This window comes from Epinephelus fuscoguttatus, linkage group LG21 (genome assembly GCF_011397635.1).
Source record: "Epinephelus fuscoguttatus linkage group LG21, E.fuscoguttatus.final_Chr_v1".
NCBI lineage: Eukaryota > Metazoa > Chordata > Actinopteri > Perciformes > Serranidae > Epinephelus > Epinephelus fuscoguttatus.
The window spans coordinates 19,357,715-19,501,893 of record NC_064772.1 but is presented as its reverse complement, the minus strand read 5'-3'; the positions used below and the strand labels follow the sequence as shown (position 1 = coordinate 19,501,893).

Here is a 144,179-nt window from a genome sequence, read left to right as displayed (position 1 = left end):
CATGACGCAGCATGGCCCCTTGGTCTCAAAGCCTCTAACTGCAACACAAATATATGCACAGAAATGCACAACAAAGCCAATTGCTTTTAAGCCCGCAATTGAGTCTTCTAGTCCTAATACAGCTGCTGAAGAAGCCGTGCGCCATTCATGATGCTTTACTGCGGAAAAAGAAAAGTTGAGGACACATCCTTGACAAAATCCTCTTTTCAGACCTAATCCACCTAGCACCATTTTACTTGAGGACTGGAGTGTGTAACATCTGATCTTATCCCCCGAAAGCTATTCAGCACTATGTAGTATTGGCTTAATTATGTTCCTGGTACACACAGGACCCTTTCACTCCTTAGTGCCTTCCCATCACACCTGGGATAATAAAGAGGATTTAAACAGGTCTGAATAGGTTAACCAGGTGTTGAAACAAATAATGGTTTAAAATTGTAATTAACATGGCTTGAATAGAGCATTGCTCTTGGTAAAGGTCTCCTCTGCTGAATGACTTTGGTATGCAAGGGAACACAAGACTGAAAGGGCCCCGTCTTTGTCACTGGAGAGAATAAGGAACTAATGGGGAATTAAGATCTTTAGAGCCTGTGTGCCTCTGTTATATGGCTTTTCCCCTTTTCTTCGAGGATGTAATGCCACAGTTCATAGTCCTGCCCAGCGAATTAGTTGCACTTCCCCTAAATGTTTAACTGCTGCCAGTGTGCTATGGTAAAATGTAACCTAATTAAAAGAGCATGTGTGTGCTTAAGACCACAGTTAATCCAGAAAACCACAAAAGTCAAGAAAACAAAGCCTGGGCAATCCGTCCAACAGAAACACAAACTGCAATGTTATTTTTCTTGTTTTTTTTTTTATTAAAAGCAGTTTCTTATTTTTTGCATTAAAGATTGTGTCATTATCTCTAAATACAGGCACAGTATACAGTAGGAGATTTCCAACCCTTACCTAACACTTATACATGGAAAGCATTAGCATTTAAATGGCCTCCCATTCTTAATGTGGGCATTTCATTATAAGCCTCTGTGGTCAGAAACACATGCTGTCTCTGGAGCTGACGTAGATGAAGGTTTAGGGAGGGTTAGCACAAGAGGTCAGCATGAAGTTGTAATTTTGTGAATTTATTTTATCACAGCTGTGGGAAGAAGGTTTTTTTTTTTTTTTTTTTTTTTTTTTTTTTGAGGGTGTAAGGTACCTCCACATCACCAGAAAGTCAAGTAAGCAGCGAGCAGGCTAAAGCCAAAGGGTCACATCCTGGCAAAGTTTCCAAACATCAGCTGCAGAACTTCCACACGGTTCTTCATTTCCTCTGAGTGTTTTGAAGCCCCCCGCGGAGAAGGTCCTAATCTTGACGCATCAAGCAATGAACAGAGAAAAAAGGCTGATTGCGAGTGATTGACAGGCCATGCGGTTACCACAGTAACTCCTTTTTGGCTTTCTATGGAAGTCCAATTCATCATCAGATTTAGATGACTCTAAAAGGGGCCTATTATCATAAGGGTGCACATGTGAGTGGCGCAATCGACTACCTGTGAATCGATCGAACCGTCTGAGTCAAGCGCTCAATGTGTGTGTTAAGAATAAGGGCAAAGTGTGAGGAGAACATGCCAGATTTTCAGATATGGTATTGTATTTTACTTTGCTCTGGTTGCTTTGTGTCATATTGCTCTTTTGCAGAATGTGGTTTCTTACTTTTAGGTCAATTCTGTCATGTTATAGGATTATGGATTGCTTGCTTAGAATAGTTTTTCAACAGTAGTCCAGTGATAAATGGGCATTTTCTCATGCAGATGCAGATCGTGTCACTGAATCAGTGCAAGAATGGACAAAAAAAACACAATAAAGATAGAAGCAATAGAGGCGTACACGTAATTTTTTAATGTGCGATGGCACTTTTACAAGAAAATCTGGTTTAGTGGAAGTTTTGATGACATAACAGGAAAAAAAACCCAACCATTTCACCCCTGCGGAGGAATGAGTAATGAGCAAACACACCCAAGCTCCTTCTCTCTTCATCTCTCTCCCCCCCCCTCTCTCTCTCTCTCTCACACACACACACACACACACACAAACAAAAATACCAAATGGTGTTATTGGCACCGTGCAGATCCTCTGTATAAAAAGGTCATGTACGCCATGATGAAGGAATGCTGTCCTCATCTGTTTCAAGATGGGTCAAGTATGACTTTATTATCCAATGGTTGCTGCTTTCCGAGGGCTTAACCTTACATATACATTTACATACACATAAACACCCACTGAGCTGAGTGGTATCCTGTGATGTAGGTAAACAACATTTACTGGATTTGTTGATCTGCGAATAAACACACAAGTAGGAGATCTCTAAATGTTGTTTGAATACAGTTTCAGCATGTTTACGTGCCTGTTTGCATGGTCAGGAGGCGAGCCAAAGCAAGCGTCAGCATCGGCGTCAGTGCTGTGTAGTGTCACTGTGTCAGAGGCAGCGGGGGCCGTGGCACCCATGCAGGCTTCCCATCAGCGCCGGGATGGAACTGAGTCGGCCGGACAGCACCGCGGCACACTCCAAACTTACTTAGTGTAATTAAAGTTGAGAAAGGTTAAAGTTTGACACTGAGACGAGGCGAAGGGTTCTTTCTCCCAGGCAAGAGACAATATAGGGTACCTCGTCAAAGCGGCTAACCGGTGAAGCCCCTGACCCTCCTGGAAAGCAAGGGAGACACGGTGGAAATGCAGGCGCACATCCAGTATCATGATTAGGTGTTAGGCCTTGAGAGGAGGGGACAATTGTGTGTGCATGTAATTAAACTGGCCAACCTTTTGTGGCACTCCTCCTATTCAGGCAGATACAGGAACATCCATCCGGAAGAAGGAGTGCGTAATAGTCTGTGATCCATGTCTAGAAGGACTGTGTGGATATGCTGAGGATTTAATCCTCAGAACAAACACAACAAGATGTAATGTCAACTCTAGAGATACTGGGAGTTTAACGGTGTGAGAACGCCACAAATTGGCTTGTCAGCGATTCGCAAGGGTCGAGATTTGAGCTTAAAGATGAAATCGTGTGCCTTTTGTGTTCTGTTATACGTTAGCGAAGTGGCTTTTATTTGATTAAGTTACAGATAAAAAACAGATTATTATTTTATGCGGCAGCCACAGGAAGTTTCATGAAGAAGCGTTTATGGTTTTCAATGATAGTTTGCATCTATCCTTTTAAAACAATGACTCTCTGTAGAGATGTGTTTCAACACTTAGATTTGCACCACAAAGGAACAAGGAAATGACTGTGTGTATAGGCCACAGGGAAACAGAAGACAAAACAAGCTGAACATGTTGGTTTTCATTAAACACTTTTTGTATTCCACCAGAAAAAAAAACAGCTAAGGACAAGAAATGGACAGATAGAAATGTTTTGTATCACAAAAATCAGCTGTAATATGATTTATATTGCTGCAATTCACGTTTCCTTACATTCAATCTTTTAAAGCAGGCCTATATGGCTTGCGGTAGATGGATTGAATCCAAGCAACTTGAATTAAAGATAAGTGGACTATAGAAATAACTAGCAACTGTGCTTCATTTATGCATTTCTTCGAAGGACTTTTGCATTAAATTACAGAATTTGTGTTTTATGCAATTTGCAAGATTCAAAAGTTGTTCACAGAAAACAGTAAGTAACAATAACAGTGAGTTCACCTTTCTATTTTTGCATTTATTTTTTTTCACACTGCATCTCTTGGGTGCGTGCTGCTTATGGTCTGGTACCTGGTTCATTTTTTTTTTTTATCCTGACCTTAACCGGAGTGCCGGGAGGGTACATGTCAATCAACATCCTGAGCAAGAAATAAGCCATTACAGGCAGAGGACAGAGTCTCTGCAGAAAAATACACCGCGACACACTTTAAGTTGGTAGGGATGTGCCTGATTAGTCAACCAGTCAATTTAACATTAGTAGGCATCTGAAATACTAAGTGGTTAAACATATTACATGTATTATTATTTAATACAATTGTCGTCATCCATTGAAAAGCCACTGCAATAATTAGGCACATTAACTTTTATTCCTTGAGTTGTTGTCATGTTTTGTAGGATAATGCACAATGTTAACAATGTATGGAGCAAAGTGCCGCACATTTCAGCTGCATTTAAAATAGGATTTGGGTGTTGAAAATTGTGATAAATGATTTTAAATGGCTCATGTAATATACGCAGTATTTGTCTGAACAATGTTTAACTTCATAAATTCAATTCAGCTCAATTCTGACTGTTTTCTGAGTGTATTCTTACTTTTAGGCATGCCGACAACGCTAAGTTTAAATTTCTGTTTAAAAGTCAATAACATTCGTTAGGTACATTCCTCCTAGTGGGTCGTAAGTGATGACTGAGAGGGATTACGGCTGTATGAGGCTAGACATGTTTTTTAGGAAAATCCAGGAAAGTATACCAGTTTATTTAACCTTTTAGAAAATCAGCTGTTGTCCGGAAATTATAGTGTAAATCTTGAATTAAAAGCTGAGTTCCAATTAAACGGCCAGTCTCTCTAACTAGCCCAGTGTGGCTACGCATTTTGACAAATAAAAGCCTGTCTCAATTAGAGGCCTGGTCTGGTTGCCAAGCAGTTCATTTTTATAGAAGTATTTTGAATGTATAAAAGTTGATTGTTGACTACCCTCTTAAGCACAAATTAGTTATCGCACAAATACTAATGTGTAAACTTTTGTCAGTAAGGAAATGCTACGTATCTTTAGCTTGGTTCATTTCATTTTACTGAGACCAAGAGCACCAAAGACCATAATTCAGAAACAAATGTTGATTCCCTTCCTCTGAAGCTATCATAAAGTCAGAATATGTGTCCATTCCTTGATTACCCACTAAGTTCTTTATATTCCTTGAGTTCGTAAGGGTCGTCAGATCAAAAGAATCAAAGGGTTTTTCATAGAAATTAATCCAAGTTATGAAAATTGTTTTAGCAGGATAAAGTGGTCTGTCGATGCGCCGGGTGTCGTGAAACAAGTGTCATAACATAACACATAATTGACATGTTATTCAATGCCCAACATTTATACAGGTCATACTCATATTGGTTCAAATTAACAATCTGATCGTATTTCCCATCTTTGCTGAGCTACAGTTTTGTGTGAGAGGAATTAAAGGGCTGTCCAAAATACAAACCTGTTGACTTTAGTGATTTAAGCAAATAATAGCTTGGGCTTTTAATTGAAGTTTTGTGGTAGTTTTGCTTTTTTTTCAAAACATATAATTAAGTACAAACATGTTCTTATTTCTGACAATATATAGTTTCAACAAAAAAGAAATCCCTAATGTTGTAATTTTGTGTCTATTAAATGTATCTACCTGTAATTTTTGTATGTGTGAACCTGTAAACATGCAGAAACTCACACATTCTGATGCACATACTGTAGTATGTGTATAAACATGTATGAAGATACACACATGCTTACTCAGACACAGGAGTAAAAGTACGTGGACATCTTTAATGCACATGTACATGCATATTCAAACACACACATGGGCCATATTTGTATTCAGTCACACACACTCAGATGCAGACGTGGGAGAAACAATTGCCACTTTGCAGGCAGGGTCTCTGCTCTTTCAGCTTGAGGAGATGGAACACATGTCTCAGGCTTTGTGGATGTCAGGAGCCCATACAGGAAGCCCACCGTGTTTTGTTGATGTGTCACTTGCACCCTCTCCCCTCTTGGTTTGGTGAAACCCGCTTTCTGTAAATGATAGTCGCCTTTGTCTGCCATCAAAAGGACTCCTTTACTCTCCGCCTTTCTTCAATGGGTCTTGGCAGCTGTCATGCAAAACCAGTGAATATCATTAGAAATTAATTCATCCTGTCTATAAGTAATTACATTTTTTCCCCGCAAACTCCCTCTCCGCTGACCCCCTCCACCTCACACCACACCCCCATCATAATTATTGCTCCTAGCAACAACCTATGGCTCCCCGAAAAACAAATAAACAGCAGACACCTCAAGTCATTTGTAAAGTGAGCGGGGATGCTTAATAGAAACATCATTAAAATCATACATTTATTATGCAGACGCTGATGGAGTTAGTTATGTCTGTCCAAATGTCTGCATTACAAATGCCTCACTTGATTAACTGTCAAATTTGATTACAGATGGATTATATATTTAACAGCTGTAGGTAGACCACATCCCGGTGCTTTCCTTTTATGTTTCCTGGTCAGTCATTAGCATACAATTTGCAAGCGTACGTATGGGTCGTGTGTGTGTGTGTGTGAGTGCGTGTGTGTGAGTCATCTGTAGTTGCGCTGCATTACCATATGGACTGAAATAACTTTTTGTAAATTGATGATCGCGACAAAATATTTAAGATTAGTTATAAAATGTGAAAGATTAACAAAGCAAGAATGACATCAACCAAGAAAATAGCGACAAAACTTGTGGTTTTAAAGTTACAGCTTTCATTGACGTCCATTTTGGGATGAAAAAAAAAACTGCCCACTCCTGCACACACACACTCCGAGCTCCAGCATATTAACATGTAATGTGCTAGCTCACACCTTTTAAAACGAAGAGGTAATGGGCATTCCTTTTTGATGTCTTGTCCTTTAACTTTTCAGTCTGGCATGTTTAATCCAGTTCAGATTAAAACACTCCCCTGTTCAAATGCTCCAGCTCCAGCAATATAAAGCTCCTAATCTCTGGTTCCCAACCGCAGAAAATCCTATTAAGATCACCTTCAGTTTAACACACACATTGTTACGAAATGCAAAATATGCAGCTTCACCGGTACACTTTTAATTGAGGGTAAAGTGCCCCCGGTAGACAGATACTGCACTGTATGCAAAACCATTTGAGTAATTTTGAGAATGTCTGTCAAGAAGAACCTCCAAACCACAGATTCTCTCTTGGGGGCACCCTCAGGGCTGAGCCACGGGTGGGGGGCACAGGGGTTCAGTGGGGTATCATCGGGTGTCTCACAAGAGGTGTCAGCTTGGGAGGATTTGACTGATTAGGTAATATTCCTGCATGTTCTCGTGTAAGCAACATTCTGAGAACTCATTTCCACGCGCCTATCCCCCTGTAATTCTTGTCCTCGCCGTCACTCTTTCCCGGCAACTTTCATCTCTTAACATGGCGACTCAGTGCTTAAAGAGCCGCCTGTGACAACAACCTTGATGGCAGTGGCAGGCGTCAGCTTTCCATCGCAAAGCCACTTACCCAAGAGGGCGCTCCCCTGGTGGATATGGTGACGCTTAAATTGCCCTCACGTCCAGCATAGCAACCACACGGCGACGTGGGGAAAGAGTGTCTCGGCAGAGTTTTGCTACCATTCATCATCACAGCCTCCTGTCCCGCAGAAATGACCTCGTAAATGCATCCGGGCTCATCGACTAATGAGAGGTTGCTAACCTGTTGTTACTGACTGCAGTGTCAGATTCCAGGAGTTAAAGAGAACAAAGATAGTTTCCAAGGTGACCAACGGATGGTGAAGATGTCGAAAAATATAATAAAACTGAACAGAAAGCTAAGAAAATGCAACAAAACAACGCTCTCACCAGGCGCTGATGCTAATTGTTCCAGTTAAAATCACACCGACAGCAGTCACAAAAGCTAATATCATTTTTTAAAAACATAAATGACCACTTTATAGAACATAAAAGAGCATGTCAGCTCACTTGAAAGCCTCAGAGGAACATCTGACAGCCTTTTGATGTGCAGTAGCATCCGAGCAAAGCATTCTTGACTCCTTTGATAAATATGGATTGAAAGATTAAACATGGCCCCTCATTTGAAATCCTCACATTGCACTTTGCTTTGCTGCATTATTAAGATACAATTACATGCCACATCTTACATTCGCTGCTAAATAAAGCTCTTCACACCTTTCAGTACCTGCAACAGTGACTGCGGTTGCTTTCTGCGACTGCGTATATATATTTATATATTTATAATTCTGTCTGATACACACAGTAATTGAACAGTAATCATATTAGTAGATTATCTTTTGTAAGGAATGAAACTGTCTTAGAAATAGCCAGTGTAGCACTTGGCTGCAGACATGGATATTATGGGGGATGGGAGGTAGTTAAGCTTTCTTTTAACGGCTTTGGTGAGAATAGATGAGCCTTTTATTTCTATGATTTGTGATTCATGGATTTCAAGAGATGCTAAACCCAATTTCTGGACCCCTCTTTCAAATAAGCATGTGTTGATATAAACAGGACGGTGGTCAGCCATCTGTTTTAAAGATAAACGTGTGATCAAAGGGCATAACAAAACATGTAAGGGCCTTTTTTTTTCCTTCCCTCCTCCTCCTCCTTCTCCTCTTCTTCTTTTTTTTTTCTTGAACGAGAGTTTAAAGAATGTGGAGCGGTTTCCAGGGGATACGAATGAAAAGCTTTCGGAAATGTGGGGAGGAATTGAGCTGAAGGGGCAGCTTCTGAGAGAAATTCCCCCGTAGCCTTTGGAGCCATGTGAGGAATCACCAGGGTTCTTCTTATCACACAAAGGAAGGGAGAGATGTGGTAATATTCAGTTACGGTGCTCCCCAGTCCTCCTTTAATGAATGTTGTTTATTAATAAAAGAGACAGCAACACACTGGCGCCCGGAGTCAACCTTTAACCCCTACTGTGTCCCCTAAAATTGCTATTATTATTGCTAGTATTTGCCATTTCACTCTCTGAGGGCTTAACTTTTAACTCGTGTAGTCCGTGCTTAAAGAGCAAATAAACATTAGACATGAACAGAATATTGTTGGACTGTTATACACTGTATAAAACTCACTCTCTTAATAAATATATATATTTATGAACCTTGCTGAATTTTAGTTTATGTTTGGAATAGCGTCACAGTTAGACAATAATGAACTAGAGCTGCAGCAATTAGTTTATTTTTTGATTAGTTGATTGACACAGAAATTACAGGAACATGTTTATAATTCTGTTATTTTTCAAGCAAACAAAAAACAAACAAAAAACACAAATCTTTGATATCTCTGACATTTTCCAAATCAAGAAAATAAGCAGAGTAATATTCATACATTGTTTAAATAAATCTCCTGATAAAATGTTTCAACGTATCCTCATACAGTGGTTGGTATGATATTAGCACGAACCTATGAATTAGCACCCCATTAATGACATCACCCACTTAATATAAAGCTACGTGCTTAACATGGAGTTAAGTTGGTTAGATTTAGGAAAAGAAACATGATGACGACGTACTTTATATGACTCAAAGTGGATAGTGTTGTCGGGTTACGCATATAACGTATAGTTAAGGTTAGGTTAAGTTAGTAAAGTTATATAGGTTAGGCTTAGGAAAGGAAGCATGGTTGGGCATTGTCACCTTACACACTTCAAGTTATAGAGAAGGGGTTTAGGCAGGTAAAGTTACATTGGCAAGGTTTAGGAAGAAGAAACATGAGATGACGAACCTTGAACTGACTTAAAGTTTGCTAAAAGTTCATGTGGTTCTAAACTCCAGTCTCCAAGGGTTTCGTGATATATGATGAATTAGCACCTCATGAATGCCGTTACGTATATAACGTAAAGTTAAGGTTAGGTCAAGGCAATAAAAGTTATGTAGGTTAGGGTTTAGGAAGAAGAAGCACGTAATGACAAATGTTAAAATGACTCAAAGTTCACTCAGAATTCACATGGTTCCAAACTCTGGCCTCCTGGAGTCTCAGGATATCTAATCAGTTAGCACCTCATGAATGCCGTTGTAGGGTAACATGTATGACCTGAAGTTAAGGTTAGGTTAAGGCAAGTAAAGCTTCGTAGGTTAGGCATTTTCATGTTATGTACGTACAGTTATGTCGGTTAGGTTTACGCAAGTAAAGTTACATAAGTAATGTTTAGAAAAAGAAACATGGTGACGACGAACCTTATATTAACTAAAGGTTCACTTGGTTTCACATGGGACACAAACACCAGTCTCCTGGGGGAATGTCCTGTGTTCATGACCCATCCACCACCCCAACCTGTCTTCTGACATTGACTTTCTGCCTTTATGATACTTCCATCTTTACTCCCGTCAGTGTATCAGTCACATAATCGCAGCCTTCCCATAACCAGTATCGGAATCAGATTTAGAAATACTTTATTGATCCCGAGGGGAAATTGTCATTCGTTATAGTTGCTTCAATGTAAAGAATGGAGAATTACAAGAAATAAGATTAAGAGCATGAAATAGAAGTATGTAAATATAAAGAAATACGATAAAATATAAATGGAAGTGTGCATTACGCTACAGTGGTTAACACTAGTACTTAAGATATAAAAAAATCTTGAAAATAAATATATATTGTCACTGCTCTGAGGCTGTAAGTGTGAAAATTTAACTACAATACATACATCAATAGAATAAAACAAAAATTGAATAAGAGTAAACATAAGAAATATGTACAGTTATGTATGTTGTTTGTTGAATAAATATATACATTCAAGAGCTGGGATAATTTGGGTTATACATGAATTATTGGCTCATGATTCTGTGGGTTATTTAAGGATTGTGGTGCATTACTTTGCATACGTATATGTCCAAATAGTGCATGAGAACAGCCTGAATGTTTCATTGTAAAGTCAGCATAAATTTAAAGTTTTGCATACTTGTACATTAAACATTAATTAATGCATTAATAAAGTGCCTTTAAATAAAGGGGATTCTCATTTGTTTTGTCAACCTAACACTGACAGCTTCCTCTCTGATGCTGGAGCTCCAGCTGGAGGCTTTTCAAAGCCAAGTTCTGTGTTACAGACTTAAGGTGGAGAGTCAGTGCTTCACCCAGCCACTACAGTACTGCAGGAGTCTGCCTGCCTCTTGACCCTCTTACACACAAAGGATTAAAGAGGGGAGAGACATCTGACAGAACACACGCCAGCCACACTCAGCCTTGGCTTGCATTTCTTTACATATACACACACAGAGGTGCCTGCACACACACACACACACACACACACGCACACACAGAGAATAAACTTTGTATTAAGACTCCTGCAGATGTCCACAATATGGACAAAGCCTACATCTCATTTACAGCCACAGATTATAAATCAATTCAGACATTTGGCTCACATTTCACAAATCAATGCTACAGATGCTGGTTTTTTGCTCTCTGTCTTAAACATGTCTGCATGATTTGTGGAAAAGGTGAGACCACTGGAGTTTGTATTGGAGCTATGATTGCATAAGATGGCCACAGTGTTAGCAGTCACCTTAGCAACCAATCAAGCTGAAGGGAACATGCTGCACCGCTCTTTACAGCACACTCCGTAAACTTGTATTTTCTTACATTTCTGGCTACACCCCACCCTGGGTATATATTTAAAGCAGGAAGTCGTCGTCAGGCTGTGATGTTCTCATTATTGGTATGTTGATCATTCTTACCCGACTGCCCTCATTAAGTCTGACAAGTCACGCAGTGATTAAAAATTGGAATGCTGCAACAACAGTGTAAGCATTAGGATCAGTGACTGCCTTAACTCCCAGTGACAAGGAAAGCCTGGCCAACGACTCCTCTCCAGTCAGTGGGAAATCTTCAGCCTGGCTGCCTTCTGCCGATTCAAAGCGACAGCTCCTGAAAGTGTAAGCGAGCCCGCAAGTGCAGCAAGGGCTTCTGGGGTGGGGGTTGGTTTTTCCACTTCTTGCCTCTATTATTATCTGGGTTTAATCAGCTACAACACAAAGGTGAAAAGGCTTCGCACAAGCAAGCGCTGCAGCAAAGCCACTGCCACAAAGCAACGCTACCACCTTGAATGGAAAATACTGTATGAATGCCTACACCATATGCTGTTTTTGCAGACTGCGCCATAACAAATATTCAGGCCGACAGTTGCGAAGACACCAAGCCAGCTCTGGTGTATCGTTGCTTCCTCACTGCAAGCATAAGTGAGAAAACATGGCATTGAGAGAACGGAAAGATCTGTTTGCATGATCATCGTCCAAGTTCAAGGACTCTAATTAATCATTTCTGAGGGCGACTTCACAAGTCAGACAGCGTGCTGAAGTTTCAGCACAACACAAATACACAGTATAACTTCAGTGAAAGCCACAAAAGTCGCAAAGTTTTTCAAAATGAGCCACACAGATGTGAAACAAACAAGCATCATGTCTTAAGTATTCATATAGACCAGTGTGTGTTTCATACTGTAACAGGTCTATGCAACAGTGTCACTCAAACAAAACACTGATAGATGGATTAAGTTTCCAGTCCGGTGGTGGTCTCGCTCAGTTTGTGGGCAAAGGTGATAGATTGTTGGGAAAGAGCCAATGGATAACAATGTCTCCACCCATATGCTCGCGATGGCAGGAAGCGACTGGGTGAAAGCACAACACGTGCCAGCCAGGCTTTGGCCTGCCACCAGACCCTGTCATCACCCTCACCTGCTGGGAGCAGAAGGCTGCATGCAACTATTAAAATCCAGGAGCTGGAGTCTTGAACTAGAGAACAGATTTTGTTATTAAAAGAAAGAACATTTCTTTTCTTTAGATATTTTAAAAGAAGCAGGAAAATAAACCGCTTTAAGGATTTATGGCGAGGACGCTGGAGAAAATCTATGTGTGAGATCATTTAAGTTGCGTTAAGTTTTAGTACGTCAGTGATAACAGTCTGTGAAATGTGCTCCATAACTTATATTTATACTACTGGTGCAAGTTAGAGGGTCATGATCTGTTCTTAACCATATCAATGTGAGCTGGGTTTGTCATCTGGTCATAATAGAATATATAAGCTTTTTTCACGGCTAATTGCAAACATCACAGCTGTAAACAAAGTTTGAACAGCATCAACAACAGATTCTCACTTACAACTATTCATATGCTGACGATTGGTCAGTGGCCATACATGTCAAGTTATGACCTGTGAGGACCCTCTAAGTACCCTCAAGCGTCAGTTTTGGATGCTTAGGGACAGCGTGCCAATCTACGCTCATAACATTCATTGTGTTTTTTCAAATTAACTTCCATTTTCACAGGAAATGTATAGTTTCCACTTGTCAAACACATATAATCCCTTTTTAAAATAAACTTAAAACGTAGATAAAAAAAGCATCATAGTTTGGCTTAAAATACATACATGTGAGTGCCACAATATAATGTCATGTGACATACGTCAGTAGCGTAGTATGCTACACATGCCAGCAAACTATGTCGTTATTAAATTGACTCAACTTTTGGTTTCACACGTACAGTGGTCTCCCAGGTGAAAGTTCACAGTTTGTCTCACCCACACACCTCTACTCGTGGGTATCATATGCCAGCAAGGTTAAAGTACCAAATAATGTTTGTCTGGTGTTCTTATATTAAACCACATGATAATAGTGTTTGGTGGTGGGGACTTTTTTCCTTAAAGGTACCGTAATAAGTTTTTGACCACAAGTAGTGCTATGGAGCAATGTTTTTATAAGTGGGTCTCTGTTTTTGCTAATATCATTCATGTCCATAAACTGTAAAAAATAATAAACATAGCTATCATGACATAACTAGAGTTGTACTGATATCAATACCAGTATTGGAAATGCCTCCGATACTGCCTAAAATGCGGTATCGGGTATTGGCGAGTACAACCTATGACCAATCCGATACCATGTAATGACGTGAGGCATTACGTGGTATCAGATTGGTCATAGGCATTCGCATGCTACAGGCAAATGAAAAGGAAACCGAGCAGAGTTTAAAAAGCATTCTACTGTAGCCTTTAAAATGTCTTTTGTGTGGCTGCACTTTAATCTGTGTCTTGATCTGTGTCAACACTGGACAATAATAATAATAAAAAAAGTTTTATGGCATTCATTCTACTGTTATGTATTCATTTCTTAATATTTTACAGAGAGTTTTAGGAGTTGAGACATACAACAATTCATATCTCATCCATTTTTATTTTACGTGCTGGTATCAGATCAGTACTCGGTATTGGCAGATACCTAAGGTTCAGGGATCGGAATTGGTATCGGGAAGGAAAAAGTGGTATCAGTACATCTCTAGACATACCAGTGGGTTTGTCTAGACTTTTTTTTGGAGCCAAAAGTGACAATATTTTCCAAGAGGGTGTCGCCATGGAGAAACTATTGGCTATCCTAAATTATGCACATCTTTCAAATGAAAATGGGCATGTTATATAAAAATTTACCCCCGATACACTTATCATGAAGGGGAAAATTAGCAAGAAAGACCAAACCTTTTTTTCTATTTTGCTGTAAAGTTGGACATTCTAACATGGGTATCAGTGGGGGTTCACTGGCTTCTGGAGCCAGCCTCAAGTGGTCGTTCAAAGAACTGCAGTTTTTGGCACTACCATTTTGGCTTCATTTTTCAGCCCCATTGGATGTCACTTGGTTGTGTCACCTGCTTACTCGCACAAACTTGCAGTCAGTTTCACAATATTCTGCCCATCAACAGTTGTTGGTGTTAATGTGCAGAGTGTAACAACGTGCTAACAAATGTGAGGAAGAAGACTGTTGGCAAGTAAATAATGCAGAATTTGAAATGTGTATGTCATGCGGATGAAAATCATTCAGCAAATCTGTTTGACATTTTGGTATTCAGCACCTCTAAATTAAAAAAAAAAATAGTATCCTTAATGGACACACTGCAGAAACAAAAATTCATGCATATGGTTTTAAACATTGTTGTACATTGTGTTAAGGACTGACACTGTCGCTCTGACAGCAAAGGCCAGTGGATTGTGTGGTTCTGCACAAAAGACCAAATTAAAGGGGGCTATTAATAATAATTTTCTCATGTGAGTTTGAAAATCTAATGCAGTCTTGGACAGAAAACAGAAAGCAGCAGTTGATCGCACCACAGGACCAAATAAAAATGGGGTGCCATCCTGTATCTAACACTTCAGTCAGTTGCTGCCCTTCAAAATAAGGCCTTGTGGAGTTTATACAGTGACAGACTGCCAATTAATGATTAAATCACAGCACAGGGGTCGATTACCAACAACAGTTGACTCTGAAAACAGAGAGGAGGCGGGAGGGGGAAATAAAAGGCGTTTGTAGTGATGAGGACAGAACAGAAATAAAGACATCTCTAAACAGTTGCAAGACAGCAGTACATAATAGACAACCTCACACTGCACTTCCACCATTTATGTATTTAATGAATAGTACTTGCTAAGCATCGCGGCTTGAAGTTCACTGCAGAGTCCTGGGAGACATTTTTGCATTCTTATTTCTCTGTGTCAACGTTTTTAATTATATGTTGGCAGGGCTTAAGATCTCATTAAATTTGAGAGTATCATTTGGATGCTTGAAAGACAGCTTAGTGTCACTCAGTGCTATGGTGATGGATATAATAAATCCTGTGCTTTCTAATCCCATGATGTTAAATTCATTTTCCAAACCTGCAAATAAATCGCCAAAGACAACCTCTGAAATGCGTAATAGCAGATGTCACAGCACAGACAAGTTGGAATACCCTTATTTCACAAGTGTCAGATAAAGACAGAGAAGTCAAAAAAAGAGAGTAAGGAGGAAACAGATCGTTACCCTGCGCCCTCCAAAGTAAGATACACTCACTCGTACATCACCACTGCTGGCATGTTTTCACTGGCATTTGGTTTGCATGGTGATGTGTATCTATATAGATACTCTCTTTCCATCTATGGTCAGCTGACAGTGGTGTTCATCTAGTGTCATGTTGCTTGAGGCTAGCAGTTGTGTTGCATTGTGGGTAATGTAGGCACCAGGTCTTTAAAAGCAAGAAGTATTATAGGAATGAAAATGACAATATCTCTGCCTCTGCTGCATCAATTTTGATCCTCTTTTTATAAACTGTCTATCATGAGTCAGATAACGTTATGGTAGTATACCACTAAATCAGTTGAGTACTCTGTTAAAGGGGACACAGTCGTGCAAAGTGGTTTTGTTTTCCTTTGTTTCTTTTCCTTTTTTAAAAGATCCCCCTGCATGTGTTCTAAAATGCAAGAAATGACTTTGTTTGAAAAAATAAGATTGTGTTCAATTCGATTGTTCCAAAAAGAAGTTGCCAATTACCTTGTTAGAAAGCCTGAAAATTACATGCACTACTACTACTACATGCTTCTATGCACATGCCACTTGTGAAAACAGCCTTATGAGTGTCGAACTCTGCTCATACATAATTCTGCAAAGTGAAGGTCAAACATCCAAGAGAAGTTTTTTATTAGCGCTGCCACCTTCTGGTTGGTTGGTTGGTTGGTTGGTTGGTCGATATGCTCTTGTCTGACCAAATTCTCATTGGTCGGATAATCGCTGGTGTTTCTTTCATTAGGCCTTGTGTCCTCCAAAGTGTTTTTTCCAGCTGAAAGTAATATTCTGAAAATGCACTGCTGGGAGCGCTGGAGTGCTTGCTTTGGAGGTGCAGTGTTTTTCCAGCTGAGACATTTTGGTTGCATGTTGTTGCAAAACTACGAAATTTCCGCAGAAGTAAAAATGACAGCACAAGGCTGAAACACATAGGGATAGAGGACCGACCCACCAGTCTATTGGTGCGTACCATTTGTACTGGGAACTCATAATTTTCAAGTTCCTGGTCTGAAATTTCAACTTGAGTGCTCTCTGAAGTCGAATTGCTGGTTTGGAAAGTCGGAAGACCTCACCAAGTCTGGCCTCAAAATCCAAGATGGCTGCCCCGTGCATCGACAGTACTGAAAGCTGTAGAAATAAAACTGTTTATTAGCGACACAGTCTTATTTGTGTCTTAGGGTGCTTTCAGACCTAGAGTTTGCTTGCAATGATACAAATCAGGGACTAATTTGGTCACTCGTTTGCATAATTGCCTGGAGTTGGTTCATGTTCTCACGGCAGCATTTACAAGTGGACCAGATCAAATGCCTTGCTCGATAAAGCTGCCCTTGATTGGTCAGAATGTCCATGCAGGAAAAATCCAGGAAGTAAACAAAATGTTGAAGAAGAGTACACTTGCAAGATAAATGTGACACTTTCTAATGTCACAATGGAGGGACAACTACGCAGGCTGATTTTAGCGCTGCTCATCATGGACTATATTGCTGTCATTGTTCATTTTAGTCAAACCATACAGTTTGAAAACGAGGCACGGCTCCAACTAGAAAACAATGTTTTGATGCATTGGATGTGCTGAATGTGCATATTAAGGCAGTACAGGAGGAGGTGCACATTAATAATCCTCCAGGACTGTAACATGCTCATGTTTAACCCAAACAATGTGTCATGTGACTGCAGTTGGTTTGGATGGAGGTCGGAACACGTTCTCACCACAAATGAACCGCACCAGAGTTTGTTTGTTACCGGACTGAGACCACCTCATGAAGACGGTTCCCGTCCGGTTGTTTTGGTGCGCATCCGAGTGCGATTGCTGTGTTCACATCTGCCTGATCAAACCGCACTTAGGGGGCAAATGAACTTGAGTTCAACTGAACTGAATCAAACAGGGCACGTGTAAGAGCACCCTTAAATCTGTTGTAGCCACCTGTGGACATGTTGCTACCGTGTTTGTATGTACAAATTATAGTATAGTGCATTGTAATCAACTGGTATTGCTTACCATGGCTAAAGCTTGTATTTGCTACTGGTGTTGGTTTTCTGACTTGACCTCAGAAAAAAATGCTTTGGTGGACACACAAGGCTATCAGAAAGAGTGCACTGTGGTGAAATTGGTGAACTGTGACCAAGTTAGTCAATCTATAGAAGTGCAGATTTTTATATTTCCCCCTATTCACCAATGGATTATGAAAGAGAAGGTAAAATTTCAGTCGAACATGATTTTCTTTGGTTGACTGCAACCATAAGTAAAACAGATTTTTGATGGAGGGGGACTTCAAGATTTCTTTCCCTCTTTGGCCGTACCTGTGAATAATCTGAACAACTCCACTGATGTAAAAATAAAAACACTCAGACTGCTAAATAGCTTCAGATGCCTTTTTGTGCCTGATTGCTGCTTGGTCAACCTTACACCAATGCTCTTTAGTTGTTGCAATTTTTCTAAAACAATGAACTGCACCGCTCTCTGCCAGATTCCTAGAACAGACATTTCAGCATTATCTATTAGTTAAATTGAATGAAAGAAGCAGAGAGAGAAATGCGCCTGAAGAGTACAAAGCAATTAAAAGAATCAAACCTGATTCCCAACATCTGTCCAGTCACATTTGAACATTTCCGGGTTTCCTAATCAGCGAACAGAATGAGATTAAGGGATTGTACTCATTGAGCCAAGATCAGTGTTCACTTTGAAATGAATGAAGGCTCAACAGGTAATTACTCCACCTGGTATTGACACTGGACATTGACTTTTCCACTCAGCAGACTGGAGTAAGAGTTTTCTTGGAATCATGATTAATAACGTTGATCACCAGGAACAACATTTGGGTATACAAAACAAGGTACTCATCCTGAGGCTACTATCAATATCCAAAATGAATATATGTAAATACTCCTGAAACATTTTTCTCAAAATGTATGGATTTTATGTTTCTCCAGCAGGTCCAGAGGTAGCAAGAGGGGGTATAGTGATTATATAATGACAATGACATGCTAATTAAAATGTGGTGTAATTACTGAAGTTATATATTTACCCCTTGTGTATCCTCACACAGTGGCTTACATGATATCTAAAGAATTAGCCCCCCCCCCTCCAATGGTACTGTCATGTTACATACTTAAAGTTACGGAAGTTAGGTTTAGGAAAAGAAACATTACATCACATTATGTACACGTTATGTACTTATAGTTAAGTTATGTGTGTTAGGTTTAAAAAAGAAAAGAGTAAATTTGCAAAGCTTAGGTTTACAAAAAAACATGGTTGGGTACTACATACTAAATATAAAGTTAAGTGCTTAATGTTAAAGTTACGTAGGTGAGGTTTAGGACAGGAAACATAATGACAACATAGCTTAAAATAACTAAACATTCACTTGGTTTTACACAGGACACGGACACCGATCTTTTGAGGGAATGTGCTGTGTTGTTTGACCCATCTACCACTCCACCCACCTCCTTAGGTGGACTATTATACTACTTCCTTCTTTAATCTCATCTGCACATTGGTTACATACTTAACATGAAGTTATGTAGGTTTATTTGGTTTAGGAAAGTAGTGTTGTAGGTAAAATAAAGTTGCATAGGTTAGGTTTAGGGAAAAGAAATATGGTTGGGCATCGTTGTGTCACATACTTAATGTAAAGTTATATGGCTTAGGTTAAGAAAGTAAAGTTACATAAGTTAGGATTAGGAAAAGAAATATTTGTTTGGCATCGTCATGTTACGTACTTAATTTAAAGTTACGTACATATCTTATAGTTCCATATGTTAGGCTTACGAAAGTAAATTAACATAGATTAGTTTTAGAAAAAAAACATGGTTGAACATCATCACGTAGCATACTTAACATAACGTTATGTGTTAAACATAAAGTTTCATATGTAATGTTAAGTAACGTTTCGGAAAGAAAAGTTATGAAGATTACTACACAGGACACAGGCACCTGGGGGAAAGTCCTGTGTTGTTTGACCCATCCACCACCCCAACCTACCCTATGCTACGTCGTAGGGTACGTGGCTACACAGAAGGCTCGCCGTAGCCCTCAGCGTAGCCTGACGTGCACCTCCCCAAAAATGTAACTACACGTCGAGGCGACGCAGACCCAGCGCAGACCGAGAGGGCTGTGATTGGTTTGCTCGGTAGCAACGCATTTCCGGTTCCATATTTCCAGATTGCACCATCCCCGCCATCTTTAAACATCTTCTGTTGCGATGTAGATGTTGCAGTGTTAAGGCCCATTTATGCTCAACGTTCAATACGGATACGGATATGGACGGAGCCGTCTGTCCGTGCTCCGCGTTCATTTCTCTGTGACCGGAAAAGCCGGAAGCTAAACAAAGAATCAAATAGAGACGACGATAACCATTCTGGAAAGGAACGCAGCCTCCTACCTCTCTGGCGGTGAATTGCACCACGACGAAATGGAGTGACGGAGAAATTCAAAGGGTTCATGACGGCGTCACGGCAACGACGTAGGTACGCCGCAGGACCATAAATCAGGCTTTAGGCGGACTATCACTTGTACTTCCTTCTTTACTCTCATCGGAGCATTGGTCACGTGATTGGTCACAGCCTTTCCAGTTACGTTGGCTATATATAAATTACTGGCTCATGTTTACATAGGTTTTATATGTATCCTGATGCCTTACTTTTCATAGCTATATGTACGAACAGTGCATGAGAACATCCATTTTAATCACTTCATTTTATAGTAAGTTACATATGTTACCCCTGAAAAGCAGAGCAGAAGTTATGAAGTGGTGGGATAATATGGTTTTGTTAACTCCAAATATTTGTGTGTACAACTAAGCACCAAAAACCATAACATCTAATATTATTTTCCAGGAGAGTTTTCACTGACATCGACTGAATTTATGAGGACAAGTGGAGCAATTACTGATGACAGACAACATATTATCATTTGGTCAATAAAAGAATATAATACATAGATCACCGGAGTGAACACTGGTCCTGAATGGTTCCTTTGATGTGTTTTTTATTTTCGATTTTAGGTTTGCTTGAGCTTTGCTTTCCTTTATAATGATAAGAAACTACCACATTAAATTTAGACCCGTGTAGGCTAAGAAATTATGATCGCGACACCTTGTTATACCCAATTGATGCCCATGTGACACTAAATATACTAGAATTAGAATAGATAAACTGTTAGTTCAGGAACAATCGTAAACCACACCATCCCTCTTCTCAATGAGACTTTGGTGTAGTATCCATTTCAGAATAGATAACGATCCCCTGCTGTTTGTTTGTATTTTAGAGCAGTCCTATATACCTAAGAGAGTGTTTTCTCTCAAACTCCAAAATTAGATCAAAACAATATAAAACACACAATCCCAGAGCCAGTGGTCCAGAAATGCAATAACATGTTTTTTCTCATTCCAGCATTAATGAAGTTCATTCGTAACAGTTTAGTCTAATTCGTACAAATTGAAAGATGGGCTCTGCGTTAGCAGCAGTGAACAAGTACAATGACAACTTCATTACCATAAGTAGAACTGTGCATCATAAAAATCATATTAAAAATTGCCCCCCAAATTGCCATATTAGTTTCTTTATGGGGTAATTTCCATACTACATGCAGTAATAGAATATTTTCTTTACCCTCCAGTGCATATTAAACTCACTTATCTTCCCCTATAAACTCTAGGCGTTGTGAATTTAATGGTGAAATAGGGAAAGTTGCCTTTTTTCTTTCCAGGCAAATTTATTTACAATGCAAAATTGACACTGGCAAATGCTTTAGAGATGCAAATAGCCATTTGGGAGATTGTCACAACATAGAATTGTATTTCTTATTAGAAAGCAGTGCCTATGAAAACAGTTTTAACACAGGAGCGAGTGATAAAGGATGAAAAGGGTGCAGCGTGCAGCTCTGTGGCTTTAAAGGATGGGTCAGGGGTGGATGGATGAGGCAGGGAGTCAAAGAACGCCAATAAATGAGTGATAAATGATTCAGCTCTGATTAGAAATATTGCTATTTTTCAGTGTTGTCAGTGGAATAAAGGCATCAGCACAATGGACTAGTTACTGCCTTTTTCATAATTGAGACTAGACCTTCTAGCTGTGCCCCACAGCTTATCATTAATCAAGCTGAATGAAGCAGAGGCAGTGTGACAGCTCTGGACAGCGCTGGATGGGGAAGGCGCTTTATTCAGGTAGCCAGGCGAACCTGAGAGTCATTCATCCTCTACTCAAGCATATAACTGTTTTCTGCTGGTGCACTTTTGTATGTCCTAACTACACTTTCCATACTGTTAATTGATTGTACTGTATAGTTTCACTCCTGTTTCGATGATATGGAGAACAAATTTATGTCATCTTTAAATTAATAAAGGACAAATTTATTGCGTAATTTTGGGTCTATTGTTGGACTGGTTTATATTATTCGCTACCATCAGGGCCTCCTGACACATTTGCATGTCATCTCTTTGCATCTCTTAGGAGAAAATCCTTCCAATTTAATTAAAGATTGATTAAAAAATACCCAAATTATTAGTTTTAGTCTAACTTTTAAGTCATGAAACTCAGTAAATCTTCAGGTTGACAGTGACAGGCTATCCTAACTGGTTTGTCACTAGAAAATCAATATGCTGGCAGAGAGGCAGAGCCCATTATTGTAGAAAAAGATGTTCATTAATTATGTCATTTAATTGGATTTAGGCAGGTGCACAATGAACACCTCAGCCAGGGTGGTCAATGGTGGGAAAGGCCTGAGCGTCACTCCTCTCTTTTTCTATTAGGAACCAGCATGTCCCCTGTCTCCTGGAATTGCTGTGCTCTTTATTGATTAATGACCCTAATTTATTACAGAGAAGAAGGCTGTGAGTTGTGCTAAATGTACTATTAATCAACTTTCAGCATCAAGTTATGAGGATCTGCGTTGAAAATGCCACCAGGAACGCAGGAGACCAAGTGGCTGTTTTCCCTCGGCTCCTGTCGCAAGAAGTCCAAGGTGCTGATTTTAACAGGAGTTAAGAGTCTTTCATTGCTCTAATACCTCCTGTCCCGTATGACAAATGTCTTTGTGAGAAACTGAACATAATTCCTTTTGATGGAGTGACCGCCATGTTCTTGCCACAATTCACAGGCAAGCCAGCTAGAATAATGAAACACCCGTCCACACCCTCGCAGACCACCTATTCATTTCAGAATAGGAGTGGAAAAATGCCCGCAGCTCCAAATATATCACAGATAAATCAACAATATTATATTAAGCTGGAAATAGATGAGAGGTGAAAGAACTGGAGGCGAGGCTACAATGAATTTCATCTCTCGCAAGTTGGTACAAGGCTATTATTTCCCATTGAATGGAGACATTTATGACACTTTAAATCCAGCTTTGTAAAAACTACAATTGATCATAATTTCCAAATGCATTGCCTAACATCCTACAGCTAGTAGTTACTCCAAATGCATTTGAACCCTTCAAAAGTACTCCAGTCTTTTTTCTGTAGCTGTGTTGAGATGTATTATGTGAAGGATTTTACAATTAACCTCTTAAGCAGGCTGAAACTATCAGGAAGTACCACTTAAATTGTCCCTAATTCAACTGTAAAGGTTATAACTCTAGAACTCACCACAGTCCTTTATTTTTTAAGGACTTAATCCAGTATTTCCTTCTATGCGTTAACTTAGGAGTTAACTTTCAGACTTTTCTTTCAACTTCCATCCAACTTTTCATGTAAAACATCGATTATAATTAGCTGTATTTTTGCACTTCCTTTACTACATTTTATTTAAAATGCCAAACTTTTTACCTTTGTCCATTTAGACCCTGCGATCTCTCACTACCTGAACGTTACAGCTGCAGTCATTCTCAGGACGCAGACTGATTTTCCAGTGAAAAACCCATTTGGCTGTTGAAACTCAAAAGTCATGGGAGTGTGAAATCAGTTACCAGTCTTTACAAGTTTTACATCTATGGCTGCTTTGAGAGTTGCTCACTGGCATACATATTCATCGGACTGTCCCAGACTGTTAAAAGTAAAATACATGAATTCTTTATGAGTTATGAGTAACTATCTACGAGCCAAGAGGTTTATATACGTCATGTTAAAAATGCCGTATTGATGAAGTGTGTTGTAAACCCGTTGTGGAGAACTGCTGGGCTGATTTTTACACTGTGGAAAGAGAATTATTTTATGATTTCATGCTCAGTTGTGTTTGTTTGATTGGTGTTGCTATATGATTGTTTCTATAGTTATTTTGGGCCAGAGCAAAAACAAGATGCAATTTGCGAGAGATTGTTAACTGGCATCTATTTTTAAGCTCGACTTATGGTCCAGATCTTTTCCTATTTTTTGTCTTTTAAAGCAAAAACCAAAACTTTCACCATATTTCCATTGTAAATATTTGCTGCTTTTTATTTCATATGATTGTAAACTAAATATCTTTAGGTTTGGGGCTGCTGGTCGGACAAAGCTAGACGTTTGAGGCTGTCACCTTGGGGCTGGGGTAATTATGATAGGCATTTTTTCACAGTTTTTGGACATTTCATAGATTAAATTAATCAATCTATTGAAAAAAACAATTGGCGGACTAATTGATAAAGAGGGTAATTGGTAGTTGCAGGTCTAGTTGTCTTTAATCTTTAGAGAATATCACAATTCAAAGCCTGACAGACTGCAGCTTGCTACTGTAATCAATTATGTCTCCAGAGGCAAAAGCTTAAGGTTAAAGGTAATTGTAAACACGCTGCTATCTAGCTAAGATCGGGATGTATATTCCCTCAGGGCAAGCCCTGGTGTCACAGACTGAAGCAAGGTCAGAGGAAGCATGGTAGCAGTCTGAAATCACAGGGGAAATGTAAACTGCATCCCCCAAAATGGCTCCACAGTACAACATGACAGGAAACAAGCTGATGTATCCGTCAATGATGTGGAATTATTCAATTTTTTTCCTTTTTTTTTAAAAAAAAAACAAAAACACGGTAACCTTCAAGCTCATTTTTAATTTCCCATGCAGCGCTCACGTTCACAGCACTGGCAGGTGTGCCTGACTCCGTGGCTGCCTGCAGCATGCATGGCTGAGCTGCGAAAAAAGCAATGTCCCATGATGATCAGGGACAATCCACTGGTTTGTCAAAACCTGGCAGAATCTCTGGCTCCAGCAATAGCACCTTGTTAGATTGAGGTGCTCAATCAGGGGAGTGCTGGAGTGCCCGGCCAGGTTGAGAGTGGTGATTACCGGGGCACGGCTGTCCAAAGCCGCTGAAATGCTCCACCTCTCCACAGGAGGCCCTCTGACATTCAAGCCTGCATTTTCTGAATCAGTCTTGAGTGATTAGGGCAGCGACAGGCAAAAGGACAGATCAAACAATTATTCCTCTCTATCCTTTTGACATGTGGCAGAGCAGGAAGAGTGCAGCTCACCATTTCTACCTTTTTTAATCTGTCCTAATAGAAAAGAATATTGATGTGTCTGTTTTTTCAATATTGAAAATGTTTTTATTTGAAATAAGATTTTTAAATTATTTTTTTACACACCTTTTAAAGTGAAAGGTCAGCTTTTTTTTATTAAAACACAAAAACAAGTGAAAAAAAAAATCAATGTCTTGCCCCAAGCAGCACTGTGAGGTGTAAGTAGTGCTTTAAAAATGCTATGTAGGAGCAATATGCCACTAATCCCTTTGTATTAGGGCTAAGTAAGCTCATTCAGAGGCTGAGTATTAAAGCCAGGAATGCATGTCACTTATGCAGTGGTTATGCCTGTTTTTATAACCCGCAGAAAATGAACAGTGTGACTTTACAGATCAGGAAAAACAAAGCAGCACTGACATCCCTCGGCATTTTGAATGATATTTACATAATATGTAACTGCACTGTTGCCTCTTTTGTTGTTTGCTGCTGAGCCGTCTGAGCTGCAGGGACATACAGCAGTAAAAATTAGTCAGCGTGAACAGGAGAGAGGGAGTACAGTATGTGTCAGAGCACAAGAGGGCAGTGTAAAATCCCTCCGACAGTCATCCATCCGACTAACTCGCCTCCCACCTGAAACAACAGCCATAAAACCTGTTGTAGGCTGCCAATCTCCAGTGGCTGTTTTCCTCCATGAAACACAGGCCTGAGATCTGATTACAGAGGGAAAACTAGACCACAGTCTGCTTACGAGAGACGGGGTGACAGGCTTGTGTGACCGTTCAGCGGGGGACTCCACTTTGATCTCGGAGGAGAGGACTTTCCATCTGCGTGGACGTGTTTTCAGACATAATAACAAACAGTATTAGCAAATTAATAAAAAGAGAAGGAGATATCCTCACATCGCCTCTGCTGCGCTGACATCATTCTTTGAAAAGATTAGTAAAGACGGGGAAGATTATGGGTAATGAGTTGAAAAATGTGAAATTCGGGGAATGTTCACAGCGCAGCTTTGTGTGAATGAGTTTTTGGCTCTCTGTGGAGCACTCACCTGCGATGGGGGAGATGAAACGTGAATACAGAGCACCTTGATGCTGGTGAAAAAACCTTAAACATTGATAGTACAGTCATTCATTGCTTCGAGATGCTGCAGAAGCCAAATGAGTAACAGCAAAGCATTTGGGTGAACTAATCCTGGAAGGAAATTATATGCTGTATAGATTAAAACAACTATAATCCAGAGAGTTTTAGTGGCAAAAACAACCTAAATCATAGTTCTGCTAGCAAAACGCATAAAAATAAATGTGCATAAGTTATATTTTATGTTTGAAAGTAGCTCGTATTGTGTCCTGTATGCTTGTGTGTGTGTGATATTTTAGCTCCAGCCTTGAAAAGTGGCCCAGCGCTTCAAAGGCTGAGGGATTAGAGCCTTTTTTTTTTATCCCATAATTAATATGACCGAGAAGAGAGCGACAGCACCTGAAAACTGGACAGAGCTGCCAGTATCCTGCTGTGGCCAGAGAGCACCCCACTACCCACAATGCACCACAGGCCGACTCCATCAAAGACACAATACCATGTTAACCCCATGTCTTCATTGAATAGGCTTAAGGCTATCTTTCTTCTCCTCCTTTTTTTGGGGGGGGGGGCTTACAATGAATTCAAATGTTTTTTTTGAAGACCAAAACAAATAAATACAACACACATGTATTAGTTAATTTAGACTGGAGAGCTTTACTGTCATTTTGCTGCTTTAAATATATACTTGGGGAAATTCCTGACATGTTTTTTGGCCTTTAACCCTTCTGGGTCATTTTCATTTCCCACCAAGTGGCAGATGAGGCGCCTGATCAGCTGCATTTTTAAGTTCTCAAGATGAAATCTGCTTCCAAAGCCAACTTTATTACATTTTATTTATAATTTTGAGGCATGCAATGATTTATCTATGCATCAACAGTATTTAAAAATCTATTTTAACAATGTAAGGACATTTCTTTACGACAAAAAGCCCAATTCTCACGTCCTAAATCAACAGTTTTATGACATACGCTGTGCTGTATAATCCAAAGTTGACATTTTCTCCTCTAGTTATCTCATGCCAGAATACAGGTGAAAGGTTACATTGCTTTCAGAGGGAATGTTGATTTGAAATTGCCAGCAGTTGTTTTGGAGAATTCCCTGGTTGCTTTGAAGTCTGCACCCCACTGAGTGTCCTAACTTTGACACAGGGAGCCATGGCTGCAGCTATTTATACATCTTGTGGGAGAATAGGTTTCCCCCACGTAACAGTCTTTTTTTCCCCTTTCTTCCCGTCTGAGGCTATCCCTAAAATTCAGCCATGCCACAGAAATGGGTGTAGATTAGTTAAGTTACTGTTATAATCCAAAGACGTGCATCAGTGCAGGTTTTAGTGGATCATACATGCTGTTGTTTTATGTTATTTTCACTGTTGTTGAGGATTGTAGGTGCGTCCTATATAGCAAAGTACCAGGGTCACAGTCAGAGAGTCCAAACCAATGCATCTCTTACAATTCTCACAGTCTATTGATTCTCCCTCTGAAATTTATGTTGCTTTTCAGTGGGACCCCCTACTGTGGCCCTCACTGCCTCCCCCACAGGAGGGTCACGGTGACACAAGAGTGTTGGGCCAGATGCCGAGTGATCCCCTCCGATGCACCTCCACTTCCAAAAGCCACATCCATCGCCACTATAGGACAATCAGCCTAGACCCTCATTGAAATACCACACACCGAACCTGAATCACCAGCATCGCCCGCTCTCCTGCTTGCAGTTTTTTTTTTTTTTTTTTCTATCAACAACAGCAAGTGTAAATCTCCGGAGCAAATGCGCGGAGAAAAAAAAGATGGGAGAAGAACCGGGGACGATGAAGAGGGTGAAAACAGAAAGAAAGAAAGAAAAAACACACAAGTGGAGAACAAAACAGCCCAGCTGGTCCACCTTTGCCACTGGAAGCCAGTGAAGTCACCCTGTGTTTTTGTGAGGGTGCGTGTGAACAAAACGGTCTTTGAAGTTGGGTTACAGCACTGTACTGTGGCATCACTACGGCCACTACTAAGCCCCTGCAAAAATGTGCTGGGTGATTATAGAAAATGCTATAGAATCCAGTCATAAATCAACTAAATTTTCATGCAAATGGCCTCCTCCATGGGGCATTTATGTAGTGTGTGTATAGCAGCATCAATAGTGCATAAAAGGCGCATTTTGGCACTTAAAAGAGAAATCATTGAGACATCACAGCCCAAATGCACACAGAACCTTCAAGGTCAAACACTGCGCAATAATGAAACACTGACACACAGAGAGACACACACACAAACACACAATTGGGAGGTACAACAAGACTGGAGAGTCGTTAAGGCTTTTATCTTCTGCTTGAAGGAGAAAGATCCACCCGACATCCCAGAGGGTACTGATCAATCACGGCCTGACTGGTTCAAACTGTTTGTGCTGGATTCCACATCTATCACCATCCGATGGAGCTCTGTGTCCGACTACAGCACCCACCTCCACCACCCCCCCTAAAAAAGAGAGCACTTTCAATTAGGGCATGGCGAAATAGATTCACACCACTTGATTTATAGTGCACGACTAATTACACAAGCCTTTTTTTTTGCCTAATGCAGGCGGAGCTGAGTTTTAGCCTCATACTTGAGGAGGTTATTGTCTTATGTTAAATGGCTGCAAGTTTTCATGTCCTTTAGAAACGCTCTTGATAATGACATGAAGGATAACAACGGACTGAGCCGCTTTGAAGTTTCAAGAGAAAAAGAAGAGTAGAGAGTCGTTTTTTTTCCCTAATAATTTGTAGGAGAAGTCTTTTACCTCATGGAACACTTCAACATTTTAAGAGTTAAATTCTATTCCCTTGCCATTTTTCAAAAAGAGGAAGACATCTGATTTCATGCAAACATTACCAAACCAACCCAGAATACTCTCAGTTTCAGTGACGGTTTCTCCACACACACACATAAGTATAGATTATGTCATTTCCTTAAATGTTGCCACGAGCCTATACCTCAGGGAAAGATAGGAAGGCTTAACAATAGGTACAATACAGGCAGAGCACTGGGGCACGCTGCACCTCATGAATATCATTAGCTGTGAGCTGAATTTGTATTACTTTGGGATTACATCTAACCCTGTAATGCAACCTGATTGTGATTGCAAACTGAAAATATGTAATAACATAATCATATGTAAAGCAAATGTAGAAATACAAATCATGTTGTGGCATTAAAACCACCCCAGTTGGTTGGTTCCTGGAAAGAAGGCAGGGAGTCCGGATTTAGTTTTTTTTTCCCCCTCCTCAACGGGCCATTTATATAGTATAATTCAGCGCTGCTCTTAATGTAAACGCACATAATGAAACAAGGCTAAGTGCTAAATACACATGTGAGATGTCTTTATTGCCTCAGTACAAACAACCTGATGGCATTTCACTCCTTTTCAGGTAAATAGTAGAATAAAAAAGAAACCTCCGTGCTCCTTAATCTTACAATGAAATGTACCAGATGGCTTTTTACAACTTCATTTAAGCACACAATTACCCAGCCACAACATTTCCATACTTGTTTTCAACACTCTGTAATCAATGCTAGCACTGGATAGTTAATCATGAATTTTAGTCAAAGTATTTACCTTCAATGGAAACATCTCCTAATGAAGGCGTTCTTGTGTTTGTGCTCAAAAAGCTGAAAGGAAGTCGGTTCGTAACCTGTGACATCACCCAAAGACACTAGATCCCACAGTAGCAGAGGTGGCAGGAGCCGGGTGTCAAGTTGGGAATTTAGACACATTTTCCATCACCGAGCCTTCAAGAATTTCACAGCCCCACTTGAGACGGTCTACACCTCCCAGTAGGTGCTATATCTTAGACGACTAGCAAACAGGATTTCCTTAAGAGCGAGACTTGTTGCACCAGACTCTTAATAGTGATGAGGTCTTCAGGCACTAAAAAATGAGGTTATTAATAGTCAAACAATATATGCAAACTGTGTTATCTATGCTTCTAAATTAACAGACTTTCCCGTGATTCTTGAAACATGTAAGTTAAAATAATAATAATACACTTATATAGCACCTTTCATACAAGAAATGCAGCACAAAGTGATTTAGATGAAAGTAGACACAATGGACATAAAACAGACGAGGCAATTCAATACAAAAGGACATTTACAACAGTTTAAAACATGGATCAACTGATTCATAAAAAAACAGAGTTGTAAAACTATAAATCATAAAACCAAGTAAGATATTAAAAGAGTTGCAGCAGTGTGAAGCGTAAAAAGAAAGAGTTTCAGACCTGTATCAGGAAGTCAGAGCTAGTTAAAGGCTAAAGTGAACAGATACGTTTTTAGCTTTCTTTTAAAAATATATAGCGAGCTAGTGTCCCTGATACCTAAAGGTAGTGCATACATAGTTTTGGGGCGTAGCTGACAAAGGCTGCATCCTTGATCGTCTTCCGGCTGTTGCTGGGAACGTCCAATAAACCAGCAGCAGATGATCGCAGTGTTTTTGGAGGCAATTAGTTAACAAGGGAGATAGCAATGTAGCTCATGTTGGGCTTTGTAAGGAAGAGGACCTTAAAATCAATTCTAAATGTAACAGGAAGTCAGTGCAGAGCAGCTAAGACTGGCCTGATGTGCTCTCTCCTCTTGGTTCTGGTTAAAAGCTGAGCTGTTATGAACGAGCTGAAGTCTCTCAGTGGTGTTTTTTGGGAGGCCAGTAAAAAGTGCATTACAGTAGTCGAGGCAGCTTGAAATAAAGGCATGGATCAATTTGTCGGCATCTTTATCATTTAGAAATGGTCGTACCTTGGCTATGTTTCTGAGGTGGAAATGTGATGCTTTCGTCACCTTGTTAATGTGGGACTTTGAGCTTAGATCTGAATCAAAGATCACGCCAAGACTTGTAACCTCGGATTTAATCCAGGGAGTTAAATTCCCCAGATTATTAAGCAGCAGTTATCACTCACAGATCCCTGTAAGACATCTATCATAACAGTTGTGTGGTTTACTTTTCTGTCAAACCACTGAAAACCCCTTTTGGGAGAAATGCATCAAGCCAGAATTACTTTTATTCATGAACATTAAAAACCTTGAATAAACACAAGCTTTATCCACTTAATACAAAGCCATAATAATGTACTACATTAATGTGACTTTGCAATTAGAAACCCTCAAAAATACAGTTTCAATATCCAGAGTAATTTCTTTAGCTTTGATTCTTGCAATCACAACTCCAATTTGCAAGAACGTCACTGAGATGCAAAGTTGAAAAAGATTCGGATTAAATACTCCGACACTGACACGAGGTTCCACTCTGATTGAATTTGAGAGCTGCTGATCAACCACCCAGTTAAGGCCAACCGATCAGGACGCAGGGTGTCAGTTCAGAGCTTAGCTGGAGGCGTGAACGCCACACTCCTCCTTAAGCAAGATGAAAGAATGTTCCGCTTGATACGAACCCGCCTAAACACTTTGACGGATGTGATCGACCAACGTCCCTCCCCCCCATCCAAAAGACGTGGAGTGACAACAGATGATCTGCTCAGGTAAGCACCATCCTTCCTTTCAAAGTGCTTTACATTGCAACTCATCGTAAGAGGTTGATTTCAAAGTCACTGCTAGTCTGCAGCTCGACAGATTTCCTGCCCATGTGGATGTGTGGCGAAGTCACGGATGTCTTGGAGGCACAGGTGATAATAGGGCCTTAATCGCCCTGCTGGTTCTGCTTGTCCCTCTCAATGTCACATATCCGGATGAATGTGGTAAATATCAGCCCATAGTTGGAATAATGCCACTTTATCTGGTTTTGTCAGACCAAGGTCTTGGTCACATGAAGTGGGTGAAAGATGAAAGGTGTGTTTATAACATTTGCAGTTTTTAAAGCCAGTGTACTGTATAATCACCAGGTTAATACTATTTGGATGGTGCAAGTTTGAAACTCTTGGATTAAAAATAAAGCCGAAATGCATATTTTTGCATGCAAGATGTAAAGGCTTTCCAAACGCTTTGAGGCTAATTAGCATTTTCGACACAGACAGGTGATCAGAGCAGACAAGTGTAGAGATCCAGCCTTTGGTCAATGAGTTTTGTTCAACAGTGGTGAAGATAACAATACATTTCTCATACTTTGCATTTTTTTATTCCACATTTTCATGACATAAATCAGGAAAAAAAAAGCAATTCCCCCAAGATGATGGTTTGATGAGAAAGGATCTTGGCAGAAACACAACGCCCCCGTCCCTCCGCTTACCCTCGACCGGCTGTACCTCATCCAGCCAAGCCTTACCAGCATCCCCGCTGTTCAATACCATCTCATTTGTCATGTATCAAACGCACATTTCAACGTATTGCCCTCACATATGCCGTGGAAGAAGAAGTCTGATGCTCTGGCTGCGGTCCAATCCTCAGCTGAATAAACACAGGGGCCATTTGCAGGTTGGCAGACACTGAGATGTTTGTCTTTCAAGGCGATCCACCTCCCTCCCTTTACTCCAGCTGACCCTTTCCCTCTCAAACCCGAAGGGGAAGAGATGGTGAGAGCTTACAACTGTACAAGCCACTATGATCTGCAGCGCTCGTGTTCCGGGCAAAATTTTAAAGTTCTGAGAGCACCGATGTAGAAGAGGAGGAAACATGTCAAACTTGTAGAGGACATTATATCAAAGGGACCAGATCAAATAGGATGAAATAGATGGTTTTGAATGATTAATCTCTGTAATAACAAATCCGATGTGCAAACTGAGATGCAGATTAGAGTGAAAAGCAAATGTTGATACTCAGGTTAATTAAGCAATTACACATCTATAAAGAATCCTGATATTTGATTATAATCATTTAATCAAATGCTATAGTAGCCCCAACCCCGTCCTCTAGAAATTACATTTATGTTCGACTAATTTGTTTTGCCAGTTTGGTTTTGAGGGAAATGTAATTGCTGCCTGGACCGTGTTCGGTCGGAACATTTTTTCCAGGGAACGAAGTGCACTGAAGTTGGTGGTCAGGGTGGATGGGGGGTTAACAGAGTGCAGGACTATGAAACCATGAAACCACGGTTTTCCCCGTGTTGTGTTTCAACAACAGTTGGTTAAGTTTAAGGAAAGATTGTGGTTTTGGTTAACAAAGTAAACACAGTGTGTCTCTCGCGTCAATTAAATGTTTTAGCCATGCCAGTGGTATGGTTCTAGGGTCGGCAATATCAGTTTGCTGGTTCACCACACTGGTCTGGACTAAAATATCACAACAGTTACTTTAATGGATTGCAATGCAATTTTGTAAAGGTATTCATGTTCCCCAGAGGATGGATCTCTCCAATGAAAATCAAGTTTTTAACCTTGTTAACATGTGCATATGTTTTTTTGTAAATGCTACTAGACACATAATGAGCGAAATAAGCAGTCAATCCATTGGCTGAGAATACCTACCTTTAAACCGCAGTGTATCAATGACAGCGTCAAAACACAGATTCAGACAGCCAGGGTTTAATGCATCACATACCAAAGGAACCAATCCCATCAACTTGCAAAGCGAGGAATATCGGAGGAATATTTGCAAGCTAAGATTCACTTTAACTTCTGCTTGTCAGTTCTGGGAAATAGGAACAAGGTCTATCTAACATGGCCTCAGGAGACAGAGCGGGTCGTCCACTGATTGAAAAAATAGGCAGTTCGATCCCCGGCTCCTCCAGTCCGCATGTCGAAATGTCATTGAGCAAGATGACTGCGCCATCGGTGTCTGAGTATGTGAATGTTTAACTGTTGAGCAGGTGCAGGTGACACCTTGTATGATAGCCTCAGCCACCAGTGTATAATGTCCCAATGTTTATGTGTGAAAAGGTGACTGTTGCATGTAGTATAACAGCTCTTTGAGTGGTCGGGAGACTCAAAAGGTGCAATCCAACATTTACATTGTTCGCTGTTTGATAATGTAGTTAAGCCAAAGACTTAACTTATCATGTTACCTTTGTTTCTAACACTGTAGAGAGCGATGAGCAGAGTCAAAGATGAGTAGATTCACTTGAGCTGCAGGCTAAGGCCAAGGGGTGGGTAGAAATGGAGGAGTTTTCAGGCACTAAGACTTTTTTAAAGAGACAAAATTTAAATATGTAATTTTATTGAATAGAAATGGATTTGATTGGGTTAAATCTGTGGTTCCCAAATGGTGGATCGCAGTCCAAAAGTGGGTCACTGATCCATCCTGAATGAACCTCAAGTGACTTGCGAAAGTGTTAAATTTGTAAAAAACACACTGTATTTGAAGTACAGCGATTTTTTTTAGCACAGAGCTTTTATTTTGAAGTCCTGTTTGAATAGACAGCTACTTAACAGAGACAGCAAACTAGCTCTGCGACATGGCCAAACGCAAGTATGACGCTGAATATATTAAACTGTGTGGACCTTGAAGTAATGACTAAGGACAAATTTGGACCCCGTGGCTGCACCAGTTGGGAACTATAACGCCAGGAGAGGAACTTTAAAGACTTTGGTGATCCACTGATTTTTCCATTAGCTTCACCATGAGGTTGACATTTATGTCCCGACAACTATTGGATGGATAAAAACCTTCGTGGTTACCTTCAAGATGAAATGTGATAACTTTAATCCCTTTTCTTTTTCCCTAGCGCCATCATGATTTTAGAATTTTATTTTGTTTCTGAAGAAATACCTGCAAAATAACATTCTCATTAGCCACTGCTGTACTTTTCTGTTTAGTGCATAATTACAGATGTTAGCATGCTAATGTTGCAGTCAGAGAGGCAAGCAGACATTTGTTTCTGCACTTAAAAGGAATAAAATCACTGCAAGTGAACCCCAAAATAGAAAAATTAACCAGTGTTAGCACCTGCTGAACATCAGCATGTTAGCATTGCCATTGTGAGCATGTTAGCATGATGACATTAGCATTTAGCTCAAAGCACCACCGTGTCTAAATACGGCCTCACAGAGCCAGTATTAACATTTTGCTATTTGCACATTCATTAAAAACGTTTCATTATGTAAATAAATAAAGAAAAACACAATCTGGGCAGCATCGCGTTTCCTTCTAATTGTATCTGCTGTTGCAAATTAGTAGAAAACAAATGTAATGTCTTGGAGACAGGGTTGGGTAGCCTGTGCCACAAACAGCACACACATACATATACACACATTTGTGAGAGTAGTTTATAAACTCAATGTTTCAGTGATGTGTCCCTCTCTGTAAACTCCAGCACATCTCAAACAGCTCACAGGAAAACTCTGAAAAACATGAGCATGGTAAATGCAGCTCAGTCCAACCTCCCGGAAAAATGGTCACAAGAAACAACAAAAGCTAAAACAAATGCTACTCTCAAGACACTGTCCTATTGTGTATTCATGACCCAGCTCTTGTGTGGAGATGGTCTTTCACTGACACAAAAGCAAGCAGGGTCTGCTGTTTCTGTCAGTTTAAACAAATAACAATGATGCAACAGGAGTGCTTCCAGTGAATGTGAAATGCACTGTTGAATCACCAGTGGAGCCCCACAATGCTTTGCCACGCATCACAACAGCTAGGACAGGCTCAATATTAACATTTCCTTTTGACATGTGGCAAAAGGTTTTCTTTAACCCATGGTGGTTCAATGGGAATCAGCGGATAATAAGAAATTAAAAGGTAAAGAGGGCACAGGGGAAAGAGCGAGAGAGAAAGCCAAATCCTAGCCCCAGGGCTTAATGTTAGAACACAATGGCCGCCAAGGCAGTAAAGGAGTCGACATTTCTTATTCGCCCCCTCCCCTAGTGCCACCTGCATTACAATTAACCTCATGGCAACCTTGAGGTCTCTGATTAGTGATGGCCTATTGTCTCGTTCCCATTAATGCTTGGCCCCCACTCTGCCCTCAGCGCACTCACATCAACAAATCAAACCCAGTTTCCGGCAGGGTCTTTTACTGCAGGGAGCTGGCCTCTAATATGGGACGGCTACAGAGGGGGCTGCAGAGAGCTGCTCTAGGTACCTGCAAGGCTGGGTAACACTGAAACTTAATAGGAGTGTCCTAACATGTGAGTGCGAATACTCTTTGTATTACCAGATGGCAAATGCTGCCAAATTTGGTGTGAAAAAAAGTTGCAGGAAATTGACAAAACAAGCATGAAAACTGGGAGAATACAACAGGAAATGGGTGAATTCCTTCTCCTAATTGATAATGATGACTGTAAAAAAACAAATATGTAAAAATATGCAGTCTAAGCTTCGTATCAGTGATGCTCACAAGACGTTAAAGACATGGAAATGGGAGCGTCCCAAGTATTAAAAGCACGCCAGATGTTGGGAACCCCTCAAGGAATAAACCGACACATTAAACATAATATCACCTCATGCACTGGAGTGCAATCACTGGTTCCCTCTGGGGAGCTGTTACACTATGTGTTGCTGCCACAGTTTAAATCTCAAGAACTAGAAACTAATGCGCTGCAGACGGGGTTGGCCCACGCAAAGAGTACACTTGGGAGCTCCAACAGGCTCAGGAGCTCCACACGGAGAGCGAAAACCGTGTTGCTGTTTGTATCAAGTTCAAAAATCAACTCGGAGTCGTAATATCTGATATCATCGGGGAGATAAACATCAAATCTCTCGCAGCCATCAACACAGTAGTCAGTAAATCTGCCTTTAAGAGTCGTTCCTCACATTCCCCACTGCCTGTTCGTTCTTAAATCACACATCTCTGCTGTGACAAGGCTGTATTATTCACAAAGCATTAATAATAAGACACATGCATCATTTACGCACAAGGCAGGTGCCAAAATGTATTAAAGATGATAAAACGAATGATATTCCTGTTATTAAAAAAACAGATAATCATAATTAAAAGCTTCAAAACATCATAAATGACATGATCAAAACAAACAGTTGTGAGATGATGTAATGCATATTTATCACTTTAATAATGAGATCAAGTTAAAGCCAGCTTGGTAGTTGTCGCAACCGAACGTTACAAGTTTTCATTGACAGTGTTGGGTTTGTGTGATGAGGCTGTTAAGCTGAAAATGAGGAACAAATTGCAATAATGTCATCTTTATAATAGATTGTAATTACTGCAATTATTATACTGTGATTATTGTAAATACTGAATGTTTAGCATGCATGTGTGTGGAAGTACCATAATGAACTGTGTCCTGAAGTATTCAAATTTTGCATCTCTTGGATTGTACATTGATTTGAGTTTAGTGTTTTGACTGCTCTGCTAATGAATCACTGTTAATGCTAAATCTGCAGCGAATACACTATGGGTGTGTGAAGAGAACTGGATGCTGTGTTTCAAGATGGCATCAAGGTTGCTCACCAGGCTAATGCTGAAATGGTTCTTCAGGTTTCTCCGTTTTGTAACTTGTTGATACAGATATTTGAGATTTTTTTGTCGCAGTAGCCTAAAATAAGACAATACGAAGAGTGTATTATTAAAGTGGTTGTGATGCTAACCGACTGTTTTATAAATTTTTTGTTTGTTTGTTTTTCAGTGTCTATAACCTGCAATTCCAACTGTGGCCACTGGGCCAAAAATAACCTTACTAATCTGCACTATCCCAATAGGACCGTTTCAAACTTGGCAACATGAACTTCCTGAATGAATCCAAGTATATTTCCTGTTGGACTGTTTGTTAATGCAGTTGCTGACAGGAAGTAAACAAGACAAACAGGCAGCAGCTCCGAAGAGGAAACTACGCAGTCGGTGGCTGTGTAACAGCAGCAACAGAAAGTTTGCTGATCCAGTGGGGAGTCAGAGCAATCCTGTCCCCTGGTTCTGGGGTTGCACTGGGTGGGTTTCCAACTCCAGGTGGTGAGGTGGTCAGTGGTGATGGGAAGTGAGGCGAAGGACGCGCTATGATTCAAGGTGCTATGGTTAGCAGAAAGCTAAACTATTAGCAACATTTTTTCCATTTCATTTCCATTTCATAAACAACCAATATTGACATGTGTTTTGTTTCCAGACTCTTTTTAATCCATCTTCCTTTTGCTGGGGTTGTTTTGCCATGTAGGCAGTTGTTGCCAAAGCTGGAATAGCAACTTTTTCTGTATGATTTTGCCATTGAATCAGGCTTTCGATGACAGCTCGTGCATACACATCCACATTTGTAGAGCAGCCAATAGGAATGTTCTCTTTCTCTGAAATGATGTGTGATTGGCCAAAGTTTAACATCACAGGCTTGATTTTCTAGAGCCTGAAAACAGAGCAAACAGGAAGTGCTGAAATCTAGTGTTCTCCCAAGTCCCTTGAATTACAATATACTGAAAAGTTTTTGCCCAATGATGCCGAAATAAAACTGCCTACCTCAGCTTTTTAATCTCCATTACTTCAAAGGAAATAACTTAAAGACTCACCAAGCTGCAGCTGATCATAATTGGGGTAAATAGTAAGCAATGTACGACTTGCAAGCAACTGTTATTATCTATATTGTGTGCTTTCAGTTGTTAGCTGCCTCGTTAAAATTCATGTTAGCTTGAACACATCCAAGTGCTGCTTTCTGCCTTTATTAGTCGTCCTGCTCTTTACAGTAAATGCATGTAGAATGATGCCAAAGATGGTGAAAGGGCACAAGCAAGCACAACGTATTCATAGCAAATGAAAGGAAAGTCTGTGTGCAGCACCAGTTTATTAGTACAACATTATTATTATTACTGTAACAATGATGGACTGGCGTGTTAAAAATTTGGCCCCTGTGAATCAGTCCAACCTAAACAAAATCAAAGATATGCAGAGTGTAACACTGATAGTGATCTGATTAGTTACATTTGTGAATAAAATGTCGCGAAGCTTCTAAGGGGATCACAAACGAGGCTAGCAGAGGGAATATAACTACCTGGGGCTTTTTTTTTCTTGTAATTGCTTACTTTGAATTTTGTAGTTGGATATTTGCATCGGCTTTCTTGGATGTTCTGCTGGATTCATTTGTTTTATGATGGCACTAATGGCCATTCAAGCTCTGTTGCTAGACTCTGGGGGAGGAAAGGGGTCAATTTATTCCAACTTAAAAGAAAATAGTGGTGTTTCTGAGCTTTTTTTGCTCGTCTCTATCATAGTTAGCTCAAAGCCACTTCGACTGGTGTTCAGTCCGTGTGGTGTGTCATTAGATGAGCATCTTGGTTTGCCGACAAGTATTTGCAAGGATCAACAGACATCCTCAACAATATGATCAGAACATAATTTAAAATATAGTAACTTACTGTCAGGCTGATAACAACTTCACAGATGGAGGACTTTCCTTATGTTATTGCATCTTCATCAAGGTCCGAGTGAGGCTTGAAAATGTGGCGGAGATTCCAGAGGTTCAAAAGATGTTTTTTTTCCCTCCAGCACAAGACGACAGACCCATTAAACATTTAATTCAGCCTGGCCCAGGTGTTTCTCTCTGTCCAGCTAAGCAATACAACAGTTACACCATTTATGGACTGTCCAGTGTGCAGGTGGCAGAGAAACTTTTGGGGCACACCTGCCAGCTGATCCAACCATTAGACGACGCACCACACTGTCTATCGCCCCAGTCCCCGGAGGATGTCCCTCACCATGCAGGTGCAGAGATGGATTGCACCAGATTTAGCAATTGCTTCCTTGAAAAACCCTCTTTAATCGTCTGTGAATGAGACAACTGGATGCAGATTTTCCGTGCATTACTGGGAACACTTGTTTCCACACTACAATAAATGGTTCTACAAATGTTTTTAACCAGCAGCCATGCCTTGAAGTCAGACGAGGTGATGTTTTATACGCTGGCCTGAAACATTATTCCATAATTTTGAATTTTGACTGTAACATTGTAAAAATAGTTGGAAAGTGTAATAAGCTTTTCCTCCGCTCCAAAAAAATATGCAAAAAATTCAAAGTCCTAAATCCGCTGTGGGCTTTCTTCAAGCTCCAAAACATGTTTCAATCTTCCTACTGAAAACACTCAGAGGCCACGAAGCTGCCACATTGCTTACATGGCTTCACCCAGCAACCATTATACACCTAACCATACTCTGACCACTGTGTTTTAACATCCTGCCACGTCCGACCCAAAATAACACGGCCATGAGGATTCATAGAAACAGAATGTAACAGACTTCCTCCTCTCTGATCCATAAAACTCAATAAAATAACCGGTTTTAATTCAAAAATCTGATTTAAATAATCATTTCACTCCAAAGCTTTGTATAATCATTTGCCCGTATGGGATACAAACTGCAAGGTGGCCATTTTATACAGAAAAGTGTGATAAATTATGGTATTTTCTGCAGTGGATAAAAAATTAAATTAAAAAACGGAAGATAATCCTTTTTGCAATGTAACAATATTAATTTGTCACAGCTAAAATTAATACCATAAACTTCACATACAGCTGGAATTTATGAAGGAATATAAATAGAGGGTATTCTATTAATATTCTTAGAGGAATGCTTAGGCCTGGCGTTATCTTCCAAGATTCATCAATGCTCGTAGTTATTGTCCAGACCCCCCATGGTTGTAATTCGTTATCCTTGCCATCTCGGTAAACTGCATTATTTAGTTAAGAAGATGTAATTCTATTCCTCTCACACGTTCAGCAAGACTCCGGGCCCGACCCAAAGCAGCCGCACATAAGTGAGTTTGCACATGCGACGGCTTAGTGTGTTTAAGTTATAGATGTGAAAAAATCCAGATGAAAGGACTCCCCTGATCTTACAGCAGAAGTGATTAAAGTTTGGTTGCACCCAAGGGTCTGAGAGATATTACTATTACTACGTGTTAATTCCTCAGACGATTGGGTATTTATGTAAATCCTTTGTTTATCATGTATCCATATGGCGAGCTGCAAAGATAATACATGTGCATTGTTTCGATACCAAACCAGATGTTGACTTATCTGAACCGCACGACTGATTTTTCCTTTAAAAAGCAAACAAGCCAAAAACATAAATCGACACAAAAGAAAAAAGGGGTTTAAATACTAAACAAAACCATTTGCATTTGATTTAGTTCACATGTAAATGATTCATTTAGCATTTTGAGGAGCTATTACACATTGCTGTATTGTTTGGTGTTGTGCGGCTTGATTTCATGCTCATCATCTCAGCGATTCAGAGTGGTGTATTTATCCCAGCCCGTAAACAAAATAATCATTAACCAGCAATGCAAGGAAAGCGCTTTATCTTGGTAAAATATGATACCAGGTGAGGCTGCGTGTCTTGACAGGTCGCCATTTTCGAGCCACTAATTTGCTCTCTTTGTGGCTGTGGCAACTCCCAGCACAGCGGCAGGACAATTATATCCAGGTGCAAGGATTTGATTCAACAAATTCTAGGTGGATCATTCCAGCTTGCTCCGGGCCCCCCCCTCCCGCCCCACTCCCTCTTTGCCGCGTTGTCTCTCTTCTGGGCCAGCTTGGAACAGATGCCCTTGAAAAATCTACAGCCCTCACATGTGACTGAGGACCTTGACAAAAAGCTGAAGCACTTCCAGAAACTTGAAAGTCATGAACCATGTTGTATATTATAATAATTGGAATGGCAGCAACTGGAAACATTCCCCTGAATATTCCAGAAGATAATGGGACATGCTAATGAGCATGGAATCAAGCCAATCAAAAAATGAGAGGAGAGGAAGAGAGAGGGGTGGAGATGGGAAGGTGCCCAACGAAAAAAAAAAAAGAATCAAGGCGAGCATGTGGGGTGGGTGGGCCGCATGTATGTGTGATGTATGTGTGCTCTGTCTTCTTGGAACAGCAGCACTGTTGAGTGTAGAATAGCACTGTACAGTCCGCCTGTCAAAACTGTTGATGCACATTTGGGGGAAGTATGATTTGGGAGCTCGCACCTGGCAGACTGAGGGATTTCATGCTATGCTGCCATGCCAAAGCACTCAAGCTATGCCATGCTAAACTCAGAGCTTAATTCTCTGGTCGCCACACACAAAACATGACGGAGGGCCCATAAATATACACACTTTTGCTGGTGTGATTGGGGAAAAGAAACTGTGGGTGCAGACAACTTTGAGGAAATGCTGTAAATCTGAGGTCTAATTTACTGATTTATTTGAATGTATTTCAATAGTAATAGAATTCAAAATGGAAATTTCCAACCAGTTTTTTTTCTAGGGGAGCAAATTATGTAAAATTCAGCTAGTATGCAACTTATTTCTTTATGTACTTAAGTCTTAAAGCACCCCTTTAAAATGATCATACACCTCTTTAGGAGGAGCTTATATCGTAGCGTCTTATTAAAAATGCTGGACTGCATCCTCCCCGTTCAGTGAACTCTGTCATCAGTGACACACTACATCTCAATCCTGCGGACAGCTGATTGGATTTACTCAAAACTTGGGCTGGAGAAAGTCTCATGCTGGGAGTAAAATTGACTTAGGCCTGTATTCAGAGGGAAAGATGAAGGGCATCCAGTCTTATCACTCTCCATCCCGTGTCTCCCTGCAGCCCCAATACTTTCCATGTGTTACTCCGATGTGAATTTTCTACATGTGATGTCAACATCAAGCCAGGACCCAAAGTCAAGGGAGGTACAAGGGGTTGAATCAAGAAGTGCTGCCAAACGTTTTACGGCTTTGGAATCCACGTTCAGATTGTTCAGTGGATGTAAGATCGCTGTGACAGATAGATGCCAGGAAGCTGGGTGGAGATAGAGATGTCGCTCGTGTGACAAAGTTGGGTCAGATCGGCAAGATTTGGGACACTCAAATTCATGAAAAATTATTAAGCATAGCCAGAACCATTTTTTTGAAGAGCCCCAGTTTGCTTAATGTTTGTTTTATTACACTAATACCACCTTAATATTAAACTGCAATGATTCCCTAAATGCATTATGACTCAAATTCATAAAGCAACCTGGTTCAGACACTCACATCACAGAGCTTAACGTTTTATTGCATGTTACATTTGAATTTCATTTGATAACCCCTAACAACGTTTCTGTAACTGTAATGTATAAAAATGCAGACAGTGTAACCAGGGGGGCTGCGTATAATTTCATTCTCACTGCATCCTCACCGGGGTGCTGGTTCTCAGACTTCAGCCAGAACACAAGCCTTTATTTGATTTAGGGAACTCCCCCTCTCATGTGCCTCCTCTGCTCATGAAGTGTCCCAGTATGGAATGTCTGCATTATTACGCCGCTGACAGAGATTGATGTGTCTCCAAACCATCTGCACATGCAACAATCCTCAACTTGAATGAACTTAATTGCAGGAAAAAGAAGAAAGAAAAAAAAAAACACTTTTAAGTGTTCAGAGTTAGAAAATAGAAAGAATGATAGTTTTAACTTTGGATGTTTCATGTTGAAGCATATGTTTGGAAGACGGGAAAACAAGTTTTGTAATGGTTGTTTGATATTTTAGTCAAACACCATCAGCAAAAGTGTCAGGAATGAGTGATTTATTGGAACGCCGCACGTGGCCATGAGGTTGGGTTGTGGCAGAAGCAGCTGAAAGCCACCGAGTGATGTAACTTTGAAATTATTTATGAGTCAGTGACATATCATCAGTCAGACGCTCAAATCTAGGCCTCCCAAAATAGGCGTGCAAATAATCCTAAATGGTCCTCTGTAGCATTCATATATCTTGTTCTACAATACAGATGCCAAAACTACAAGAATTTTTTTCCAAGCTCTGAATTTAAAGTCAGAATTCACAGAATAAAGTCAGAATTTTAAAATTAAAACCCAGATTTCTGACTTAAACTCATAATTTTTGCACTAATCGTCTCCCATACAAAACATCAGACACAAGTCAAAGCTGCTTTTTAAAAAGATGGCTCAGTCAAAAACAGCATCCCCATACATTAAAATAACTCCTGTAATTCATACAAGCAGGTGTGCGATACGTTGTCCGCTCTTAAAGGCTCAGAGAACAAAGGCTGCGGTGCACTTGTGCAGAGAATCGACCTGTAGCTCAGTGGGATAAAGTGTTCAAACCTTACAGTACGTCACCATTTTGTTTAACATGGCTAAGGGATCACAACGCTAATCCCCCCCACACACTGCCTTTGGTTATAATTAACTCACAGTGCTTGATGCTAATACTATTTTAAAGGTACGTTTCTATGGACTCTAATCCTGATTCAATCTCTCTTCCTGTGTAAAGCACAGAGAGGAGAAAAGCAGAGGGTGGCTCCTTGTGTTCTCGTTACGTATTATATGTCCAGTAATATCACAGGGTTTTATGACTTTAATATATTCAGGGAGAGTGTGAGGTTTTCTATCTTCTCTGCTTTGGATTCCTTTCACGAAGCAGCAGAACAAATTATGATTGCGAAAACTTGGTGCAAGCTCCAAAAACATTTAAATCCAATATTTTAACTGATTTAACACCTCGGTCCATCATCTTCTTTTACATAAAAAAAAAGCACATAAATCAAAACATAAACAAAACCAGTGATGCAGTGACAGAGTTTCAACAGTGAAACTCAATTACAGACTGCGCTTTTAAAGCATAAACCAATTATTTCATGAAAAGAAAATACAAACAACTGGAGGATTTTTTTTTAAAGAAATATATTAAAAGCGATTTGCAGGCGTAGCTGCTTTCAAACAATTCCACTCGCCATTAGGTAGCAACATGCCGCCATTTATCTGCTCAGTGACAGGGGGATGCGGATTTCTGTGAAGCGGTGACAGATGGATACTTACGTCGCACAAGTTTGGAAACAACCTTTAGCGCAGAAGTTCAGCTGGATGCTTCTTTTTAAGGACTTATCAACACTTGTCCATTAGACACAAACTACTGCTGTGCATGGCTTTATACCAAATAGCGGAGTGTGGGTGCGGTGCAGGGGGCTGTCATATGTTTAGAAGAAAAAAACAAGTGGTGGCAGACACGTCATGTGACACTTAAACATTAGTCCTGCTATTTGCTATGAGTAAACAGTGAATTGAACCCACAGTTATATATTAATATGATATATATAATAGTAGCTTTAAGACACAGCTATCTTGCTGTAGATCTTGCAGTGCATGCAGAGCTTTAAAGTTGCAAAAGCTGCTGACAAGTTCCCAGTAAGCCATAAACCACCAGTGCAACACTACTTGTGCAACACTGATGTTCTGATGTGGGTTTGCGTTCTCTTGTAACGCCACTTTTCCTCTGTGCTCCAGGAACACTCTCATCTAGATTTCAGATTTCAGCATTTCGATGTTATTCGTGGGTTAGAGCGTTGCTGTTTTACAGAAGTTGATCTTCTGGAGAGACTTGACCTTTTGTGAGTGCTAACATTTTATTTGCCCTTTCAATGGAGTACAGTGGTTTTACGAGACCTCAGTAAAGCAGAGCTCTACATAGAGTTCAAGCACTACATGTTATATGAAAAAGAAAAGCATCTTATGAGTTGGATTAGCTCTGGCAACAGATATAGAGAGAAATCCACAGTGATTCATCATAAAAACACAATACTTTCTGAACTGTGACACATTTTGTCATAAAAAGTCTTTATTAATGCAACATTATTCAAACACAGTCCACTCTGACAGTGAAGTGTTTCCACATGCAGACATTAAATACCCCGTCACGTCCCTCGCAGTGACCTAACCTCAACCAGGACACAATCCCCCCCGACACGGCGAGGATTGAAATCAGCTCTGGTCATTTGTTGTCATTAATTTTCAAAATCCTCAAACACTGGCTGCGTTCACGCTGTGCGAGCAACAATGACACAACAAACACAGGCACTGTCTACACGCAGTCATGAAAATGCATTTTGGATATTTTCCTTCTTCATTAAGCAAACATTAAAAAAATCCTGGCGTTTTTACAATAAATATTTTGATATATTTTCCCACAAATAAGTGGCAGTGTGACGTTTTTGGCCACAGTTGTGGTGTAATTTCCATTGCAGGTGGAAACACCAATTAGTGATTAATTGAAGGGGGTGGAAAAATAATAAATGGCAAACACCTGGACCAAGCAAATTTGGGCCAATCATTATCCATCAAACCATGAGTGAGCAACGAGCAACTGGGATTAATGGGAAACATGCGCCTTGTAATGTTGGAAATGCGTGCCATTTTATTTAGGAATTATTATCAGCAAACAAATTGAATTATCACAGTTGAAACTGTCAAACGGTTGGTCAGATAAATTGATTTCCTGTCTGCCAGGATGTTTACACAAAGCGATATGCTGGAAAGTGTGACTGAGCTGTGGTTTCAAAATGGAAAATGCGCTTTTTTTCGCCTCCCCTTGCACCTTAAGTCATGAAAGTGTAAGCAAACATGGCATGAAGATGTAAAAAAAAATGCCTTTTTGCTTATTTTTTAATGTTGGACATTTTACAGAATAGCCCTTTACTCAGCCTCCTCCTCGCTTATTAGTTTGTTGGCAATATTGTGTGTTATTACCCTGCATGTTTACAAGAAACAGAGCAGTCACAGGCTGCGTTACCTCCCAGTGTCTCACCTCTCTGCACTTTCAACTCAGCGCTGTGGCCTGAAATAATATTAAAACCCCTGGTTTGTATTTAATGTTGCTCAAGAGGCGCTTTCACACACTTTCTTCATGTCCCTGTCAAAGGAGCACAGAGGTCGCTGCAGCTTCTGGAAGTGATGTGACCCTGTTATATCACATATTTTCATCTATTCTCACCTGAAGCGCACCGAGTCACTCAGTTAACAGCGATATGAAGGAGTCAGAGACATAAAATCAAACTGCGAGATACTTACAGGAGCAGCGGCTGCACGCAGGACGGACTGTGTGTTGTAAATCTTGGACAGTTGAGCAGGATTTGCTACATCTCTCGTATTTATCCAGTAAAACATGACATTTCATTTTGACAGTCTACTGCCCATATACAGATGCACCAAATGAAGTTTTCTCTGTAATGAGTCATATTCCTTCACACACACACGCTCACATCTGTCCTCTGGCAACATTAGGTAGCTAATATTCTTTGCCTGCTCGAGTTCAACAACTGAAGTGCACAGGCGTAAGTACGAACACACACACACACAGGACAGAAACAGCTTCCAGATCTTTCTTGGCTCCCATCACCAGTCAAGTTGCATTTCCACCTGTGTCCTGCTGATGCAGCTGCTGAAAAACACTCCACGCCAGGCGCACTGTTATGATGATACCTTACACGCCACGTTTTGTTTGCCAGATTTTACTTTTAATCACTCTCTTTCTGTGATGAAGATATAATTATAAATGAATGCACTGCAGAGAGGAGGGACGCATCGGGTATGATTGAGGCGTTGCATCAGTTGGTGCGTTTCAACAGGCTGATGTGCTTTAAATGTTAAATGCACTGATGTGAATACCGACTGTACGCTGGCTACAAGATGGCAGAACGGTTCGTAGGTGTTTGCTAAGGTCAGTGAAAATGTCAGTGAGAAGACATGTCTCCCTCCATCGACGTGCTCCCTGTGAGTCGTAACATTTTACAGCAGCATTTAAAGGTTTTGGCTTAATGACACCGTTTTTATTCCACTCTGAAAATAATAAGGAATGGAAAATATCTACGAATGCACACACTGGGATGACAAACAGCCACAGAGCACACTGGACTCTACTGATGGATGGACTAATGATGGATGTTCTTCCATTATCAGAGTCGAACTGAACAGTGAGCCAAAACAATTACAAAGCCCCAAATGTGTGCATAGAGAAAGAAAAAAAAAAGTGTGGATATGAACATGGCATTGAAAGTAGCTGCAATCCTGCGTGCACGAGCCAGCTAACCAGGGGGAATTATGAGTTTGTTTCATTGCACATGTGTTTTTTTTCTAAAGTGATTTACTCGTCAGGAAGGGAACAAAAATATGAAATAGATTTCTAGTTCAAATATCTGCACCCAGGCAGGCATAACGACCTGTATTTATTGCCTCTTGTCTCTGACAAATATTTGAAGGCTTTGGGCAGCGGCCCAACAGGAAAACAACAATGAATTTCAGGCAAAGCAAAGATAAAGCGGTCGTGCAGAGGCTAGTGAGTTTGTTTGCTGGCATGTTAACATGAACAAATACCGCTGGATGTTAAAATATTCAGACGCTGACCTGAGTTAAGAATTACATGTTTATGTTTTTGACTTGGGTTAGGGTTAGGGTTTGATCAAGGTTTTAAAGGGATGCACTGTAAACTGTCAACTCTAACCTAACAGGAAACCACCCTGAGCTCAGAGAGGTGCAGAAAAAAAAGTGATGCTCTGGGTTGATTTGGGGTTAGCATTTTAGAAACCCACACTAGTTTGTTTTACTAGGTTGTGAAATTCCTGCTTTGACAGAATGGGTGATGAAGGACGAAGGCCTCTAATACGTTCAAACTGCTAGCAGTGCGGAATACTTAGGGTCTGCTACCAATTTAAAACACCATATGCCTTATAAACAGAACAATAGTAAATGGGTTAATTGGGACTCATTGTTAAAGCCGAGGAAATACAAAGCATGCAACAGGATGAAATCCAAACATCAGTTCGCATCAGGCTTAATGTCACCATAAACAAGGAGTTCATATGGTTTCAGCCATGTTTCCCTCAGGGCCACCTCGTGATGCACAGTGACAAACACATCGCGATGATGGAATGGATCAGTAGAAATCTGTCAGTCATTATCTTTGTCTGGTCATCCTCATTGCAAAAGAAGAAGTCATTATCAGACTCATCAGAGAAGCAGATGTCGACAAGCTGCTCTGTAAGCGAGAAGACCTCTCCATTGAGCAGCGCATTAACGCACCATATGTATGGCTTTTTTTAACACATAAAAGAAAAATGCGGGCTGATATCATTCCGCCTGATGAATTTATTAAAAATATTCTGATTTATGCCCTCGGAGCAAAGTGGCTGCACTTGCATGGCCTGGACGTAAACAAAAGGCTGTGTGGCTCATTAGCAAAAATTAGAAACACAGGATTGGGAACTGTTGTCACTCATTTCATTGGTGGGTCTCGTAATACATCAACTAACAGCTATATTTTAGTTGTTAATTTTGACGCTGATTTTTTTTATTTTTGTAAACACAAGTAATGAAGAAAAACAGAAAATAACTCAGTTTGTTCAGTATGTGAATAAACATGCAGTTTGAATTAAAATAAAAATACGGACTGGCCCTTTAAGTGATTGAGAAGCTGGTTGCAAAAGGGTTAAATAATGGAGAGTTTGGCACCGGAAGCTCTTTGGTTACAGGTTCAATTTCTTGGATTTAAGGGTCACTCTAGGTGTAGATTTCCCCCTGTCACTATTGGGAAGGACTGACACCACTGGAATTAATACACTCCCCAGATTCTTATTTTTATTTAAGGCCCTACCTTTGTACATTAATCCCATTACATTTAGGTGTTACTTAAATTTGTGTGGGATGACAAAAAACCATTGAGGTTTGGCTCTATCTCATTTGGCAGCTCAAACACAAATATTACAAACATGGCTAATGGACGATACACAGGCGAAATGGAAGTCAACAGAGGCATGGAGACACTCCTGTCTTTCCTTGAGGACAAGTTGGAACCAAAAATAGAAAACAAATGGTTTCAAAATACTCTCAATGTCTGGAATAAACTCCTTAAGATTCATAATGAACCACTGGGATTGAGAGAAGTAAAAGCAGATCCCAACTTTACCCCAACAAAGAGTGAGGCATCTTTAAAGTCTGGGATCAGAAAGGGGTTGAGTATATTCGGACAGTTTATCCACCACAAGGGAATTGTGCAATTTGAATCATGACAGCGAGAATATGATTCTCATTTTTTTAAAGATATTTACAAGTCAGAAATTACATTGAGAACAGTGATATAAAGAAGAAAACCATTACAGATTTCAGGGTATGCAGGGTTAGATCATGTGAATGTGTCCCCTCAGTAAAAACATAAAGGTAGAAGAGGACTTTTATTTTGACAGGATTAAAGATTTACACTGTAAAGTCGTGCAAACACAACAAAATGATGCATAAAAAACTCTTCGGTTGCAGGTTCCTTTTGCTGGATTTAAGGGTTGGTCTAGGTGTAGATTTTGGGGGGACCAGGGGACACATCCCCCTCGATATTTAGAACATGCGCAACTGTTGTCCCCGGTAAAAACATGGATGTATAGACGACTTTATTCTGACAGAATTAAAGATTTTCACCATAGAGTAATGCAGACATAGGAAAATTATGCATAAAAAAACTCTTCGGTTGCAGGTACCATTTGCTGCATTTAAGGGTTGCTCTAGGTGTAGATTTTGGAGGGGGGGGCGGGGGGACACGGGACACATCCCCTTCAGTATTTAGATAATGTGCATTTGTTGTCTCCAATAAAAATGTGGAAGTAGAATAATTTTATTTGGACAGAATTAAAAAAGATTTACACCATGAAATCGTGCAGAAATGGCAAAAATGATGCATAAATAGCTCTTCGGTTGCAGGTTCCATTTGCTTGATTTAAGGGTTACTCTATGTGAATATTTTTTTTTTGGGGGGGGGGGGGGACAGGGGACATGTCCCCCTTAATATTTAGAACATGTGCATTTGTTGTCCCAAAAAAAAAAACATTTAAGTGGAAGAGGACTTTTATTTTGACAGAATTAAAGATTTACACTGTAAAGTCATGCAGAAATAGCAAAGTGATGCATGAAAAGTTCTTCGGTTGCAGGTCCTATTTGCTGGATTTAAGGGTTGCTCTAGGTGTAGATTTTGGGGGGGGGGACTGGGGTCACATCCCCCTCAATATTTACAACATGCGCATTTGTCGTCCCCATAAAAACACGGAAGTGGAGGAGGAATTTTATTTTGACAGAATTAAAGATTGATGCAGAAATAGCAATGTGATGAATAAAAATTCACTTGAAAGCAGGAAATTATGGGTTTGAGATTTAATTTTTTGGGTGGAGGACCCCCAACCCCCTTGCACGTGTCCCCCCAATATTAAAACGTAACCTACGCCCTTGCTCCCTTACCCACACCCGCCGACGTGCCATTGAGCAAAACGTTTCCAGCTCCACAACAACAGCGCAGAGGTGAACCACGACGTCGCTGCACGCTCCCTGGACTTCCCCCGGTATAAGCAGGGCTGAGACGGTGGCTGCTCTCCCCTCTGCAGAGGTGTTGCAGGCTGCAGCAGTCTCACCCTGTCGCGAAGAGCTAATTGGAGTGGCCTCATTTAGGGGCACGTCAAAGGGGACGCGACAACACCGTGTCAGCGCCTCCACAAATCTCCTGCACGGTCTAAACTTAATAGCATGTCAGAGACCACAACTGATGCAACGGGGGTCACCGTGAGCCTATGTTTCACTATAACGAGCCCTCTCCAAACCCGGCGCTGGGACTGCGGTGGCAAAGCGGAGATTAATGTCCCAATCAGTGATGTGGTTAAGTAAAAAGAGCTGTGAACTATACGAGCTGCAGTCCGGATTATCATAAGGAAATAAGACATGGGGAAAAATATAATTTGTGTTATGTCTTTGCACAACAGATTTGACATTTTATTTCTGAGGATGGATAAAGCCTTTTTCAGAGGGTGCAGGACTACACATGTAGAGCTGTGGTTTGAATAAAGATTTAAAGAGGGTTACATAATGGATCATAATTCAGGGTGAGGCTGAAATGTGAAGGTCAAATTTTTGGAATAGTTTGGTGTTGGATATTTCATTTAAATCGGGGAATATTACCACATAGCCTATTTAAATTAAATAATTACATGAATGTATATTTTCCTTCTACTGTTGCTCTTTTTAAGGCCAAAAAATAATACAAATAATTTTGAAAAATCATGTTTCCAAACTCCAAAAGAACAACCAGCCTCTTACTACAGATTATACATCATTATGTGCACAAATCAATATCTGGATTATCTTTGTATGCAAACTTCGACGTCCACTGCAGGATGGATTGCTCCATTACCCAGAGTCTGGCAATTAAATCCCTTTATGGCTGCAAATACGACAGGGTTTCTTGCAGGCGGTTTTCAAATGTCTGCATGCCAATAAAGTAAAGTGGCCTTGACTTGAATTTGACCTTTTTGTATTGGGACTCTTAAGCTCAGCAGATGGAGGCTGCAGGATGCCGAGGTTTTTGCAGGATATTCCATGACTTGCAACTTGGCGCGTTTTTAAACTTTGGAAGGTGTTAAAATTAGATATCACATGTCCCTGTCTGAAGAATGGGATCATTTTGCCGGGAACTTAATAGTTAAATGTTTAACTTATCGATGTAGTTCTCTCAGAGTGACGGCAGCTGGGCAGGCACATCAGAGTGCTGGCAGAGGCATGGGCACCTCATCCATCAAGAGTTACGGATTATAGCTTTCTTCTAATCTTGGATTTTACTGCATGTGTCAGTGGCTGCAGTCTGCATTTATTGTTTTAAAAACAGCCATATTCAATTTATGTGTGAGGAGAAAATGCCAAATTAGATTCAAAATGCATTAAAAAAGACGCATTACTAATTTAAAACTTTTGCTTTTAAAGGCTGAATGGATTTACTAAATGTTACTGCAGGAAAAAAGAAGCCAATTCTGATTTTTAAAGGTGTAAAAACAACATGAAGTAAAAGGCTGAACCATCATCCTGTGTGATATTTGATGCGCAGCTAAGCTGCACACTGTCTACCTTGGTAACACAAACGTCAGGCTCGGTTTACTGGCCACAAGTGCTGGTAATAAATATTCATGATGCTGGCGCCTGCGCTTTCCCGATATCTGAGTGTTTGTCATTTCCAGACTTGAGCGTAAATACATTTAAAGTGGATGTTTTTCCTGCGTTCCTATTTGATCTGGAGCCACCGTGCAGCTCTATAGGTAGCCTGGGAGAAGACGCGCCGCAGCCTGTCGTCGAGCATTTTATTTTTTGATAGCGTGTGTGTGGCTGCAGTGTAAAGCAACACGACAGAAGCATGAAGTGGAAATTAAACAGCACAGTCAAGGTTCATGCTTTGCATTCAGTCGCACTGGCACGTTAAAGCAGCAGCAGCAGCAGCAGCAGCAGCGGCTGTTTGGGGCTCAGAGAGGTTGTAGTTTCTCTCCAGTTAAAAACATGTGCAGGGAAATAAAACGGGGATAAACTATGAACTCAGGTCCATAATGAGCCAAATAACCAGCGATCCAAACACAACTCACATACATGGAAAGTATTTTCCATCATTATCAAGCTGGACTCTGAAACACTATTTTACATTTAAAGGCTTTTTCTCAAGTTCAAATGTTGAATAAACTAGTTTAAGGTGGATTCAGCCTCCATCTCTGCGTCTGTCAATCTGGCACCAGCTTTATATTTAAATATGGCGCATGTGTGGAATATCCCGCCAGCTTTGAAACCACATGACATAGCTTTAACACATCCACTCTAAACTATTTATATTTCCAGTTACATGTGAAAATTTTTCTATAAAGCTGCAAAGTGACTTTCTCAAACGAATTCACGAGTGCGTTTTTTTTTTTTTTATTTTATTTTATTCTTCCCTTCCTATAGCAGCAGTGCATCAGTGGAGCATCAGCACTGGAACCTAGATAGATAGATAGTGTTAAATAGAGTCGAAAAAGTCATTTTATTACCATCCTTCATTTATCTCCAAATTTAATAGTCCGTGAAAAGAAAATATGAATACATTTCAATACATTTCAGCAAATCATCTAAGATGGTGGATGTTTTTATTTTGGCTGGTGAGGACGCACGGGCACGCGCGCGCACACACACACCTCCTGTGCTGCTGCTGCTGTGTGTGTGTGTGTGTGTGTGTGTGTGTGGATTCTTTTTACGATTAAAATTGCATTTTCTTTTCGGGGTGTGTGCAGCTTTTCTTTTTTTTTTCTGACAAAGCTGCAGACTGACAGATCGTGGCTCCGCGCGCACTGGCAGTGTTAACCATGATCACTGGCGGCTGCTGATGTGATCTCTGCCTAATGGGGCGGTCAAGCAAGCTGCAGCCAGGAACAATGAGGGGGCCACATTGACTCCTCAGCTCGCCCTAAATCTATGAAATCCGACAAACTGCAGAAAAGGGGGAAAAATAAATTAGATTTGAAAATTAGATTCCCGAACAATTAAGTAAGCCAAACTATCCCCGGTTTTACACTGAGGAACAACCGCCGTGATTAATCGATTTAATTTGCACATTACTGGAGGGCAAAGTGTTGGATGTTAATTTTGGATAAACAGAAGATGCAGGGGAAAAAAGGGGGAGTGAATTTACTTATTATTGACTGTCAGGGAAGTTGTGACAGTGCGGTTAAACCTTTAGCTTTGAATGAAATGCTCACACACACACACACACACACACACACACACTCACACAACACACACTCTCTCTCACACACTCACACAACACACACACACTCTCTCTCTCTCTCACACACACACACACACACACACACACTAAAGAGTTAAATCATTTGTGCATCCACACATGCAGCTTCCTTAAACCCGTGCTAAATGCATTATTATGAGCAAAAAAAAAAGTCCACCTCAGTGTGCAGCTAATTATTAATATATATTTTAAAGCACCCATTTAGTGTCACACAGATCACCCTCAACACACCAATGAAACCAAAAACCTCCCAACGCATTGCATTATTGTATTTTTTAATCCTTTAATATAGTACGAAATGTATCCAAACATTTTTTTGTAAACTAAATTTTACATACGAGCGCATTTCTCCATAAATACCGATCAGCTTCTAACATGTTACCGGTCCTTTACATGCGGATAAATATGGAAAATTGAGCTACTTACATGTAATAATACTTCCTTTCAGACAAAGCAATTGACAGAGATTTTATATTTATCACGTACATAAACAGATTGACACGGAATTTCAGGCTTTCACTACACGATTTATCGACATGACATTAAATAACAACAATGATACTGGTGCTACTCAAACTGGACCTTGGACGAAAATGTTGCACTGAATAGGCTACAAAAGCACATTAATACTAAGAGTCGGTTAGGTCGACGTGTAGACTGTAGTAATACTGAATAATTCACATTTGGTTCACAACTATAACATTCTTTTCAATGAAGTCTATTCATCGCAATATTCTTAAAACCATCTCATTTTTCCATATATCTAGGGACCACATTTGTCACAAATTTTTCCCTTAAACTGTGATAGAACTATTTACAAAATAAAATATTACATTTTTTTATTCCCAACTTGGTGAAATCCTTATGTACAAAAATTCAGGCCTCTACCCGGAGATAGCATGCTTTTTGAGATCTCTTCTGAGCAGTCTCTCAGTAGAAATAAAGACTCAAAGAAATATTGAGGAAAAAGGAAAAAGAAGTTTTAACTCGGTGGCTGTCCTCGCCTCCTTTAAGTCCATGCATTCTCTCTCATCGACATTAAGACAGCCTTTAACTGTGTGGGGCCTCCCGTGTTTTCTCAGTCCATGTCTCACTGGCTGACTTTATAAAGTCTTTGATTCCAAGCAGTTTTTCTTTTTTAATTCTGCAGTCTCTTTTTTTCTCTCGCTCTCGCTTTTTTCTTTTTGTTCAAAAATATTTACACGTACCATTCATTGAAATTTGACGACAGCGTGCTGTGGCTGGTTGTGTGGTGTACTGCTGAGGCTGCTGGTGATATGGAGCTGCTGCTCTGGTTCTCTGTGGACGGGGATACTATGGTGGGAGGTGTGGAGGACTCGTACCCTGAACTGGCCGCTGGAGATGGCTGCGGTCCCGGATTGGTGGATTCGTGGACCTTCAATAAACGAGAGAAATGTTATGGAAAAAAAAGCATGCTGCATATGGCTGGTTTGTCCCCGGGTTTGTTTTGTGCAAATAAAAAAAAGGATTCAAAAGAAATTCGACTGGTCTGAACATCTGCAAAAAAATACACACCCAAAACATTATTATTCTCATTAAGATCTTAATCTGATTTGTCGGTCGAAAGAAAAGAAAGAAAGAAAGTGTCAAAGCAAATTAACTTCTCTATTTCCTAATACTGCAAAAATATTTTTCTCCACTCAAGCTGCAAAAACATCACTAAGCAGCTACAACATTTGATGATTTAATAAAATAAATCAAAGCCTTTTTTTACCTTCATGTGTTTTCGGAGGGAGCTGGGGTGTGTGTATGACTTGTCGCACATTTTGCAGAGATAGGGCTTGTCCGACGTGTGGACGTGCATGTGTTTCTTGCGGTCACTGCTGTTTGCAAACCGCCTGTCGCAGCCATCAAACTCACACTTAAAAGGCTTCTCACCTAAATACAGACAAAAAATAAATGCAAATATTCAACACTGGATTTCATACTACACATTTGATATTTTAATATGTCCAACGTGTGGGAACAGAGGAGGTTAATTATAGTGAGTAATAAAAAGGCAGCCTTTTTAATTTTAAAAATTAATAATAGACAATTCAGCTTAATAAAAGGCTGCAAATTAATTTAACTTGAGCCATTTAGGTTATTTAATTATTTCATTTAGTTAAATTTAAATAGACTTTAAGATAAAACATATGAGATATTTTCTGTTGACAACTGCAGTGAATCACATGCCAGTGAAGAGACTTCAGCTGCCCAATAAATAATAACCCGGATCGCATGCATATTTTGGATGCACATTGTCAACATGGATTTTAAAAAAGCGGGGAGTCTTACCGGTGTGCGTCCTTTTGTGAATTTTTAGATTTTCCGATCGAGCAAATACTTTGCCACAGCCGGGGAACGGACACGGAAAGGGCTTTTCTCCGGTGTGTACTCTGATATGATTTACAAGTTTGTATTTGGCTTTGAATGGCTTTCCTTCTCTGGCGCAGTCCTCCCAGAAGCAGATGTGGTTGGTCTGCTCTGGTCCCCCCACATGCTCCACCGTCAGATGGGTCACCAGCTCGTGCATCGTGCTAAAAGTTTTGTTGCACGACTTTTTGGGATTCGTCAGCTGCTCCGGCTCGATCCACTTGCAGATGAGCTCTTGTTTGATCGGCTGCCTCATGTATCGAAAGAAGGCCCCTGCTCCGTGGTGTGCGGCCATATTCATGTTCATGGGGCCATAGCCGTGCAGCTGGGTCGAGGCATAGTGGTCGGATCGTGGGCTCGTAACGTGGCCGTACTGGTCGGCCCGTCCGTACATGTCCCCCGAGAAGCCCAGCCGCATCTGGCTGTTGACCACGTTGGAAGACGCATGGCTCGCCGCTTGCTCGTGGAGCCCTGGGAAGAGCAGGTGCCCCGCTGCATCTGAGTGTCCATGTGGCCCTGCGAAACTTCCGGAGGCGAACAAACTGTGCTGCGCCCCGGTGGCGTCCCCGAAACCCCGATTTCTGAAGAGAAAGTCCCTGGTGGAGTTGAAAGCCGCCGTGGAGTAAGAGCCAACGTGGGTCGGGTGGTGGTGATGTCCCAGGGCGGCTGCTGCGTAGCCGGGCGCCTGGGAGGAAAACGCCGTTTGTCCGGAGCCAATGTCGTGGGAGCTGTGGTTTATTTTGAAGGCGCCCATCCCATCTGCGAACGGATTTATCCCCAACGCCACTTCTCTCTCTGTGACTTCGCCTGTTGAGTGATGCCGTGAGGAGCCGAAAGTAGTGACTCCTATGGTGGGATACTGCGGTCCTGCGTCCAAGAGCATCTTCAGTCTAGACTCGCCGAGACGACTGAGAGCAGAAATCAAAAAATCACGCACAGATATTCTTCCTCCCCCTCTCTCTATCTCTTGGACCTCACTCGACTGAGCAAACTCTCAAATCCACCGATTTTCTGTTTACTTTCTAAGACGCGAGGAATTCCCCTATACCGCGCATCCGATGCACACGCAAAATCATGTATACATGCAATATTGTCTTTTGCGGTTTATCTTCCTGTGGCGCAACTTTCACCTCCTCAGTCAGGCGGTGAGCTCTAGACTGATAGTCGCAATCATTCCTGCAGATAAATGAATTGAAAAGACAACACAGTCCAGCCCTGATGAATGGGAGAGGAGGGGGGTAGTCATGTGGGCCCGGAGCTGCGCGCTCATTGGCGGAACACCTTTCCCCCCAATAACATCCACTCACCAAATAACAATCCACGGTGCAGGGCCCACACTTCTATTGGCCTCTTTGCATCATCAATCCCAGATATTGTGAGATTGCTGACTGTGGATTTGGTTAAAAGGCTGAATAACAGCAAAACAAAAAGTTGAGGAACACGAGACAACACACCGGCCTTGTAGAAAGTCAAAGCACGTTTTGCAGCCACATAGTGCACTAAGAGTTTGTAAAGCAAATGTGTCGCGTTGTCTTTGTTAACCTGGGGACATTAGATCACCAAGCAGAGCCCTATGGTGCTGTAATCGGTGACGTTTTTGCACAATGAAGCACTCAGACATTGTGTGTCTGTGTATCTGTCTGTGTATCTGTCTGTCTGACACGAGCTTGAGAGATACAAGAAGACAATGCCAGAATCAACTATGACAATCATTTAATTTACTGCACATATGGACTGACAGGACTGTAAACAAACCTTGCAGCATTCAATTGTGGAGCCTTCCTACATGCGTCAGGCACAGGTATGGAGTCTCTTCTCAGGAGCCCCCATGGGAGACGTTGAGGTTTTGATATAAAGTCTGCCCACTGTCACCACTCTCTTTAAAAAGCTCTGTTATTATCAACTTATCCCTTTTTTACCTCGAAGGGAATCCACATAACGTTTTGTTGTCTGTCTCTTGTGCGCACTCTGCGTGTTGAACACAACGTGTGCGCGTCCACTGGAGCTCACACCAGTGGAACATCTGTGCTTTAGATTTCCACATCATCACGCTCACCAGCACACCCCACGTCCACAAAGGTAACCTTGCATATATAGGCCAGTATTTAACTTGGATCCACTAGTATGCCTAATGTATCCATCACGGTTTGGCTGTGCTTGTGCAACTTACTCATTTCTTTGCAGGGCCAGTGATGCATAGCCTGTGTGTAAAACGTTGTGGGTTGTCGAAGTTATCAAGTGGGATTTGCGGCGCTCTCTGCAGGAACCTCCGGCTGCTAGAGTTCAAAGCCACATGCACAGACGTGCCATGCGAACCATTAAAATATCTTCTTGGCTACTAGGCTAGTTTCTACAAGGCTTTTTCCAAGTCAGTCTTGGGAGACCAAGGGAAGAGGGCAAGTTTTGTTGTTCTCAACTTAACAAGTAGCTACACCTTCAACCTGATCCGGCGTTTTAGGTAGCCCACTTCTCTGCTATGCAAAATTTGGAGGGATCTTTCAACAGGTGGAAAACGGTAAGAATGGCATATGATTGAAAAGGGGGAGAGTCAAAACTGGAGGTCATGTACGCAGACTTGCAACAAGCGAGGATAACTTGATAAATGTGTGCCAAGAAAAGTTTGAATTATACATAACTTTGCAAGTGAATTTAAAGTTGTGCCATTTATGTGCCTCAAAGTGATTATAACATACTTCGCATATGTGCGTAAAAGGTGCGCCCTAATCAAAACGCCATTACCCGCTCAGTGTCATGATCCTAATGTGCTGCAGTCATACTGTAGAATTTAAGATGGCTACCTGGAGCTCCTCAGGATTTACAGTGAAGGCAGTTAAGCCAAAGCAGCAAAAACAGTGTTTTATGAGACTACTCGAAAATATTCAGCTTTTCTTTTTTTTTGTTTTGGGATCTTATACAACTCCCCTGCTTACTTGTCTCCAAGAGTGAGTGCATGCACAACTTGGAACCAGAAATAGCACTTCAAAGTTTAGCATTACGCTGGTGCTGTGATGCCTCTGAAGGCTACAGCTGTGAGCCTCGTGAAACCCCACGCGTAAAGGCCATTTAATAAACATCTTTTGGATCCGTCATGTCTCAAAACATTGACTCAATTTTCTAACGTGCTGGATATGACGCTGTCAGCAAAGATTTTGACAAGTCAATTCAGAGAAATAACCAATATGAAGATAGTTTTTAAATTACTGTTATATAAAGAAAATATTAGCCAAGTGGGTGTGTGTGTGCTATTATTCAGCATGGACTGTTAAAACAAAGAAATGTCATATTTTGTCCAGTTGGTTTTATCATCAACGAAAATTTAAAAAACGTGTGAGGAGGTTGAGATACTCACGAGCGGCTCTGACAATAAATTTAAGTTGTCCTGCACAAATTACTTCTGATAACCGCAGAAGTTAAATAACACATTTACGCATTTCATATTTGACATCAAAGTGGTCAACACTGCATGTGACCTTCTTTGAGGTCGCTTCACGCAGTAATTTATTTTTGTCTGCAACTACAAAGATACAGCGTATAGTCCAAATATCTCCCCCACAATTTAAAGCGTTCAGTAACACAAATATAGTGACAACACACAAGACATAACTCACCCAAAACAATAAAGTCATAGCTGTTAATTACAAAAGTGTAAGCAGGGCGGTACAAGAAAAATATTATGAAATAAGCTGTGATAGTCAAATAAATTTTCGGCCATTCATGTTTGTCACAGAGACAAAGTAGCCACCGTGCTCAAGACTATATGTACAGTAACAAACATTACTCAACATTTTCCTGACACACATTTGATTTTTAAATTCGTCCTGTTTGATAGTTTACAAAGACAAAGTGGGAACACACAGATCATCCACACGGCATGTTGTTATGATGCGTAACTAATATCTTTCTTTTAAGCATTCAAACAAAAGGCAGAAAAAAGAAACACTAAGTCTGAGGAGAATATTGCAGTAACCGATACTTACAGTACACACACGTTTTATTTTGAACTTAACTCTGCAACGGCACCACCTCCCGTGACCCTCATCTGCTGCCGTCCTGGGTCTAAAACAAAATTACCCCGGATCATAACAACAGGTCCCGTCCATTACATTTTTTTCCCCTCGGGACAATGGCCGCAGCTCGCCCTATTCACACTTACTACACACACGGATCCCACCGAGCAGAGAACGGACTGTAGTACGCGCTGAAAGGCGAACGGCTGGATATGTAAATACGATTGTATATCAAAGCGCACATTAATGGTATGTACTCCGGACTATTTTAAACCCCCACGTGGAGTCTTCCTTTGGTTAAGTTGACAAGTTTTTCTCCCGCTGACGCCGATCTTTTACGTGCGTAAAGTTGTGCGTAATTTGTGCGTAAAGTTGTCCTTCATACGATGCGGGGCGAAATGAAGATATCACTACATTATTTATGATCCTTACAACTTTTATACTGGCAATATGCACAGTGTAGCGAGGCAGGCTGTTTTGTAATTGCAGAATCAAACGGGGGAAATTGCTGTTTCATAGCCGCGCAGCCTTTGTGCGCTGCGACAAAAGAAAGGCGACTGTATATCTGGATCAACTTTTTAGGACTTTTATTGTACAATAACCTTTGCATAACAACTATTTTTCTCAAGCGTTGCCTGAGGCACTGCGCATGCGCGCTGGCTGCTTGCTGTCACTAAAGACATTTTTCTTCACGTTGGAAACTGTCACTGGTGACGTCAATCACCGAGCTCTGACCAATTAGAGCGCAGGGTGATTGTTTAGCTCCACGGGCTGCAGCGCCTACCATGAATCTCTATTCAGTATCAAAGCGTCCTGCTGCTGCCTCTCAACCGAATGGGATTCCATGTAGTCTGCAGATAGACTTAACTTTATAAAGTCTTTTTTCTTTATTTTTCATTGCGATTAAAATATATTTGTCATCATCATTATTATTTTGCCTGCTGTCAAGTTATTCTAAAATTAGGAAGTAATGAGCGTGGATGCATTGGGAAGCCCCGTGATGGACCCTACGTTTTCCAAACGGAACACGGCGCTGAGATTAGTTGACTTGGCAGGGGCTCACCACCATCACCATCATCACCACCATACCCCTCAGAGCGTGACAGGCTTCCCGGGGTTCAGCAGCCATCCACACTCAATGGCTCACTCGCACCCTGGGGAGATTACTGCGGAACCCCGCCTGGGGCCGAGTCCATTCGGGCCAGAACACATGGGGCACTCCGCGGCCCTCAAAATCAGCCCAGCCCATCATTATCCCCACCACCATCACCACCACCACAATCATCATATGGCAGGCCACAGTGAAGTGGTCTCCAGTCAAACGGGAGCTTTTGGCCCGGTTCAGGCGACATCGGTCCCCTATTCTATGTCTCACACGGCCCAGGCTTTATCCGCAGGTAGGGATTTCCTCATCCGGAGAGATCTGACAGCTCAAGCCATGCCAGTACTGACTGACCAGACTGCTGGTTCAGCCTCTCACCACGGAATGTTTGTCTCAACAACAGGTAGCTACCCCGGACACTATGGTCATCACCCTGACGCTGGGAACCATACCCTCTTCTCCGGACTCCATCACGACCAGCCTTCTAGCGGATCACCGGGTGGCCAAGCGTTGAATGGACAAATAAGGTTAGGACTACCTGGAGAAATGTACGTTAGGTCTGATCACTTGAGTCAAGTGGCAAGCTCCAGGGCTGATCCGTTCTCCGCCTCGCCGTTGCATGGCTACGGTGGTCTGAATCTGAACATGAATCTTAGCGCTCACCACCACCACCACCACGGAGCCGGTGCCTTTTTCCGCTACATGAGGCAGCCGATAAAGCAAGAGCTGATTTGCAAGTGGCTGGAACCGGAGCACTCGCCGAAGAAACTTTGCTCCAAAACTTACAGCACCATGCACGAACTCGTAACGCATGTGACGGTGGAGCACGTTGGAGGACCGGAGCAGGCGAACCATATATGTTTTTGGGAAGAGTGTCCGAGGGAAGGCAAACCATTTAAAGCCAAGTACAAACTTGTAAATCACATTCGAGTGCACACCGGGGAGAAACCGTTTCCATGCCCGTTCCCTGGCTGTGGGAAAGTGTTCGCCAGATCCGAGAATCTTAAGATCCACAAAAGGACGCACACAGGTCAGTAGCTTTATATTCCTAAAAATAAATGTTGCAGAAATGTAATATGTGAAATTAAATCAAGTTGCATGCTGAAATTCAGATTTAATCTTTACAAAATTATCCACACACACACGTGCTGTTTTGCACAATTTTCACGTTGTGTTTTTTATGATTTTTAATTGAATTGAATTTAATTTCACGCATTTAAAATATCCTCTGACGTGCCAAAGCAATTAATCAATCTGTGCTGCTGATACATCAGCACGCAGCAGCCACTGCCCACCTGTTTGTTGCGAGTTGCATCGCAAGTTTTTGCAAAGGGACTGAGCTTTGGGGGATTATGATACAGCTCACTCAGGCGTTTGACGGTTCAACCTCTTGTTTACACCACAGCACAAAAGACTGAGGCCCACGTCAGGACGTGTTCGTGTAGTTTAGAGCATGCCAGATAATGACTGGCAGCAACGTTGGAAATGTGCATCTTCACACTCACTGTGACTGATATGATGATGATGATGATGTTTTTTTTCCCAGACACTTGTTGCTCTGTTTATTAACTGTTTAATGCATGCTCCATATCCCAGCCACTAATTATAGTTTGGAATGCATTTTTAGATTTAAAGCCACGAATAAAGGCGCAGTTTTATTTTACATATATGCATTAGAGTATTTGCAGCCTCATGTTATTCCCCCAGCAGAGTGATATGACATGTGTGCATGGTGAAATACTAAGCCTGCTCCTGGAATGATCAGCTCTTGATAGCCTTTAGCCAAAGCAACAAGTTGACAAGTGCAGACGGCTGAAATAATTCACCAACAGGTTGGCAGAGCTGACTGCGTCTATAATGACTGACGTGTGTATATGCGATGCAGTTCCAAGCAGCAGCAGCTCGCGTTGAACTTTTTTTTTAAAAAAAACAAAAAAACAACAACAACAAACAAACATATAATGCTACAATATGGCTGCTTGCCTCTGTGACCCAGTGACGTGCTGTGGAGCCAGTGAGGGGGGGAAATAAGGCCTCAAAATGTCGAGTCAGACTTGTAAATGAACACAATGACTACATTCCTTTTTTCGTCGGTGGCTGCATGGCACACTCCCCCTCTCTCTGCTCCATTTCTGCACCCTATGTATTATTCATATAATTTGCTCACATTACCTAAGTACAAATCTGTTAAATTATTTCTGTGTGTTGACTCCCAAGGGGCCTGGTCTTTGGTATCATGTTTAAAACCTATCCGAAAGTGTGGTTATGACTGGGGCTGCCCCTGGGGTCTGTTCCTCGACGGTTTCTTGTACTACACTAATATCCTTGATTGGCTCTCTCAACCCAACAGCTGAAGGTCAAATTGATATTCAACCCGCAAGTGTAATTAGACAGAGGCAATTACATATTCTCAAAAGCTTTAATCGGAGGAGAAAAATCAGCAGTGGATGATTTCCGTGTAATTTATTCAGACCGTCTTTTTTTTTTTTTTGCCTTGTCATAATCAGGTAGAAATACTTATTATTAAGACGCAAAAATTAGAGCCAGTCCATAACCATTTGCAGGGATTCAAATAGCAGACAGGCTGCGTTAGCACACAGTGGGTGTAGCCTGGCTGTGGCGATACTTTCATTTATCATGATTTTTCAGTTGGTTTTAGGCCTGCTATGTCTGTGCTCATAGCTTGTCTGTTTTGACGTATGCCTTGATGCATGTAGACGCCAGGTATAGACCCAGGACAGTGGGGGTTCAGCCCTCCTGTTTACACCAGACTGAGGCTCATGCATGAGTGTAATGTCTGGTGTAAACAGGAGGCAGGTCTGTCCAAGTAGGCACACTTTTTAAAAGTGTATGTAGGGGGGAGTGTGTACTGTAAAAACAAAACAAAAAAATATACGAATTTAATTAAATTTGGGGAGATGAGTGGCGGTAAATGGACCAGCTTTTTTTTACACACATATATATTCTAAATTTATTTATTTATTTTAATTAATTTATTTATTTTCATTGGGTCACAGATACTTGGATACTTGTTGCTTGGTTTATTTGAACGCATGCATGCCCATAAAGTGGGGTTAGCCACTTTATTAGTGTGTTTAGAGATTTGCAACTGAAGTTGATGATGGTCCCATAAAATAAATAAATACATAAATATGATAATGTCTCAGAGTTAAATACATTATTTTTTTAAATCCACAATTTACTGATTTATGTGTCATTGTGTCACCACCACTGTTAACAGGTGAGAAGCCCTTCAAATGTGAGTTTGACGGCTGCGACAGACGCTTCGCCAACAGCAGTGACCGGAAAAAGCACTCCCACGTCCACACCAGCGATAAGCCCTACAACTGCAAAGTGAGAGGCTGCGATAAGTCCTACACACACCCCAGCTCCCTGAGGAAACACATGAAGGTGCACTGCAAGTCCCCCCCGCCCAGCTCAGGCTACGAGTCCTCCACCCCGTCCCTGGTCTCCCCCTCCTCAGACTTGGGAAGGGAGCCAGGAGGCTCCTCGGTGCTGTCGGAGCCGGTGGGAGCCTCCCAGCCCGCGAATTTAAGTGAATGGTACGTGTGCCACAGTTCAGGTGCCAGCGGCGCCCAAACACCGCCCAGCGGGCCCTCCACACCCGACCCCACAGACGAGCCACCTTACAGAAACCCGGAACCGAGGGACGCGTTTTAATCCAATTGGACTCAAACACGGTGCCAGAAGTGACAGAACACATTTTCAAAAGCTTAACTATTAAAAATGGTTTGGCTTCGGTGCCTATACGCCTGCGAAGGCCCACTGGTCCCCCTTTTGGATGAGCCACCAAACAAGACACCCCAGAGCCAAGAGACGCATTTGAACCACATTGGAAGGAAAAAGTGCAAACCTTAAAGACGTGCTAATTTCCAGGCACAGTTAAAAGAATATATTTTCAAACCTCAGCTACTCAAAATGGTTGGCTCAGTGCCTACGCGCCCTGACGGCCCACTGGTCCACTTGTGGAGAGAGTCGTGTAAATCCGTTAGACTATGTGGTACATTATTGTAGGCTAGGCATGTTGGTGTACAATTATTTTGTAAATTCGAGTTTCGACTTCGATATGTTTTTATTTATTTTTCAATCTGATATTTTGTATTATCGAACCAAAGTGCATGTTTCAATTAGGGCGAAGATGTACATTTGTAAATTTTGTAAGTTTCGATGTGTTGATGTTGATAGTTTTGGAAGGATCTGTCTCCAAGCAGTTTCTCACCGGTCACTGCGGTTATTTGTACAAACATTTTATGTTTACAGCTATTTTTTCTTTTCCATTTGTGCAGAGGGTCAACAATTGAACTGTTTCATACGCCTGCAGTATTTGATATACGACCGTGAAATTATAAATGTTTTATCAAAGTGGGCATTTTGTGATTTTGTATCATTGTCGTCAATATTTTTTTTTTCCTTTTTGGATATCTGAAATCGAGCGGCACTCAAAATGCGTACCGAATTGCCTTGTAATTTGTGAGTATTTTGAATAAATCTTGTATGACTAAAGTGAAAACTCTGCTGAGAGATTCGGGTCTATGTGGGATTTACAGCCGGTTGTCAATTATCTGAAAAAGTGGTTGCATTCATGGAGAAAATGTGCAGAATACATGCCTTGTTTATGTCTTTAAAAATAATATTTCCATAAAGATAATGCCTCCTTTACGCACAGCTCTAAAACCCAGCAATAACAAACCCACGTCTACTTTTTTTACATGCAGATAAAACTGCTGCAAACTCAAAGAAATAAAATATAATGAAAGGTTTTTTAACAACACATTTTAAAGATGTGATTTTCCAAAATGTTTCTCGGGGAACTTAAAGTGCGCACCGCTTGCGTAAAAGTCTTACTTTTCTCAGCTGAGCTTTGGTTTGATGCAGACGTGGGCAGAGTGTGATGAAGGGGGCTACAATATTCTGATCCAGACTTCAAAGAGCATTTGGTACAAAGAGCCATTTTTTTCACGACGGTGAATCCTCATGGTGAATTAAGATTTCTATAGCAATAGCCAAGTCAAACTCAAATGATATGGGGCCAAGTCCGTGGACTCAAAAGCCCGCTCTAAAGAATGTAATATTTGCTTCCCATGGGGTAGGAAACGGTAATCTATGTCCTTTATATTGCAGACGAGGGCAGTATAAAGAAGAAAAATATATTCTTTTGCTCCAGGCCTACTTTACGACAATCAAAGGAGACGCCGCTAAAACGCAGTTGTCCCACACCATAATAGACTTGCATTGCAAGAGGGCCGAGCTGCTCCATGGTTAAATTTAACCATAATCATATTTTAGGCTCTGTACATGAAAAACCATAAAAGCTTAGCAGCCTATAATGATAACTGCACAGCTAAAAGTTAACGTTTAAATTAATTCTCTCAGCTTTGAGCACCGCTTTTTCCTCAATAGTGTAAAATAAAAGGTGTAAAAGAAGCTTAAAGAGGAGTGAAAACATGCAGCTAACCAGAAACCTGAAGAGCTCTGCTGCGTTGGGAAAACTTTTGGCTGAGGGCTGATTTTTTTTACTCCCGGCCTTGACTAAGGCAGAAGTGGGTGGAAACAACGCAGCTACAACTCTCTGATACGTTTATAGAGTTTGGTTAAGTGCATGACAGTTTGCTCTGTGGAAGAGGCCCAGCTCAGAGAAAAGAATAAACACTAGAGCAAATAGGAGAAGAAGAAGATGATGATGATGCCTGTTTTGGCACCAGCTCTTGTGCGTAAAAGAGTAAGAAAAAAAAGAGGAAGGAAGAAAGAAAAATAACAAGATAGTTGGATCTCAATTGAAAGCGGGAGTCTTTGAAGTGGAAGTTGATATCAGAGGGATTCTTCTAGGTCGTCTGAACGACGTTGATGACACGGAAAGCCTTTTGTCACCGATTTGTTGGGCTCCTCTCTATTGGGCTCCTCTCTATTGGGCCGTCTAAAGCTTTTAGTTCCAGTCGTCAAAATGGACAAGAACTAACTGAGTCGCGTAAAAACATTTTCCATTCAGCCGCTGAAAGTGAAGGATGGGCAACATTTAAAGGCTTGTTTCATTAGAAGAAGAAACAAAAAAAAGAAAGAAGAAGCGAAAGAGTTAAAACACGAGGTGCAATTTTTCAGCCAAAGCATTTCTGAATTTGATCTTTACTGCTGGGGAAAAGATCAAAGACACAAATATGGCCTTGAATTCATTTAGAAGCCACAAAGAGAAATAAAAATCATGCACCAGTGCTGCAGGACTGCACGTCCGCTCTGCTACACTTCACTGACCTTTACATATATAGTGACCTTTAGGATTTATGGCTTTAACCAAAAACAAACACGCTGTCTGCAGTCAGAAATGAAGCCGGGGCGAGCAGGCATGGCTGCAAACTTGGATCCTGAGAGTTAGGGTATAAGTGCGAGCAGAGATAAAATGTGATGAGTTCGCTTTTTATTGTGAAAGTTAAATTCCCGGCGCGCAGACAGTGGATACAGCAGGCACTGCGGACCGTGACAGAGGATCTTAAACAACTGGGTTCACTCATCGGGGCTTCCCACCTTCAGCTGAGCGACAACCTCTGATCTGATATCAGCTCTGGGGTCAAGAATCAAGAACAGGTGTGTGTGCGTGTGTGCATGCGTGTGTGTGTGAGACAGAGAGAGAAAGAGAGAGGCTCCACTTGAGCTGCAGCACCAATCCAACTCAGGAAGCTGATGGTTGCAGCCTCACAAGTAATGTACATTAATTATAGAATAGATGAAGTTGGGAAAAAGAAGAGGAAAGGGAAGGGGAGGTTTTGAGGTTTCCAAAGCGCAACAAAAAAAATAAAATGAATCCATTTTGCTCCTCACAAGGCCCTCTCACCACCACTGCTGCATCCTGAGGCTCATTTGAGTGTGAAATATCATTTCTTTGTAAAATAATGGAGGCGGTAATCCTACTTCCGGAAACTGTCCGGCATTATTGAACAAAACCCTTTTAATAGGGGGATTAGCAGTCTAGGAGTAAAAGCCTCACTCACCCCCTCCACACCACCCCTCCTTTTTTCTCCCCCCCTCCACGCCCACCCCACGCTCCAACACCACCACCGCCATCAGCACCTCCAACACCAACCAGGTCATAATTATCAGGAATGAAGTGGCCGAAATTGGCATGGCAAATAAAGAGACAGACAGGTGCAATAGACCCACCAGAGACAGACCGGAAACGCGCTGATTTGAGTATTTATTACAGCCAGTAAATACAGTTTAGATGAATTAAACGTGGCTGTAAAAATATTAACAATTTTTATAGTTTTATTTTTTTCCATTTAAGCATTTTATAGTGTTATTTTTTTTTTTTTAAAGGGACATTACACTTTATTTCTCAGACTTTGATCGAGTGCGCAGAGAAGCAGGTCAAAAAGGCAAAACCACGCGCACCCACAAGTTAAGTACACCCATAAAGCTTGTCGTGCATATTGAATATTTTATTCTGATAACGTCCAAGGTTAGTTTGCAAAGCGAGGGATTTACAGGATCACATGGCTGCACATGGCTGTGATGTATCGACCATACCCCGAGCTTCCGTCATAAAGATTTATGCCGAACCTTTAAAGCTAAATTAACTGTATTCCGCATATAAAAGGTGCGCAAGCAGAGTTAAGGCAGGTTTAAGGCTACACCCCTGCGGTAGCTTTTGTATATAGCAGGCAAACCTCACATAAGTCACCTGGGGGAAAAAAAAAATCAGTGCCAGTAAGACCTTATAGGCTACACCGCCCCCTCCACCTCCACCCTCCTGCACACTCCCCAGGTTTTCGGATTACCGTCATCCACAAGATTTCAGGAAACCAAGTTATTTCACTTCCATAGATGAGCGGGCTCCCTCCAATGCGAATCAGCCCCCCAGTAGCCTATAGGCCCGAACACGGGTTTCTAACAACCGCCACATTATATGGCAGAATGTGCCACATACTTCACACCTGCACTCTGAATAGCAGCTCCCTTTCAGTGTATGATACGCCTGTTGGCCTTGGGCTCAATGCAGCTGCATGAATGAATCAGCGACCCGCTTATTTGGTCTCTTTTGATCTGAGATCTGCTTCTCTCATTTGATCTCGCAGCAGCCTGAGCTATGACTAGTTAGCGAGAGCTGTGATGACTTCCTTCATTAACGCACGCGACTGGATATATGTAAGGGAACTTGTTGCTGCAACTTGGGCAAACAGATCCAAATGTTGTTAGTCAGGTGTGCGTGTGTGTGTGTGTGTGTGTGTGTGTGTGTGTGTGTGCATATGGAGAGGAGGATTAAAAACGTGCAATTGTTAGTGCAGCATGACGCACGGATTTTCCCCCCTGCAGAACATGACTCGTTATTTCACATGACAACAAACTTACTTAGGATTTTAAAATTATTCAGAGCTCAGGCATGCACATGCTCGTGCAAACTTCACATTCACAAAACTGAGCCATGCATCACGCAGAATAAATTGACTTGAATTCAAGGACCCGCCCTTTAAGTCGATCTGACGCACAGCAATTTATCACAACTCGGATTTATCATCTTCTGCTGACCCCTGTGTGATCCGAGTGACGCTAATATCAGACCCAAGCAGCGAACAGGTGTGTTCAGCCCAACAAAAATATTAAATATACAGCACACAGGAATGTTCCCAGAAGGCCTCATGCTCCAAGTTTCAGTACAGAACAACAACATAAAAAAAACATGTATATATGACCTGAGAAGTTGAGATATAGCCAGGGCTGCTGAAATCAAAATAAAATAACGATTTTCTTGGAAGTGGTTCACAAACAAGGAAATGGACCGTTTTAGGACAAAAAACCCTCCTACTGATTTAGCCAAAGCCATAATGGCAAAAGTGCGTTTATACACTCGATAAAAGAGACAGTATATCATCATATATCAAAATAACACAGAGTATTAGGGGATGCAAATGCTGCCAGCATTATGAATCATTGCTTTATCTGCACTATTTCACACGTCAGATGGGAAATATGTTCCGAACAGACACAGTTTGAGAAGAAACATAATGCACGTGATCAGTCTAGCAGTATCGAAAGACTTTGGGTCATTTCGCCATCTCCCGCAGGAAAGACATTACGCCTCCCATATTTACATACTCTTTAATATTTGTCAAACATTCATAAATTACAAACTAATGAAATGTTCGACGGTCCTCGGAGATGGAGCTAATGAAGACATAGACTTTTGCTTTTGACGTATCTTTGTTAGGTTTAATACCATTCTCTCTGGCACGCACTATTAACTATTATTATACTTATGTCAGGCCACCGCTGACACGTTACGACATCAGGATCACCTGCTGGAGGTGGGCACGCCATGGGATATAAATGGCCTCCATCTATAATGCCAGTAGCCTGCATAAAAAGTAGTAAGTGTTAGTGAGATTATAAAATGTGGATTTAAATTCTGGGAGGGTTGCACTGCGCAAAAAATGGGCAAAAATATTATTTTTTAAAAATAGATCGAAATTTTAAAAGAATGTTTTATTTTTGGAGCAAATTTGAAAAGTAAAAAATATTCTATTTTTACATTTTCAATTTTCTGTGAGAAATATTGTTGAAATAGATTTTTTTTTTTTTTGCAGTGCACGCAGCTTGTGTGACCACTACAACGTCAAGAGGCACTTAAAGGACTGAACCTGTGAAACGAAGAAAGAGAGGCAGAGAGGAAGAGGAGGGGGAGATATTAATTATGGAGCCAGCGTAGAGTTAATTTCCGCACAGGCCAGCCATTTATTTATTCATTCATTCATTCATTCATTCATCGTCCTTATTATTATTATATTTTTTCCCTCCTTCCTCTGACCCAACATGTGCCAAAGCTGCACATCCCCACACACTGCACTTGATCAAAAAAAAACGATACACGAACTTGAAACACTTTGAAATTCAATGAATGGGAGGTATTGTCAGCGCAACAATATAGATCCTTGGAGACGTGTTTATTTGACAGAGCAAATCCCCAGCGTGTCAAGGTTGTCATATTCCCCTCAATGTCCGATGCAAATGCCGCGGCATAATCAGATGCAGCAGCATGACGCGTTTATTACTTTGTCAATCATTTTGATACGACAGTATTGAAACAAAGCGAGCCCACGTCCGGTAATAGAATTAAAGAAAAACCCTTTCAGCGGCAGGCAATTTCAATTTGACGCGTAAACCATATGTGGAGAGGTCAGCGGGTCTTTATCTGTGCGTGAAAACTTTATTGACACTCACATTTCAGCTGCAATAACAATAATAATAATAATAGTTTGCGCGCAATAATCGTTCGTAAAAACACATTTTACTTTGGAGAGTCTTCAAAACGAAGCAGAATTAAAGGCACTTGATTCTCCAAAGCAACACAAAGCAGGACTTTCTTTTAAATTATTCCTACTTCAGCGCAGAAGGCGCAACGCGAGGCTTATCCTCCTTGTCCATGAGTTAATTCATCAAAAGGAAAAAGTTTCAATACGATTTTTTTCCTGGTTTCAATAATAAGTCGACCACTGCGACATTCTTTGAGCTTAGGCTATCTTCATAATACTGATTTGTGTAGCCTAGGAAACTACTCAGACCAGAGCAGACCCAAGCTCAAGGGGATTTTTTTGTGTGCATTTATTTCTCCAAATTCACCCTTAAGGCTGGGTAAAAACAGCCACTAGTAGAGAGACATTTTTAGTTTTATTCTACGGAATATATATGCTAAAAATAAGCACAGGAGCAGACAAGGTAAGAGTCGTTTTTCCGCATGTTATTGCACATATATCAAAGAAAAAAAAACACGTGAATGATATGTGAGAGTGTGTTAAGAGCTGTCAGGAAATCAGCCTCTGAGTCCTTACCCAACGTTAAGGCTGTCTAATTTCTAGGCATAATTAACTTTATGCTCAAAATCAATTGTTTCCTGTACACAGCCAGGGTCCAGGACGGCAAGCAGTGAGAGGCCTATTTGAGCATGTGAGAAAGCAGGAAGCAGCCCTACCTGCCACTCATTAAGCCCACAAAAACTCAATACAAAGAGGGGGGAAGAAGGATTAGACCTGCTCGTTATACCTGCCGCGCAATTAACACTACTTATTCTTCTAATCCCTCTGTTCTAGAAATAATTGAACTTGCAATAATAATAGAAAAGAAAAGCAAGCACGGCCCGATGCTTAAATTGTAAGGAAATGCATATTTTTGGGAGGCATGATAATTATTATAATAATAATGTGTTTATTATAGCAGAAATTCAGGTTTCTGTCTTTTTCTGTGTGTGTTGGTGAGGAGAGGAGGAGGAAGAGGAGGAGGAGAAGGAGAGGAGGGGGTTGCCTTCAAGGAGCCCAAAGAATCCTGCTGCTGATTTGTGGAGAATACTCTTCCTCTTAATTTCATCTGAATCAGGTTGAGAATCAGCATCTTCCTCCTCCTCCTCCTCAGCCGCCACCGCCGCCATAAAGCGGGGGTAATCACATCCCCTTTAGAAACGGAGGTAGCTGCAAGTCTTTGTCCCCGTTGTGTTGTAGGTGAATCGGAGCACACTTGAACTGAAAGAGGACTTGACCTTTGCCTTTATGTTTTCCCCCCAATGTTTGTCTAAATCACAATTGTCTTTTGTGAGGGGACATGCGCTGCCGTGACACGTCCTATTGAGCGGATGGATGTTCGCAGTCAGACGGGCTGGAGAGGACGTCAATGGCACATAGGTGTTTGAAAACTTTGTGGTGATCTGCCCAGAAAACACAGAGGATAAAATGGCAAGAAATGTTCACAAAATGTGCTCCAAGTGTCACAACAGGCCCAAACTAGTTCCCATAGGTGATTAATTTCTCGCTTCTGTGTGCACCAAACGTGTTTAAAGCGCACTGAAGGGCCCCCGTGAAGCTCCTGCGCGCACATGCTTCATATTGCAGGGAGGGATAAACTTGTTACCATTCATGTCACCGCATAGGTCTACCTGCAGCTCTGCTGGATGGACACACGGGTCAGTGGAGCTCTCGGAGGTGGGATTCCTCCAGGTTTTTCTGTCATTGTTCTCTCATGAGTCGACTGTAAACAAACAGTGGCCTACATACCGTGAGGTGGTGCTGATTTATGGAGAGGTGGCTGAAGTGTGGAGTCATCACACGGCAAATTAAAACTAAAATATTAAGAAAGAAGTATTTTTTTCTATTAAATTAAATGTCATTTAAAATATTTTTTAGATAAATAAATACATTTTAATCTGTAAAAAAAATAAAAAAAAAACAACAACAAAATTAAACTTTTTTTTTTTTTTTTTTTACAGTGCAATTTTTTGTTAAAATTCACCTTAAAGGCGCAGTTGGTATTTTTTGACCACTTGCGTAAAATTAACTCCGCTACAGTGTCTAAAATAAAGTCTATAAAATGGTTATATGTTCCTGTTTTTATCATTTACAAATACACACACACACACACACACACAAATAATCTAATAATGTACTTTAAAATTTAAAAAACAACAACTTTGATTTATTTATTTCACGCAAAGCCTGTCAATCTCCTCGATGCCAAATCTATACACGTGTTTCCAATTTTACTGCCTGGACTTTACACCATAACGCGATTAAACCCGTGCAAGAAATATGACTCATGTCAATACCTAAAATACAGTAAATCAGTCAAAAACAAGAAATACGCGCACGCAGATATGCGCACCATCACCAGAGGACTTATTTGGATGCACGCAACAACAGCATCGCGGCTCTGACCCTCCTTCCAACAGCCTCTGGACGCGTTGTGACACTCTAGTTGTCAATTTTCACAGTATCTTTATTTTCTGTGTTGCAGTTCCTCTCAGCACTCGCTCAAGTAAACTGCGGGAAAGTTGCTTGGGAGCGATAGAAATACTAACGGAGCCAGTAAACGACTGCTGTTTATGGCAGGAGGGACGTGATGGCGATGCTCGCAGCCTATAGGGGAGCAGGGATGTGTTCATTTATCATGAGTGGCAGCGTGTGATGTGACATGGAAAACAGAGACAGCAGAGCCCCCCCTTCCTTTTCTTCATCATAAAGCTTCATCAAATGGCTCTATATGATGATAATTACACTGCTGAGTGTTGGAGGAGCATTTTTTTGCTCATACATGTGCAGGTTTACACAATGTAAGATGATGTAAAGTTCTTTGAGATTGAAGGGAGTATGCTGCATCAGGGGAGTGAGGCTCATCCAACTTTTTGGTGAAATAAAATTGCTGGACTGATAAGAGTTGACATAGATTTATCCCAGCTGCACACAGATGCAAACTGCCTTAATGTGCAATAGAAACTGACACTGAATCTCCTTCTTAAAGTTACATTACCGCCCTTATTTCCGCAGAAACACAGCCCATGATCCACTAAATCAATCAGCAAACTAACCCAAGTGAAACATGTCTTTAAAGCGCAAACATGTCAAATCAAAACATGCACCCTAACTTATAATTTCCCATCTTTACAAGCATCTATTGGCACTCACCACTTCAATCATCTTGTTACATCTAATAGTGACTTTTAAATCGTGACCTCAGAGCACTTAAACAGACATCTAAGGATGTGATTTGCCACTTCACATCTCACTGACACACTGAGTTCACAATATTTTAGCACCAATAACACACACACACTACTTTAGCTTTCCAGCAGCAACCTTCCCAACACATTTCAGTGGACATATGAGTGTTGCTATACAGCACTCCTTACAGTCCTCAGTCTCTGTATATGTTCCTATAGTTTGGCTCAGATGTGGAGATCAGAGGGCAAAAACAAGGATTACACAGACTGTGTCAAATGTAAAAGCTCCCGCGAGACTTGCAGAATATCATAATTAATGTTTGGGGCAGATTTGAAATGTAGACTCCGCCGGCCTTTAGGGCACAAAGGGAATGTGTGGAATTTCATATGCCTGCAGAAAGACCTGAAAATTGAGTTACTGCTCGAGGCCCGCACTTCCTCTGTAATATTTTCCCTCTTTGCACAATAATTACAGGCTGTGATGTAGTTTAGGAGATGGAGATGTGGAAACAGATGTAGTAGTTAGAATATATGCAAAGGAAATCATGCAGTGGTGAGTTTACTGTACAGATATTGTGTATTTCCTGCAGGACTTCTATTTGCTCACACATCTGCTGCATGATGCTTGAAGTGTTTAATAAATTTAACATGTTAAATTTATTATTTTGCATGAGAGATGACAGTAGAGGCAGTCCCTGCAAATGTTGCATCCATTCTTTATGGCTTGTTCTGATAATCAATTTCTGTCTTTCTGCTTTTTTCAAACTGATGGAGAGGAGGGAGGAGGGGGAGGGAAAAAAAGTCCTCCTCCATCATCTCCTTCTCTCCATAACTTTGTTCCTTTCGGTCTGCAGATCAAAGGCCTCTGAAATTGGTGTCCCGAAGATGTACATTGTTGAGATGACAGGGCGACAATGCGGAGAGAAAGCGTGGTCTATCAGACATGTCAGCCCGCAGAAAGGAGAGGGAGGAGAGGGGCTGAGAAAGGCCTGGGTGTCGATTTAATATCCCAACTGGAGGAATTTGAAGCTTTTAGCTGTGGCCAAGTCTCTTCAGTGTTATTGGCCCAGTTAGCATCTGTGATCCATGTCTTTGGGGGGGAATATTTGCTAAACATGGGTGACAACAGGGTGCTAATGTACCTTAGATTGTAGGTTTTATTATTTTTGTAGAGAGGAGACACTGATTTGGAAGTCAGATTTTACGCAGGGATTTCCAGGATCGATATTGTCTCCAAACTGTGCGCGTCTTGCAGGATATTTGGTGACTTTGCCATGAATTAAAAAAAAAAAAAAAGTCGAATCTTGCGAGAGTGAATGTCTCTTGTCTCCGCGTCCTCACACTGCACTTGGAGCGTCTTGGCGTTGCAACCTGCTGCTCCGACAAAGACTTTAATAGTTTGAAAAGCATCCGAAGTGACTGGAGCGCAGACATCCACAGAATAAATATTTGTATTCATTTGAGAAATGAGGATTTGAACAAGGAGACAAAACCCGACAAAAGGCACAAAAAACACAAGCATGAATGCGAGTATTGTCCCCCCGGCTTTGAAATTCTGATTCACCATATCATAACCCCTGCGAGGAAAAAAACATCAATATCCCCGCGGAAAGGACACGTTTCTATGGGAAACTAAAGAATTTTAGCGCATAACAGATCTGGCGCAGGAAAAGGAGGGGGGAATCAAAGGGATCAAAGGCTCGGGCTCAAGGAGGCTTTTTGCGTGAAGAAAAGATGGACGATGTTGACTTTTAAGTGTTGGCAAGATTTTGGAGACCCTTTTTCTGCAGGCTGTGTCTCTGAAAGTGGCGTTAAAATCAGTGTGCAACAAAGTTTCTTCTGTGCAAACTTATTTTTAAATAATAAATGGGTGTCTTTCTGCAGAATGATTCATTCGTTTTTCGTTTGATCAAAGACACAAAAAGGAAAGCAACATTTTGAGACAAATAAACCCAAATTCAAAGAAGATTTACGCACAAAGGTGGTGTTGTTCTGCTACCTTTGATCGCCCGGACGCACGGCTCAGGACGCATTATTTCATATAACCAGCCAAAAAAAGCCCTTTCCCCTGTTTTATATGCTCAAACTGGAGTTTTTAATACATAATAAATTACAATATATAAAATAAAGTCGTGATAAACTTCCCAGCAGTATTTTTCGGCCTGTAATAAACCCTGCAGAATCCGGGAAGCTGGTGACTGAAACGTCTCAATTGTAAGGCCCACGCACATTTTTATCCATTCGCCCCTTTCAGGTACCCTGACACGCAGGCGGCATAGAAACAACACTAAAGTAAACAGGACTAACAGGAGACTAGTCCCTTTGTTGTGCCAAAGGCAGCTGCCCAGCCCTCTATTATCCCGGAGCAGACTGACCGCATCCTTCCCACTGCCCCCTCACCAACCCACTGCACAAAAAGAGAGGGATGTTCTGCTTGCATGGGTAACACTGTCGTTCCAGCCCTTAGCAGTCCTCTTACTCTCTATTGAAAGGAGTGGGAGTAGTGGACACAGCCTGATCTGCGGAGTACAAAGGCTCTCCGTAGAGTCCCATTGGAGTGAAAGGAATGAAGGGGCTGGAGATTTGTGAAAGAGGGGTCGGAAGATTTAGAGAAAGAACGGAAGTTTTGTTGTTGTGCTTGATTTCCCTTCCTAACTAGGGATGGAGTGGCTGGATAAACCCACTTAAACTCAGTTTACTCACCTTTTAATAATCAGAGAAGAGTTTGCTCACCTGTTTAGCCTGGCATAGATACACAGGGCATACTTGTATGTTGCATTATTATATTTAGCAGAGCTTAAACCATATTACTACTTAATTATTACCATCTAATATGGCACGAAAAAATAATATGGTCATCTGTATCTCTGGTAAAAGGAACACATGGCTTCAGGGTGACGTCAGTTAATTTGGGACACCTAAAATTATTAAGACTACATTAAGTGTTACTTTTAGAACTTGTTATGTATCTGTGCTATATTTCCATAAAGAAAATATGTTGCCAAGTAAAATCCTTTAGAAACTTTTGACCTTTAAACACATCAATAACCCCTACTTCACCTTTATGACATGTTCAGGTAAAATGGGGCAGCCATGTTTGTTTTTTTTAATTAGTTCAAACCATTTATCAGTTTAACTATTAGTCTATGAAATCATTAATATAACCTAACCAGTCATTAAAAAAGATTGTCAAACGTTTCTGCCATGCTTTCCCTGGTCTTCTGCTTCCTGTTTCCTCAGTGCCATATTATCTACAATAGACATACGCATGTGTAACAGTAATGGCTAATTGTGCACTGTTGTGCATCATAATATAATATGACATGGTCGCACACAGTTGCAAAATAATTCATGATTTGATGGCATGTGGGAGCCTCAAAAAATTCAGAAAAATGTCCCATTTTAGTTTAATTTTTTGTCCCATTTTACCGGAATGCATCACTCAAAACCCTTTCCCATAGAAAGTAAAGTGTACTGTGAATATGTTTTGATTGTAAGTCAAACAGTTTGTAAAATGTAACATCCTACAACCATTTTTTGTCCCCTTTTTGTACCCTTTAATATTTTTGGCTGCATCACTTTTATTACCAAAAAGAGAAAATCCCCATGCCACATAACTGAACCTGGCAACTTGTGGGACTTGATTATTTTACTCTTTGCTCTGCCCATTATAGTTATCAAAGACATATCAAAATGTTTGTTTCATGTAAAGCACATTTGTAGCAGTAAAGCAATAACATGTTTGGTGACTGCTGCTAATATTTAAAGTGCCCAAGTTGTGAAACCATTTTCGTCCCACACTGCCTAACTGAAGTCAGGTAATAATCTATCTTAATTATTGTGGTTATGACCCCAAACAACATTTTCTGACCCATATATAAAATAGAATAATTTTCCACCCATTTCATCCCTCATAGCTCAGATTCCTACAAATGCTCCAATCCGGAAAACAATTCCTCAAAGTTGAACACAAACAGCAGAATTCTGTTTAAAGGCCAAGCATTTTAATTAACAGTAATGAGGGATTATTGGACACAATTAGAAGCATTAGATATTAAATTGTTGCCTGGCAGAGATGGGAATGGGAGGCTGGCGTGCCCTCGGGGGAGTCCCATGCTGGCAGGGTTTATGTGGACACACACACTTTCAACAAGGACTGAATATGACCCTGTTGTTTCAAAATGGCCTCCTGATTTATATCCATCAAGGTTTAAAGGGCCTGTCATGTCTGCTGAAATAGAGGTGTTGACAGCCACACTTGACAGCTTCTCCCTCATACTGTTTTAATGTTGCTGTTATGGCATTGCTGTCTCATGCGCCGAACACTCGCCATGTCCCAAGCATCTTGGGCTGAGGGACAATGTGGTTTTGTCGCTCCTGTTGCTTTGACTTCCTGTCTTGGTCGTTGTGCATGCACAGTGTAAAAGTTTACAAGATTTTGGAAACATGAAATGACTCTTGCTGCTACTTTTTAGGCCGTGGGTGCCATGAATGGTGACTGGGACACACTGTAAAGGGACAAGAGGGACTCTGGATTCGACTGGCTCCCTGTGCAAAGAAAGGCAGTGAAGAGCAGCACAGACCAGGTATGACATTTCATATTGCAGTATCCATGTCACAGCCTGCTATAAATTGCAGGGTAAACCCAAGTGAATAAACGCTGGTTTAACACAGTGCCATGGGAGTGAAATCCTCTGAGAAATTCACACAGCCTGAGAATCCTCTTTGAAGGCACATTCCATAGGTCACAGTGCAGACACCGCACAGTCGAGCCGTTTCATCCTCATCAACATTTGTGTGGGCTGCACAGCCGCCCCGAGGCCAAAAGAAACGCGCTCGGGATTTCTCAGTCTATAGTTAGCAAAAGGCCAGCTCCTCTGGCTCCACTGAGCAGGCACAGGACTGACATCAGCAGGACCTGCTCTCTGATTGGCGCAGGGACCAAAGAGAACAACAACAAAAACAGAAAGCTGCTTGATTATGTTTCAATTTATCCTATGTGCACTATTTGAACTGTAATTGAGACTCATTCTCGGTGTACTAACACTATGCACAGCAGGACTGGCACGCATTGTGTAAATAAAGGGGACCCTATGTTTTGCTACCAGGTTATTCCAGACTCAAGCGTGTGCTATTTTAACTCTGTGTGCATACTGTGACGGTTCACGCACTTATAAAGCCTCTCGTGTTATAATTACATCATCTTGAGCCTTGTCATTCAGACACTAGCATGTGAAGCATGTAAACCCCATGGCCGGCTATATATCAGCCTGCTTTGTTTGACATTTATACACAGCCATGGTCTTGTGTAATTATGAGCTTACTGTTCTGTCAAATATTTAATGCCTTGTAAAACAGCCAGCTATTTATAATGTACAGTGAATGCTGCGATGCTATTTGTGAGAGTGGAGGAGGCAGACGGCAGAATATAATCCTTGTGACATGTGGACAGTAAACATGATTACAGTCGTAAGTGTCTACATGTTTAAGATGCCAGCAGACACCTATAACTCATCAAACTAAAGTTTGCGCTCTAAACACAACGGCCGTATATTATGGAGCCAAGTGGTACAAAGCATGCTGCATTTCGTGCAAGTGAAGGATGCCATTTTGCATACTTCACATGCATTTCCAGCCTGGTGCTGCTGTGATTGAGTCATGAAAATGATAGACAGTGTTGAGGGGAGCTCAGATGCTGTAATTAAGAAATGCAGCAATGCAAGAATGTAAAAATACTCAAATACAATTGAGTTTAACACACAACACTTGACTTAAGTTAAAGAACAGAAGTATCCACAGCATTATTTACACTAAGTTTTAAAAGTAAGAGAATTAATTTTGCAGCACGCCCCCTCAGAGCTTTATATTACTGTTTCATGTAAATGTCAGAGTAATTTTAATATTGTATTTGACCCTGGAAGCGCTACTGTTACTTTACAAGCTGTTGCAATGACATATGTTTTAATTTTTTTCCTAAAATCTGTACAGTAACCAGCTTCCTGTGTATGTCAAGTTAAAAATGCAATAGTTCACCTTCGAATTAGTGATGTAGAAGTATACAGTTGCACTTAGTGAAAAGACTTAAGCAAAGTAGAAGTGCAGCATCCCAGTATTTAACATGAAGTAGAGGTGGTTGTCTCTTGATTTTTATTTTTTTTTAATTCATGCAATGCCACTACAACACCTGATTTTCAGCACTGATACCAAAACTTCCCATAGGTTTAAAAAACCTTACATTGAGGATTAGGGCTGGACCATATGAAGAGAATCATATATCACGATATTTCTGACCAAATACCTCGATACTGATATTACAAAGATATTGTGGGGTTGACTATTAGAATATTTACACAATGAGATTTTTGATTAATAGTCATCAGCAATGTGGATATAAAGACGAAGCTGGTAATAGCAAATATTAGAACAGCTGCAACAGTCGTAAAACAGTTCAGAAAATCACATTACTTTACTGTAAAGCACCTTTTAAAACCAAGAACACTTTTGATATTACAATATCCAGAATCTAAGACATTATGTAGTCTCATATCGAGTTACCGATATCTTGCCCATTCCCATTGAGGAATATAGGCCTAAAATGTTTTGCTAAATATTTTTTCAATTAACAAACAAAAGCCAAATTTAAATGCAGCAAAGGAATGTAACTAAGTACATTTACTCAAGTACTGCCCTATTTGCAATATACTGGGATATTTCCATGTTATGCCACTTCATATTTCCATGCCACTACAGTCAAGAGGAAACTTTTTACTGCACTATATTTCAGTTACTAGTGACATCACAAAGTAAGAAAACACAATATATAGAAAACATACATAAAGCTCATAAAATGATGCATTGTTTGAGATAAAACTATTCAACAGTTGTTCAATGTTCAATGCTCCATGTTCCTTACAAATTAATACATCTGCAATAATAGTGTACTCCTGGTATAACACACATAGGGGCAATATTGCTGCAACTAGTGCTTAATATTGCAGATAATACTCATATTTTCACTGTTATTTCAATTTCAATCCAGGGCTTTTATTTGTAACGGTGTATTTTTTACAGTGTGGGAAGTGAGGACTTCCTGCACAACTGGAAATATGTTGTTTATAGCAAGCAGCTGTATCAGAACCAAAATAAAATGCAGTCTTAAAGTGGCGGAGCTGTGTTTTACAGCAGTGAGATTCTGTATTACAGATTTTGATATTGGTGCTACAGACAAATTGGTCAGTACCCAATAATTATACATTACTACATGTATCTGGTTACTTTCCACCTCTGATTATCCGAAATAATGTTTAAGGCAAGTGACTTAACTGCTGCATCAATCCACATCTAAGACAGACTGTGGTCTGTGGTGGTCAGTGCGAGGGCACAGAGAAAGTAATGCCGAACACATGGCGGCTGATTATGTTAGCTCAAAGCAGTGTCCGGCTCGACTCATGTCAGTTTCTCACCACGGGAAACTTGACGTGTGGGAATAGAGGCTCCATGCATGGTTGCCATGCATTGGCCCTTACGTTTTGCACATGTAGGTAAACAATCCCGCCTTGTCTACTGAGAGGCCTGCGTTTATACATGGGTGCAGAACATGTGTTGCGGCCAAAGTCGCATCAAAGGTCACTAAGCTATGCTTTGAACACTTCAAAGCAGGGGGATGAGACTGTAGCTTTTAAGTTTTATGGCAGGTGTAAGCAGGGGTTGCTGACCAGCCCAGGGTGGTCTGCTCCCTGGTCAGCAAGAGGCTGCTGGTGGTTAGCGTGGTTGAGGTGGTGTGTGCAGGGCCAAGGCATCGGGGGCAGGGACACAACCGTCCGACCAGGCTGTGTCCAAAATGTCTTCATGCAGAAGGCCACATTTGGAGTCATGGATCTGAAAGGGTTTCTGGGAGCAGACTGGACACAGGCAGACGTCCACTTCAAGGGTCTCTGGTTTCAGAGGACCACAGCAGGGTACGTCTAAGGTCTGTGTCAGTCCCATTTGGAAACAGATACATTGGCAGAGAGGAGCGGAGGGGCCAAAGCCTGATGACCATACCACAGAGTGACCACAACACTGCACCCTCCCCTGACAGACTAGAAACAGACCCTGTAGCAAGTTCAAAGGATCCAAAGAGGTCTTGCCAAAGTTCATTTGCTGGAGTTCATTCATCTCAGCACCTGATGCGGTTCATTGCTTCTGCTTTTCGTGAGGCGTTTCAGTTTAAAAAGCGAGACTTCAAAGGTGCCAATGTTATTGAACGTTCTTATTCAAAATGAGCCTGCATGCAGTTAGATGTCTTTTTAACCACTGCATCACCTCCGTAACGTCTACACTCCTTGAGGTCCGTCTAATTTGCTGCTAATAATGAACAAAAATGAATTTTCAGATTTTAGTTTTCTGAGCTCAATCTTATTTCATTACTAACAGATTTATATGACAAGGAGAAGGATTTGAATATTGTGACAATTTTAGTAAGGTACATTGCAAGGTTTCAAGAGTTTCTGGTCTCAAATGGATAACGCTGCGACTGACTCTGCTCACAAATATACTTGTATCCTGCCTTGAGCTGTACACGTCCATGCTCTGCAACAGAGCTCCAAATTCACGCAGTCGGGTGTGCTTTAATACACCACATTATGAACATTGAAATCAACACAAAGTGGCTTAATAACTCCTCTGGTGACAGAGCCTGCTAAATTGATCATTTTGAATGCTTTACAATATCCATAATTATGCGAGCGGAATACAAGGTGCTGTGCGTCTGGTTGATGATCCTGGAATGACAGGTCTATAACAGCCCTCTCTCCTTGAGATAGTCGGAGACCCACATGCACATTGAGAAAAGCCATTACAAGCCCAGGGTGAAGCAGGTGTGTTTGCGGCACTCCACAGATGGCTGGGAGCGTTGTTAATGAGAGAATAGTAAACACCAGAAAACTTTTTATCTTTGATGCAAGATTGTTTTACCAAGTGCACAGCCCTGACTCGTCAGAGCGGTGGAATGTGAGGTCAATTCGCACATATGATTTGATTGACCCCGGCTAATAAGGTCCTGCCCACGTACTTTAGCACAGAGTTTATGGACTCACTGACGCACAGAGATGGGGCCAAGTCATTGTTTTGCAATGCACAAGTCTCAAGACTTTGGACTCAAGTTCCAAGTCAAGACAGGCAAGTCCCAAGTCCTAAGCTTAGAGTTTTGAGTCCTAAACAAGTCATAAAACACTATAAAGATTTGAGTCCAAGTCAAAATGCACTCTTTGCCAAACAGATTAATGATCTATTAAATGGAAAAAACCACGAATGCTTTTAAAAAATTGAATTTATTTGTTACAACAAGTATGTCAGAAGTTGTTGTTGTTTTTATTGTCCACTGCGTAGTTTTTGTACGTAAATGAAATTATCTTTGGTTTAATTTTTTACAGCTCAGTAATGTAACATCAGTGCGTCATGGTTCTCTCTCGCCACTAAACTGGGTGCCCTCGGATTGGATCATCTGGGGAATTAATTGTCGCCTTGCTGATTCAGGAAGTAAAGGGAAATGAACTGATTAGTGACGCACTTTTTAAATAATACACTTTTTTAATCTTTAGGCTTTGAGGAAGACGAGTCAAAAGGCTCAAGTCAGAGTGAAGTCCAAGAGTCCAAGATGAGTTGCAAGTATTCACTGATTTTGTCAAGTTGGGTCTAAAGTCATCAAATTTGTGGCTCCAGTCTGACTCAAGTCCAAGTCATGTGACTCGAGTCCACACCTCTTTAGATGAGCAGCTCGCCAGCTGCATATTAAATAGCACGAATGTCACAAGTGTCGTCCAAAGATGGCAGACCTCTTACCGATTAATTACTAATCGTGTCCTATTAAAATGGAACACTTTGCAACACCCAGAGAAACATTATCCTCCCCGAGTGTGAGACTTCTCTCCATCTCGCTGTTGTACTGAGATGCAGAACGTGAGATGATTAAAAGTGCATTACCTGGGCCTGGTGATTCCCTGAATGAGCTATGCTAAATTGGTTGTTTTCTATGCTGTGATTAATTGAACTTCCAGAGCCACATTTCAACACGCTTTGTTTTTCTGTCCCCAGTCATCACCTATTATTAAAGACAAATTTTCAATATCTCTCTGGGAGTCCAATTAAGGATTTACATTGTGACAGTATTTTTCACTTTAATTACTATACATAGTGCAAGCGTCGACGCATTTCCTTATTTATCAAACAACACAGTGGAATAGAATTCATCAAGTAAACAGATAGTTAGATTCTGTAATTGCAGCTTCTTTTCGGTTGAGGGGAAAAAAACGGAAGATCCAAAATCTGATGAACAATTGAATAATTTCTTCCCTGGAAAATGACTACACAGCATACTGATGGTGGAAACTAAACTGCAAAGAATAGTGTAGCTCAAAGGATATGATTGTATTAGTAGTAGATTGTATATAGATGAAAAAGAAATGGAAAGAACAGGATTTGAATATTATTATAATCCCTAAATACAGTAACTCAACAATTGCTGTATTATTACACCACAGGTTTCTGAATCACAATAGCTTGTGGGACAAAATGTATGGTCAGTGCTATTAATTTCATTTTACCTCATATTGGGCAAACAGTTGGAATCCCGCTGTAAGTAGCAGTGTTGTAAAACATCAGTGGATGCCAGCGTTCACAGTGATGCCTCGTGGCCACTGCACTTGACTGGTACACAGCGTTTGACACTGGCATTCTTTGATTCACTCTTAATACTTAAAACCTAAATGCCTCATTGTTGGAGACGACTGCAATAGTGCTGAAGTTAAGTGGCTTCAAATTGAAATTTCCTGTGGGTTTGTAGCCGGCATATGGAGCCAATAAAAGTCCTGTGGCCCCGAATAAATGTTAATTTTTTCTTTTTGTGGGTCTGCAGGGTAAGAGAGATGATGACAGTTCCTCTACTAAACATGCAGATATTCTGTGAATAATCATCTCATTTCTTGAAAGAGATTTAATAAATAAAAAATGGCACAGCAATCCTCTGTCAGTGATGGTTCCCTAGAAGCAAGGCCTGCAGTAGTTTGAGGCTACCCATGGCATCCTGCTTAATGCCCAATTTTCATTCAGCATCTATACCACCTCCTTTGTGTGACCCTGCAAATATCCTCTGGGCCTCTTCATTAGTCTACGGGGCCTGTGTGCAAAGGCTCTCTAGTTAATTTGCCCCGGCAGGACTGTTTCCCCTACTGGAGATCAGCTAGAGGAAAAAAAAAAGCCTGCCACAGTCAGTCAAAGATTCACAGAGGCACGCTTAATGCAAATACATATAACCGGTTTCTGTTTCTCCATTTTTCATGTGTTCTCTTCATCCATTTTAAGTGCTTGGGCAAATCTCTCACACCACTCATTGGCTTGTTTATGGCCAGCTTTCTGCTCTGATCTTGTCATGCGCCGGTGATACGAGCGCGGTGGTGGATCATGGCTATAACGTTTTTTTTCTCTTTTTTCTGCATTGTTTGGCCGACCACTTGCTGCTACAATTGACCTGCGAGTGGAGCTGATGACCAAGATGACTAACCCCTGGGGAGCCCAAGTCAGGGAAATCATGCGAGAGATGGAGAGAGACAGAGAGGGGAGAGCAAGAGACCAAGACCAACTTGCACAACACGGGCATGCAATCACACGCAAACACACACTGTGCTGTATTTCCACACCGCTCTCAGCGGCTGAGCGCAGTGTATTTTGGTTCAAGTGTCTACAGCGAGGAGAGATGCCACATTTATGCAGCACAAGGCCGTCATTTCTTTTGGGTTCAGGAGCTCCTAGTGAGATGCTGGCATGATGCGCCTGGCTCTGACAGGTGCTGCCATCCCGACAGCGCGGCTCGGCCACCAACCAGACAAGAGTTGTCTGCTCAAGCTGCAGAAGACCCAGGACCGTGCTGGGAGCGTGATCCCAACTTGGCACTGACCACAGCACCAATCACTGGAGCTGATTTAATTGTGTCACTCTTGGGGAAAAAAGAAGTTGGGGGAAAACAGAAGTGAAAGGCATGGTTGCTCTACCACATGAAACCATGAACACAACATTTATTGTTAGTTTAATACGACTCTAAAATCTCTCCTCAGCCTCCAGTAGGGACTGTTTTTTCCTTCCTCAGATTGTAAAGGTAGGGTGTGTGCTCGAATAGGTGTAGTGTTGTTTGCTATCAGAAGCAGACGGGGGAAACTGAGTGAAGGAACCGCTTTCGTAGGAGACAAACTCTCACCATGAAACATTTGGAAACATGTCTTTCTCCGCTGCAGGGTTGTGAGGTTGCACATGGAAAACATTAAACTCTTTACGGATTGAATAAGGATGGGCCAATAAATGTCAGGAATTTCAAAAAAGCAGGACCAAATCATACAGGGTGGGTCTCCATCACTTGCATCCAATCCGCCGTTGCATTCATTATGAGCGCAAGTATTCCTCACCACATCCCACCTTGCAGTTTGCTGTCTGCTCTGTAATTAGCTCAGGCAAGCTATTGTTTCCATGACAGCAAGAGCAAGCACGAGGCAGACAAAACATAGACAGGGAAATAAAGAGAGAATGAGGAAAATACAGACCAGGTGGAAATTTCGGGACACATCTGTAAAGCAGTAATGAGACACTCACAGTTCACCTTGCAGATTCTCGGTGCCACTCATTTCTACGCTGAATAGAAAGCAGTGGGGTTAAAGCTGCAGACGGACAGAGAAAAAACCTTTAAAAAGAGATGAGATTAACATAGTCTCATGGTGCTGCAAAGAGATCAGGTGACAGTGCGAGAAAGACACATTCAAAATACCATGTTGACGAGATTGAATGTGTCAGCTTTAATTTGGGGGGACTTTGGCTTAGCTCGGGCTGCAGATGATCGGGTCTATACTTTTGCTGGACGCCGTCCAAATCTGTCTCTCCTTGGAAGAGTCACGCCATGGGACTTTGTCCAGACACCCCAAGGAAGGAAGCACTGCACCACAGTGCTTCAGATGGGCTCAATTTGGACTGGTTGCAAGGGTGGAGAGAGGCTGTGTTTCTTTATGATCAAATGTTTCTGCGTGGAATTTGTCTTGTATTTTAGTATCAGATGCAAAAGTTGGCCAGCTGGTCTGGACGATCTTTTGATGTCGAAATCAGACTGTAAATTTTTGCTCTTTTTATGATTTTTTTCACTTAAATCGCAGAGGTTTTCTGTGTCTGATGTATTTAAACCGTAAGATTTGTGAGTCATATTTATTAAAGCTTTTTACAGTGGACACAAGTTGATAAGTATGAATACTATTTTGACTTTCCTCAGGTTTCAGTGAGCCCCATCAAGCAGGCATGTTATTAAAAATCCCATCCTTTGCCTGCGTCCTGTCCTATTTGCCCATTCAGATGAGCGATATTTAAAGTTTACTTCTTGTACTTTAACTTTGAGCAGTTTAGATCATAAAGTTGTGCTTATCAAGTGACCATTTTTCTGCTCATCCTTCTGCTCCGAGATTTACGGGGGGTCGAATCGTCAGAGTGAAATCATAGGTCTACAGATGTTTTCAAGATGTTTTTTCTGTCAGTTGCAGATTATCCCCTGTAGCAAAATCTCATTAAAGTGCAATTTACAGAGCTGCACTGATGTTGCCATCAACCAAAATTAAAGGCATTAATTTTTCAAAGAAGTTCACCGAAGTCCTCACAATAAATGATGTAGCACTTTGTAAGAATGATTTGCCAAAGTATTATTTTGGAGGAAGAAATTAACTCGCATTAACGGAGCGAGGGGATTGGACATAGGCTGCGAAAAAGATGTGCAAATGTGGCCATTTAGTCTGAGCGTGTCGGTGCGGAGACATGCATATTAAGGCTACCATGCTGGGACAGATGAGGGAAGAGGGAAATATGAAACCCTGATGGAGGTTATGACACAGGCTCATAGAGAGACGTGTACACTGGAGGGCTAAGGCGCCCACTCCTCTGTGCTCACTGCTCTTGTGTGCAGGAGGCCTGAAAACAGCCAAAACTTACATGAGGTTTGGTTGAAGAAAAGCTCGTCCTTATACTTTCAAATGTTAGAAAATGTAAAGGTCAGTGTGAAATAATAAATGTTGGTGTAGGGTTAAAATTTCTGTTGTATTTGTGACACCTTTAAAATGTATTTCCTATTTTTTAAAAGTGATTTATACATAAAAATGAATGTTTAATTATTCCAAAAAATAAATACAGTTCTTTGAATCAATACACTTTCACACTGCAGACTGTGGATATGATTACACAGTGTTTTTTATAATATAACCACAGACACTGCACCTTTAAAAAGTGAAAGCAGGCTTAATTTAACTGTTTTTCTGTTCTTGCTTATATGAGAAACACTTTGGTTTTATAAAGTATTATTAATTATGATCCCAAAATTAAATCCTAAAAGATTGAAATTCTGCTTAAATTAATTTATTTTGTTTTATTTTATTTTTTGAAAATCCCACTAAAGGAGCCGGCTTGCACAGAAAATATCAGTTACCAAAAAAAAATGGGAAATTGATTAATTTATTTGGAATTTTCAAGATGTCAAACACTTAGAAAAAATTGCAAAACTCTTACACACAAAAGGTTTAAATCCCCCATGAAATGTTTTATCATCATAGCCAGTGTCCACACATTTTAACACTTGCTAAATATTTTGACTGCTTGTCAAATGCTTGCATATTAAAAAAAAATCCACCGGTAATTCTAAAGATTAAAGCTGAAATCATATTTTCTAAATGGGAATTTTATTTTACAATTTAATAATAATAATAACTGTTAATAAAAAATAATTGACATTTTATTATACATTTTGTAGCAAACCTCTCCTCCATCGTTTATTTCAATGACTTATCACAGAAATTACACTAACCCAGGCTGGATTTTAATATACCGCCATGCACATTATAAGTCATGATTGATTATTAAATGGACATTGAACATGGGAAGTCCAGCTCCATCTTTTATGTACATTAAAATTAATACCATGAAATGGTCTCGAAGCTGTGGAAAGGGTGCGGGCACTGCTCGGTCCCTGTAACAGTCCTGGAAGCTGCAGGGATGTGATTTATAGTGATGAGGATGTACTCCTGCAGACCACGTAGGGGACATAAAAAGTAGAGCATAATATTGTATAGTCCAGTGATTTATGCTGGTATTTATGATTCGGAAACGGTGCAATTAACATTCATAGACTTGTGGTCTGAATAAATGCAGCCTTGCATGGAGCCTATAGGCCCGTGCAGCTCAGCAACACGAGGAAATATTTTAATTAAGTTTGTTAAAATTATCATTATTATTATAATTATTATTATTGTGTTACTACTACTGATTTTTTTTGCTTTTTCCCTACAAAATGAAAAACTTATTTGCCCCTGAAAGGCAGTCACGGGCTATGGCAGACCTTTATTTCAAAGTTAAAGGTCTGTCTGGGCAAAACAATGTAAGGCGGATATAGGTTTAATTAAGTTAACTCTTGAAAAAAGATGTCACAGCATGCAGCAACCAGCCTGCCTGCTGCACATAATGTAGGCGAAAGAGCAAATGCAGGGCTTTCTTAAGGCTGACTGTCTCTGAGGCACTTGTTTTTGTCCTCAGCTCACACTGTCAGGGCGTCATGCCAAAGCCTATCAACTAAATATCAAAGATGCAGAGTGTCGGATCTTTCCACTCTGCATTTTTACCTTATTTCATCCAATCCCACCTGCTGTCGTGGGTTAAGTTATTTAAATGCAGCTTCTATTGGGAGGCTGCACACGCATGCACGCTCAAAATGCCATTGTCTTTTTTTTCTCCTTTCATCCTCAAATACGGAAATCATTTGCAAGGAAATTATAGGCCTCGCGAGGGCAGGTCTTTTGCATACTAATTTTGTTAGACTTACCTCCCGTGGTCAATGTTCGATGTGACCATTAGCGAGAGCACTAGAATTTATTTTATTCGATTGAGAAGACAGTGTTTAGAGTAATGTGGCGGAGGCACCTTATGCCAGCTTTAAGATAAATGGTTGAGAACTCTCTTTGTCTGCTCCTGGACTCGGGCCTGCTGCAGATATGCCTCAGGAGTGTTGGAGTGGTGACTTAAAGAGATTTAAGGAAAACACGTGGCCTTTGTACAGGCACAATGGCCTCCTCATCAGGTGCCTCCTCAATGTGAGAGAGCCTCCTTTTCTTACAGGATAATTAACGTTGCATAACGTGAAACAGGATATCCTCCGCCATCACTGACCATTCGTCTATCTGCTGACCTTCATATCTGCAACCCCACCCTGTCTGCACCCATCTCTGTGCATGATAGAATTACACAGGCCCATATTTCTACTCAAATTATGTGGACGCACCAGACAGGTTTTTAAAAGGTGAAAGGAAATATTTTTTACAGGCTAAAAAATAAACACTTATTCAGCTTTGGGATTTGTAAAAAAAAAAAAAAAAAAAAAAGAAGGCTGGGGAGTGAAGCGGAGGCAGGAGAGATTTTACTGTTGGTTACTTTGGGGGGTTGGTGAGTTTGAATGGCAGAAAAGGGGAGGGGGAGAAGGCTTCAAAAGCTGCTTACCAGCAGGTGGCGGCAGCATAACGTTTGAGCAGCCCCACCCCTTCAGCTTCTGGGTTGTGGACTTTCTGGTAATATTGACAGGTGTTTTATCCTCCAGCTCAGGAGAAATTAAAACTGTCAACATGTCAGCAAATGCGATATTATTGATCATCGATGAGTGAAATTCAAAGCTGTTCTTACATGTTGTCTGCAAGATTTGAGCTGGTTATTATTTAAAAAAAACACAGTCTTTGGTCAGTAATGATCATTTCTGAATCGCGGACCTTTTGCACTCACATGTCTAGTTTGACAATAATATATTTTTCTGCTTGTTGAACAAATCATAACAAAGTCTGAGCATCACTGGCTGACACCTGGACAGACAAGATAGCTATCAAGGTCCTTTGTGATGACTTATCCCCGGTGGTCAGGTCCCTTATGTGGTGGGAGTCATTCAGAAGATGAATCACATGATGCATTTTTAATTTCCCTGCCGTGGCCCCAGTCCAGGACTCGGTGGGTCACATGGAAATGAGCGCCGGACAGGCCAGCGACATCAGCCTACCAGGGCTGCAGCACTTAAGACATGATGTACGACGGTCATTACCAGAGGCAGGTCAGGAGGGAGTCCGGGTCATTCTTGCCACCAAAGAGAAACAGCAGAGGAGGCAGAAAGTGTCTGGCCAGTTTAGAAAATGCCACATTTCCTCAGACCTTCTCCGGGAACGCACGCAGGGCCCCTGATGGGTGAATGGTCCCTCAAGACAGCAAGGGATTATTACCCATCCTCACCTCTGCTCTTTGTTCTTGTACAGTATACGGCTGCTGCACTCGGCATGCCCTTCCTCTTTATGTTGCATCACAAATAATGGTTTGACATATGTGCCACTTATCAACACGTCTGCAGACAAGATGGCAAGTCACACATCTATTTCAGTTTGAGGTCGGCTGATTAGTGGTGCAGATACAGGATGGAGCATATGTGTCACTTGCACTCTTCACGTTGTCATGGTGTAACTCCAGCACAGTAGAAGCGCCGGCTAATTACCGAGCGTCTGACTGCCTTTTCTTTCTCTACCTTGGACTGAAAGCTTGACCTTTGCCTCCTGAGCCGTGTTGTGAAATGGCTCCTCTTTGTGAGACGCGGCTTCTGGGTGGCGCACGGAGCAACGGGCTCGCGGTACTGGGGCCTCGGTGTTGTCTCTGGTGTCACAATATTTGGGGTATCAGAGAGAGCAAATAGATTAGAGCAAAGCAAGGTGTGAATGTCAATGAATATCGCCGCATGTATCTCTGCGATGAGATTTGATAGCTTCCTTATTACGAGCAAAGGGTTATTCAAAATTAAACAAAAGTGCCTGACAAGTGGAAAGTTAATTGCATTCAACGCCAGTTCAAACCTCACGTTCCGAATGCAAAGAGAGGACAGCATGTCAAGGAGATTAAGAAGTGAATCAAGCAAGGAGAGAAAAAGGGGAGGAAGAAAATGAAAGGAAATAACCAAAATGAAATAATGTGTGGGACCACCTCTAGAGCGAGTACAAGCGTGGCATCTGTGTCAGATGTTGTTAATTAATGTCAGTATGTTCCTCGCTGGCACTTGGCTTCCTGTCCTTCGTTCGGGGCAGATCCTAGAGTAGAAGTGCTTGTGTGTTTGCGCGTGTGTGTGTGTATGTGTGTGTAAGTGTGCGTAGGGGGGCTGAGGGGTTAGAAACAGCAGTGGTAGGGGGTGTTAATCCCACTCATTATAATTCCAGTCTGTGGCCTGTCTTGGGAAAGGGACTACAGGGGCCTACTGCCGCATCTTATCAATATGTATTTCCCCTTTTTCACCTCTCCAAGTGGCCCCTGACTGCACTGTGGCTCTCTGACTGTCTCTCTTTGTCTCTTTGTCAGTGTACGATTCGAGTCATCATGACCAGGAGCATGACGCAAACCCGTGACAGAAGATTGACAGTGCTGATGCAGACTTGAACTGAATTGTGCCCAGATATCAATAACCACATTTAGCTACATATTTACCACCACTAACTCTTGAATATCTCATGTGTCATGTGTGTTCACAGGGTTAAACTACTGTAATGCCGTTGTCAAGAGCAACATAATGACATTACTAATGCAGGAAGTGACCTTGCATACACGCTATGCATGGTGAGAACAAGTGCTTTGACTACGTGTAATGATGGAATACATGCGACGAAGCTGACTGCAAGTGGAGACAGCAAAGGTAGAATTATAAAAATGAAAGTAGGAAGTGCCTGATTCTTTTCAAATGTGCATAACAAAAACACTTTATTAATGTTATGTGATCGAAATAAAAGTGTACGCACTATAGTGACTTTAACGTACGCTGCACCCATTGAAAACTTACATAACACCACATGCAGTAATAAATTCTTTAACACAACTAGGAGGTGTCTCTGAGTTTCCTCTGCGTTTTTCTTAAGTTTGTGGGATTTTTTGCAACACAATAAAGCCTATGTCAAGTTGTTGTACATTTTGTCATGTCTTTGGGGAAATCAAAGACTTTAAAGACAGTAAATTATTTTTAATGCTTGCACAAAAATAATAGGCCATTTTCTAAATGATGTGCCATGCTGGCGCCTAGGATCATCAGGATGCCAGTTTTGCCTCCCTGTTGATCGGCTAATTTGAGACTGAGCGCACCTGGTGTGTCTTATTGCGTGCCGAGAAATGGCACTCCGTCTACCCGGTTTGGTTATTTCCATGCAGGGAAGAGGTACTGACGATGTTAGCATTAACGGGCCATTAAAATGAAGAAGGATGAAGTCATTGCCGCGAGAAAAAGTTGCTGCGCCTTGCTAAATGAGAGACCGGAGTCGGATGAGATAAAGAGGAAGTGGAGCTTTTCAACATGGCCACCATGTCCTGTAATGACCAGTGTTGAGCTTTTATAAGCCTTCCACTGAGCAGGGCCCCAGATTAATGTAGACAGGAGCGTGACAGCAGCGGTCTGAATGAACTGCCGTAGGGACCCCGTTGGGGCTTGTTTCAGACGGCCCATGCCTGATGGTAAAAGTGAAATGGCTGTGACATGCAGATGTTAGAAGGATCGAGAACTGTCCCATATCCAAGAAAAGCTCTAAACCCTTTAAAAGGCATACAGTGGGTGATGGTTATGGTTGTGACTATTGGAGACTATATATCTGCGGTTTATCACTCTCACCTGCCTTGCTTGGAGTGCCGGAGCGTCTGGCCGGCAACAGCTTCCAGGGGAGCGTCAGCTTATCTTTTCAACAGGTTTTTTGGGGTTGTTGTGGACAGCAAATCAGGGCAGGCTCAGCAAAGGAGAGGAGCGCAGTTTGGGGTGGCGCCACACCTCGGCACTAATTTCAGGGTTAGCAGAACGCCCAACAGGAGAACAGCATTGCCATGGCAACAGTTAACAGCTAAAAGCACTGTCTACAATCTGATAGGGGCCCCCAGATAATCAGTCATCACGACACACAGACGATTATAGCAGTCTTTTTTTTTTTTTTTTTCAACATGGAAAATTTAGGTAAGCGTTAAATCTGTGTTTTGCACCTGTTAAACATTTTATTCAGACGGCACTATAAATGCACTGGCACCACTTCTGCATGCAGTGCCCCAAGAGTGGAAGATTTAATCCCTTTTTTTCCTTCAAGCTTGTTTTCATCATCTTGTACAAAAGCTGATATTATTTAGCATTCAGGATCATAACACAAACATGATGGCTTTATCCATTTGTCTTTTCTCATTTGTTTCTTTAGCAGATGCACTCTGTAATAAAAACACCGTTGCATGAGCTTTCCAAACCAACCAAGCAAATTTACTCTCTCCACGTCTGTTCTTGATATTGAAATGACTCTTTTTTTTTTCTCTCTCTCTCCCGGCGTACAAGCGATATAAAAAGCGAATGAAGAACGTGAGAGTAGATGGCAAATCGGAGAGAGGGAGTGATAGTCAGTCAGGGGCGACCACAATACACTTTCCATCAGGATCTAGTCAATTTATCAGAGGAGAGATGTTATTAGCTTCCAGATAGCTGCGGCAAACGCATGTAGGTATTTTCCTCCCCATCAGTCTCCTTTATATTTTTAGATGCTTTTTATGTGAGTACAATGGCCTCAATATCAAACATTTTAAATGATGCTTGAAATACCAGTCACTTGACTTTGATGTCACAGGCAATTAAATCCAACCTTACCCCTTTCCACCGTTAATAACAGCAATCTCGCCCGGCCTAGTGCCTAATTAATATGTGCTATTTGTCACTTTGCCTTGACACATGTATATCAAAGTGGGGGTGGGGAGAGCGGCTGGAGGGGTGAGGAGGTGGTTTTGGAGAGGAGGGGGAGGGGGGGGGAGTGGGAGGTGGAGGGCAGTGGTGGAAGAGTGGTATGCTGGGCTTTCATTAGGTGGCAAGGTAGCGCTCCTCCTCTCTCCATCTCCTCTCTGCTAAGTGAACGGCAGGTGTAGTGTCATTTGATTTCATGAGCGGGCATAAAGCGAGATACTTAGACTGCAGTAAGGTGCTACACAAGACTCAGATATGAAATTAGAATTCTGGACAGGTGAGGGAAATATTCGGCCATATGAAATAATGATTATCATGCATTACTTCATTGATTTATTCTAGCTTCTGATGATTATCTATGCATGTAATGACACATTTTTGCATGGTGGATGCTTAATATTGGAAAGAAAATCTTCCTTTTGTCTATTTGTCCATAATTTTGCGCCTTTCCGGAAATCATCATCCTTCACTGGAGTTTGACTGTGGCAAAGCGGTGCTTATAATTAGGCGTGTGTTTGTTTGTGTGTGTGCACGCATGTGTATTGTGCATCTGAGCACACGCCTTGTCATTGCCAGTTTCCACTATGGCTCGGCGGGTGGGAGGGCAGCGCTGCAACATTGCAATGAAATCAATGATCCATGGTTCTTTAGATGTGACCAACAAACTAAGTTGTCATCTCATTCCGAAACAAAAGGGGTGACGGGGGGAAAAAACTGAAAGCACAGTGCACCGAAGCTACGACGATTACATCCTGAATGTGCGGGGGTTTCATGCCAGTCTGGTTCTCAGTGGGGTCAGCACACAAACACCAAACATTCATACATATATAACCACACTGTACATCTCTTTCTAAGTCACCCCCCACCCACCCAACCCCTTCCATCCTCTCCTCAATTTCCGCCTGAAACCTTCTGCCAAATGCTGCCAGACTCTCACATCTGTGCCGAAAATGAATTGTATCCCAGAGCCCTCTGAGTCAAGGATTCACTTGTAAAGAATGCAGTTTTATTGGATGAACAGACTAATGTACCATGCAATGTAGTTGCACTAGCATTTTATGCCACATTGAAAGAGTCAATTAATTTGCATAATTCAAACGAGCATGTACTGCCACGTTGAAGGCATGGCTAGGCATCTTGGCTAGTCACGTCAGCTCCTCCATTTCTGATATATTAATCATTCTTGCCATACAATTAATTACATTTATGACAATTTGAACCTTTGTCCCACCCACCGGCCCGGCAATTTTACAGCCAGGCTGCAATATCAGAGCATCCTGATGAAACCCTGGTGATTTAGTGAACACCTTAACAGAGAGCCCATGCCTAGGGCTGAATAAAATTAATATTTTGTTTCCCATCTGGTGGAATCAGCAGAATTAATGAGGGAAGGAGGCCCGTAGCTACGCAGAATCCAGGGATCAATCTGCCTCTCTCCGCTGGTTGCTACTCTTTGCTGGAGGTGTGTGTGAAGCTGGGGGGTGGGAGGATGAGAGGAGGGTGAGATGAGGGAGATAGTGGGTTGTACACTTCCATACAGCATGGGCATCCATCACCCACAATGCACTACGGTGATCACTACTGTAAATGAGTGATTACAGCAGTGGCAGTCACTCCTCGCAGCTCTGACAGACAGCACAGTTCCTTACCCACCACCACCCTACTGATTAATTTTCAGTCGTGGCTGCCCGTCTGTCTGTCTTTGCCTTTGTCACATGTTTACAGCCTCTAATTGAATTGCAGCGGGGCAAATGTCTCCGAGCTTGCTGGCGTGGAGTGCTGGCGGTACAGTGACGATGTGCTGTGGCAGAGCGAGGCTAGTTTTGTGCGAATAGCTCAGCATCTGGGCTGCATGCGGTCCCTGTCGCCATGGGGATGGCTTTGGGTCAGAGGGGTTTTTGATGCTGTCAAAACAGGAAGAGGGGAATTTGCAAAACTCCTTCATTGTTCAGATTGTTCTACATCGTAGATTTTTTGAGATTTTTCTGGGTCACTGGGGTTTTTGTTTCTTAATGAGGGGGGGATTGCTTCAAAGCAGAAAGAGGGAATCAGTAAACATGCTCATTGTTTAGGATTTATTACCTAACATTTATTTTTCTGGACTTTTGTGGGTCAATTCTTTTATTTCTTTTTTCTGGATCAGCGCAGTTTTGATGCTTTTAAAGAAAAAAGAGTATTCACACACTTACTGAACGTTTATGGTTCTACAGCCACTGAAATTGTAAAAAAGACATTTGCAAAATCACTCATTGCACCGTGGATTTTCTGGGTCAGTGGAGGATTGAAAGCATTTCATACAATATATGTTTTGTGTTTTCATAGATGCATCATTTTGGATCACAACATCCAATGATGATGAATATTAGCAGCAGAAATGATGAATAGCTGCATCATAGTGACCTCTGTGACCCCATTTGGCAGCGGAAACAAATAGTCATGAATAATGATAAATGGTTGTGTGAATACTGTACAAGAAAGATTAAATATATGCAAAATAATACATTTTTTGATTCTGACCCCATTAACACCTTTTCCAGACACCGGCGTCACACCATGCATAATGAATACACTTAATCTATTCATGTTAGTGGAAGCAAATTAAAAAAACTTTCCCCTTTTCAAACACCTTTAGATCATTGCGTCATGACTTTGGCTGCACATGTTACACACGCCTGTGACAGGAAGTAGCGAAGGCATCATATGTTCATTTCATTTATTCATTTGTGGCTGAGATGCAATATGGCATTTTAGCCATTTACCAGAGAGGGGAGAGACACAGAGACAGAGAAAGCACTTGTATGACAGAATAGGCACTCCCACAGTGTCATCCAATCTGGGCACCCCATTACCTCCTTCTTCTGCCCCCATGTGTGTTTGCATGTGTGTGCGAGGGTCTGTCTGTGTCTATGCGTTGTGTGCGAACCGGCCCCCCTCCCGCCTGTCTTGCTTGCTCCACGCGGCGTTTTGCCGCCTAGAGAAGGTGGTAGTCGTCTCTTTGAAGTATCACTTCAATTACGGGGTTTAACCCCACAGGTCAGCCCTTGATTATTTACACAAAGCTGGTGTAATTCTGCTGGAAAGCCTCGCCTTTGCCATGAACACAAAGCCGGGCTTCACTCTAATGGAGTGAATTTCACATCAACACTCGTCCGGTTTTGACCTGCGTCTGATAGGGTTACATCATGTATGAAAAGTTGCACCTGACAGAACATACATTGTAAAATGTGGACGCAGATAAAATGCAGATTCATGTGTAACGGGGTGAGATATCACTGTGATGCCTGAAGCCGTGTACACAGAAAAAGTAAGAGCTAATATCTTGTACTGTAGCTGTATTCGAAACGGCAGAAAAAAAATCCTGATGGGCATTAAGTAGTTCTATTTGAGTGTTTCTGATGATGGTTTAAAGCGACGTGTCACCATCAAAGATGCCTCAATGAGTTTTTTTCCCACATTGAAAGCTTGTTTATGTGTTTTCTCTGCTTGGCTTGCCTGATAAATTGGGGGCATGTAAAAACTGATCTTGCCAAAAATGGCATTGAATAATAGATTGTTTTGTTGATCAGGTTGCTGTTTACTTACCCTTTCAAATCCCTGTTCTATCTCCTCTCAGCTGGTGGCCTTCTATTGACTTGTTGTTATTTTTTCATGAAGTGAAGTGGGGGCAATACCAAGTGCTGCTATCACTCCGTCTTAAATAATATAAACCAGAGAACAACAAAAAAAAAGGGTAAGGTCTAAGTCATCTTCCCTGTTAGTTCATTTCAGCCTAGATGGCCGTCGTTCGCTGGAGCATGATGCGTGCAATGAAAGTACGAGGGTCCTCTTCTCTCCGCGGCCCTGTGTGCACACCACCCCCATAAAAGTTGCAACTGCCAGCTCAGGTGGAAAAATGTTGCAGAGTAAAAGATGTATTCAATAAATAGAGAGGGACAGCATGGGGCCTGGGGAAAGTGCGCATGAGACGGAGGTTTGGAGAGTGGAATAATGGAAGAGAAGGTAGATGGGGCATGAGTGTACATTAAACAGTGGTGCTTGACGCCTGTGAGAGGAAGCATACCGCTGGGAATATAACTCTTAACTAGCATTGTCTCCTTTCAATTTAAAGGAGGAACCAGGGCTGTCATCTATATCATATTTTCTTTTTAAAGGAGGATATCACTGAATTTCAGCATTCAAATGTATTGTTCGTGTCCTGGGATATTTTAGCTGCCTCACTGTGAGCAAGTGTTACTGTCCCTTAAAGCCACGCCTGACCTGGAAAATGATAAACTTATAAAAAACATATAGTTCACACAGTATCAGCCAAGACTTAGGAGCATGAAATATCACATACTGGTATTGGGTGATACAGCATTTTTGTTTATGAATACTGATTGACCAGCCTCAGGAATATTTGGATATGGATTTTTGGAGCCAGAAGTGCCCACATGTGGACAAGAAAGTTGAGCTGTGGAGAAGTGAAGAGTGGATCTGTCTCACAAGCCCCTTTTACAATGCCTGGTCAAGGCAGGAATGTCCGGCCATTATTCTGCCTCGCTGTTCTGTATAAAGGATTCAGGTGTGGAGAGGTGGTAGCAGCGGCGGATCGATGTCTGTGTAAAAGGGACAGCCGGCCATAGAGGACGGATGTGACACTTTGATGATGTTTTATGTGTGCGACCCATGGCCAGGAGACTTAAAAGGCAGTTAATAGCAGTTAGCAGCTAACTCAAATAAGAACAGCAACCAAAAATGTACACAAATTGGAGAGACAATGAGGTTCGGGAGCTTCTCAGACTCCAAGCAGAGGACGAGATCAGCTGCCATATAACAGGGATGGCAAATGACTTTTATTGCCATGTTATGCCATTGTTATTGTTTTAAAAGGTACCCGAAGCATGTGTTATATGTCACACTAAAGGCTGACGCTGTTGTTACACATCACGCCTGTCATGTCTCTTTTGTTTCCAGAATGTCAGCATGTTCTCTTAAAACATATACTGGGGTAGCATTATGCTTTTTGTTGTTTGGTTCTGTATAAAAAGAAATAAAAAAAGGCAAAGCTGGCCTGATGAAGGGTTCTCGTTGGGGCTCTTTTACAGAATCTCTGTGTAAAAGCGTTTAAGACTGTGATGATTCTTCACAGACAGCTGGTCACTGAATCTTACCATGCCCTTAACAATTCATAAATTTACGCCTTAATAAAATTTAAATTGGTTATATAAAAAAAAACCAAAAAAAAAACCAATTTGTAAATTTGTCATAAATGTTAAAATTAACTACAGAGAGCAAAACCATGTTTTGTACCAGGCTGTAAACATGTTTATTTATCCTGTAAAGTTGGGCATTTTAACATGGGAGTCACTTTTGGATCCAGTCTCAAGTGGCCATTCAAAGAACTGCAATTTTGGCACTTCGCATTGGCTTCATTTTTCAGTCCTGAAGGTTACTGCTTGGGATGATATAAAGTGATTAAGAGTATGTAAAGACCTAGCTGGCAAGTACACAGAGAAGTCTCAAGAGTTAGCTACCAGTGATGGATGAACAGTTAAAAGACAGAAAAACATAATACATAAACTGAAATGCCTCAATTTAAGTACTGAATAATGTTGCAAAAGCTAAAAGTAATGGATTTAAAATAGTTCGCTAAAAGTAATGGATACATTTTTGAAATGTCCAGCCTCTGCAGCACCAAGTGGTAGCAGTATGAACTGTGGCAAAGCAAATTTATGTGTATTGTACCTTTCAACGAGGCAAATGCTTTACACGAGACAAAAAGAAATTAGGAAAAAGAAGAAGATAGATGTTGGCTTTGCTGATAGATGTCCCTCTAGCTGAAGCATAGCAGAAACATAGTTCCCACCGTCAACCCTTCGGTCTCCACTAGTTCTTTGGCCACTCTGCACTGAACACCACCTGGGTCGGGTGGAAGCTAGCTAGTGGCGCCGCTCATTCTGTGATTACCACTGGTAATGCTGTCTCAGTGACGGGACATTGCGGCCACTTTCTGGTCTCCCACGAAGTAGCCCCATTGAATTAGCAATTTCATTCTGGGTCACAATACCCCTCTAGCATTGTAAGGTATGTTAGCACCACTAGCCGTGCTGATGCTGCAAACGGTGCTAACGGAAGTTAACCATGCTTTGCAGCTCAAAATTGAGGGTGGGTACAGTGTTTCCACACCAATGCCGAAGGAGCGGTGCCGCTAGCTGACATTAGCTCCCCCCAGATCTGGGTGGTGCAAAGTGCAGTAAACTTTAGTACAGCAAAATTAACCTATAGACCGACATGCAGCCATGACCCCTGGCCAAAAATGTTCTCAGTGGTAAGCCAATTAGCGGTTAACCATGACATCCTTAATAGAAGATATACAAATATAAGCTAAAATTAAACAAGTAAATTAAAAAAGCACAGTGTGGCAACAGTGCAGTGCAAGATATGAATAAATATAATAAAATAAATGTATTTATATTCAGTTATTAGTGTTAAATGACATCCACTTAAACTGATAAAAAATAAAGTGATAAAATAAACTGAGATGTATAGGATAGGAAGTGTCAGTGAGGGAGTAGCTGAGCTCGTCTGATCTGTACATATACAGTTTATGACTTCCCGATATGAAAACGTGCATGCGCTTTCATGTCACACAATGAGGGTGATTACAAAGGATATTTGGGTCTTGATGAAAGATTTCCTGTAATGCCAATCCATCATGCTGATACGTACCTGCCAAAAGACAGAAGAGAAATGTGCCATTGTAGTCATGTGGTCGTCACAAGACTCGACGTGGCGCGGCTTGTGATGGGGCTATGAGTGACAGCTGGTCTCTTGATTGTCAGCTCAGAACTCCCATGACCTCCCATGAGTCTGTCTGTACGCCACACATACAGTAACGCGGTCCCCTACCAGTGGAAGATTTCACATAAAGGAGGAATGATTCAGATGATTCAGACGATATGTGGAGATGACAGCGTGAATACTGAAGAAAATGACAATCATTTGAATCTTTTGTCCAAGTTTCAGCTGTATATAAAGAGGAATTCAAGCAGTGTCATGGAAAATACTTTTCAATGTAGTCTGATTGACAAAAATAGCATAAAGAGCGGTTTCAGAAATGGATGCTTTCGCCCAAATTATTATCCCCCGCAACAGTAGATGGACGCACATTTTCTCCAACCTCTCTAAATTTGAATAACATAAACAGCTGGCCCTCTGCGCTTTAAAAAGCAAACCAGTCAGGACGCTCCAGAGCTGAGATCCCACAATGTCCTGGTGGCATGTCTTTGTGTCACCGAAGCACATTCATTACACCTCCTTCTGTCTATTCCAGACAAGGCATCAATTTGAAGATGTGAGGTATCACAGTGCAGGAAATGTCACATTTTTCCTGACAACGGTGCCAATGTTTCTCTTTCCGAGGCCCGGATAAAAGGAGTGGCCTCGGCATGCATCTCTGCCATCTTTCCATTCCCCACGGAGATATTTGAGTGCGAGATGAGTCTTCCCTCCATGCTGTGTACACAGAGAGAAAAGAGAATTGGTGCCGGCGCATACATACTTCTGGAAGAATAGCAAGTTTTTCCTCACCAATGGAAACGGAGCGAAAGTATTCAATTTGCAACATCTGCTTCACTTCAATAATTCATCGCATTTGAATGTTTTATAAGTAAACTGTGTTATCTTGAGGAGGAAGGATGTGGCGTTGTGGGAGCTGTTGTGGCTTTGTCTTTCATAAACAAGGCTGATGATGTATTTGTCCGCACTGTTAACTCTTTCTGGTTTGACCTCTGACCCCTTTCAGGTCGATATTTTGACAACACATATTCAAAATGTTATGTTTAACTTGTTAGCGGCGGATGATTTAGTTTTAGATGCTGAGTATTGCTCTATATAGTTTAGAACTGAATGATTTTAGCTTTGATGAAACTGAATTATGACGATTCCTCTGCACATTATAGTTGTTGTCATTACCGCCTGAAGACAATAGCCTAATAGGATCAAAGATGAGGCAACAGTGATTTCAGCCATGCAGCCCAGCTTTATTAACATCCCTTTATCTCTGATATCATCAAAAGGCTATCATCAACTAAAAGTTAACAGCACAAACCCTGAGCTCCTCTATCTCCTGAATGCGACGCACCATCATTTGCTGTGTTTTTTCTGCCCCCGTGACTGATTATCATTACCTTTTCTTGCAAATACCATGCTCATTACGTTAGTGTACAGCCAAAACATTAGTAGAGGGAGCCTATCTCTCTCCCATGAAGGGAGAGGGGAGGAGAAGAGCTATGGAGGCAGATTTTCCCCTAGCCTCAGCAGCCAGCCCTGGCGCGCTTGGCTATTAACCACAATGAACATGGGCTTTGTTATTAACATCTGTTCATCAGGGATCGGGCCCAGGCCTAATCACCCCTCACACCTTCTGTTTCTGCACAAGAAGAGAGGCAATCAAGGGCATCATTTGGCAGCTGGCTGGAACTACTAATGCTTTTCTCCTGCTCTGCTCTGCCCCCCCTCTCCCTCCCTTCATCGCCTTTTCTCTCCTCACTGCCATCATTTTTTCCTCTCTTTTCTCCCCTTATCCTCAAAAAATGTCTCTCCCACCCTCTTATGGGATTATGTTATTTGAGAAGAAAACACACACATACAGACAGGCTCGCACAGAAAAACACGGACGCGCGCACACACACACACACACACACACACACACATACAAACGGACACAGAGGCAGAGAGAGAACCTTTGATAGCAGTCAGATGATAGATTTACTGATGGCCGTAACAGTCCGGCGCCATGGGTGGTTCACATGAACTCAACCTCATCTCAGTCTCTCTCTCGTCTGTTCCTCCCACTGTATCGTGGGCAGATGTTCACAGGTTCATATCAGCCCCCCAAAACAACGTTCAGACAGGGTGTGAGAGAAAGAGACAGACACAGGAAGAGATAGAGAGAAAGATGTGAGATCCGACAATGGCAAGAAAGCAAGAGATAATAGCGAGATCGACAGATTACCAGTGGGAGATACTATATGTCAATAAAAAAAAAATCACTGCTGCAGATTCATTCCCAGAACTAAAGGAATAGGTTTTTTTTTTTTTTTGAAGATAAAATATGTGACACTCATACATTTAGGGCAGCAAACTACTGAGTTACTTCTTTTTAAAACTGCAGCTTCTTTCATGATTTTTATTTTTTCCGGGACGTTTCTGGCTCTGTGCGTGTTTGTCTGTGTCAGAGCTGTTGCGGCCATATGATATGTATTTTTCTGCTGCGACTTATGCCAGAGATTGCAACATTTGTTGTCGTCGGATTAATCCCTTTGTCAGCTCCGGCCTCTTGAACACATTGTGTCTCCTTCTGTTACCCACAGGAAGGAAGGACTGGGGCATCTGTGTTTGGGTTGGCTATGTCTAAATCAGCACTCCTTGTCCTATCGCAGTAAGGCTACACACACACACACACACACACACACACACACACATACATAAGCGCACACACACTCCCTCTCTCTCTCTCTCTGAATGTCTGTTTCTAACTGAGAACAACATGTCCTCTTCTGTCTCAGTAGAGGGGCTTCACAACACAAAGCCCTTTCATGTGTGGATGTGGGTCTGTGATGGCTGTCACATTCTGGCTAAGTTCTCCAGGGCTGTCAGCTTGATATGATGTTTACCAGGATGCTGCTGTCAATCAAAAAAAAAAGTTGCTATTACTGATATTGCTTTGCAATATTTCTTTGCTGTTCAAGGATCAGTCCATCCAATACACAAAATAAATAACTAAATAAAGTTTTAGAGGTGGGTATCTCAAGACCTGGGCACACAAAACAATAACTGTGCATGGCTACATATTGCTACATTTTAAAATTCTTAAATCATCATTCACACTTTATATTCACCTTTTCTTGGTTGGTTTTTGAGTCAAATCAACTTAAATTGTTATTTTAGATCTTCTAATCTTGAGTTTAAGTCTTGTAACATGAAAGTGAAAAATTGATTCGTTTGGTTTTCAACAACATAATTATCTTATTAGCACACTAGTATGCACAATATTTGCCTTTAAAGGGACAGTTCACCCCTAAATCAAAAGTACATATTTTCCCTCTTACTTGTAGTGCCACTTATCAATCTAGATTGTTTTGGTGTGAGTTGCCGAATGTTGGAGATATCTGCCATAGAGATGTCTGCCTTCTCTCCAATATAATGGAACTAGATGGCATCTCAGCTTGTGGTGCTCAAAGTGCCAAAAAAACACATTAAAAACTCAACAGCAACGTCTCTTTTCAGAAATCATGACCCAGTTACTTAAGATAATCCACAGACCTTGTTGTGAGCAGTTTCATGTAGGAATTATTTTCCTTCTACCAAACTACACCTGCCAACTGTATCACTGCGCAGAAGGCAGCAGCATCTACTACTAGCTGACCTAGCATCACTTAGTTTGCTAACGTTCCAGCTCAGCTGAGGAGGACGCCATTAATGTTTACATCTCGCATTGTCATGAGCCCTTTTGCAGTAGACGCACACTACCTACTGTGCAGTGATATAGTTGGCGGGTGTAGTTTGGTAGAAAGAAAACAGTTCATGAAACTGCTCACAACAAGATCTGTGGATTATTTTGTGCAACAGGGTGATGATTTCTGCAAAGAGACATTGCTTAAGAGATTTTCAAATTTAGAAATTGGTGCTTTGAGCACCAAAAGTCGTGCGCCATCATGTTCCATTATATTCGAGAGAAGGCAGACATCTCTACAGCTGATATCTCCAACTCACATCAAAACAGTAAAGACTGATAAACAGCACTACAGGTAAGAGGAAAATATGTATTTTTGATTTTGGGGGGAACTGTCCCTTTAACATTCTCCAGGAAGCCTTTTATATTTGAGGAAAGCAACAAAATGGAGGCTTGTTATGTGTCTTTTTATTTTTGTCAGATGTAGACGTATGGCCTATCCGCCCAAAATAGTTACGCTAAAAATATAAAAGAACAATATTTCCTTGTCTTTTGAATATATCATTACCTTGTGGCAGTGCAGACTGTTTACCATGGCCATGCATTTTTCTAGCACAATAATATGCAGCAACCAGCAATTTTAATACCGCTTTTACAGGGTAGTCAGTTAGTAAGCAGGAAAATGAGAAAGAGACAACATATTCTATCAACAAAACCTGGTGACTACTCCATCTTGACCACTGACTGTGTGTTTAGAGTTTTGAGTGTGTTATGCTAGTAGCAGCTAATGTAGCATTAAGCCACTACAGCTTCAAGTAGAGATGAGTAGTGGGCTGCAGAGGTCTGGTAAGGTCACTTCTTTCTAACTCTGAACCCCAAGATTTATTTTTTATTTTCAACCACAATCGACTAAAGTGACATCGCTTGAAGAAATTTATCAGACTTTGTGCTGCTCCCTTTGGAGCAAAAAAGTTTTATATCAGAGCAACTAATTAACAAATTGATCAAACTATTCGGTAACTGTTTGGTGAAGTGATTTAAATTAAAACTTGTACACTTGTTTTTTTAAAGTCAAACAACGAAATGTTTGGTAACAATATTTGTTAAATACAATGCAGTTGTTGAATCTCAACTAAAGCAAGATTCATATTTGTCCATCTGCTCTATGTAGAGCCTACGCCGTAGCCTTCGCATGCCGCATAAGCTGTTATGAGCATTTATACTTGTGCGGTACACACATTAAACATGGCTTAATAGAGACAATTTGAAATACAAGTACATAAATCAGCTTCACTATAACTTGCAGCATTCACAGACAAAGCACTTGTCACTATCTGGACACATTTTCCCCACAAATACAACATGCTAATGTCTTCAGCACAAGCCTATGGCATTTTACATTGTATAAATTAGCCTAGCAGCTAGCAGTCTTCTCTACTTGTATGAAGCCAGGGATAACAGCAACATTTAACAAAGATAACATCACAAAGTTCGGTTCCACTACAACGTTTTCCAAACAAATATAACATGCTAACATTATTAGCGCAAACCTATGGCATTTAACATTGTATAAATTAGCCTAGAAAAAAAGCAGAGATTTCCTCTGCTCATATGAAGCCAGGATAAATCACACACAAGACTTAAAATGCATTTTTGTGGAGGCATTATTGTCTTCATAATTTATTGTTTCTTACCTGTAAAACAAAAGTAAATAAAAGCTCTGTTTCCACTGAGGGAAATGGTTTCAGCTTATAAATATAGACAGGAGGTCTGTGTCTGCATCACCACTATGTATAGTTTCATTTCTGAGGTGCACGTCAGGCTACAACGTAGGTATCATGATACAAATGTATCATCTGTATCATGAAACAAATACTCTATAAACTAGGTGGACCATCCAAATAAAGTGTTAACATTTTTAATAAATTAGTTAAACTTCATACTATGTTGTGCCATAAGGGTTTTTTTTTTTTTTGCATATGACATGATATGTACATACTTAATTTCAGTATATTTTTTAATCCTTCCCACATGTAGTTGCTGCTCTTTTGGTGAGACAGATCATCATCCATCTATAATCAAAATGCAATGCATCCATATGAGTTAGTGTGTTAATTCAGTCTGTCTCTGTATCAGTTTGCCCTCCTGTTTCACAGACCTAAGTGTCTTCAGATATTTGCACTCAGATGTGGCTAAAACACGCTTTCCTCCGACATACACACAAACACAATACGATCCCTCGCACCCCCCACCATGTGTACTACTGCTAAGTGTGAGCAGGATTTGTCTAATTAGCCTGTTTGCAGGCTTGGAGCATCACTTTTAATGAGGTATCAGGTCCTCAAGGTCATTTCCGTTTTTCCAGCTTGTGTGTACGTCTTTGTGTGCGCGCAAGTGTGTGTTTTCTCTTCCCCTCTGTTTGTTTGTGTTCTCTTTTTTAATTGAAAAATGTTGACTCAGGTTGTCTCCATCTGTTAAGTGAGGAGCAGCATGACCGCAAATAATTATGACCTTTGCAGTCTGTCTTCTCCCAGAATGCCATTCTGTCATGGAGAGCACTGCTTGTGAAGGGGGGGGAAAGTGTAGTTGCACTTTTTTTTATGAATACAAATATATTACCTGAGGATACTTGCTACTGTGCGATCATTTACAGAATTGACTCTGAATGTCTAAAGACTCATTTCTTTTCCTTCCATTGCTACACTACCATGTTTGTCTGTAATTCATATTTGCTTCCTCCCTTCACTCTGTTTTTCCATTTCTAGCCGCAGGGGTCAAAGATAACGCACTTGGTTGACGTTAGTCAACAATAGCTTTTTGGTCATGGCTCACAACGTCCACACTTTACCTCTACAGACAAGGGTCGTCAATTTTATTGTTTAAAAGTCATTCTGCCTAACATTTATTGACTCCATTTTCTTTCATTTCTTGACCTAACTACCCGTTCAGTTCTCGTCTCCTTCTCACTCGATAGCTTCAGTGCATATGTATTCACCACGCAAGACCTCTCTCATTTCCACTGTTCCCTCCATTGTTGTCTCATTCTTCACGGACACTTCTATTTCTGTAATGGTGCATGGTCAACCATTATCTCTCTATCACACATTTGTCTGTCTGAGGCATATGCCCATATACAGATGGAGCTTTTCACCTTGGTGTCACCTAGACGTGCCTTGTCCACAGCATTTTTACCTGCCTGAAACCTCAAACCAAGCCTTGGCTTACAGAGCTAGCACAGCTAGCCAAGCCAAGCTGCCACCCACATAAATACCTGTGATTCAATGGGAGGAAGCGTGCCCACAGTGGAAATGATAACAGTGGAACTGGTCGAGGCCTATATAGCCAGGGGAGTGCTAGTGTCCCTCCTCTGTCAAAGTAAAAACAGTGAGGTGCTAAACACCTTCCATCCCAGCAGTGGCGGGGGGCTCACAATGCCATTAGAAAAAGTGTGGAGAAACACTTGGAGTGTCAATTCCTCAGGCTGGTTATACTGCAAGTCTCTGTGTGTCCAGGGATGCTATCGTCATGCCAGTAGGACAGAGAGACAGGGGGTGGGTGCTCTAGGAATTATATACTGAGGATCAAGGAGAGATAGGGGGTAGAGGTGGGGGGATGTGAGGGATGTACTGTGCTACTGTATATGTGGTCTGACCCCAGGATGGCTATTTAAGTACTTACCGCCAGGCGCATTGTAGTGAAGAGCCCACCAACACAAACAGGAGAGGCTGGGACATGGTGCTAATGACTGTGCATGCATTAACATACACATAGACACATGTGTGCGCCCAATGACAGAACAATACACTACAGCAGATACACACATGCACAGTCGCACATGAGAGCAAAGAAAAGTAGACCGGGCCTTGATGGGTTAAATGGCCTTGTCCCCCCTGTGTTGAGGGGGAATGTGCTCCTGTGCTGTGAGCGATCGCTTCCTCTCTCTGGGGCTCCAGCATGGGGCCAGACTGGTGGCTGTTAGCTGGAGATGGATGACTTCTCATCCTGCCTCTTCCGACAAGTAGAGTGCACGGGCAGAAAACAACACAGAAAACCTGAACATGCAGCCAGGAGTAGCACCTATTTATACAGTGGACAGTGCGCTCTGCTGCGGGATTTTTCTGAACAAAAAACACAAACAAAATGAAAAACGATAAGTAAATCACATGATGAATCAGCTTTAAGATTAATATACTGTTTCAATGAAGAAAACATATTCAGCTCATCACAAGGGGGACAATCAGGGTTGTTTATATTTTCATGTTTTAATAAGGTTTATGTAATTTAACACTGTGGTATCAGTGTGTATGTATTGTGACAAGGTAAATTATGAGGAAATGAAGTTGGGGAAACTATTTACAGATAAAATGACCAAATGATAATGTTTGTTTTAGCTAAGACAGTTGATCAAATACCTGATAAGTTCATCACATTAATGCAAAAATCCAATAAATCCAGTATTGCCTGATAATTGATTTGCAGCAATGCAAGCAATGGACTAATACACCCTCAGGCTGTCACCTTTTATCCAAAATTCAAACTGCCATTGACATGAGAGAACTATTTGATCTATAATTATCTGTTTCAAGCTCAAAATCCTGAGTGTACAATATAAGCACAGTGGGCCTTGTAGCCCAGAGGTATTATAGTTTTCTGATGTAAAACTGAGAAAACTATCAAGTCATGCCGAAAGCATGACATGAAATCATATGTGAAAGCACTTTGTATTTTATACCATACGTGGAAAACAATGGATAAACTTAAAGATGTTTGCTGACTTTAAAATGTGCAGCAGCCTCTCAGGAGTGTTAGCCTGTTGGTAGTGAGGTCGCAACATATATTCCACAACAAAGTTTCAGATCAGGTTATGTGGTTCATGTTCAAGATACATCCAGTGTATTAAATGTTAGTTTAAGTTTTTTTAACTTGTTTTTTTAAGGGACAGTACTAATGTCCTAAGTAATAATAACTAAGTGATAGCTTCCTCGGTGTAAACCTGCAAAAACCCTATACAGTTAACAGATGTTGTGTGTCAGGGCTCCAGACTGCGATGATTTTTTGTGAGTGTGAGAGTTAAAATTTCACATGGTCGCATTCATGTGAGTGCATTAAGATCATTATCACTGGTGCCCCTGCCAGCACTTAATGCCCAACACACAGCACATGATGTGCATGCGCCACATAAAGCCCAGTAGTACTGTACAATTCTTCTCAGGTTTATCACACACACACACACATTTATATATATATATATATATACTGGCAGAATTACATATATTCATACTTTGTATAATTCATGTGTACACTTATTTATATACAAAAAGATTGCAGGACAAGTTGATGAAATTGATATCTATTTTTTGTAAGGTAAAGACAACTGGTAATATATATGTATATATATTGTATATTTTGACTGGTTTATACTTGTAAGTCATAGATAATTGGTAATTTATGTTATATACTAAGTCAGGTTTTTGTAAGATAGATATTTGGTAATTAATACTATATACACATGCATGGGTTATTTTTGTGTGACAATTTGAAAGGTAGTAACAATGGTATATTTAGAGAAGTCTAAGGTATAGGTTTATCTATATAAAGAAGCTGTTTCATTTAACTCAATGACTTATGGAGAAGAGGTGGGATTAAATAGGATTATACTACCTCTTCTTTTCCAATGTGTAAATCAAAGTAACACTGACAACTGCTTTTACTATTTGTAAATCTTACTTTCTTTCTGTCTGTCTGCTTGTTTGTATGTTTGTCTTTTTTTTACATGTTTGAAATAAATATGAAATATCAATATAAATATCAGTTAAGTGTATGAAGTATACACTGCTGACTGAAGTCTACAGTGACGACAGGTCTAGTGAGGGCTGAATGAGCATGGGCAGTTATCTGCATCTGGTCTATGAAATTAAAGTAAATGAATGAAATCTGTATCGTTACTGCGCTGCATTTTTATAAAAGATAATAAGAACTGATAAACTCGTCACCTCTCTTGCCTGTGGACATGCACAGTCTCACCCCCTCTTCCTCTCCTCTGAGTTCTTGTACTTATACAACTTAAGTTACATCCAGTAACTACTCACTGGAATTGCTTTGCTAGGCAACAGACTGGGTCCATGTTTACTTCCTGTCAGCTGATGTCACTCAAACTGCAAAACATTCCCACAGGAAATACAGGAGGAACCATTCAGAATGATTACATTGTCAAGTCTTAAACAGTCTAAAGAGGATTGTGATGCTTTCTGCAAACTTCTATAATATTCAACTCACAGCTCCGCTCACTGATTGGAGCAGCAGCTTCAGTCTCTTGGCCCGTCTGTGGCACGGCAGCCTTCAGTGTTGATAAGCTGTTATTTATATGTGTAACCAATCAGATAGTGCTGTGGGCAGGACATTAAGTGAAACTACAGAGTGATGACTGCCAACAACCAGAGACAGACGGGCGGTTGCATCAGAGCCAATGGCCATAAAAAATAAAAACGACACATAAATAATGTAAATAACTGTAACTGCTTAAGGGCAGTAAAATTTACTTTATACTGACTCCACTAACACATATAAAACAGCACATGGATTAAGATGACCTTTCAAAATCAAAAAATATTTCCAGACTGCTGATTTATTCCCGATATTTAGATCCAGATCAATGTATCACTACACTCCTTGGCAGCACCAGTAGGAAAGTTAGTCTGGAGCTGTACGGTATATGTGCAGCCCATACTCACTCGAAAAACTGGCAAGAACCTTATAATGAACCATATTTCACATATATTCATTCATTGTTAGGTGGCGACCTCTCATGGCCATAGTTATGAGTCCACAAGTCCACATACGGACGAGGTTGAGGTGGAGGACGAGTCAAACAAACACAGGACTTTCACCCAGGACTACTGTTTGTGTCACGTATGACACCAAATGTCAACATAACAAATGTACTTCGTCTAAGCCAACTACGATCTTCTTTCTAAACCGGCCCATGTAGTTGTGGTGCGTTACTGTGACCATTTCACAACGTTAAACATGTTTTTAAAAGTGTAATCGCTAGTACATGCTCCTGTTGCTGCTGCTCTCCAATGGTCATATATTTGATTTGGGGAGTCACTGGCAAACAGCCTAGTCTGTCATTTATGTATGACAATGTGTTGCGCATGTATTAAGTTGACTGTACAGAGCCCCGTTTCCTAAATTACAGTTAAAGTTAAAAAAAAATCAGTTTAAAAGAAGAAAAACCTTCTGCTCAGCCCATGTGTGTGACCACATGAGTTACTGCACTTCATCTTCACTTTACATGGTCCAAGAATGGAGGTCACCCTCAAAGCCCAGTACAAAGAGCGAACTGATCCTGTGGTGTTGACTTTAACATAATGTCCCACCTCCCCTCCGCAGTGTTCAGAGAGGCCTGAACAATGTATCTAAAGTGAAGTTCTCTCAGCAGGTGGAGGTTCAAACGGGTCCCAGACCAGAGGCACCTCGGGAGGGATCGGATGGCTGCTGCCTTCAGGCCTGGCCAAAGTTTGACCCGCACTAAAAAACAGGCCTGTTCCAGACCATTGCTGCTCTCCCCCTGCTAAAACAACACCAGGGAAAGTGTGCGTCAATATAGGTATGGGTTCGGGTGTAAATGGTGTGTATGTGTGTGTGCGGGTCTATGAGTGGTGAAAGAAGGGCATGTAAAGGTGTATTTGCACCTGAAAACACTGACCCAAACTTGGGTAAACACACAAATGACCACCTCATGGGTTTCCCTGCTTTGAAGTCATGTGACGTGCAGCTGAATGTGTCAGTGCGCAAACATATGACCCGTGTGTGTGAAGCATTCTCTATGTGAGGTCAAATGTGTTACAGATCTATATTAAAGCATAAGTTAAAGGGTTTTTTTTTTTTACACTTGGTACTCTTAAAGTTTATCATACTGAGATTGTTTCAAAAGTTATCCAAAGTTTGTGCTTGAGTTTAAATAAGCAGGCATATCTTTTCTTCCATATATTAGCCTTTACATATGATTACACTTAGGCTAAACAAAAGGTATCTATAAACACTGCAAATAGGTCAGACATGTGAGAGGGCTGGGGCTACTGAACATCATAGCAGCCGTTGATGGCCACCAGCTGCTAGGCCCCGCCCTTTGGTCAGTGACTGATGGGCCAAACTTGACCTTCTCTCCAAGCTGCGAGGGGTACGGAGCTGGGGGATTGAAAACATCCACTCGGAGTGATGGCTGTTTCAGTGGCCGGAGACATGAGAAACATGGCCTGCCAGTCACACACTCTCTGTGCTATCAAAAAGAGCCAGCAGTGGCATGCCAGACATGTCACCCATGCGCCAGGCAGACTTTGCAGGCCAAGCTGAGCCAGCAGGACACCACTGCTCAACTAACTTAGAAAGAGAGATAGAGGGAGGTTATATTTACATAGAGGCAGTAGCACTGCGAGGGTTGTAAAAGTCTGACTCACTGTCTCTTGCAATACTACGTACGTATGGACTGTAGCTGAGCACGCTGCAGAAACGAGACTCCTCTACTATGCTTTTTCTGCTGCTTGGATTTTATCCAAGATTCAGCAAGACATCTGCTCTATTGAAAGGAATGCCATAGCCTGGTAACTGACAAAAGAAAAGTATCTACACGCATGCATGCACATAGACACACAGTATACGCACACTGTATGTCTGTAGATACAGCAATGGTTCTTAGATCATATAATCAGCACTAGGAATGTAAACATTTAACCATAATTAAATGTTTTTGACCGGTCACACGTCGGTCTATAGGTTAATTTGCACCCGCTGCCATCAGTGTTACACCAACAGCGCCATATTGGAACTTCTAGGAGGGGACTACAACAACCTGGCGCATCTCAGCTACTTGCCTGTTACACTCCTGTTAGCCACAGACAGACACAGTTGGAAACTCTGACCTCTGATTCGTAGATAAGTCCGAAAAAAAAAAAAAAAAAACTCAACAAAGGCATCATGGACAGCAAGCAGGGATGGCTTACAATACCAGTAACTGTTTTCAACATGGAAAAAAAAGTATAAATAAATAATCACAGAAGACATTTGGTGTCAGATTTATGAGTATGAGTTATTAGTTAGTTAACTTAGTTAGTTCTATAAAGTCTCCGAAAGACACAGTAAGTCAAGGCTGGATTACAAAGCATCTGACAGAGTTGGGATCCATTCGAAGCCCTCGTTAAAACAGTATGACTGTTAGCGTTGTTTATTACATCATCAACCCCAAACTTAACTGCACATGCAGCACGCAGTTTATTTTCAGATGTTAAGGACACATATATTTTTCATTTGCCCGACCAGACAACTGTATGTAACATTAAACTTGCCAGGGCATAGAGTTTACTTGATCAGGGCGAGTGTTAATGTCGAGCCCTGGCATCTCTTGTATTTCATGTCATTGCATGCTTTTTAAACAAAACTAACCAGTTAGTTACTGGTTAATGGGTGCTGCAGCTGTCGCAAAAAACCCAAACTGACATCCTTAATTAGCACATTATGATATGTGACTAAATAAGAGAGGACTTGCGGTATATGCTAAAATGTTTTTCATTGGATCATTGAGCTGTCTAGAAAGCAACAAAGGATTATAAGAAGCAAGTAAATTTAACATAGCTCACAAATGAGATCAGTGGCCCTGACTGTTAATAATGACACAAAGATATACAGCAAACCCTTACACATAAACAAACAAATCAAACTAAAAATGCTGTTCCTAATACATGGATTTCTATTGAGGATCTAGTGTACACAGTATTCTGTAATTTTAGGAAATTCATGGAAAAAAGAAAAGCAGAGGGAAAAGGGGAGATAACAGTGAAACTGCCTTTGATTGTAATTGACAAAAAGCCCATTTTGGGACATGGGGGTGGGTTATATGTGGGTCTGATGTTTGATTTGCCGTTGATTTGCAGAGTCCCGCAATTTACATCAGCAACATGAGCCCTAAAAGGCATCTAGAGGTGATTTTGCTTTTTCCTTTTTTTGGGGCCATGAGTCTGAGGCAGAACAAACAGATCTAAAAATATTTTTTTCCCTCAGGAATTATAACTTTATACTCAGTTATAGAGATTTATGCGAGGGAAAGTAAGTGATCCAATCCTGATCACAGGGAGTTATGCAGTCTAATCCCACCCCAACAGACTCCCTCTGCTACCCCGGAAAGTCATTTTGGCTTCTCTCTGTTTTCAGGCAATAATGAGGAGCTCAGTTGATCAAATTGCGGGCCGTGGTTGGTGGTGACCTCGCAGGAAAAGTGACATGTGAAAGTGTCACAGAGCTGCAGAGACATTTCTCTTGCTGCAGAAGCAGGTATGACAGAGCGAGTTGTGCAGCCCTGCTGAATGAAAGGAGCTATATGTGACTTGGGGATTGGGTTGAGTTAGCCACATATAATGTTAAAGGGGACATCTCCTGATAGTCATGCTTGAGAAACGGCATGAGAAAATGATGTGCACCCAGGTGGTCAAATGCTCTTTTTGTCTCTCAGCAGACAACCAGTGCTGCTTTTATTGCTGTTCATCACTTTAAAGGAGGACCCATGGCGGGTGTTTACGGTTCCTCGCTTCCCCTCCGTTCTGCATGCTTCCATGCTCCCCTCGCCAAACGAGCAGGGGCTTTTGTTGTAGGAGGGGAAGTGAAAACTTGTAAGGGCTTATAGTATATGGCGTGAATATGTGGTGTGCGAGTAATAAACCATGCATCTATTCATGTCAAGCTACTCAGAGTCCGGAGGATTCTGCACGCTTCTCATGAGGACCCCATATGGGCATCCGATTTAATTTAAACAATGACAAAAAAAGAACACTCACAATTTATTTTACACCACATTATATGTATACAATAGTGGTCCTATTGGGGACACAGGCTGGAACATATTGTTGCCAGTCATTAGGCCCAGATTAATACTTGCTAAGATATACATAAAAGCCAACAGAATGATATTACTCTGAGTTGGCATCCATAAATTGTGGAGATATAGTGTCGCCAGATAGAAGGCATATGGCCATGGTAGGACACTGCTCCTTGTAATTGAGCGGCAGAGCAAGCAGTCCATAAAGATGCCAAGACATAGTTAAATATTTATGTAGATGAATGGAGTAATAAATAAATGGTTAAATGAATAATGGCTCGACTAACGTGATCGCAATAGATAAGTCATGTTTTATTCAGGACCTCTAACCCGTTCAGAGAGGAAAGAGGACGTTATTCTAATGAGTCGTTTGTTTAAATTCCCTCTGAGTACAAGTGAAGACGTGGTATTGTGACAAAAGTTTATTAATCTAATGCCCTTAATAAAGTTATACTGTGCAAAGTTGCCTTGGGTGATTTCAGGTATTATGTCTCTGGTTTAAATCACATGTAGTTTCCTTTAAAAAAAAATCCACAGCTAAATGGTTATGTTGTAAAAAAGTTAATCAGCTCCCAGCTTCATATTGTAATATTAGTATTCTTCTATCTAACAAAACCATTTCCTCCCTTTATGGACAGATGAAAGTCGTCCTGTGCTTTTCTTCTGTGGGGATATTGTATGTCTCTGGACTCCCCACTGAGCTTGACCAGATTGCTGTTTAGGCATGCCCTCTACAGGCCAAACGTGGAACTGAGAGTCCACTGTCCTCTGAGATCATCTTTTCACAAATGACTGTGAAGGGATATGAGGAGACATTATGAATCAAATGGAAACATTTAGTTATCCAGTCGTCAAACTGACAAACAATTACTACAATTCAAATTGTGCTTTGTTTTGAGACGCATTCACCAAAGTCAAAATCTCAAAAAGTGTTGTTGCTGCATGACGTTAACTCAGAACCTTTGAGATACTTTTCCCGAGTGGACGCGAGGGAAAAACTGTCAGCAGCAGAGACACAGAGTCCCACTGTGAAGTCCAGACCACAGCAGACATGAAGCTGTCCACAGCATGCCATCAGGATTTCACTCTTTGTCCTTCAGATTCTTCCCTCCTCCACACACGCATGAAAAAAAAAAATCATTGTACAATCTCACAGTCACAAATACAGTTTATCATAATCTATCTGTCTCATATAAAAAAAACCCCAGAGAGCTCCGAGTCATGGAAAGGGAAAAATTTTATCTTATCTTTCTAAGATAAAGAACATTTGATGTAAATATATTCATCAAGATTCTGTAATTAATAATTTCCACTTAATTAAAGTTATTTGTCATTTTGCTGGTGACCCTCGATCTCCAGGGGTCCCTAGGCATCCTGCATTTTAAGACCCCTCTTTAACTATTTCACTGTATTTAACAATATTTGTACAGATGCAGACAAGCCACTATATTTATGAATTTGCAAAGAGGCAGCTATTACTTTCAAAACTCACGAGTAAACCTCATTTAGGAGAAGTTAAGTGGCCAAACAAGAAGAAAAGGTTGAAACTCAGCACGGTTTCGTGATTCGTCTGTAAAACCTGCATGATATTTTGGTGGAGGAAATAATTTTTCGTGGGGCATTGTTGTTTGTGTTCTTGTGCTTGTTTGCCTGTGTGTTCATGAGTGTGTGTATTTGTCGGTGTATGGCTGAGTGTGTATTTGTCTAGCCTTTGAAGGCTCTGCTTTCCCCTGTGTGTCTTTATTGTGGGGCAGCTGAGGCCCTGCCTGTAGCTCTGTCCAGCACGGAGACTCAGACACCAGCTGCATTCACCGTCACAGACCTCTGCCGGCTTTTTTGATGTCCACCCTGCTGCCCAGCCCCTGACCACAGCGACACCGCGTATCCACCAACCATCTCAAGTTAAAAAAAAAAAAAAAGACAGAAACAACTCACTCCTATTTATATGTTTTTATTATCTAACGGGAGAGGAGAATCTGTTTGATATCCGTGGACAAAAAACAAGCTGTTCGGGTCTGGGCACTCTGGGGTGTCTGACTGATTGACTGCATGGGCAAAGTTCCCAGGGTCTGTCTTTGTGTCCAACTGCTTTTCAAACAGCCCCAGGCTTGAGAGAGTTTTGCCTCGGGCAGAAAAATGATAAATTAGAATTACATTTTACCAAATCAGAGTGTCTAGGTTTGGACTAGAAAGGTGCAAGAATGAAATGAGATAGGCTTTTATCATGTGGAATCAAAGGACAATGGCGTTGACGTGAATGTAGTTGTCCGTTGGAAGAGTAATCATATGAATATGCAAAATAAAAGACAGGGCTTCCCGCTGCTGTGTTGATGCAATTGATAGGACACTTTTGAATTTGATTTGGTTTGTAGTTTACATTTTTGCACATTAGCATTGAGACGAGCAACCTAAGACACCGGATTCTAGCTGCACTTGATCATGTGGAGTGTCTCCTGAATGAAATTACCATCAATTATTGCTATGTACGTTTATTTTTCACATTAGTTTAAAGCAATAAACTAATTCAGTGTAAAATTAAGCATGATATACACCCCAGCAAAGAATAAATTAGATTCATACAGAAATATATTACTTTGATCAGTTTGCGGTTCAGTGGTACTCACCACACTCTTGTCAGTGCAATGCATTTTTCCAAGTTAGTCAGAGAAGTGCTTCAACTTGAGCACACCTGCCTCCAACTTTCTTTCTCTCTCTTGTACTTCTAAAGTATAGACTGTCCTTCAAGACAGCAAGGTGAGCACAGAGCTGTCCAGCTTGTGATGAGTGGAGCGGAGGGGCCGGCATCAAAGACATGGTCTCTTAACAGAAAGAGAAAGAAAACGAGTTAAAGACGGAAAAAGAAAGAGAAAGCAATACATACTCATGCTATTATCGTCTGTGCTGTTACAACAGAGGTTATAGAGACAATGTTTGTATCATAGCTTCTCAGAAATTCACCGGGCATAATGACATTTTCATCACAGACAGTGTTGTATCGCAGACGGATGGCACAGACATCCCTGTAAACCCCCGGATAGCGGCTCGCTTCACGATCGTTGTTAGCCTTAAAGCCCTTGCGCAAGCAACTCACAAATGCCTAATGGTCTTTATCATAAATATCAGTACTGCAAAGGTTATAGTTAGATAGATATGTCCCTGCGCCCCATTTAGTTGCATAGCAGACACGTTTGACTGATGCTGCTTTCAAATAGCTAGAGCCACATTGATAGAGGAGGCTTAGAGCTAAATAACAAGTGGGTTACTCTCAGGGTAATCTTAATGCAGGTGAAATATCTACTCTTGTGTAAAGGTTATCTCAATATAACTTCTACATTGTTCTCTCAAATCTCAGCAACCTCCTCAGTTAAACTAATGGAAGACCTTGCCATTTCACAATAGCATGACTTAGAGGGGAACTTAGAAAACAGTCCGTGTCGACACACAACCCTCACAAAGGCTCTCTCCTCTCGAGCCGGGCGGCTGCAGACACACTAAAAAGACTATTTAAGTTTTGACTAATGGTTTACTCGACTGAATTATAATCACATGATAATATCTATTGACTGCCATTGATTTGCTATTAGAGGACTAGTTTAACCTTGATTTATAGCAGCACACCTGTCGAGTCCAAGGCCATAAAGGGATCACTGACAAGCAACAATAGCCCTTCTTAACATGCCCCTAAGGTCCCCTTCAGCACCGGATCAATAGCTGACCTCTATAGCCATTACTTACTGGAAATAGCATTTCACCTTTTTCTGAAAATGATGTACAGTGTCTGTCAGGGCGGAAAAGGAATACATGTTCTTAACCTTAATGTAATCTGGAAGGAGAAATAAAGACTGGTGTAAATATTTGATATTATTACTATTTATCTTCGACTACATTTGTCAGGCGGCGACTAATGACCATTTCTATTTTCTTGACTGATTATTTTGTCAGTAGAAAATCAGAAAATTAGGTGTCTGTTGGACAACTAAATACGGTGATCACAGTGTCCCTAGGTTTGGTTCTGGCAGGGGAACTTTGTGTTTTGACCCTTGTTTTCTATCATCTCTCTAATGTCTGCTCTTGATTAAAGCCAAAAATGTCTAAAGAATATACTTAAAAAGCGACAATCAATAAAAATGTATATCCCAATTTCCTAGTGCCGTCCCAAAGAGGTCTTCAAACTGCTCATTTTATTTTACCATTGATCCAAAACCCAAAGATATTCAGTTTACAATGATATAAAACAGAAAAAAAGCAAATGTCATTTAAGGAGCTTGAAAGGTTACCCACATGATTATGCCAGTATCACAATACCTGTTTGTTTGAGCTATAAACATTCATAGATTTTGTTCACATTTCTCTGTCCTTGGACCCTAACAGCGGATAAAGAAAAATTCCCCTAAAAAAATCCTTTAATGGGGAAAAAGTGGCATAAACCTCAGGAAGAGCAACTGAGGAGGGATCCCTCTAGAACTGTGGGTCCTGAGTTGTGGGTACGTGCATACAGTAGTAGTCTACACTGCAAAACAATACCAGAATACACTTTTATCTCCGTGTTATAGGCAAATTTAAGTAGGAGATGTTGACGATACACTAAATGTTTCATCTTTGCAAGGAAGGTTTTTTTAATTGTCATTATTATGTTATAGAAACATATTGCCTGACTCACAAAATAAGTACGGGATTGGACAAATTGGACGAATGGACTGAATTAAAAAACGAAACTGTATGGAATTAGTTACTGATGACCAAGACGTCTGTGCAGTAGTTCACTACATGCTAGACTACCTGAGTCAGTTGAGTGTACTTGGTTATAAAAGCGGCAGTGGCTGCCCATTAAGGAGGACCTGAGGGGACAGAGTATCTCTCACCGAGTGACCTTTATTATGAAAAGAGCCTGTGGGTCATTGGATGTGACACATATGTATTAGGCTGATTAGGGCTGCGGCCGTGACCGAGGTCCGCAGGTGTCCAGCAGCGTGACACCAGCCTCTTTCTCTGTCCGAATTAAGAGTAAATGACGGAGGAATACGCGTGACCTTTTTAGTTAGAGGAGGAAATGACTTCACTTGTAATGCAGCATGAGGAAAGGCCGATTCTTTGGGTGGTGCATTGTTTTTCTTAAAAACAAAGTGAGGAATGTCTTCATAATGCTGCTTAGATTGCGCTTGATTGTGATTCTGATTTGCTAAAGGAGGATTTTTTTGTTGAATGCAAGCTTCCCATGCTTCCCCAACCATGCACGGGCACATGTCTGCATGCGGTGCGTGTCTGTCGGTCAAAAGAATCCACTCAGACAGGTGATGTGGGTGAGTAATCCATTAGAAGGATACAGAATCCCTTCCTCAGCAGTGCACAGTTTGAGTGCACTCAGCAAGACCTTGACGGGCCCCAGAGCCAGGGCCTGTCAAGCCAGGAGGCAGAGTGATGGAGAGCCCCCACCATGGTGCACTGGACCCTGGCTCTCACCCACGCACTGCCACTGAGGCCGCACACTCAGGGGCCTACGGTCACTGCAACACAATCCAGATGTACTGTACTGTGCGTGTGGACGTGTGCAGGTATGCATGCGCTTGGGCGTACACGCACATGTTCTTCTCACTAAGGGTATGGGATTGTGCCAGCAAAGGGTCAATGCAGATTAAGATATTTCCTGCCAGTCTCCTGTCTGTTTGTCTCAGGGGCTTAGGATATTTCCATTATTGCAGGAAAATTCTCTCAAATCCCTAAACCTTGTCAGCCAATGACATGCAGTCCCAGAGGACGTCGGGCTTTAACTCTGAGGGACATTAATGAAAAGGCAGCCAGCTCCCTGAAGACACACTGCTAGCAGCGCACCAGATAATGGCCGAAAGAGACTGAGAGCGGGGCTGTGTCTTACACAGGAAGCTAGAAACATTATTTCACTGCTGATCTGACATAAGCAAACATGAGAATTTCAACAGATCTGATAAACAAAGTGTTCATGTAGACAGATTCCTGACAGAAAACAAACGTCCGCCCTGTAGTGATTGTGGTAGAACAATCACTAATGATATAAGTTGACCCAGCAAGATGTATCTCTATTTGTGTATTTCCCTGCCCTTGTGCACATACAGTTACCGGCAAGCCCGTCTGTGTACATACTCGTGATGTGTGATATACCTCCCGAATGTTCGGTAACACAGTCAATGATTTCAAATTAGCAATAAGCCATCGCCACGGTGAACACAACGCTGTTCTTATTATAAATCAGATCTCGCAGGACTTATTAAAGCAGAAGGAGAAGCTCCAACTTCACTAATTGGTGCAATGATTTTTTAAATAAGTGTGTGCGATTCCTTCTTCACCAATTGCAGTGAATAAAGACACTCTGGGTTGTTAGAAACTGAATCAATAATGTAGAGCACTGCTGTGTCTTTATTGCATATCTGGGGAGTTACCGATTCATAAAAAAACAACACATTACATTATGGGATTTGCTTGCCCAGGGGTTTGGGTTATTGAAATTAAAAAAAACGTGTCTAACATCAAAGTCTTTTGTAAATATGTCTGTTAATTTATCGGCGCATGCATCTTCAATAATGATTCATTAAAGATGTGGAGTTATTAAGAAGTTATTCTTAGTTGCTGACACATCGGTGATCACAGCAGTGTCGGAGGGAAAACTTGAGTTAAACTTGGGAGCATCGAAATATTAAAAATGGAATGATTTCAAAGCTCTTGTGATCCTGTGATGAGGGAACATTATGACAAAAGTTAGGCTTACATCAAAAATACAACACATTAACAAATTAACATTCTATCAACGTGTCAGGATGTCGCTAGGCTTTTATATGTGTGTGTGTGTGTGTGTGTGTGTGTGTGTGTGTGTGTGAGAACCCTGCCAGCCTGAAAATCAGTTTGGGCTGTGAAATCCCTGTCAGTGCCCAGGGCTTAGGCATTCTGATCTGCTTGGGAAAGCTGCTACACTAATAAATGGCATTCACCCGGAACGGTCACATTGTCTCACTGTAAATGTTCTATTCATTTTTCATACTTCTGTGTGCAGCCGTCCCACCCCCTTCCGATATTTTTTTACTGAAATCAACAGCGGCCACATCATCCCATCAGCTGCATAATCCCATGGTAGAAATCCCTTATCTTTCCAATAGGAAATGGCTTCCTAAGAGAGTTGTTATTGAAAGTACAGTCTGACATTTTCCTGTCAAAACCATAGTGAGAAAAAACAATACAAACATTTTCATAGAGATAGGTCCAAGTTGTGTTTACCCCAGCAAGCAAAAGGACTGGAAGCCAAAGGAAACAGTTCAAAAAAAAAAAAAAAAAAAAAAGACACCTTCAAAAAACTCAAACACTGTGACAACATCGCTAAAAAGAAGTCAGATGTTAAACTGGATACGCTGTCAGCTTATTTATGACCAGTCATAACACTGTATTCTCTGGCTCACTTGGGACGTCACTGGGTTTTCAGATTGCAGCAATTAGCCTGATTAGAACGATGTTATCATAACCCATGGAGAAGACCCCACAAAAACAAAACACCAGTTAAATAAACTGGAATTATCTTTTAATATATGTGTATAAATCATAGACTGTACAATAAAAGCAACATGACAGCTCCACAAAAGTGACGCCAAAACATCTCGATCACCCCCCTCCATGTTAGCATATGGGACATGGGCTTAACTAAACAATCTAAGTACACGTCAAATAATTTTTTCTGTCATTTGAGGTAGTTCCTAACACACTGATGTATGTTGAAGAGTCCATTATTCTGATAAGTTTGGTTAAAATTAGTTATTTGATGCTATAAAAAAGGGGGTTGACATCATGACTGACAGCTGTGAGCCAATCAGTGCTCTAGCCATCAATGTCGTTGCTCAAGATTGGTCATGCGGTGGGAATTCAATACCACGAAGATCGCTACTGTGCAGATTCTGGCTCCAAATGACATCACTAGCCCAAGATGGCAGCAGCAATAGCTGGGATATATTGGCTTCATTTTTGTAAAGATGAAGGAGGCGGAGACGTGTCGTCCATGTTTATACACAGCAGAGCTTCAAGAATTCGTTGACTAATCGATTAGTACATAGAAAAGAAAATTAATCGTCAACTATTTTGATAATCAGTTAATCGTTTCCGTCATTTCTTAGCAAAAATGTCAACAAATGTCATTTGTTGGCTTTAGCTTCTTAGATTTGAAAATTTGCTGCTTTTCTTTGTCCTGTATGATCGTAAGTGAAGAGTCTTTGGATTTTGGACTGTTGGTTGGACAAAAGACGCAAACTGAAGATGTAACTTTGGGTCCTAGGAAATTGTGATGAGAATTTTCACTTTTTTGACATGTTTCAGACCAAACAATTAATTAAATGGTCATAAAAATAACAGATGAATCAATTAATTAAAATAATTGTTAGTTACAGCCCTATATAACTATGTATGAAACAGAAATTTTGTGTGTTCTTTTAAGACAAAATATATCCTTGGGGACATGCATCAGGGTTACTAACTACACATATGGATATGGTTGTTTGGTTTGTAAGCTGCGGTACCTCTGTTCTATCATGAGCCCAAGTAGCAGTGAACATAATGGGGATTAGCTGTTAGTGAGCAGGATAAAAGGTGTCATGCTTTAGAGATGTTTAAATTTATATTTTCCTCCCTTCTGATATAACAAGGCAAACAGTTTCCTTATGGTTCAAGTCATAACTCACCATTCTCATTAGACTGTGGGCCTGATCGCAAGTATTCCCAAAATATTGGACTGTTCCTTTAAACCCTTTGGGCTATATATCCACATCTTGTAGATTTTGAAGATTTCACCATCACATATTTGTACAGCTGCATCCTGACGGATACATAAGTTAACCAGCTACCATCAAAATATCATTAACAATAATTGAAACTCTCTGTGGATCTCTGCCCTCTAGGTGTTAGAGCCGTCAGAGTCAGTTATGTAAAGGAGGACATGATGACAGAGGATGATGCGTGTGCAAGTCTGTGCGTGTATGTGTGTGTGTGTGTGAAAGGTGAGCGTGGTCGGTAGCTTGGACAGTTCGCGACCCAGCGGGGACATTGGCGCTCCGGCTGGGTAGGTAATGATATCAGATGCCACACTCCACAACAACAGGTGCCTTGGCAATGCCACCTTCTACCTCCACGCTGTGTCAATGACATCAACACCGACCCACCAGTTAATTATAGATCACCAATCCCCTGCTCTTCACTGTTCAGCCACGAGAGGATCATGAGGCTATGGGGGAGATGTTCTGTCGAAGCAGGTTGACAGGTCCGGTGAAGAACATGACACTACAAGTTGACTTTTTTTCCTTTTCCATCGTGAGCTTTTTTGTGGTCACGTCAAAATGTCCTGCACCCACAGAAACTGTCCTCTCAGTATCAGGGGGACACCTTAGAACCATTCAGCTTTATAATGCATGGCTAAAAATGTCATAAGCTGACAATGTAACCTGTTTTCACACAACTAGGAAGTTAGCTCAATGGTTACCAGTTAACTACCCCCAACCACCAGACTCCTGACATCCTAATCAAAGCCTCTGTTTTTGGGGCCTTAGATGTTATAAAACAATCCAAGGTGTCCTGATTTACTATAGAAAATAACTTAGGCTTAGGGGTGGACAATATATTGATAGTGTAATATGGGAATACATTTTTGATTTGGGATATCATAATACCATGTTGTCTTCTCCTGGTTTTAAATGCTGCATTACAGTAAAGTGAAATAATTTTCTGACTTTACTGTTGTAGCTCCTCTATTATTTGCCTTTTGCCACTTAGTCATTATATCCACTGCTGGTTGACTGATAATGGATTATTATCTTATCTTCTATTTGAAATGCTTTTACAACTACTTTTGATTATTTTGTATTTGGCAAAAAATTCAAATGCAGTTTTGTACAAGACACTTTAGAATGGAGTAATTTTGTGTTTTTGAAATACTCTAAATGTTTCCTTAATGATTTATAAAACATAAAAAAACAAGACTAGGTCAAAACCTATTGTGCCTATATGGCTGACCTGTGGAGTAAACACTAGAGCAGTGGTTTTCATACAGTATGGTGTGCTGTGATGCCAATCCAAGTGTGCCATGGAATTTTGTGATAATCACATATTATTATTGCAATATTCAACTGGGCCTGTACAAAAAGTTATGAATGAAATTTTAGTTGACTGTATCAGTATGTTGTGTTCACCCATTTCCTAATAAAAAGGCAAACTCTGGTTAAAAAAGGTAATTTCATTGGGAACCTGTTTGTCGCCGTTTGCGCGTGGGAATTATAAGTGTGTGACACATCAAAAGCCCTGGTTGGCAGCCAGTGTGAAGGATGATAACATTTATCAGGAGAAAGCAGTGAGTGGACAATGGATGGCTTTATTGTACGAAGCAAATTACAACAAAGCACCACTGAAAGAAAAGAGAAAAAAAACTGTTAGTAGACAGTATCACGAAAGCTACCTGTCTTATTTTTCATATTTTTATTGTCTTATGTCATGATAAGAGTGGTAACACACGTTAAAAAAGCTACTATAAAAGTGATGAGTATAAATACTGGTGAGTTTTATGGCCTGCCTTTTGGTATGCCTTGGGTACAAAAAGTTTAAAAACCATTGCACTACAGGGCTTTTATTTTGAACATGGACTTTTAATTTGAAACAGGAAGTGGAAGCATTCACTCAGTCACGAATTCACAGACTTTTAGCAACAGCACTGAACCAGGCATTAACTTCCTGAAAGTATGTGTTAAAACGGAGACACGCTCACACAGCAGAAGGGTCCTGTCTGTCAAACTCACAGTTAGCTCCATTCGACACAACTCTCTGCTCTTCAGCTCTGATCTGTGATATACGTCCTGGCCTGAATGGTGGAGGCTGTGAAGCCATCAGCCACTATCAGAGGCAAGTTCAGCTGATAATGATAGTTTGTAAAGCAATCTATCGATGCCAATTATTCAGCTAAACTGGCAAACTAAACTAAATTGTCACTAAATGGATAGTGAAGTATTTGGTAAAAAAAATATTGTGATATTTAATTTTCTCTGTAACGCCCAGTCCTAACTATTTTTGCATATCAGAACGCCAAGTTTATTATCCCTTACAAAAATCCCATAAGTAAGACTTCACTGCGACTCTGAAACTTGTGCCTAATGAAGATCACAGTCTGTGCAGTGGAGATCATTTGCCATGTGCGTACAAAGACAGTAGTCTGAGTAGCAAGAAATGTGAATGATGTTTACATGTTCATGTCTGCTAATAAACTACTCCCCCTCCCATTTTTTTTCTCCATGAAGGACATATGATTTTTGTTGTCTTGTACCTCATATGCTCAGAAGCCTTGTGACTAATTCAGTAGAAGTGCTCAGCTCCGGGGTGGAGATTGGGAGCAGATTTAGGTGCAGCATTTGGATGACCATATGGAACTCTTTGTGGCGCCAAGAGACCATGCAGCTTGGAAACCTGATCACCATCTCCCTGGTGACAGCTGGAGCCTTTACACCATCAGAACATTTGTAGACTTCTAATTTGTCATAACCACCTCCTGTGGCAAAGAAATATGCTGCAAAAATTAGGTAAGCAAAGTTTGGAATTTCTGGGACGGAGCGAGATTTTGGGAGCGGGGCCAAGGGGAGATAGCGAAGAGAGGGTTAGGAGAGGGATGTGTCAGTGCACGCGGGAGTCTTATCTTATGCTTACATAATTCCCTCTTCCTATCTGATGAAGCAGTGGTCTTGGTTCAAATCGTGGGGGTGATTTCACTGCACAGGACAGGAAAAAGTGGAGAGTTTATGTGTGCAACCACACGTGGACATTTTTGTCATGTCTGTGGCATTCTCAGAATACACACAGAGACTGCTCTCAGCGTCCTCTGGAGGTATGAGAGGGGCCGTCCTTGCTCCTGTCCAGTCATAATTTCACAAGTGCATGTATGAGTGTGTTTCTGTGTCTGTGTGTGCAGGTCATGTTCATGTACCTCTGCACCTAGTGGTTGTCAGTCAAGCACAAGCTCTCTCTCCCTGAGGTCCCTGAAGGGAGCTGCTGGTTATAGAAGCTTGTCAGTAAATATATCCCATTAATATTTCATGGAACTGTTTTTCTTTTTCTGTTGCAGCTTCCTCTCAGTGTACCTTGTTGTTTCTCCCCATTTGTCTGAATGGACCATGTACCTTATGCTCATCAACCAGAAAATACCCTCCCTTCATTCTCCATCTCCAGAGTGTAAAGTGTTTTCTGCCTGAAGGCACAATTCTCTTGTCATTGTTGTACACTCAAAGCCTTGTTGCGGTGTGATGTAATTGTTTTGCTCTGAGACCTTTCACGTTGCGTGCTGAAAACAAAGGATGGATTCATGATCTATACGACTCTAAACCTCTTAAACTCGCAGTTAGAGATCTTAAACCATGATTGTTTAGCTAACAAATTAACGACTCTCTAACAAAGGCTCACAGTAACAGAACAGTAATTACTTGAATACAATTCGCGTATCAGCGGTCAAATTGGTGTTGCGGGTCTGGAACAATGGCAGTAAACAGAGACTCAAATTCTCATTGCACTTACAAGAGCTCTGGGAAAGGAGTGTAGGCTAGCATTTTCATGTGAGAAATAGCCTAAGTGTTTTTCTGTTGCACGGTGGTAATGCTCTCTAATGCTGATGGTTGACTCTCTGCAGGCAGTCTCACAATTCTCAGGTGGGCCTTCCTAAAGCACTAGCTGAATTAAGTGGATATGGCTGCGAGATTTTTTAAGTGCGTCACAGCATACAGACCGCTGGTCTACCGTGACATTACTTGGTTGTTAAGTGTTCTTTCGCGGATTACAGCAGGCTTTGGCATGTTTCTGACAAAGCAGAATGGGGCCATCAAAACCAGTTGGCCTGATAGTGGACGGAGAAGTGATAGATTCTGTTTCTGTTAATTTGGTTCAAGCTGGCTCCTCTGGGAGAACAGCAGACAGCGAAATGTCCAAGTGGGCATCAGGGATGGTTTTAAAGACAATAGATGGGAAGCCAGGCGTTAGAAAGCATAAAATGGAAGCTGTGTGCTTGTGTCTGGTCCTCAGTGAGTGTGTGATAGAAACTGTTCCACATAGAAAGCCTCAAGGCCCATTACTGTACATCTGTAAGGCACATTCTGCCAAAAAGAGAAAATTGATCAGTGAAAATAATGAGGATGCACTGATCCGGATCAGTATCAGCACTAATTCTAACCTTAGAAAGAGGATCAGATGTAACCAGTTTACATTAAATATAATTACTTTGTCAGTGTTCTTTGTTAGGATTTTAAAGGCAGAGTTAATGTATTGGAAGAGAAAAATTTGTTTGACGCATCCCTAGTACAAAATCGTAGATTTTTAAAAAACCTAATGTTGAAAACAATTTTTTGTTGCACAGGATGAGCATTAAAACAGCTCTGACAATAAGTGAGGCAATAAGCAGTAGCTGTGATGGTTACTTCTTTTATTTGCTCTCAGGTTTCTGAATAAAACCTTTCAAACGGCCACCACCCTTCAACCGCTTCCTGTCGCTACCCGATGAGAAAAAGAAATCTTGTTCCGTGTTAGCAGCCAGGCACAAAAGTCAGGGTGAGAGCAAAGAAGAGAATAAAGAGAATGAAAAGGACTGGCTTTAGAAATGCTCAGCTTCAGTGGCAAGCTAGCTAGACTGTAACTTAGATATGTAGTTTTGAGAGTGAGAGAGAGAGGGCTATGGATTTTAATCCGTCAGTCGATAAAGGTCAGTGCTCGAAAGGGCTTTATTCCTCAGCTCCACATCAAAGTGTAAATCCGCTGATTGCAGGCCCTGAATGGGAAGACAACAAGGCTCCATTTGTGGTCTGTTTCTATGGCTCAGTGTGTGTAAGACCCCGCGTGCGCGGACCCATAATACAGGGCGTTTCTATCAGGGGCCCCCTAGATCAATGGGCCGCATGACCTTTGCATTGTGCTGCCGGCTTGGCCCGTGATGTCATGCCATCTATCCGGTGCTCCACTTAAAGGGGCGAAAGAAAAGCAAGGCAAAGTCCCACACCTTCCTCCCACTGAGCCACAGAAAAGACAGCATGAAAGGCATCATCTGCAAATGTATCCACCTGAAATAGGATTTATTCCCCTCAAAACACACCTTCACACATTAGGGAGTTCTCTGAAGAATGCGTAGGTGTTGTAAATGAGCTGCCTGCTGCTTAAATGCTGGATGTTACGACGACGACGACGACGACGACTGAATGTTAGTGCTGAATCACTATTTGAATGCATGTTTGCTGACTTTAACAAAAGTCTTGTTGGCTGATTCAGATGAGCCCTACCACTTCTGGAGTGTTGTTCTGCATTGATCTATGGCCATTGAAATTAAACATGGTGCAGCAGAGAGTCCGGGCCAAGAGACAAGAGAAGCCCTCTCATTGTTCCCAAGTGAAAGGTCCTCTTTATAGTGAGGAGAGACGATGGCAGCTGGTAGGTTCTTCCCTCTATAGAAGATAGAGCACTTTCACAGAGTTGTGGAGTGCATTTGAATGGAAATCTAAAGAGGTAGGCGTGAACCATTTGTTTTGCTATGTTTGTGTTTGCTGTCAACATGTCTGTCTGTGTTGTGGGGCGGCCCCTTTTTACTGCACAAAGTGGCTACCCCCCCCAAACCCACACGACCCCACCAACTCTGCATCTCCCCCTGAACCCAGACATAATCGCGGGGGAGGAAGAGTTGCCCCAAAAGAAAGTGCCGGAGCCATCTTTATGGGCAGCTTTGTCATGGCGACAGATGTTGTAATTGCCAACTGATGGATCACTTGTCAAGGACGTCATTAGGATTTTGGTGGCCGGGCCCATTGGACGAAGAGAAGGGGTTAAAAGAAGGACTGGGAAAAGATGGAGCTGGCTCAGGCGGGAATGGATGGCAGACCAGGTCACATCTATCAGCCTTTTGACTGCAGCCATGGAGGTTAATAATGTGATTGGCCACGCGTTAGAGGAGACACCATTGAGGATAAAAGAGCCTCTGCTTCTGCCTCCTTGTGATGGTTAGAAAAGTTTAAAGGACGGGGCGTATTAACAAAACAAGCCTTTTATGGTTTTCTATGAAGCCTCATATTGCAAACTGGCAATGTGCCGCGAGCAACAGTGTCGGTTCTGCTACACAGAGTTCATTTTAATTGGATCAGAAAATAGAAAATATTAAAAACTTCAACCCCAGCTTTCAATTCTGAGTGTCATCTCAGTGTAAAAGATAGTGGGGCCCCTCAGAGAGCAGGACGAGGCTTCTGAGGGGCCCGATCCTTGAGAGAGGCTCTATTCTCTGGTGGCACATTCAAGGTCATTTAAGCCAGTGTCCCCACGTCCTACAAAGTGACACTCTACACCAAAGTAAATTGTCAGTTTGTTTATACGTGCCGTTTGATTGTGTAAGGCACCCTCCAACGCACACACACATACACCCACGCACACTCATACGCAAACACCAAGCGCTCCCCAGAGATCAATTAGTACAGACAAGGGGCTTTCAAACAAAGGGTGCTAGTGGCCCAGAGCAGCCAAGGGAACCACATAATTAACAGTTATAAAGTACTTTACTCCGTTAATTTAATTAGTTAATCCTTTTATCAGTGATTCTTTGTTGAAGGGAGTCATTACAGGGCTCCTCTTCCAGTGTTAGGGCAGCATGGCTGGTAATGGAGCTTCAGAAGTGATCTGATCCGTGATGGCTACAAAGACACGCAGTGCGCTGGGAGAATTACACACCACATCAGAAGTTTGTGGACTTGCCGAATAATGACATCAAGAAAATGTTGTCATGTGTTAATTTTTCCTCATTAACCTGGAATCTTGGCCTCGGTAAGGTGTAGGGATGTTACGGCCAATCAGTGTTTGAGGCGCTTCGGCTATTTTGCTTTGGATTGTACAACCACTCAACGAGAAAAGAGACATGTTCAGATCAAATACACGAGCATATGAAATCACAGGTTTCTGGTCTCTTATTAAACGGGGATGTTTGAAGTCAAACGATCGTTTTCATGTGCTGCCAAGTCTCATCCCTTTGTCCCTCTTGGAACGCCACCCCCTCTGCCCAAAACCCATATCTGTCTTCGCGCTCCGAAAATTATTCAAATGAGCTGAGCTTGCCATCACATTTATTTTACAGCACCACTTGAAGCGTTAACAATAATGTGCATGTAATCTTATGTGATGTAGCTGCACACGGTGTCACCTCTTTTCAGGTGCAGCACCTTTGAACATCAAATCTTTTTTTGAAAATGTTTTAATAATTAGCTGCACTGCCCCCTGTTGGGCGGTGAACTCGGCATCCTGGGTTCAGGGGGAGCTACAGACGCCCTCCGGCCCTCGCCTCGCTGTACTTACACGAGCATTTAACTCGCGCCTAAAGATAGAAAAACACACACATTCAACCTCGGATCACTTCCACAAATATGCACGGGGGGAAAAAAAATCATCAACAGGCTCTGTGTGTGCCCACCGCCACCCCCCATTCCATATTAAAGTGGTACACAAGGTCCTGCTGATTGCTACAAGCCTTACAGTCACAGCATAACACCATTACAGATGAATGTGCTGGGCTGAAGATAGATTTCAGAGCTACTGTATGTAAATATTCTGCCACACAGTTTGCAACACCTTCATATTTGCTATGGTACATTTTACTGACAAAACACAACTGGTGTAAAAGTATTGTAACATGTTCCTGCAGTAGGATGGACCACCAAACAGCAGCTACTCACAACTGTTACTTAAAACACTTAATTCACTTATTTCTGTACAAAGATATTATTTCTCTATCGAGGCTGTAATTGCTCTCGGATGTTTCGAGCGCAGTGGGTCAGTGCCAAGAAATCGAGTACAGAGTTTGCAATCAAACAAAAACTCCTCGTCTGACCAGATGGCTGATTGTTTACTTGTGTGGAGAGAGAAAGAGAGGGAAAAAAAAGCATATCTCTGATTGCAATCACTCTCAGCCATCGCAGCTTCATTAGGCAGAGTTGGGAAATCATGACGATGGAGATGCAGAAACACCTGTTAGCTACTGTTAATGTTAATCTGGACCATGTGCATCCTCCGTGACATGTGGGGATGAAGTCTGCAGAGGTGTCACTCTAACACGGGAGAATTAGCCACTGGTTAATTAAATGCACCTGCTGAAGAACCCCTCCAGCGCCCTCCAGCCCCTTTATCCTCGGGTTAACCAAACTGACGAACATCACACACACAAAAAAAGAAGAAGAGTTTTCCTTCGGCTATTCTCCCCTTTCTCCAGGGTTCTGTAAATAATACACAATGACACAAACAAAATTACTTCCTGTTGGTACAATGCAGAGTTCTGAATTTTTAATAAGGCAGTGCTCACCTGAGTGACACGGACTTTAAAACCTGATGTTTCATGTTCACTTTCTGGGAAAGGAAGGTCTGGGACTTCAGAGATGTGGAACATACGTGAAGTACTCAAGTACATTAAAAACATTTTATTTTAATAAATAAGCAAATACACCACACACAAGAGGGCTGAATTGCTTCTTCTTTTAATTTAGTCTTCATTTGAAATGTTGCAAACAACGTGTTGCGCCCATGGCTTCATCAAGTTTGTCGCTTTATTCTTCTACTCCACAACATTTTAGACGCAAATATTGTACTTTTTACTCCATCACATTTATTTCACTGTCATGGTTACCTTTACGAATATTATTTTACACACAAAGCATGAGACGATCTTATAAAATATGACATACTATTAGAGATTAAACGAGTTGACAAGTATTTGACATAGATAAAATTGTCTCTAGCTTGACTACATCGTGAAATGCTACCTCTGCAATGCACCAACAACAATATACTACACAACAATTTAACAATCAAGGGGAAGTGTCAGGATTAGAAAAACTTTTAATTTTGATACTTTAAGTACATCCTTCTGATAATACTATCGTAGTTGGAATATTTCTATTGGGGTTGGGCGATATGGAGAAATCAAATATTATAATACTTTTAACCAAAGACCTCAATATCTATATTTGGGACAATATTGTAGGGTTAATTGTTGCTGCTGTCATCAAATTTTTACACAGTGAGATTTTTGAAATATCATCAATAACATGGATAAAAGGACCAAGTGCGTAAAGGCAAATGATAGAACAGCTACAACAGTCTGTAAGTCGGAAAATTACATCACTTTACTGTAATACAGCCTCTAAAACCAGGAAAAGACAACACTCGTTGCACTATCCAAAAGCTAAGATGATGTCTAGTCTCATTTTAGGATATTGATAAAACAGATATATTGCTCAGCCCTAATTTCTACTCTATTTCATTACACTTTTACATACGAAGGATCTGGATAGTTTTTACACCACTGGAACTTAAAGTATATTAAATCTAAAACGGCCCAAGACAATGTAAACCGAACTACAACCAACATGACTTCAGGCTATAGGATCAAGTTTACGAACTCCCCCAACCATGAAGAAATGGCTCTCCTATAATTTCTGGCAGTCTTTGATGGGGATTTGTGCCCAAATGAAAATGCATCCGAAATGAGCAGCCCTCTGTGGCCCCCACAGTGTGCAAAGATGGCATACAGCAATAATCTTAAAAAATGTAATTAAACACAGATAAGATTAATACAATCAGGGAGAGATGATTGAAAGATGCTGTTGTTGTGTAGGAGGGTGGTGAGGCCCCCGGGCCCCTGGGCCCCAAAACGAGGCGGCTAGCTGTGGGGAAGGGGGCCCTTCGCACTGGGATTAGCTCAGCCAGGTGGGGGAGCTTCGTGGTTGGAGCATTTAAATTAGCGGTGAGATGACAACCCCCATTAGGAGGGATTAAAGGCCTGCTGGCAGGCAGAAATGCACTGGCACTGGCAGGGGCATCCGTCACACAAAACCCAAGGCGATGTGGCACAAGTCAGTCACTTGACAGCCGTTGATGTTCTCCTCATCACAATCACATATGATGGTGTAATGCAATTTCATTAAATGTATATTAACTTTGGGCTTTAATTTGCTTACATCCGTGTTCTTATAGCATTATGCTGTGATGCAAAAGCATTTTCAGGTTAATAAACATTTAAATGAATCTTAAAGTTGCTGTGTTTTGCTGTTTTATCGCATCTGTTTCTTCTAAACTGTACAGTTAGTCGCACTGAAGGAGTTTATCACACAAGTTACATCAGGGCAAAGTTATCTTCTGACTGGATGGCAATTTTGTTTTGTGAACTCATAGATATATATTTTTTCACAGCTGCCCTTGTCCTGGCTCTGTTTCAAATATGGGACATACAGTAGCCCAACTATGCAGCCTCCCTTAAAGTTAATTTAAAAGGACAGCGCCCAGGTTCAGGGGTGAGATTGCACAGAAGCCCAATCACCGTGGAGGTCCCCGCGGAGAATCTGTCTGTCGGTGGGATTGTGCTAACGTCAAAAAGCTGCAAAAGGAATTACTGGCTTACTGCCACCTGACAATGGCACTTTTTGTTCCTGATGCACTCCCAAGTTCTGAAGGCAGAGCAAAACAAAACAAAAACCAGCAATCCGATTAAAACAATCTCCTTGTGTCCTGATTAACATACATTTACATGAGAATAGCCCTCTGTGATTAAACAGTGGTAGGTGAGTCCGGCGCCCTATGTGGTGTTATGGCCAGAAGGAAGCCCACAATGCACTGCACTGCGCTGCGCGCCATGAGCAGGGAATCTTCCCTGCCTGTTTGGCCTGGGCTGCTCATCGTAAATGTGTCATCTCTCCCACGGCAGCTTACAAACAAGAACTTTTAAAGCCCACCACCTGCTGGAATAAGAACTGGGATCAGTATGGGATGAGAGGATCGTATCTCTATGCAAACGAACCGATGACAAGTTCCAGATAGACACAATAACAGTCCGGGGCAGGAATCAGAACCCCAAGTGGAGCAGGGACCCTCCTTCGGAAACATGCACTTAAGAGGCTATGATTTATGATTTGGCATGTCATGGTCTCAGCGATTTCATTGTATGATAAACATACAGACATCTAGAGTTATGTCCTTACCTTATTAGTGAGGTGAGCGCTGCAAAACAAACAATGACAGGCACTGCAAGGGTGTCAGAAACAGCTTGAGATGGCGGAGGGGTAAAAAAAAAAAAAGAAGAAGGGAAAAAAAACACGGAGATGACAAAAAAAGGAACTGTAGACAGACAACGTCAGATGTCACTGTTTGGTATTTCTACAAAGCTCCAGAGAGAGAGGCTAGCCCGGAGCCATCTCAGTGTTTGAGACAAATGAAGTGAGAGCGTGCGAGCTCCTGTGCCAACCTGGGCCTTCGCTCTTCCCCTACAGTACGCCGAGCTCTCCAGCGGCAACAGGAAATCAAACAATTAGCAGGAGGGAAATAAAAGGTCCTTTTTTGCCCTCTGGCACTTGTAAACATGGCAACAGTGTTTGGAAAACGCTGCCGTCATCATGCAAAGTTCTGTTTCCTGCTGGATCTGGCAACGCCATCAAAAAACACATCCCGACAGAGGAAAAAAACAATTCTGCAAATTAAAAAAAGGAAAATATATATATTTTAAGTCTGTAAACTGCATATTATTTATATAAATTAGGGGTAAAAGTACTTAATCCAAGAAAAATAAGTTCCAAAATGTTTAGAGACATAACCCAATTTGCTTATTTATAATTTCTACTCTAACTGGAGTAGTAATTTACATATTTAATATGAACAAAATTCCCATGTGAAAGTATTTGACATAGCAGAAATTAAAGATTGCAGATTTAAAGCACTTGTCGCTGTTATTCAAATTTTTTCCTTACACATTTAAACAGCGACATCATCTTCTGTAAAATAATACCTGGAGCTAAATACTGATCATGTCTTAAATTAACAAGCCTCTAATGCACATGGAAATATTAACATGGATTCAATTGAGGTTAAGACATATTAGAAAAATCCTCAAATAATAAAACCATAAAAAGCTGAACTAGTTTGTGACTTAAGCTGAACTGTTTATCGTACTTATCCTCAGCCAACTGGGTATTAAAGCTACATTTAGAGCTACATGAAGTCGCTTTAAAGCATAGAGCAGGAACATGAATCTCCCCGTATCGCGGCAGAGTTCAACGTGCTCTCTAAGTGGAATTCTTAACTATGGGACCCCTTCACAGCGAGGAGTTTCTGTTTACATAAAAGAGCCGGCCAAGGTCTGGGACATTGCACTCGGGACCGGGGCATCCCAGTTCTCTGTCTAAGTGGAATGGAGAAAACATGGACATTAATGTAAAAGCAGAAAACAAGGAACATGTGTTTTCTTCCTGAGATGAAAGTTTCCAGGCTGGTTTGTTTTTAAGTGAATTGGGAGCTATACTTAAATGTAGGACAATGTCCCGGACCTGCTGTTTTTCATTTTTTCTCTTCATACACAACTGTCTTAATTGCTTACATTCAAGTAGTCATGGTTGTTCTGACTGTATCCAATCATGTTTAATTTTTCCCTTTTAAAAAAAAACATGCTATTATTTCATTTATAAATGCAGCAAGTGAAGTGAGTGAATAATTTAACAGTAAAGCTATTAAATATGTACGCTGTATAATATTTGGTGTGTCATATCATCATCATATCACAATAACGGCACTGTGAGAAAAATTATGTGAGAGTAATTTTGCATAAATAAACTTAACACATCATTGAAATCAATGCCTCGTTTTTCAAATTATCTGTAGACTATTAATTAATATTCTTAAGCCGACTTCTTTATACTATAAAACTGTAATATTCATAATGATAAACTTTTTAATAACTGGATTTTTTTTAAAAAAGTATATGTATGTAACAGTTGCTCAAGATTTGATGAAATGACTTTCAATCTAAAGGCATAAGTATTCACATAACAGTGTGTCTGTACTGTATTAAATAGGGTTTAAGGCTCATTTTAAATTAAGGTAGATTACTGGCCAAATGCATATGAGGGGATTTGAATAATATATGTGACAGTGAAGCTGATTGATATTGGCAGGATATCCTTACAGTATTGAACTGTTATTGAAAAAGGGATTAGAGGGTGTAGGTCCATGAGTACCTCTGACTTTTTCTTTTTCTTTTTCTTAAAGGGTTTTAAACGTTGGTATTGAAGTGCATTGACTGCTCCTGGCTGCATAGTGCTGACTTTATATGTCCTTCTGCAAAACCGACAGAGGCAAAGTCAAAGGACATAAAGAATAACTTTAAGATTAAGAGGGATGTGCTTTAAAATCTGAGAGTTAGCATATAATCTTGGAATTTAATTGTGTTTTGTGGCAGGCTCTTTTTAAAGTAATTTGCAATTTCATGTGCAGAATTCTACAATAATGACCACACTCAGTATTATATGAGGATATTACACTTTGGGTATGTTTTTAAATTTACTGTGACATTAGCTAAATGCAAACATCATGTAAATTAGTCATTCTATAGCAGCAGTAATTGCTATCTTCTCTACTTTTTGTTCATGTCACACCTCTGATATGCAACTCAATGTATGTGCAAGTGCAATTATTTGTCCCCTCTCCATATACTTGTTACAGTCAATCTGTCTCCTCATATAAAGCTGTGAGCGCACATGCTGCACACAGTCCATAGAGCCACACGAGTCCAATGTTGGCCTGACCTGTCCACATTTCCCCCAGCCTGTCTCTGTGCTCCCAACATCCCTCTAAGTAGTGCTTTACACTCGGGCACCCTCTGGGGCTAAGGGGGCTACTTTGATAGAGATGGATGCGCTGGTGCTCTACTGCCCTCCAATGGCGGCTGCCGCACACACTCAGCGCCGCTCCACTCCACTCTGCCTGCCAGTGCTGGGCAGTTAGCGCTCGGCACTGAGAGGACGGACTGGAGACCGGGAGACTGACCGAAAGCGGGGGCCAAAGGAGGAAGGCCTCTGCACAGGAAAACTAGTTCAAGCAGATGATGCCATGCAGGAGAGACATGTAGTGGAAGGCTGTGAACAGGTGTAGAGGAGCATGCATGTGTGATGGATGCTAAGGCCTGCCTCTGCTGTCCTGCATCCACCACTGCCTATGGTTATGGTTTAAGAAGCAATACAGTGTGCCTTTTTAATTTTAACTCTATTAAATTTGTAAGAAAGCACACAAATATACATATGCACACACACACACACACACACACACACAGAAGCAAGAATGCACACATATAGTTCATAGAGATAAATGTAGACAGTGTGCTGAGGCCCAGATGGCTCAGTCACAATGGCGGTGCAGGGCAGCCTTTGATGGGTGTGAGTGATTGATTTCAGGCTTGACTGGCTCTGATAGAGTCACCTCAGGAGGCGCCTGGCAACCACAGGCCCACGCCAGAGCCTTTCGGCAAGAAACAAGATGGAGCTGAAATACGCTGGATGCCCAGCAGCTTCATTCGCGTCCCCATAGAAGTCCAATATATTCTGGGTACTTACAACAACTGGAATTGGATAGATTTTTGTCACTGGCCTCAGCTTTCAATGGCAAAGCGGTTTACAGTGGAGTAATGGTCATTCAATATGTCACAGCGTGTTACTCTCAACATAAAACATGTCTATTTTCATTTTTGAACTTTTCTCCCCCCCCCTTTATTCTTTGTTGAGTGTAAAAGCAACTGTGAAATCGCGATTAACTATCAAATCCACAAATAAAGTACAATTTGGGAGTTCCGAAGTCCTCGCAAAATAATTCCAATTTATTTTATATCCATATGGCTTTTCCTTTGTTACTTTATGCTCCGTTGAAACGCTATAATTTGCCCTGCATGAAGATATTGAGCGATAGCTGTAATGGAATATGACTGTCATCTTGGGGTGACATTTTCAGCACTGCCACTGTGCTGCGACTGACTCCGCTGAGCTCACCGGGCAGGAGGGCAGCGTGTTCACGAGGACATATTTGCCCCGGAGTCATCTCAGTTACCCTCTACACTATGACATGATTTGACAATCAATTAACCGTCCCCCTCGCTAAACAAGAATTCTCCACTCCAAATCCCTCGATACTGAGGCGCAGTCAGTCAGTGATGTCAGCAGCAACACTGTCAGACGTGTCAGGGTGAAAAAGTGTGTTTGTGTTTAAAAAATAATAAAACTCTTCCTAATAAACACTAATGGTTTTCAACCGGCGCGTTCGTCGCCGAGCCAAGATGATTACTTCAGCGTTCTGTTCTGCCTTCGTTTATTTCCCTGACTCTAAAAGCTCCTCTTTGCCGATAACAATCTGAAGAAATGTGACTCCAAATGTGATTTTTTTGTTTTTTAATTGAAGCATTTAAATGCCGCCATGAATGCTACGAGACTGCAGAGGGTCGTGTCAAAGGTTGCTGAGAGAAATGTGCACTAAAAAATGGAAACGGCCAATAAAAGTGAAAAATCTGTTTAAATTTGCATTTATGTTTGTATTTCTAATCACAGCGCCTAATTGCTTTAACGAAATAAATCACACTCTGATTCGCCATGGCAATAGCATTACCATGGTAATAATTACTACTGTGATGACATTGACATCAGGCAGGTACACTTTGCCTCATTAGAATAATTAACATCTCAAGAGCCACTGCTCTTTCTCCTTTTCCCTTTTTTCCCCTCCTTCCTCGATCATCCTCCGTTTCTGCTTCTAATTGTGATTTTATTAAGGAAGGGATTGATGAGGCCTTTGCATAATTTACCAATTAGTTATATGCATTTATAAAATTGCATCCTCAAATAACATGTGTCACATTTATTTAAGATTAAAGTTTAATGTGTCTTGTTGCTCGTGACTGAGAAATTAATTTGTCTAAGAATATCCCTGCAGCTATTGCGGAGAAGCTTGGGAATAAATCATAGTTGGTTTATGGTGGAATGCGAAAGAGAAAAGTATCGTGCAGTGTCACAAAATTCACATATATTAGATACATTATTAGAGTTAATTTAGAATATGAAGACGTGGATACACTGATGCTGCTGCCTTTTTTTAAGAAGATACACTGAGAATATTGGAGAAAGTAATCAAACTATTGCCATTAACATTAGATGCACAGCAATTTGTTATAATAAAATCACTCATTCAGTGATCCGCACTATAAAACAACATTTTGAGGATTGCTTTCAAAAGCAAACACACATATCCAAACCTTGTTTCAGCTGAGGCCAACTGTCTTAACCCAGATATGTAAGGGAAAGAGAAGAGGACTATCAGCGGCCCTCATGCAGCCCTGGCTCCAAGCACACATATATCTAACTGGAGACAGAGGGGCGGGCAGAGAGGTGAGAGAGAGGGCAGGGCAGCTCTGCCCGCCTGGGGAGTTTGGCATGTGCCCTCCCCGGGCCTCCCGCGGACCTGGGGTCAAAGTAAATAAAGGGGCGACGTGGACCGCCTCCAGCAACCCCCTTACCAACCCCTTTTCCGCCCTTCATCCCACAGCCCGGCAACAGGAATCGCTCTCTTTATCCACTGACCACGCCCTCCCGTAGCCATCCATACCTCCACTGCCACATGCCGCCTTTTCTACATTCTCCAGCTCCATGTCCAGACATGAGGCCAAGGCCCCCTCTCCACAGTTTGTAACAGTCTGACACTGAAACACAGTCGGGTAGCTGCAGTATATGGGCTCTGGCGGTGGTGCAAACAGCGTTCCTCCTTGTGCGTAAAATATTCAGACACACTGCTCTATAAACACACATATAAAGTATACTCACATGTACGCAGATTACAACTGCAAACATGCACGCATGAGGCAACAAGTGCACACATATGCACACTGGATTACCTCAAATTAAGGTGTTTAAGGTGTCACACACCAACATATGGGCGCACATAAACTCACTGGTGATGGAATCCAGAGCTGTATTTCATCGGAACATGGACAGAGGATGGAAACTGATTCGGTACTGAGGTAATGCTGGACAAAGAGCTCCCCTCCATAGATTAAGAGAGTGGAAAAATGCTTTACACGTAATAAAAAACAATAGGTAGCCATAGAGCTTGCTGGGCTCATAGCAGGAAATGCAGGATTTGCGGTGTGAGCTGGGTCTAAGAGAGCTTAGCAGCTTTATAACGTCCTGTTAAATGTCTATCACGGTGCAGAGGTTAACACTCTCTCACATTGTTCCCCTTAACAAGTCCAATGTACCACTGATATAATGCAACCTAACTTTGTCACCCTCCATAGAGTTCCCGCTCGCCCAAATTTATCTCCCAACGTCTATACATCTTGAATTATTTAACCCTTTCAGCAAGACACCAGCCATGTCTGACAAAAGGACAATATGCCAACATCCTCCCCAAGTTAATGTGAGGGCGCCACAGACACGTGGAGCCCGACTCTCTTCCTCCTCCTCCTCCTCCTCCATCTCTCCATCTCCCCATCCCTCCTGCTGGAGGAATTCCCAACCCTCTCTGCAGGTAGCCAGCCAGCCAAGACCAGCAGAACATGTGTTTTTCTCCCCTGGTCGGGTCAAAGTGAGGTCGTTCATTCATTCCCAGTGATATAGCGGCCCAGCTCACCCGCTTGCATGCTTATCATGCGCCGCGCCCTCGCAACAGATGATGAATTCCACTCAGCCGATAGATAGATAGATAGAGGAAGAGAGAGGGATGGAAGAGTAAGAGAAAAGATGGAGAGAGACCCCCCTCCGACACCTCCAGACGCATCTCGTCCCAGCCAGTTTGCAACTCAATCAGTGACATGTGCGATTTTAAGAGGGGAATTGTATGTTTTGCCTCTTTTTTTTTTTTGTTCAGATGTTCACGCCAGGGATGGTTTTGAACTTTGACCGCAAAGTTATGAATTTTCTTTTAAGGCTCAGAGGAACTTAAGGAAAACATTTTCAGGACAATGTACACAGGATATTCATGTTTCAAAGCAAGTTTAGATTTCAATAACGTTGGGAAGTCTGGCTTTTAAACCACGCTGTTTCCACAAGTTTGTTTTGCTCATTCTTTAGAACACTCATAATATTGGTGCAGGGAATTTAGACAACCCAAATACAATATTGTTACACTGCTGATCGCATGACGCTTATCAGCTCGTTTACTGGGGGAGAAACTGTATTTGAAAATGGCTTTTGGGCAACTTCATTTTGCCAAAAACAGAGGAAG

At 41.3% G+C, this 144,179-nt stretch overlaps 2 protein-coding genes and 2 long non-coding RNA genes across 5 annotated transcripts; 2 read left to right on the top strand and 2 right to left on the bottom strand.

Annotated features, from left to right (window-relative positions):
* Nucleotides 1-53,184: 53,184 nt before the first annotated feature.
* On the bottom strand, nucleotides 53,185-57,634 carry zic1 (zic family member 1 (odd-paired homolog, Drosophila)). Its single transcript, XM_049564915.1, has 3 exons — nucleotides 56,360-57,634; nucleotides 55,797-55,960; nucleotides 53,185-55,457 (listed from the first exon to the last, which is right to left on the bottom strand). Exons 1-3 carry the CDS (start codon nucleotides 57,318-57,320, stop codon nucleotides 55,260-55,262), a joined length of 1,323 nt encoding a protein of 440 aa, XP_049420872.1. The 5' UTR covers nucleotides 57,321-57,634; the 3' UTR covers nucleotides 53,185-55,259.
* Nucleotides 57,635-58,245: 611 nt separating this feature from the next.
* LOC125881676 (uncharacterized) lies at nucleotides 58,246-116,499 on the top strand. The gene is made up of 4 exons (XR_007448251.1): nucleotides 58,246-58,952; nucleotides 79,505-79,615; nucleotides 113,697-113,867; nucleotides 116,465-116,499. It is a non-coding gene; the product is annotated as an uncharacterized LOC125881676 (long non-coding RNA).
* On the top strand, nucleotides 61,247-66,080 carry zic4 (zic family member 4). 2 transcript variants are annotated; one of them, XM_049564914.1, is made up of 3 exons: nucleotides 61,247-61,841; nucleotides 61,950-62,576; nucleotides 64,788-66,080. In XM_049564914.1, the coding sequence occupies exons 1-3, from the start codon at nucleotides 61,415-61,417 to the stop codon at nucleotides 65,225-65,227; spliced, it is 1,494 nt and encodes a 497-aa protein (XP_049420871.1). In that variant the 5' UTR covers nucleotides 61,247-61,414; the 3' UTR covers nucleotides 65,228-66,080. The 2 variants fall into 2 exon arrangements, with proteins under 2 accessions (XP_049420871.1, XP_049420870.1); XM_049564913.1 differs by having other exon boundaries at nucleotides 61,247-62,576; nucleotides 64,788-66,079.
* LOC125881677 (uncharacterized) lies at nucleotides 102,457-126,624 on the bottom strand. Its single transcript, XR_007448252.1, has 3 exons — nucleotides 125,813-126,624; nucleotides 119,750-119,944; nucleotides 102,457-103,317 (listed from the first exon to the last, which is right to left on the bottom strand). It is a non-coding gene; the product is annotated as an uncharacterized LOC125881677 (long non-coding RNA).
* Nucleotides 126,625-144,179: the final 17,555 nt, after the last annotated feature.

Excerpts from the sequence above, each read along its gene's own strand:
- zic1 (XM_049564915.1), bottom strand. The coding sequence starts at position 57,320 with ATGCTCTTGGACGCAGGACCGCAGTATCCCACCATAGGAGTCACTACT. Across the intron at positions 55,961-56,359 it reads TCACAAAAGGACGCACACCG|GTGAGAAGCCTTTTAAGTGT; the intron begins GTAAGACTCCCC and ends GTCTGTATTTAG. Across the intron at positions 55,458-55,796 it reads CCCTCCGAAAACACATGAAG|GTCCACGAATCCACCAATCC; the intron begins GTAAAAAAAGGC and ends CGTTTATTGAAG.
- zic4 (XM_049564913.1), top strand. The coding sequence starts at position 61,415 with ATGAGCGTGGATGCATTGGGAAGCCCCGTGATGGACCCTACGTTTTCC. Across the intron at positions 62,577-64,787 it reads CCACAAAAGGACGCACACAG|GTGAGAAGCCCTTCAAATGT; the intron begins GTCAGTAGCTTT and ends CACTGTTAACAG.